The sequence below is a fragment of the Cynocephalus volans genome, chromosome 10, assembly GCF_027409185.1.
Source record: "Cynocephalus volans isolate mCynVol1 chromosome 10, mCynVol1.pri, whole genome shotgun sequence".
NCBI lineage: Eukaryota > Metazoa > Chordata > Mammalia > Dermoptera > Cynocephalidae > Cynocephalus > Cynocephalus volans.
This window is the reverse complement of record NC_084469.1, coordinates 62859750-63003928: the sequence shown is the minus strand read 5'-3', so window position 1 is coordinate 63003928 and position 144179 is coordinate 62859750. Positions and strand designations below refer to the sequence as shown.

Genomic DNA, 144179 nt, shown 5'->3' with positions numbered 1-144179 from the left:
GTAAAAAGGGGCCACACAGAGGAGGTGGCCGGGGTGCTGAGAGCTCAGAGCCAGGCCCCACTTGAGGGTTAGAAGGGCAGTGACTGTCGTATCCGGAGGTGACTTGGGGACTGGGAGGCTTCTTGGAGAAGGAAGTAGTGAACAGATCACATGGGTTCCAGAGACTGGAATTCTGTGAGTTCAGTCAGCAGGCACTTTGGACGGGTAGGAAAACTGAGCTCAAAAACCAGCCTGAAGGGGTGACATCAGCAGGAATAGCAGGATAAAGAACTCCTCTCTCTCATAAACGCAACAAGAATACTGGCAAAAATTGTCAAAGTCAACTTTTTCAGAAGTCTGGAAATTAATCTGGGGAGTTTCTATTCAAAAAAACAGCTAAGTTTTGGTTACCACAGAGAGCTCTCTGGGGTTTTAACTTGCCCTAGTCCCATCCCTTTCTCCCCATCCCTGCAGTAGCTTTGAAACTCAATAGCTCTGCAATCACAGTGAAAACCAGCAGCCTAGGACCACTGGAAGAAACAGAACAGAGCTGGAACTCCTCCGAAGCTTAATTTCCAGATAACCATCATTATTTGACCTGTATGGTGGCTCCCTGGAAGACCCCACTTATAAGGCTGTGTTTATTTGACCTGACTTGGAGCTTACTCAGTACAAACAGCATTTTCCCCGGATGGCATTTGTTGAAAACAGTCAGGGACAATTGTTTAACATCAGGGCTGTCTGAGCCAGTGATAGTAGCTGCAGCAAACAAGGAGCTGACCTAAGGTATTCAAAGAAAAAGTTGGGGAATGAGCTGTCCATAGAGGGCTTTGAAAAGCTTTGGTGTACTCCTAGGAATCTAGAAGCCCACACACATAGAGGGTTGTGCACATGCTCAGGAAAGACCCTGTTCTTTATTTTCTGATTGCAAATGGTATTGCAACTTCCACAGGCCTTGCCTGCCGTGTAGACTGGAAGTAGGAGGGGTGCAGTATGTACAGGGGCTGGGTGAAGGCTCTGGGAGGAGAGAAGACCGGACTAGGTGTCCTTTGTTATTCTTTTCTCCAAACCCTTTTCTGCGGTGTCTCCAAAATCCTGACTGCAAATGTCCCCTTGCCCTCTGGGTTCCTCTGATGATGGTGGTGGTGGGCATGTGTACGTGCATGCGTGTATGTTTCATATGAACCCTTTCAGTTCTAGAAATGGAAGAATCTCGAGATTTTTATTTAGGTATTAAAAAAATACAGTACGTCTCATGCACCAGTGTGGCCAATATATAGTCATTGTCTGTAGAGCAATTACTATAGTGATAGGAAATAGATTACAGAAATTGTTTATCTAACTAAAAAAATCTGAATTAAAATTGTTAACCTAGACAGCAACCTGCTTATTATGCAAAAACACTTATTCTATATGTTTGTGAGAACTAAAAATTTGTAAGTATTATTAGTAAAAAAAAAATCATTATGAAAAATAGTTATTGATTAAAAAAAGAGTCAGTGTTATCTACAATCCCCTGCAGTGCCAGGGGCCTCGCCCAGAGTGGGACCCTCAGTCCATGACAAAGGGTGAGCTAGAGAGTTTGTCTCCTTCTCTGCCTCTCTTGATTGATGCCACTTCCCTAAGGCCTGTTTGCAGTAGAATGTTCCGTGTATGGGAGATGCAGAGATGACCGCAGAGCTTGGGCAGGGCAGGGGCCTTGCCTTCTGCAGGGTCGGTTCCCTGAGATGGTAACAATGCATGTAAAGGCCATAGCATGGCTCTGTTATGCAGTCATGTCTGGATTTGGACGTTGGCCAGACTTGCTGAGGGCAACATTTTGGATGCTTTTAAGTCAAGAGATAAGGAGTAGACAGAGAAAAGAGAGAGAGCGAGCCAGCATGAATGAACAACCAGCAAGGCGGATATGGGGAGAGGTCTTCCGCTCCAGGAATATCTGCGCCCTAACAGGTAAAACTGGAGGGGTGTTGAGGAGTCTCAAATCAGGGTCTCAGGTCCTCTCCAGAAGGGGTGGTTATGGAGGTGGCCCTCACCCTATTATCTGTCACACTTGGTCTCCACTGTCCCTCCAGGATGAATTCACAGTTGCTTCAAAGTTCAATAAGCCATTTCCCTGAATGCAGTTGAATGGTTCAATGCTCAGCACAGCACAGTTATTGACCTTGTGGCAGGCCAGCAAGGTCACCTCAGGACCCAAGGTCAGGAGCTGCCATATGGCCCTTTCCTCCCTCTTGACAGGCCTGGGAGGGGCAGGGATGGGGCATTTGGGAGAGTGTGAGGGAGTCAGAGCAGGGTTGGAGCTCTTGAGATCAGGCCTGATGGACGGTGGCAGTCTCCCGGGGACTGGGCTGCAGCAAGTCTTGCCCCGAGGTCATGCCATTCTGCCTTTTGCCTCCAGGCAGATAGGCACCAGGACCTCATCAGCCTCACCAGGGGGGTCAGCGCTTTCAGGGGAAGATCCACTCCCTTTGCAGTTGAACACAGGCTGCTTCGCTCTGCAGCCTTGTGGAGCCAGAAAAGTCTTTAATTAAGGTCGGTGGTCTGGGGGTGATGAGGCGAGGGATGTCTGAGCCCAGACAGAACACTAGCCTGGTTTTCCCAGCATTTAGGGGGTAGCCATCACTGAAGTAGCTTTCTGGATATTTCAGGGACCTGGAGTTTGCTACGCCTCGACCCCCCACCACGGTGAGGTCTCTGGGACCTAGGAGGGAGGGGTGCTGGGCGGGGCAGTGAGTGCCAGTCTCGGAGGTCTCAGGGCCCACTTGGGACTCTCCTGGGCTCCAGTGAGTTTGGGTCCCCAGGCCCAGAAGGAGGTGGCCCCCTAATACACCAGCTCTTCCTGGAGGTCCGAGCCATACAGCTCGGCCAGCATCTTGAACCTGGTCCCCCAGTCGTTGAGGAAGTCGTAATCGATGTCGGAGTCAGACGAATCGGTGCCCAGGGAGCGGAGGGACTCGGCGACGGACTCAGAGCCTTTGTAGCTGTAGACGTGCAGCGTGTCGTAGGGCAAGCAGCCGCCGTCGTGGTCCGCCTCGACCTTCTTCACCTCGATCATCGCGGCCATCTCCCTGGGCCCGCCGTGTGCCCTGGGCACGTGCTGCGGCGGCTTCTGCACCCGCGCATACAGCGGCGGCCGTGCGTCCGGCGACAGCCGCGGGGTCTTGGCTCCGCCGCCGTGGCACACAGAGTTGAGCACCGACACGTCGTAGCTGGTGGTGTCCATCTCGCCGCCGCCCTCCTCGTCGTAGGTGACCAGCTGCTCGTGGATCTCTGGCACGCTCTTGCCGAGGGCGCGGACCTGCTTCCGGAGCCGCCACCGCAGGAAGATGAGCAGGGTGATCACTGCCGGACAGCAAGCAAGAGCGACAGCAGTTAGACACTGCCGGGCTGGGGGACCCCCGCTCCATTCCTTCCTCATCCCCGGAAATTCCAGGGCCAGGACTCCTCCATGACTTGTCCAACACGGACGCCTGGGGCTCCACCCGTCCCCGTGGGAGAGTCATCTGTCCCCACACTCTTGGTCCTGCCTGGCTGTCACAAACACTGGTGTGCATGAGCGGAGAGGAACAGAGTGGGGTTCGCTGGAGTTCTTTCTCCTCTCTCCCTCTCAGCTCTGTTTATCTGCATCCTCATTTCCTTCCTCCTTGTCCCACTGTGGCGAATTCTTCCACACCGTGTCCCAAAGGCCCGGAGGCCAGAGGTTGGGGCAGAAATGGGCGAAAGGATGGAATTGGAATTTGGAGTGCAAAGATTCTGAGTCACTACATTGTTGATGACTGTGTTGATGACAGTGGATATTGGTGGTGCCAGTGGACGTGGGACTCATTGCACGGGCAGCAGCCACCCTCTTGAGCACCAGCTGTATATGGGCTGGCACTGCATTGGGCAGGTGCTCATGTTACTTCACCCAACATAGACATTATTATCCCTATTCTACAGTTAAGCAAACTGAGCTCAGAGAGGCCAGGGGACTTGCCCAGAGTCCCATGTTCAGACAGTGGTGTAGACGTCGACCCTGCTGCAAGCTCTGAGGGGTGTGGCTGTGTGAGGGACTCAGCTCCCTGAGGGGGGCGTGGACTGTGTGGTACAGAGAGCTCCCCAAATTAGGCTCAGACCATCCCCTGGGCTCTGTCCTTGAGCCTTTCACAAACTGCTGCATACATAAGTATGTGGGATACCCAGGGAGACATCCTTCCTGAGCCTCAGTTTCCTTGTCTGTGAAGTGGAAATGATGACTTCTCTGCTCTGTTTATATTTCGGAAGGTGGTTATGAGGTTAAATGCAATTCTATGTGTGGTGGGGATGCCATCATCATTAATTATTATTAAAAGGGGAATCAGTCTGGACCTTCTGCTCCACAAGCTCCAGAAAGGGGTCATATCCAGAGGACCTTTCAGGGGAGACACTGAGGGTGCCCCACTGTATCTGACCTTGTCACTGTGGTGCAGGTGAAATGCACCACATGTATCTGACCTTGTCACCTCATGGCAGGTGAAATGCAGGATAATTGATACACCTCGGAGGAGCCCTCAACCATCAAATGATGGGGTTGGGTGGATAAACACCAGCTCCTCTTCCACAGGTGGAGAGACGCTGAGGTGTAGCTCTGGCTGCCTCCAGGTTCCCAGCGGGTGAATCTCCTTGTCCATGATGGTCACTTCCCTGATCCCTTGCCCTTCACTAGCTGCCTCCCCTCCCTGCTTGTCTACCCTTTTCCTTAGGAGGTTTCCAGGGAGCACCTCCCAAATAAACTACTTGCACCCAAAACTTTTCCCAGGACCTGCTTCCTGTGAAACCCAAACTAAGGCAAGGCCTAAAATGCTACTAAAATTTCTGAGGCCCAAATAAGGGGAAAAAAAAAAAAAGAAATATCAAGGCTGGAGGAATTCTATGAAAGGAAAGAATGCCCCCAGGACATAGTCTAAACTAGACAATGTTAAATTTTCCACTTTAGAACTGGATTTTTTTTTTTTTCAAAATTAAGTGTTGTGTAAATACATGCCTGAACAGTGCCTAGCACACAGTAAGTGCTCAAAATATGTACGTTCCAGGAGCAACTGTTATGCATAAGTAAGTTATTTTAAAGTGGAGATGGCCTCTCCCCAATGAGTGCAGAGGGGTCTTAAGCCCCCTGCAACCCAGACGCCTGGTTCGGTGCAGCCGTCATCTTTGTGTGCCACACGTGGACCCTGAAGCCCGGGATAGTGCACAAGCCAGGGCTGCCTTGCAGGCTGGAGGAGGGGCTGGGCCTGAATTCCTGTCCTCTCCTCCTCCTGTGAAGCCCCTCCAGCCTCTCGATCCCACCCTGCCCAGCACTGACCTGTGATGGCGAGGATGCAGACGAAGATGGCCACCAGCGTCTGGATGCTGACGCCTGCCTGGGCAGCCACGTCCTCGCAGAAGGTGAACTCCCCGTGCTCATTGCACTTGCACACGGCCACGGCCAGCGTGCTGGTGCCTGTGAGGCTCGGCTTCCCGTTGTCCGAGATGAGCACGGGCAGGAAGTGGATCTTGACACGCCCCCTGTCAAATTGCCCGTACTTGACACTGATGTTGGCTGTATTATCTGGAAACGCCAAGGCAGTGGAGTCAGGCTCTGCCAGGAGCATCCACCGCCCTAGGCCACATGGCCGGGGAAGCGGCTCCCCAGAGAGCCCTCCCTGACTGCACCAGCCCGTGTATTGCCCGGGCTGTGTGTCTGCACTTTGCATCGCCTGCCTCATGTTTTAGCCGTTTAAGCGCAGGTCTACTCCTCCACAGATGGGATATTTTGGAAAGCTGCTTTGACCCAACTTCCAAGAATGGCTCAGCCAGAACGTAAAATCCCTGCTTTCTGTTTCTGTGGGCGACTGATATGCCTGACCTCATCCCCTTCCCTAAACGCACTCCAGTAACAGGCAGTTTTCTCTTTCAGCTCAATTAATTAATGACTGTTTCAAGCTTTGACAAGCAATCAGGAAAAATAAAGTTTTAAAGTCTTTTAGTATTATGCTAACTTCTAAGGATGTTTCTGCTATCCCTGAAAAGCCATTGTTATAAAGGAAGCTTACAACAATAAAAACAATGCACGCGTTCCTGCGAGCACAGAGAGAATAGTTCCATATGTAATGGAGGGTTTCCTGGGCAGTCCGGAATGGGGATATGCTCTGATCCAAATATTGGCTCCTCCTCCCAGCTCCAGTCAGCAGTTTCATGTACATAAGAATTCCCCAGGGAGCTTAAACACACTGATCTTCAGACCCCTTCCCCTCCTCCTAACGTGTGCACGTGTGTACACACACACACACACACACACACACACACACACACACACACACACACAGATTTCTGATTCAGTGATTGTGGGCAGAGGCCAGATAATCTGTCCTTTGTAGGCTCCTGGGAGGTTGTAATACCAATGATCAGAAGAGGGCCCAGGATCTACTGAGCCACACTGGGTTGGCACACTCAAGAAGCCAGCTGAGAGCCAAGGAAGCTGCCTTTTAGATTTCAAACAAAAGCCAAATACATTTCATTATTCATCATTACATTTCAATATTAAGTCTATTATGATTGAAAATAAAGGATATGCCATTGACATTTTACGGGAGAAATTAGAGATTTTGACATACATGACATTCACTATGTCAGTGAATCTGAGACCAACAGACTTGCCTCCTGGTTGCATACAGGTGTCCTTGGGGTGGGATTGATGCTCTCTTCCCCATTGTCGATCCCTACTCTGAGGTGGGCATTGGGGATGGGGTGACAGGTGTTTTTGCCACATGATTTACTTCTAAAGACAGTTGAATGTTGAATGGTCCTTCGTTGACTGTCTACACATCACGGACCTTCCCTATCCCACAGGAGGCTCCTTAAGGACAGGCTGTGTCTGATTCCCTGGGTTTGTGCTCTCTTCTCAGGGACCCCACTCCTCAAATTTTCTCAGAGGTGGCAATAGGCTGTTTCAATACAGGGGTCCTCAGCAACCACAGTTTCACCAATCAAGGACAAGCGGAGATCCCAACCTGTGCTGGGTGAAGGATCACTCAATTTAGACCCAAGGGGCATTTTCTCTATTTTTCTGAGGAAGTTGCAGAGGCCATGGAAACCTGTCTACATCGGCTGGCATTAAATCAACTCAGCATCATCACTCTAGAAAGGAAATACTCATCAGAAGCTTGGATTGGTCACTACTGACATCACAGGACCCTCTGGGCTGTGATTGGTGGACCATACCCTGTTCAGGGGCCACCTAGTGGTAAGTCATCATTGTAGCTGAATTAAGACAAAGTTCACTGTATTCTTGGGATTTAGGGTTTCACATTTCCAGCTTGGAGTCTTTGGGAGTGACCTCAAAGCTCCCCATCACAGGACAGTTTGTAATTTTGCAGAGGCACAGAGATTCCAATGTGGGAAGGGATCCATAGCCTGCACCGCGTACCTGTTCTGTGATGCACACCCACTTGGCCATCTTATGGGGAATGGCAGGCCACGTGGACTTGGCAGTTTGGCCAGGGTGGCTCTGACCATCACACAGCCCAGGATTGTACAATGTATGTGGCCAGAGTTGTACAAAGTATCCCATAACTTGCAAATCCCAGTGGTAGCCTGGTCCTTGACCCTGGTTGCTTTAAGACTTAAATAACCTGACCCCTGACCCTGCTAAGAGCCAAGTGACTGGTTTGTTGCGCACCGTGATTATCCGTGAGGGTGAAGTTGCTGTCTTCAGTGCTCAGGGCAAATTTGAACTTCACGTTTTGTGGTGTTATGTTCTTGTCTGTTGCAGAGATCCGCAGGACCAGCTGGAGTGTGTAACACAGAGGATGGTCAGTGGTGGTGTTGGGGTGGCCTGGGGCTCAGTGATGGAGACTTTGGGTTTAGATGTGACCATGGCTGCCTCTCACCTGCAACACTAACATAAATGGCTTTCATAAGGACACTCTTTCTACCAACCCCTGTACCCCCCCAATCTACTCTCCATACAGTGTCTCTTGAGCCTCAGTTTACCCATCTGTAAAATAAGGATAATGTTACTTTCTCCAGGGCTGTTGTACAGGTTACATTAAGCTCAGTAGAACTCCAGCTGACTGGATGGGAGGTTCGGCCCCTAAGCCTGCCCCACCCTCCTACCTGAGCCAGACTCACCTGGCCCTGGGCTGCATTCTCACACACTTTTGGCTCATAGGGCTGGGCAAATTCTGGGGCGTTGTCATCCACATCCAGAACTTCAATGTGGACCTGCACGATGGATTCTTTGCCTGTGGGGGTCCCTGCACGGGAGAGGACTTGTCACCACTGGGGACTCAGCTGATGCTGGCCCTGAGTGTGTGGGGTGTGGATAGGTAGTCCTGGAGGGCTGCTCCATGAAAGCTGCTTTTTGGAAGGAGAGGGGGCTATGGACTTCTGAAAGAGAGGCCAGGAGTGGTGTTCTGGATGGAAGGAGTGTGAAAGAGGAAGGGGCAAAGCTTCATATGTAAGAAAGATTACTGATGTATTACTTGTGAGAATCAAAAATGTAAACAATGTAAGTGCATTTAAAAAGGTCTCAATTAAATTAACGAAATCAATAATTTACTTAAGTAATTAAATGGACTTAAGTAAATAAATGTAGGGGTTTTTTTGTTTTTTTTTTTAAAGATGACCGGTAAGGGGATCTTAACCCCTGACTTGGTGTTGTCAGCACCACACTCTCCCAAGTGAGCCACGGGCCGGCACCTAAATGTAGTTAAATTAAAGAAATAAAACAAAATAATTACAAAAAAACTAAAAAGGTAAACAACCTAAAAGATGCTGAGATTGGGTCAATAATTTAGGCCACTGAAAAAGAATGGAATATATGACCATTTACAATGCCCATGTAAATTACGTTTTAAAAATGTAATTAAAAAATTATTTTAGTACCATGGGAAAATTGTTCTGGAATAAGGTTAAGTAAAAACACAGGATATTTTATACAAATATTATGATCTCACTTATTTAAAAATATGTATAGAAAAAAGACAAGAGAAAATACACTAAAGTGCTAACAGCATTATGAGAGGATTGTTTTCTTCTCCTTTTCTGTATTTTCCATATTTAAAATCTTTCTAATTTTAAAATTATATGAATGGGGAAGGAAGGAGCAAAGATTGGTCTGGAAAACATGTAGGAGTCTGTCCTGAATTTGGGGCATAGCTGCCAGGTTGGGAGATGTGAGGGTCTAGGTGGGCCCAGCAGGGGGCAGGGCCCTCCGGGGTAGCACTGGTGGGGTCTTGGCCACAGTTGCCCCTCTCTGGGCCCTTGGGGGATCCTGGGTACAATGGGAATAGTCCTTCTCCTGGAGGATGGTTGGGATTTTTCAAATAGATAAAGGAAACCCTAACACTTGCCCACAAAAGTTACACAATTTCTGGAGAAACTATCAATCTCAGAGTTGGAAGCTGCTTCAGATTTTGAATCCACCCCATCAACTGGGGCATAAACAACCCCCAAAGGAGTATTTCCCAAACATCCATGATAATAAGAACCACATGACACTTGTTCCATGCACATTCCCAGGCGCCATCTCTGGCTCCCTGGACCAGAACCTTCAGGGAGGTGTCTGAGAAGCTCTGTTTCATAGGTGCCATAGGTAATTCTTATCACAGAGACATCTGCGCACCTGCTTTATAACAGTGCTTCTCAAACTATGATGTGCAAGAGATTCTGATGTTCAATATGGGGGTGAGGACCAAGATTCTACACTTCCAGCAAGGTCTTAGGAGATGCAGATGCTACTGGTTCAGGGTCCACACTTGGGCATGGAAGCTCCATCACATCCCAGCCAAGGGGTGCTTCAGCAGGTGCTTGGAATGCCTTTAGAGACCCCAAATGACAGATTATGCCAGTTTTGAAAGAATGAGGGTAAAGGAAAAGAGCCCAGGTCCCCTGGCAGATGGGGTCACTCACCACTAGAATCCAGTTCTTCAGCCTCCACAGTCAGGTTATACCAGGGGTAGATTTCTCTGTCCAGTTCTTTCTCATTGTAAATGTTCCCTTGCTTGGTTATTCGGAAGAATTAGCCCTTGTCACTAGTTCTCCGGATGGAGTATCTGCCAGGGAAGAGAGTTTTATGGCTTTCATTGTTCTTTGCTGAGTCCAAACTCTCAGCATGACAGACAGGGCACTTCAGGACCTGTCCCCTGCATGCTTCCCCACCCTCCTCTTTCACGGCTCGTTGCACTCCAGCACTCACAACACTGAGCAGACCCACACAGCAAAAGAGGGATCCAGGGGGTGGGATAATATCTGTGGTCTTAGCAATGGTGCTGTCACCAGGCTGAAGGTGCTACCTGAGACCATCAATAGCATTTTCAGAGTTGGGTAGGTGACACTCTACAACACCTGGAATTGGTTTTTGTGATCAGTGAAAAGAAAGTTGAGCAAGAGCTAGGAAGAAATGCAAAAGAGCCTGGAAGAGATAAGAAATAATTAAAAAGAAATTACATTTGTGAAGTAAAAATTTGGAACGTTCCTTCAGAAATCAGGAAAAAAGTTACAAAGAGATTAATATACATATATGAATCTATATATGAATCTATATACACACATACGTATACACACACACAAACACACACACACACACACACACACGCACACACGCACATATTTATATATAGCTACAGTTTGAGTTGTGTTCCCCAAAGTTTCATAACAGTGTTGAGAGTGGGAAACCTCAACATGGTAATTGAAAGGCGGGGTCTTTGGGAGGTGATTAGATTGTGACGAGACGATGCCTTCGTGAGTGGATTGATACATTCATGTAGAGATAAGTTGATGGTTTAGTGGGTGGTAATAAGTGTGGTTCTGATGGCTTTATAAGGAGAGTGAGGGAGTGGGTCAGCTCTCTTACTCCTGCCTTTCTAGCCATGTGATACTCTGCCTCGCTGTAGAGTGTCACCACCAACAAGAGCAAGGCCCTCACCACATGTATTCACTGGACTTTTGACTTCTGAGCCTCCAACACTCTAAGCAATAAATATCATTTCTTTATAAATTATCCAGGTTCAGGTATTCTGTTATAAGCAACAGACATGGACTAATATATATATATTACTGAGGAAAAATTCCAGAACAAATAGAATGGAAGAAATGACAAAAAATAAAACTTTTCTGATCTGAAGAAAGGCCTAAGTCTACAGATTAGAAGATGTCATCGATATCAGGCATAATTGTAAAAAGAGAACAATATTTGAGCATATCCTGATGACACTTTGAATTTCAAGGCTATGTGAAGGAATTGAAAAAGAGTCCAGACAGAAAAAATACATTCTTTGTAAAGAAAGACGAATCAGATTCACCCCGGATTTCCTTACAAAATTAAATGCTATCACACATTGATAGCAATTTTGAAAGATAGTGTCTGTGATCTCAGGACTATATGAGCACACCTAGGTGTATTAAAATAAGAAAGCAAAGCAAGTAAGGAATTTGTAAATATGCAAGAGCCAGAAAGTATATCACCTACAAAAATGGGTCCTAAGTTTTTTTTTTTTTTTTTTTTTTTTTTTTTTTAACTTACTCCATCTAACCAAGAAATGTCTCAACATAAAGTAAAATCCTGGTTTGGAAGGAATTAAAATGAAACTATTGATTTCTTTATCATAAATGGGAAAGCAATGGTGTGTGTGTGTGTGTGTGTGTGTGTGTGTCTGTGTGTGTGTGTGTGTGTGTGTGATATTTTTAACTAGAAAATATAGGTCTAGGAAAACATTTAAAATTTCAAAAGTAGAAGTAAATCTACAGGTAGAAATAAAAATAGATGTATTCCATCCAATTATCTAGGAGAAAAAAGAGAAAGAAAAAATAGGCTGTATAGCAAAGGTGAGGGTAAAGAAAAAAGCCATTAAGTTTAAGAAATGGGAAATATAAAACAAGATAAAAGAAGTAAGATTAAACTTATCATTTATAATGAAAATGCAAATACATTAAACACAAAGCATCTCAGTGTAGATTAAAAAGCAATGCCAACTACATTCTATTTTCAAGAGACAACTTAATGCCAGATGACCTAGAAAAATTAATAGTAAGGGCTAGAACATTTATGTCAGGCAAATATAAATAACATGAAACCAGGACTGACAAACTTAACATCAGGCAACATGGAATCGAAGGCAAAATGTTTAAGCAGAACAAACTGGGTAATTTCCTAGGGATAAAAGTTGCAAACCTACTGAAGGTAAAGTAGTTACAAACCTTTGCATATGCAAAGCAAAAGTTTAGATATCCTAGGAAGAAATGAACAAAAATACAATCGTATTACTGCACAGGATGAGCTAATACAAAAACCAAATAACACCCTATCACTCGTAAATGAAAAGAAATAAACCAAGTCAATCTCTTAAATAAACCACTGGGTCAAAGGGAAAACAAAAACTGTAATCACAGAGTATTTAGAATGCAATGGTAATGAAAGCAGTAGTCCTAAAATATGAGATACGGCCAAAATGGAGGGACATATTTTGACCTTAATAAGAAGACCTAGTACCATAGAAATGTTAACTCTTCCAAAATTGATATATAAACACGATTCTTATTAGAATTCTAGTTTTTTTAAAAAACAGATAAAAGATTTTTAAAGTTCATACGAAAGAATAAAAGAGAATGGATAAAAATTATATAAAATAAAAAAAAATAGCAAGGGAGGGCTTGCCTTATATGTACTGAAATTTAGCATAAAGCTTCTGGAATAAAACAGATTGGCTCTGCCACAGAACGATAGAATAAAGAATTCAGAAATAGATTGGTTGTTCTCTTGATGGTCATATCTCGCTAGATGGGACCGGTGGGAACCATGGTCTAAAGGAAGGCTTCAAGGTAGAGCAGAGGACAGACAGCTCTGGATGGCCAGGACCATGCAAAGTGGGGTGCGCAGGCAGGACAAGGTCCCAGCAGCCCAAGTGGGTTAGTGGAAGATCTTGGGCTACTCCTTCTGCCTCTGCTACTTCCCATGCAATGCTGGGAGAAGCCTGTTTTCCTCTCTGAGTCCTGGACTCAGACGAGCAGACATAAGAACATCAGTGCCAGAATTGTCATTGTCATTGTCATCAACACAACCACCAAGTGCTTACCCAATTCTGCACCAAATCTCATTGGGGTCTATGGCTATCACCACGACAATCAGAGGTTTCTTCTGGTTCTCCCACAGCTGGAAGTGGTAGAAGAGCTGCTGGAAGTTGGGGGGGCTCATCCATATCTGTGATGTTGATGATGATGTGGGCTATGTTTCTGCTGGAGGTGCCTCTCAGGTATCCGAGGTTGATGGTGTGGTCCATGGCCTCGATGGTGAAGCTGTATTGCTGGATACGTTCATAGTCCAGGGGCTGCATTAGGGGAACGTTATGATGAGCACCTGCTCTGAGCTAAGGAGGTGGCATGTCGTCTTCACAGCAACCCTGCACGGTAGTACTAGGGGGTTGCCCATTTTGTGATGAGGAGCCTGTGGCCCGGACTAGTGATATGTCCAAGGTTATCAAGAGAGAGGCTGGGCCTGGCGTCTGTTTTCAGCTACCCCCATTCCATCTCAGCAGCCTCATGACCGCACCCCAACCCTGGCTCTGTGCCTGACCCCGTTGCGATTAATGAGGACATACAATGGATCAGCCATGGTCCTGCTCCAGACTAGTGGCTCTATCCGCTGGTCCTTAAGGACTTGCCTTTTCTTTATGCCTTTTCCAAGGATGCTTCTCCTCCCCTTCATGCCTAATGAACTGCTGCTCATCCCTCAAGAAGCCAATCAGAAGCAATCAGATGCCCTCTCAGAAGCCCCTCCTGAGGAGGTGGTTGCTCCCTGCATGGTGTTGATACATAGCACTCAACACACCCGGCTATCCTTTATGTTTATATGTCTGTCTCTCCCACTCACTGACAGCTTCATTGACTCTGGAGGTTGTGTTCTCCCCTGGGTATCTTTAGTCCCCAGCATGGGGCAGGGCCAGAGAGGGACTCAGGCCCAGGACTCTGAGTCCTCTACATGGCAATCCCGGAGCCATTCTTATGCCCCGACAGGACTTTCCCTCCTCTCCCAGATACAGTGGATCTGACTTCTCTGTCAGACCAGCCACTGTCCTTGGCCACCCATGTCCTGTTCCCAGGCACTCATTGTTTTCTTACTTGCTGATGGCTTTTTACTGGCCAGGACACAGTGCAGGCCGGGAAGTGCCAGGGAGTTAATGCCCCCAGGAGCAGCCCTCAGTCAACACTGCAGGGGTTTGGTGTATAAATACCCCAGCTCCCTTGCCCTCAGCTCTGCAACTCTGAGTTGTGTTCAATACTGTGCCCTGGAGGTACCCACTTGCCTACACTCCCATTAATGAGCCCAATATTAGCTTCCTTCTTTTCACATGTTGACATTCCTGGGGCTTCCTGGGATCACCTCCCACATAAATGATTTATAACCAAATCCTTGTGTCAGGGTTTGCTTCAGGGGTAACCTAGCCCAAGACACTGGGTTGCAGTCTCCATGAGCTCATGGCCATCTCTGAGCTGACCCAGAATGTTCTCCTTTGCTGGCTTCCGGCTCAGGAGCAGCCCCTGGGCAGAGGATGCCAGGAACCCCAAACCCCGCATCTGATGTCATTGCCACAGGCAAGCCTACAAACCTTCATGGGCTTGATGATGCCCTCATTGTGGGTGGGGTCTGTCTCGATGGTGAAAGTGTCCCTGTACTCGCCTTGCGCGATGTTCTACTTGGTCATCCGGTTCTGGGGCTCATCTAGGTCCTCCACAAAAGAGAGCCCAAGGGGCTTCCCACGCGGATGTCTTCAGGCACCACAAATGTGTACATGGCTGATGCAAATAGTGTGCCCCAAAGGGCAGTGGGTTAATCAGATAGACAAGGTGATTATACCTTTATATTATCCTACCTTATATTGATACAGGAAATGGACATTGATGAAATAATGATAACAACGATAATAATAAAACCCCTGGGATTCTGGCAAAGAGGTCTGCCCTATCTGTCCATCCCTCCATCCCTCTATTCATCCAAGTAGTTATTGAGCACCTACTGTATGCCAGTCACTTTGCTAGGGGACCTATCAGTTGACAAGAGAGACAAGTTCTGCCTTCAGGGAGTGTTTGCTGCGCACAGTGAGGCCACTCCAGGAGAACTGGCCTATCTTTGTGTGGCCGAGACTCTGAGTTGTGACATCCAGCACCAGAGGATTCAAGTGGACAGAGCCACGTGACTTTCTGGCCTGGCCTCAGCCAGGGCATGGGAAAAGCTGTTGGCAGACATATTTTGGGGGACAATCAGTCTGTGGTTGGCGTCAGAGCCCAGCCCTGGCTCTGGATACAGAGCTTTGCTGTCCCTCTGCTCTTTGGCTTGTGGGAATTTTCTAGCTGGGGCTTGAGTCTCAGGGCCTGGATTTTCCTGAGCCCATAGAATCTGGGTGAAACTGCTCCTATCTGTAGTGGGGCTCTGGGCACAGGGGTAGCATCCAGCAGGGGGCATGGTTCCCTCTCATCTGTGAGAATGTGGTTCAGGATGAAAGAAAGGCCCCTCCCTGCACCAAAAGGACTCCTCTAGGCCTTAGGTCAACCCGGGGATGGGTAGAGAGGGAGACAGACTCAGGGCTCCTCCTCCAGAGCCCCCAAGTTATTGAGTCCGGAGTGCTCCAACCCCCAACCTCCCCAGCACCCTAAAGGAGGGGCTCACTCTTGACGAGGATGGGGAAGTTGTCATTGACTTCTTGCAGAGTGACCAGCACAGTGGCCGTGCCCGAGTCCCCCCAGAGGCCCCGGGTGTCTTGTGCCTCCACCATGATCTCATATCTGGCTTGCAACTCTCTGTCCAAGTTATTGGTTGTCATGAGAATGAGTCCTGTAAAAGTGTCCCAGCTGGAGCCATGTTACCTAGGAGCTTTTAGAAAATACTGATGCCTGGGCCCTAGCCAGAGAGAACCTGACTTAAAAGCTCCCCAGTTGATTCCACTATGCAGCCATAGCTGAGAACCACGAGTACACATCAACTATTTCCACAGCCTGCACTGTGAGGCCAAAGCTGGTATACAGCAATTTGGTCCAATATTGGTCCTAGCCACCTGGAGCACTGTGTTGAGAAAGGTCGTGAGGACACATCCAGGCTCAGAGTGAGAGTGCTGTGATGGATTAATGATGTCTGTCTTCGTGCACCGCAGGATAGCAATGGTATCTGTGCTATGCACCTGACATTCCTCTGGAAGACAGTGAGCCCCAGGACTGACCATCTAGTTTCCAGACTCAGTCCTTACAGTTTTTTAAGTCACAAAAACTATGTGGCTATGCTCACTCTATACGTTATCAAATTCAAACTTCACAGCTACACTACAAAACCAATATAGGCATTCCTATTTTCTAGATAAGGGAACTCAGACTCCCAGAGTTTAGTTGAGTTATCCAAGGTCTCTAGAGGGGGTTGGTAGCAGAGCCGGAGTTTAGAAACCAGATCTGTCTGAACCTGTACCCAGAGCTGCTAACCAGCATTCTCTGTTGCCTCTCGGTCACTGCTTGGGTAACAAGATCCTGCTTTTGTTCCCTGGACTTAAGTCCATGTCTTGGGCACCTGTCTGCTTCCTTCGTCCCTGACCAGCCACCTTGTCTTTGCTTGTGATACTGACCACCTCCATGGGACAGGGTGGTTCAATGATTGGTGACAACTGTCAGACTGGGTTCCTCACAGCATCTGCACCTGGAATATTCACAGCCCTCATCCCCCATCCTCCAAGTCAGTGCCTGCCCAGGACTGTTAGTCACACAGACCAGAATTATCGATGGAAAAATAATTTTCTCCCTTCAGGACTTGGTACAAGACAGAGGTGTGATCTGCCACAGTGTGGTCATCTGCGTCCACTGCTGTCACACGGAAGACCGAGGTCCCTGCAGAGAGAGAATCCTGAGGTTGCTGCCCTGAGACTGCTGCCCCTCACCTCATCCCTGGATGAGGGCAGATGGGACTCAGGCTATTCCCTGTCTCAACCTTCCCAGGTCTTCAGAGAGAAAAGGCTGCTTTGTTTCCTGAGGAGCTGGCATGAGGACAAAGTGCTGGCAGTGATGGGGGCCCAGCCAGGCCACCCATGAAGGGAGGCAAAGAACAGGTGGATTGTGCATTTATGAGGGAAATTAGGGAGAGGGCAGAGGGTTGGGTTCAGGTGGAGAAACCAAGGAGTAAGGGCTTTTCTCCGTCTCCTGGAAGGGTGAGGACAAGGAAATGGGAAGATTCCCCCAAAGGAGTGGTGTCACATCTCTCATCACCCCCTTAAACTCCAGGGTCCACATTTAACAGGAAGTTCTAGTCTCATGGCCCTGGCTAGGGACCCTAGACTGAGCGGGTGGAGAGGGAAGCCCTTTTCTGGTACCGTCTGGAGAATAGGGGAGGACTGAGGAAGGAATAATAACCTCCTGAACCTGGAGTCCAGGCTGGTGACACGTCTTATGGCCAGGGTTCTGCCCTCCACCCCACTACTACACGGCCTCTCGAGATGACTCTTCTTGCATTTGTAGCAGGGCTTGGTATTCTTCATGTACAAAGGCTACACTCTTGGTGTGCCAATCCTGCGGGTCAGAGGCAGTGGGTGGGATTTGCTCTAAAGAGTAGTGGGATATGTGTGTCTCTGATGGCCAGGGGTCAGTCCATTACTAGGTCTGAGCTCAGTTCATGATCAGGATCAGGGCTCAGTCCATGACTAGGTTCAGAGCTCTGTCTGGGGCCAGCTCAGAGCTTAGTCTTTAGGGACCAGAGTTTCAAGTCATATAAAGTGGCGACACAGTCGTTATAACCACTGCCCTGAACTCACTGAACCCTGACCCCAGGCAGTGAAGTGGTTGATGTGAGAAGTGCCTCCAGGATGGGGATGAGGGAGAGAAGATGGAGAGGGACAGACTGGGCACTTACCCACAGCCGACATCTCGGGCACAGATGCATTGAACAAGCGGTGCATGAACACAGGCCAGTTGTCATTCACGTCGTGAACTTTGATGGTGAAACTGGAAGGAGAATCCAGGTCTCTGTTGGTGTCGTTGTCCACGATGAGGGCAATGAGGTGGTACTCGGAGGTCTTCACCCGGTCCAGCCTCTCAAAGGCATACACGTCTCCTGTGTCCTCGTTGACCCGGACGACCTTGCCGACAGACTCTCCTCTGATCAGGTACCTGGCATTCTTTCTGTTCACGCTCGACTTGATCTAGGAAATAAGAGGCAACGTGAGCTGAGAATGGGCAGTGGTGGCTGTGTGCACGTGCATTCATGTAGGTATGTGTGTATGCACGTGTGCATGTGCGTGTATGTGCATGTGTGTGTATGTGCACGTGTGTGTGTGCATTGGCGTGTGGTGCATGCAGGGGTCCTAGATGTGACACTGAGGCTTTTAACAAGGGCCTCGACTGGTCACCAGAGAGTTGTTCCTGCCCAGGTCACTGCAAACACCACATTGGTGTGAGTTGCGTAGCAGCACCCAATGTGCCTAGAACGATACCTGGGACATAGTAGGTGCTTAGAAAACATTTTTTGAGTGGAAGAATATACTTGGTGCCATTGGAAGGCAAGAGAGATTTTTGCCCCTTTGCAGTCACTTAATTTCTCTGAGTGGTTGTTAACTCATTTGAAAAATGAAAACAATATCGCTTCTGATGTTGATGTTGAGTTGCTCTATGAGCACAACAGCCCTTTTGAAAATGAGTTCCAGGAAACACTGGCCTCCTTTGCTGTTCCACACAGTCAGTGGTGTGCTCAAGCTGGCTTGTGTCAGTGTGGCTTTCAAGAGCCAACTTAAGTTTTCAGGAATATTTGTGAGTTGGTTGTTAAACATAGCCATTATTAAACATGGAATTCTATAAACTTACAATTAAATAAATCAAATTAAAAACAAAGGTAACAGATATTCAGAGTTCATCACTTCTAAACTATTTTACTGTGTTCAAGAGGTTAATTATGTCTGTTATTCTGTATGATGGAAATACTAAATAATGATGTGTTATCCACATCTTTTCCCAACTCTGCCCACAGTAACGTCACACTGGTTGATTGAAATCAGACATGGTGAGAGTATTTACACCACGGAATTGGCAATTGCTGCAGATCAGGATCTTTTCCCCTGGAGAGCCAGTTGTCAAACATTTATCAGCACACCGTTGGTCCCAGTCAATTTAGTTTTGGAATGGTCACAGTCTCCTGGAGACTGTGATTGTATAGTCCTGTAGAAAAGAATTCCAATGAGCTTTCTTTAACTCAGGATTTCCCATACTTACTAGGCCACTGAACTATATAATTTTTGTAACACATAGTATTGGTGTCCTAAGATATGTGTGTTTCTGATGGCCAGGGCTCAGTTCATGATCAGGATCAGGGCTCAGTCCATGACTAGGGTTAGGGCTCTGTTTATGATCAGGATCTGGGCTCAGTTCTTATCGAGGGTCAGGGTCAGTCCATGATCAGTATGAGGGCTCAGGGTCATTGGCACCCTTGGTTGGAGCAGCATCAGCAGGGTGGCAGGGTGAGAAGCCAAATGGCAGGGTGTAGGGAAGAGTCTGGAAGGTGAAGGAGTGGAGGCAGATAGTGAAGACCCTACCTCTTGGGTGGACAGGGAGGGGGAGAGGTTGGCAGCTGGTGCGGGCAAATCCTCTGGGGGCAGTGCTGTGGTACGTACGGGGCAGGTAGTTTCCGAGGTGATTTCAAGGCCCAGAGGCTGGGAGGTACAATAAGTAGCTGGACAGCAAGCAAGGAAGCCACCAGCTCTGTAACTGTGGCCTGTGGGGATAATGGGGACTCAAGGAGAGGGGACCGTCTGGGGCCTTGCATGAGTTGCTCAGGGTTAGGATAGCACGGCAGTTTTCAAATTTGCTTCTGGATCGGTGCGTTAGGACCCGCGAAGGCAGGAACCGTGGTGGGAGGGCACATCAGCTTGGACCTATTTTACTGGAGTTCTGCAGATGATTTCATGTAAATGGAAGTTTCTGTTTTCCTGTAGGCCGATGTTTCCTAAATAGACTTTATTTTTTAGAACAGTTTTAGATTTACAGAAAAATTGGTAAGTACAGAGATTTCCTATATGACTATTCAGCTTTACCCTTAGTATTAACATCTTACATTAGTGTGGTACATTTGTTATAATGAATGGACCAATAATGATAGATTATTATGAACTAGTATCCATCATTTATGCATATTTCCTTAGTTTTACTTCATGTCTTTTTTCTGTTTCAGGATCCCATCGAGTTCACCACATGACATCTAGTCATCGTATTTCTTTAAGCTCTTTTGGGCTGTGATATTACCTTAGACTTTCCTTGTTTTTGATGACCTTGACAGTTTTGAGGAGCACTGGACAGGTATTTTGTAGGGTGTCCCTCTAATGGAATTTGTCGAATGTCTTTCTCATGAGTAGACAAGGGTTATGGGTTTCTGGGAGCCTCTCCCGCTTTCTAATACCACCGTATTTGGACATTAACATCTCAATGCCAAAAGCCAAGCTGACCCATATTTATGGATTCAGAAGGCTGCTCAGGGATGTCTCCTGTTGTCCATCCAGGTCTGTAAAGAAAGGCTCCAGGCTCTGACCTTGATAAACAGGGACTTCCTTCCCTTGGATTACATCCTTGGGAGCCGGGAGGTGATCCTTAGAGCACTGTCCTAGCCTTTCCCAGGTACTCTTGTTTCTTCTCCAGGTGGATCCTCTGTCCCTGGCCCTGTGCAGGGTGCCGAGTGAACGCTGTTGACAGATGGTGGCAGACCCAGCACTCTTTCTGCTGCGGGCAGGCCCTGGGCAAGCCCTCCACAGTGGCATGTGATGCAGGTGGCCCCGGTTTCTGCTGACACTCCCTGTCTTACCCCACAGATTTTCCTTGGAACTAGCCATTCTCTTCAGAGGCTGATTCATGGCACAGTTATCCCACTGGGAAGGTCATAGGTGGGTTGACTATATTTTCCTCTATGACACAGAGCTCACATTCATGCTGAGAGTCAGGAACCTAGCCCTTAAAGGTTCTGTCCTGGTCTCACTTTGTGATCCTGGGCAAATTCTTCCCCTCTGAGTGGCCATGCTGGAGTATTAAAATTTGCCATCCATTCTGGATAGCAAGAAAAGCCTATGGGCATAGTCAGCTGGCTGGGGGTGGGGCTGTGAGTGGAAATTCCCAGTTGGCCCCACCTGCCTCCTTTAGCTGGCAGGGCTTTTCTGGTGCTTCAGCCAGACGGGGATTTCTCTAGGACCAGAGGGCACCACTCACCACCACCACTGGAAGAGTACTTTGCCTGACATATTCTGCCCTTCTAGACTAGGGTGGGCAAACTGTTTCTGTAAAGGGCCAGATAGTAAATACTTTCAGCTTTGTGGGCCATATGGTCCTCGTCACAACTTCTCAACTCTGCCATCATTGCATGAATTCTTAAATGAGTTGGTGTGACTGGTGACTGTGTTCTAAGAAAACTTTATTTACCAGACTGGGCTATGGGCCAGATTTGGCCCACAGGTGGTTGTTTGCTGACCCCTATCTCCATGAGGTTGGGAACCATGCCTGTTTTTGCCTACAGTTGACTTGCCAGTACCCAGTCAAGTGCTTGAAACCGACCTTACTTTCTCTAGTACACTGACCCATTCTTTCTTGTGACCAATGTTCAGATTCCAAGAAGCTGATGTGGTGAGATTTTAATGCACTCAGAAACCTTCTTCCTCACCAAAAACTCTCAAAATACCTCCTCCATCTAACTGTCACTGCATGTGAAATTCCATCATGTGGACCATTCCTTTGAATTAGACTGGAGAGTTTTGACATCAATGACAATTTGACATGGTGAGAAAATTCAGCAGTCACTCAGATTAGCTCCGAGCTCTAGGAAGGTGGGCTTGGATGGATACGTTTTAAAGGAGGACAAAATGAGGGTCAGAGCCCTAGGCACTGGCTTAGAGGTGGGCCAGGCACTTCACTCTGAGTGTCCTGGAATTTGAGGAGTGGTGTGGGGGTCATGGAAACAAGGATGAGATGCTCTGAGAGAAATGGGTTTTTGAGGAGGTTCAGAAGCCTAGACCAGGGTTGGCAAACTATGGCCTGGATGGTTCACTTTGTTATCAGCACAATTTTGTAGATGGCTGCTCAGGCCTTTCCAGATCTCTCAGAGGAGAAAATTGAGTGACAGCTTTGGCTGGCTCTGCCCTACGCCCTGAGCCCGCAGGTGAGGCTAGCCTTCTCAGGCTGAGCATGGGGTGGTCCTTCTGCCAGTGCTGTCTTGTCTACAGACTGAAGGCTGGGAGAAAATGAACCATGGTGCTCACCATCAACTATACCACCACCTCCATCATCTCCATGATCACCATCATTATCACCTTCTCCTTCATGACTGCCATCGTCACAATCACCACTACTATCACCATCATCACTACCACCACCACCACCACCACCACCACCTACACCTTCACCACCACCATCATCTACCCCTTCACCATCAACATCATAACCTCCATCACTACCACCACCACCATCAGCACCCTCACCTTCCCCTTCACTATCACCAGCACCACTACCACAACTATCACCTCTACCATTTTTACCCCGACTGCCATCACCCTCACAATCATCACCTCTACCCCCACATCCATCACAATATCTACCACCATCTTTACCATTATTATCATCCCCACCACCACTGTCACTATGGGCCAGCTGCTGATGGCTTCTCCTGGCCTGGGGCCTGAGCATTACCTTGCCCACATAGTGGGGCAGTGAGGTGTTTCTCTCTTCATCGATGTGCATCTTGTTCCAAATCTAGTCTCTCTTCTGTTGCCAGAGGGTGGGCAGCATGCTGGGAGTGTTCAGTTGGGCAGGGTTAGTGCCTGCTGTTGCTGCTGCAGCTGCCACCAGCGAGCCCAGGCAGGCGCCCAATACAGCGACCAGGATCATGAGCCTCTGCACCTTTCCAGGAGAGACAGATCTGGGGAAAGAGGAGAGATACCATCAGGGCATGGTGGCTACTGCCCAGGGTTGTGGGCATCTCCCATGGAGAACTGAACAACCTTTGTCCATTCACTCCTTCACCCTTCACTCTCAGATGACACCAGCAGAACCAGACCCTGTCCATGCCCCCAAAGAGCTCAAACTCTGGGAGGCAGAAGACAGACACAGAAATAATTCCTACTTGCAGGCCATGCGTGCTAGAATGGAAGGAAGTGCTGGGGATGTGAGAACCCAGAAGAGGGGCTGCAGGAAGGGTCTCCCAGAGGAGGGGGTGATGCTGATGCTGATGGTAGCTCCAAAAGCCCTATGCATGAGCTCCAGAGCTCATGCCTGGAGAGAGACAAGGACCCACAGGGTGCAGGATGAAATGGGCAGCTGGGTTATCCTCATTGTGCAAATGAAGAAACTGAGGCACAGAGACTCTAAGTTCATACTGAAGTAAGTGGTAGGGCTGAGAATGGAATCAGGTGTCTGACCTCAGTGGCTAACCTTAATCAAGCACTTGTTATTTGCCTGACACTGTTTCAGGCACTTTGTATGTGTTATATCATTTAATCCTCCCAGTAACCCCCGAGGTTGGTGTAATTGTATCCATCATTTTACAGATGAACTGAGAACAGAGAGGTTTAGTAATATTCCTGAGATCACCCAGATTGTAAGGAGTAGAGCCTGGATCTGAACCAAGGCTATGTGGCCCCAAAATTCAAAGTCCTTCCTAGTGCCTTACCTTGTCCCAGCAGCTGCTGCTATGGGTGAGATTTAGAAACTCTTCTGAAAGACCCTTTGGCAGTTTTGCATTGGGTCAAAAGCTCTTTTACCCAAATGTCTTAAGACACGGAGTCAGCCCCTCACCCCAGATGCCATGGTCAGCTTAGGAGCTGTTACAAGAGCAGGGTGAGCGGGGTGGGGGGCTGGGAGGTTGGGTTCACAGGACCGGCTTTACAGTTTATGGAGCCCAGTGCAAAATAGAAATGTGGGGTCCTTTTTTCGAAAGTTATTCAGAATTTAAAAACAGAGGCAAAAGAACATTAAACTGAGCATGGGGCCCTTTTAAGTGCAGGCCCTGAGCAGTTGCACAGGTTACACAGTCTTGAAAGCCGCCCCAGGCTAGGGATGTGGGTTCCTCAAGAGATCAAGGCCTGGCTTCATCCTGAATTCCAAGCACAGGGATTTGCTCCACCGCCCCGTGGTTGGTTAAGGCCATGACCTTGGCCATTACCATGCCCTCCCTCTTAGCCCTAACTCTGTCTGTCCACCCATCCTGGGTCCCCGTGTCACTGACCTGCAGCTCCTGGGATGGTGTAGGGGAAGAAGGCAGGTAGGTGCCAGCCAGAATCAGGGCTCATGCCTGGAGAGAGACAAGGACCCACAGGGTGCAGGATGAAATGGGCTCCTCCCCTGGCTGTCCCCTGAGGGAGAGGTTGGACTCTGTACATCCCAGGAGGTTTCTAAACTCGAATAACATTTCCCCAGGCCCCAGGCCTGGCGCCAGGCTGGCCTCACTAGGGCCTAGGGTGTCTGATCTGGGTGAGCTGACCTCTAGGCCCGCTGACATTAGCAATCAAGGCCCCTGCCCTCTGGTTCCTGCCTCTGGCCCAGAAGAAAGTGGACTCCTAGGGTGGAGGTGGAAATGTGGGGTCTTTTGTTCAAAAGTTGGTGGGCCCAGAATGCAGGTGCCACGTGTCCGGCAGAGGGCCCTGCCTCCTCCAGGCCTCAGTTCCTCAGCCGCAAAGGAGGGGGTCAAGCAGGGAGAGATCTCACGCCCTGGACGTGGGATGCTCCAGGCAGGAGGAAGGCAATGAACAAAGGCTTGGGGCAGGGAGTGGGGAGGTTGGGAGTCCTGGCCAGGAAGCTGGTCCTGACTCAGGGGAGGCTCGGGCCCTGTGGGTCACTTCCTTCTTTGCCCGGAAAGCAGCAGCGAGTCTTGGTTCTCTCTTCATCCCTCAAGTGAGAAGTGACTCAAAGATGATCAAGTAAAACAAATGGAAGTGAAACCAAGGAACAGGGAGAGAGAAAGTTCTTAGACTTCTGGGCAGGAAGGGTGACAGCCCAAGCTCTGAGCTGGTGGCTGTTGGGCACCTACTGTGTGCCGGGCTCCATGCTGGGCGGTGGGATGCAGCAGAGAGCGAAATGATGGGACCTGCCTTCAAGGAGTGCATGCTATAGTGGGAACAACAGGAACACAAGTAGAAGGAAAAACATCAGCTGGTGATCAGAGTGTTCAGGGAATGATGATGGGGCTGCCACAGAGAGCGGTGGCAGCTGGCGGAGACTATGAGGTTAAAGAAGGCCTCTGGGAGAGCTGACCCTTCAGCCACCACCTGAGTGTCAGCCATAGGAATGCCAGGGGAAGAAAGGGAATTCCAGGCAGCAGCACCAGCCCGTGCAAAGGCCCTGAGGTGGAAGAATGGTTAGTAAGTTTGAGGAGCAAAAGAAGTCCCGGGTCAGATAGAAACGAGCAACAGGGGCTGGGGTGCAAGAAGTGGCTGGGTCAGTGAGATAGGCTGAATATCCACATCCTAATCCCTGGAACCTATTAATATGTGGGGTGGTCTCAATGTACTCACAGGGTCCTCAGAAGATGGAGGCAAGAGGGTCAGAATCAGGAAAGAGAAGAGGTGATGACAGGAGGCTGAAGCAACGTGAGGCTACAATCCAAGGAATGCAGGTGGCTCAAGATGCTGGAAAAGGCAAGGACATGGATTAGACTCCAGAAGGAATGCAGCCCAGATTGTAGCCCCTGAGCGCTATTCAGTACTGCTGACCTCCACAACCGTGAGGCAATAAACAAATAAATTGTTGCTGCTTTAAGCCCCCAAGTTTGTGGTAGATTGTCACAGCAGCCATAGGAAACGAATGCAGTTGGGCTGTGCAGGGCCTTGTAGGACAGGGCCTGGGGAAAAATGATGTGATCTGATCCAAAGAGATCCCAGCTACGGTGAGGGGACTGGCTGGTGAGGGGTCAAGGGTGGGCACGGAGGACCAGTGAGGAGGCTGTCACCTCCATCCCAGGCAAGAGTTGATGATGACCCAGACTGAGTTTATAGGAGATGGCCTATAGGAGATCTGTTTCTGAGGTGGAGTTAATGGGATTTGCTCATTGACGGGATGTAGGGAGTGAGATTTGGAGAGGAACCAAGGATGGCTCCCCAGTCTTTGGCCTGAGCATCTGTGGGGACAACGGGGACTTTACTAAGATGTGGAAACCTGGGGGCCGGTGGTGGCACATTTGGTGGGGAAGAAGCCAGAAGTTCTGAGTGGGCTGTGTTAGGTTGGAGTTGCTCATTAAACATCTCTGTGACTGTGGCCAGCAGCTGCTGGAGACCTGGCCTGGATCCTGGGGGAGCTTGCTGCATATGGACGGTGTTTAAACCATGAGGCTATGTGAGAACACTATGGATAGCAGGGAGCTAGAGTAAAGAAGTGGCCAGGACAGCCACCAGGGTCCTGCCCCCTTCTCTGTCTATGAACTTCAGGGTTGAGCTCAATGCCCTCCTCTGGGGAGCCAGCCTTGGTCCCACTTTTCATCCCTGTGCAGCCCTGTGCAGCTTCCACCGCAACCATGGTATGCCCAGGCCCCACTGGGAGGACTAAATTGTAGCTGCCTCCCCTTCTTGGAGAACTTCTTGCCCTCTCGTCCCTGTCTGCATCTTCCCACAGGGACACAAGTCACACAGGGCTCTTTTCAGGCTCACACAGTGCAGGTGACGGTTATGATCGTAAGCTCTTCAGTGTATGGAGTCTCAGTGGCACTGTTTGTTGCTGTGCTGCTGTGGGCCAGACACTTCGCCTCTCTGAGCCTCAGTGTCATCATCGTACAATGGGAACACTAGTATCTACCTCTCAAGGTTGTCTTCAGGTCTGTATTAAAAAGTATTTGCAACGTGACCAATAAACAGTAGCTCAAAATGAAACCAAACATGCACGAATCTTTACTGACACTCTAGTCCTGCCACGCTGAATGGGTTGTTGACCTTTCTTGTTCCTTAACAACCAGTCATTTGGTTGTGGGATTTGCAGGCCATTCTGTTTTCCCTTCCCACCCTCCGAGATGCACTCCCCCTCAGCCCCCACCAGCCTCTGCCCTGTGTCAAGAGGGCTGCCGCTGCGGCTCCTGGCCTGGTTTCTGGGTAGGTTTGGCAGCAGGGGATCCAGCAGACACTGGAGGATGGGAGGAGAAAAGTGGGTATTTCTTTCCTGCTCCTCTCTGAGCTGGCCCACATTTGCTGCTGTGGCTGCATTTCTCTGTGATGCCAGTCCTGTTGGCCAGGCCCTCTATTGTTTTGTCCCTTACTGGTTCCTAGAAATGCCTTCCCCTGTGTCCCATCGTCTGTGGGTTGGTAACGGCTTTCTACTGTTGCTGGTCTTGGGTTGCCTCAACCTCCCATTTGTTCCCTTAACTGAGTTCACTCCTCTGTAAGCAGCCCGTTCATAAACTCTGCTTCCTGCCGGGGACCCCATCCGACAGAGTGAACAGGAGCACGTGTTTCTCTTTGCGGGGGTCTGCTTGGATGGGCTACGGTTCCCCAGGGCTGATGAGTAAATAACTACACTGGACTTCAATAACGCAGAGGCCACATTCACAGGCTATGATCACATGGCTCCTGGGGGACACTGACCTCTTGGTGGGCTTGGGCTGGCCCCACAAACAAAATGTTCCCTGAATAAGAAAACCCCCTTGGATTCTATTCCATGTCTAGCAGAGGCCCTGCTGTGAGCCCTGGAGGGAAATCCCTTGGCACACATGGGTCACCTTCAAGCTCCTGCCCTCTGATGGGACTGCCCTGGCTCTCGTAGAATCACCCCATGTCACCAGTGTGTCACTTGCTGTGGTGGGGGAGGTCTGCGTGCTTAGCTCTCTTGTCAGTCAGCTGTTAGTGAGGAGGCAGGAACTTGGAGACAGGGGCTTTTGGGAGGTGGGGATACAATAATCCTGTCTCTACCCCTGTGCTGGAGCCTGTAGCACCCTTTCTTGCCTGGGGTGGTGGAGGGGGACCAGCACCCTTGAGAGCCTCCTCTGAGGCCCATGTTGTTTCATTTAAACCTTGCAACAATCCTGTGAGGTAGTTGTCAGTAATCCCATTTTCCAGGTGAGGAAAGGGAGGCCCAGAGAGGTGGAGTAAGTCATCCCAGGTCACACAGCAGCAAGAGATGGAGCCAGGATTTGAATGAAGCCACCTTTCACCCAAAATAGTGCTTTTTGCATCATGCCGCCCTCTCTCTATAATAATAATAATAATAAACTGTTCTTGATGCTCAGCTGTCATAGACACAACCTCACTTAATTTTCACATTATCCCCAGCATCCCCAGGATGTAGAAATTAACATTCCCAGTTCTCAGAAGAGAAAACTGAGGCTCAGAAACAAACAGCTCATAGTGGTAGAGCTGGAACCCTCACCATATCTATCCTTTTCTAAATCTTGGGATTCTTCTACACTCAATGTCAGAGGGACATGTGGGACCTTTTCATCTGAAAAGCCACATTCATTTGTGTCTTTTGCCTTTTGTGTTAGAAATTTGGCCACCAAAACGGGGGCTGAGAGAAAGGGTTTTGTCAGAATACTGTTCTTCCTTCTACTGATGGAGAGTAGATAACCTGGCATGATTTGCTGTAGCCACAGCTGGAAAAAGAATTTCCCTTGGCTGCAGCCCCTGAGGGCGTGGTCAGAGCCATGGGTGGGGTAAGACTTAGCCCCTTTCCTTCCAACAACTAAGATTTGGGTTTCTTGGTTGTCCTCACCAGTTTTTGGACAGACTCAGGCTGTTTCTGGATGGATTTGAGAACCACAGACATCAGAGTTTCAAAATGATTTCTGTGCTTGAAAATTCCCAGCTGAGCAGCCCTGGAACTTGTCTGACCACGGTGGTGAATGAGGAGGCCTTAGCCACTCAGGTGTGGGTGCTGGGCACTCAGAGGCCAGGTGCCTGCCCCTGTCCCTGTCGTTCAGGACACTTGATGATGTCCCTCTCCATGGAGCCATGTTAGAGGCTTTGGGCATAGTTCCAAGTAGATGAGAGTTGGCCCTCTGTGCCCTCGGTTAGTCTGGGAAGATCCAGAGGACCCTAAATTAGAGGATGGAATGTGTGGCACAAAGCCTCTGGTGAGTGGGCATGGAGCCCAGGATTAGGGGGAGGGGTGCCTTGGAGAATCCGGGGACAGCTGGGCTCAGCCATCCTCAGATTGGGGTCGAGACCTTGGAGGGTCCTGGGGTCCAGGTCTGTATCTACAGTGGGTGGGTCCACTGGGGTCAGAGTCCAGACACCTGAGCCAGTCTGGGGACTCAGGGGTGGCTCTGAAGGTCAAGCCAACTGGGCAGCCAAGGGGACAAAACGGGGGTCGTGTGGCTCCGTCTGCTCCTTTCCACTTACCAGTCTGGTCTCCAGGTGCTTGATGAGACCCAGCCCATAGGAGGTTAACTCTCTGGGAAGCTCATCGCCCCTGCCCTGCCAGGCTGGGTCATGTCATCTTGGTCTTGGCACTTACTGCTCTCTACTCTGCCTGGATTGAGGTCACATGTCACCACTTCCCTGAAGACCTGTCTAGAGCTCTGGAATGACACGGTCACTCAAGAAACATTTATTGCGTGCCTACTATGTGTGAGGCACTGAACTACAGGAGGGGAGCAAACACAGGCTCCACCTCTGGGGGGAGATGAACGCTGATCATGTGGCAAAAAGTGCACAGTTTCAAACTGCGACATGTACTCTGACAGAGGAATATAGGAACCTTTGCAAGAGTGTGGAGGGGAAGGGCCAAGATTGGTCTGAGGGTGCAGTCCCAGGAAGGAGTTCTGTCTCTTATTGACCCACTGTGGGACATCAGGAAAAGCTCCATTTGGTCCCTTTCTCTTTGTGGACCCACGTCTGTCTCTGGGATATGGCCTCAAAGGGGTTGTGATTTTGGCTCAGGTCTGTACTCTCTAAATTACAGCATCAAAAGGAGGGGCTAGGGGCACAAGGGAAGATGGAGGAAGGGAATGGAAGAAGACCTGGCATTGTTGCTAAATAAATCATAGGAATTCTGGACCAACTGCGAACCCCTTAGTGGGGCAGCCTATCCAATGCCCCTGGGCTGGTCCTGCTCCTGACCAGTGGGCAGTCCCCTGTCCCTTGAACTGACCAGAGCTTACTCAAGCCTTGGATTCTAGGAGTCAAGTCTGGGCTTTCAGAGGTTGTTGAACAGGCTGGACAGTTCTGGGGGTGAGGTAGAAAATGTTCCAGGTCAGGGATATACACATGACATCCTCAGGCCACATGGACCCCCAACACCCTCAAATGTGTCTTCACAAGCACCTGACCACGCCAACCCCCACAGAGGCTCTTCCACACAGGGCTGCCCCCTCTGTTCCCCACCAGCACACCCGCCTTCAGCTAGGATGAGATCTGGCAGCTGAGCTCAGCTCCAGTGCGGCAGGATGTTTAGTCCCGGCCCAAACTCCCGTGGGTTCTGGACTCTGCCCCAGAGGCTGGGTCAGAGATTTGGGGAAGGGCATGGGAGAAGATGGCCCCGAACTTGCAGGAGGTGTGTCTGCAGGAAGGTGTGGAGCTGGAGCCCAGCTCCATGTGTGGCCTTGGGCAGCTCCCCTTGCTGCCTGCCTAACCCACACTTTGAGTCTCAGTCTAGGACAGGTGTGGGACCCAGTGACCCCCAATTTTTTTCTGGACTGTCAAACTTTCTGCTTGAGCCGCAGCATTTATAGCTGGGCCTTGGCAGCCACAGACAAAGAGTGAGGCCCTGGGAGCCTCAGGGATGGGGTTTGGCCAGGCAGCTATAAACTGTCCCTTGGTGCTTTCTCCTGGTTTGTGGCTCAGTTCGGCCCTGGGACCTGCTCCTCTGGGTCTCACACCTGCTCTCCTCACCTTGGGGTTCTGCCAAAAGCATCCCTAGTCTCCACTCCCCTTACAGCTGCTCCTCAGCTGACCACTCCGTCCTGATTCCTTACTCCCTGCAGCCTATAAGGCCAGCACAGTGTGTACCCTGCCAACACCTCTAGCTCTCTCTCTTCTCCTCCTCCTCTCTGATGCTTCCAGGCGTGAGGAGAACCAGAAGTTTCTGGAATGTACAATGTGTTTCCTCTTGCCAGCAGTCTTTTTGCACAGGCTGTTTCCTCTGCCTGGAATGCCCTTTCTAGCTATGTTCCCTAGGCGAATGCTTTAATTCCTTTTAAGCGCTAGGCTACCTTCCTTCTGCAGGAGGTCTTCTGACTGCCACTTGCCCCCAGCACAGCCTCTGCACTGGGGCCTGAGTGATGTGGAAAGAGGAAAGCTGATCCTTCCCTGTGGAGTAGGGGTCGGGTAGCTCCACCAGGCTGCAGGAGGCGAGCGCAGACGCGGTTTGGCTGAGAAAGAGAATAGGATATAGGCTGAGCAACCAGTACAACTCAGACACCTGGGAAAGTTCCATCACGCTGCCAAAAAGTGTGATGTGGAAAGAGTACAGCATATCCGTCCGTGTGGAGTAGGGGACGTGGATGACAGAGTGGAATGAAAAGTAGGGGGCGGAACCAGGCCCAAACTTAGGAAAGAACTGATCTGTAGCCATGGCAAGGAATAGCGCGTTAGAACCAACTTTCAGTCTCCCAAGTGACTGCTGACGTCACTCAGCAACCATTGGTCAACCCGCGGCCCGCAGGAGCCCTCTTAGAACTCTTCCCCGCCAGGGCTGTGTGCACATGCTCAGTTGTGCTTAGACCTGCCGCTTGATTACCGTTCCGAACGCGAGGCTTTTGAGTGGTGCTGTTGTGGTAGAGAGGTTGGCTTCTCCAAAACAGTACCAAGTAATATCCGCTCATATCGCCTTCAGAAGTGGGTAAGAGCCGAGCGGCCAGGTGAGGGGATTGGCCTCTGACCTGCTGTCTTCTCCCATGAAGGAGCTTTTTGACTTTTGAGAGTAGAAGAAAGAGTCACTATCGGACACCTCCACCAGCCAGCAGGAGTCGAGCTTGGACGTGGTTTGGTTGAGAAAGAGAATCCGCTTTGGGCTGAGCTTGCAAATCCAACTCACACATCTGAAAAAGATCCATCACGCTCCCAACAAGGATGATGTGGAAAGAGGACAGCTGATCCGTCTGTGTGGAGTATGGGTCGGGCACCTCCACCAGGCTGCAGGAGGCGAGCGCAGACGAGGTTTGGTTGAAAAAGAGAATCGGCTTTCGTTTGAGCTACCAGATCCGACTCAGACATCTGGGAAAGATCCACCATGCTGCCAAAAGGGGTGATGTTGAAAGAGTACAGCGGATCTTTCCGTGTGGAGTAGGGTACGTGCATGACAGAGTGGATCGAGAAGTAGGGGGCGGAGCTAGGCCCAAGCTTAGGAAAGCACTCATCTGCAGCCATGGCAACAAATAGCCCGTGAGAAACAACTTTCAATCACCCTAGTGACTATTGACGTCTCTCAGCAACCATTGGTCAACCCGGGGCCACGCACGAGCACATTTAGATCTCTTGGGGGCCAGGCTGTGTGTGCATGCTCACTTGTGTTTAGACCTGCTGCCTAATTACCGTTCCAAACGGGAGGCATTTGAGTGCTGCTGTTGTGCCAGGAGGTTGGCTTCTACAAAATAGTACAGAGTAATATTCGCTCGTATTAGGTTCAGAAGTGGGTAAGAGCCGAGGGGGCAGGTGATGGGGATGGCCTCTTAGGCTGCAGTCTTCTCCCATGAAGACGCTTTTTGACTTTGGACCGTAGAAGAAAGAGTCACTCTCTGGCACCTCCACCGGGCTGCAGGAGGCGAGCGCGGACGCGGTTTGTTCGTGAAAGAGAATCAGCTTTCGGCTGAGCTGGCAGATCCGACTGAGACATCTGGGAGAGATCCATCACGCTGCCAAACAGGGTGATGTGGAAAGAGGACAGCTGATCCTTCCGTGTGGAGTAGGGTTCGGGAACCTCCACCAGGCTGCAGGAGGCGATCGCGGGAGCGGTTTGGTTGAGAAATGGAATCGGATTTCGGCTGAGCTACCAGATCCGACAGAGACATCTGGGAAAGATCCATCACGCTGCCAAAAGGGGTCATGTTGAAAGAGTATAGCAGATCTTTCCGTGTGGAGTAGGGTAAGTGGATGACAGAGTGGATGGAGAAGTACGCATCCATCCATCCATCCATCCATCCCATAGATCTATCCACTCACACATCCATCCACCACTGAATCCATCCATCTGTATGTCCCTCTATCCCTCCATTCATCCATTCTTCCATCTATCCATTTATCCTCTCATCCCGTCCACCCAACCATCTCTCCATCCATCCCTCTGTCCAGGCACCAGCTGGGTCAGCTGTTGCTACAGCCTAGACCAATAGCGACAGGGACTGGGGAGTAGAAACACACTGTCCCTCCAACCTTCAGCCTCACTCTGAGTTCCTCTCTTGGCAGACAATGGGGCTTCTCGTGCCACTGAATATATTATGGTGGGCACCTGTGAGCTTTTCCTGAGCACGCATTACTTCTAGGATGCCTTCCCTGACCACCCTGCCCTACCCATGGAAGAGCGCCATCTCCTTGATGCCACCCGCGTTGCAATCACAATTGGACAAGGGTCCCAAGGCCCCAGGGTGGGCAGCAGCTCACCGTAGCCATGCTCGTACTCTTGGTTTCGGTGGTGGCGGCGGTGGTGTTGGTGGTGGCCGCAGTGATGGTGGTGGCGGTGCCGCTGGAGCCGGGCCTGCCTGTCCCTGCGGATGCTGCCCACGATGATGGTGATGCAGGAGAGGATGATGACCACACCTATGTCAGCACTTGTCACCAGCACAGGAGACACGAGCAGATGGCTGTGCTCTGGGCTCTCTGAGAATGTGGGGTAGAAGTAGGTGGTGCGGTTGTATCGTGCTACTGTGGACAGAGAAAGAGAACACTGAGCTGGGGCCAAGGCCTGCCACACACTTTCCTCCTCCACTCCACCCCTGCTACTCTGGGTAACTCACCCCTAAATAACAGAGGACAGTCTGGGGTCAGGTGCATAGATTTTATCCTGGCTGCTCCTGCCAGGTTGGAGGGGAGCAGTGCCCTGCCCTACTGCCTGCAGCAGCCTTTTGTACTGGGGGCCGATGGTCCCTCTTCTCCTCTGAAGCTTCTGCTCCAGGAGCTCGACTAACTGACAGATAGGAAAAGTGGAACTCAGAGAGGACAATGGACTTGCCCAAGGTCACACAGCAAATTAGTGGCAGAGCTGAGGCTTGAATCCAAGACTCTCAGTGCTAGATAAAGACTCTACTCCACCAAGAAATGAGGTTGAAAGGTCAACATGACTTTACCAAGGTCTTGGGAAGGGGCAGGGAATGCACAGGGGGATGGAGTATAAGAACAAACACTACTGGCCTCAGGCAGGCCTGGGGCTGTGGGCTGCAACTGACCCAGACAGGTCAAGGCGGGTGGATCAGATCAGGGAAAGCTTCCGAGAGGAGGTGAAGCCAAGGTGATCTCAGAGGATGAGAACATGTTGGCTCAGGGAAGGCTGGGGAGGCATTCCAGGCAGAGGAAGAGCAAGGACAAAGATGCAGAGGAATTGGAGGGTACTTCCAGGAAGGGTATGGTGTGGCAGGAGCAAGGAGAATAAACTCCTGTGGGACTAACAGCTGTATCTCTGAGAGCTCCTGGGAATTGTGGTAACTTTGTCCTCCTATAGGAAATGACGACAGGGCCTTGTGGGCTGAAGTCCTATGGAGGGTTCAGAGGCAGCCAGGAGAAGCCACATGCACCTGCTGCCTTGCTCAGGGATAGCTAGCACCTCATTAGTGAGTGCCTAGGAATGCCACTCAGTTCCCTCCAACTAGGCCAGGGTGGTGATGCAGATGTGCAGACTTTTACAGATTTGTGGACTAAGGCTCAGTGCTATTAAGCAACCAGCCCACAGTCACCCCATTACTCCATGACAGAGCCAAGCTAGAAACCAGGTTTGGCTTCAAAGTGTAGGGCTCACTCCCCAGCATCCCCTGCCCTAGGCATAAGCCCTTCCTGAGGCTGCCAGACCCATTTCTGGACAGCAGTAGGAAGCCACCTTCAGACACTCAACACACCATAGGGTCAGGGGCAAGCATGAAGGGAGGTCACATCATTCCTTGGCTCTGTTCAGAGAGGGGTCTCCTTGCCTGTCCTCCCAGAGCCCATGTCTGAGCCCTGCTTTGCATTTGTTGCAAATAATAACGTGTGGTTTCCAGGGCTTGTGACTGATCACTCTTTGTCCTCAAGCTCAGCACTGGGGCTGGGTATTCCAAAGGTGCCCAATGACTGTATTGAATGAGTGGCTCCATATTTGAGACCAGATGAGGTAGGCCTCAAGCTGCCTCAGAGGAATGAAGCCTCTGTCTTGGATGGTAAACAGAGTTTGGATGATCACCTGCCAGAGTAGCTGAAAGAGGTTTTCACCACCAACCCCCAGATGAGGGCCTGAACCTCTGCCAATCAGAGACTGGACACTCATCTGTTGTCATTTTCCCCTTCCCATCCCCTCACAGCACTGCCCCCAAAAGCCTCACCCATGCTCAGCCCATGACAGGAACAGGAGGATGAAGCGTGAACTCAGGACCTTAGCTAGGGCTAGGAATGTGCCCCGGGGGCAGTTCTGGCTCACGCTTGTGGCTCTTGCAGCCAACTAACCTAGAGGCCCTACTGTCTGTATGTCATACCAGGCTAAGATCCAAGCCTTTGTTTGCTGAAGTTCAGTGTAAGACGCTCTTCTGGAGAGGCTTGTGTTGGAGAGAAGGAACAACCCATAGCTTTGGCTGGGCATGTATGCTTCTTGACTCTCCGATGTGAGAACGCTGGGGCAAATCGGTTCCTGGGATTCTTAGAGAGACAAACACAGGCCACTATTTTCAAAGCCTCTACCGTGTGTAGAATCAATGCTCAGAGCTCACTTCATCCTTGGTGCTATGTTGATCTGACTCTCCCTATTTTACAGGTGAGGATACTGAGGCTCAAAGATATTAAATGACTCACCTGCAGTCATACAGCCAGTATATAATTGGGCCAGGTTCTCTCTGGGTCTTGGTCTCCCTACTAAATCATAAGGAGCTGTGCAAGAAGCTCTCTAATGTGTAACAACAATAGCACTAAAAGAGGGAAGAGGGAATAGAGTTATAGAGGAGTAATTGGATTAACTTAATTTTCACTGAAATTAGCATAAACATGAGGTAGATTCTGATAAGTTAAGATGTACATGGTAAGGCCTAGGGCAACCACTAAGGGAATCACTCAAGCAAATATGGTGAAAAACTCATTTAAAGAATTCAAACATTACAGCAGAAAATATTCACTTAAAGCAAAAAGGAGAAATAGAGGAAGAAAAAAGACATGAAACATATACAGACAAAAAGTAACATGGCAGATGTAAATCCAACCTTATCAATGATAACAGTAAATGTGAATTGATTAAACAATCCAATATAAAAGCAGAGATTGTCAGACTGGGTAAAAAAACAAGATCCAACTATATACTGTTCATAGGAGTCTCATTTGAGAACCAAAGACACACATAAGTTGAAAGTAAAAGGATGGATAAAGATACACCATGCAAATAGCAATCATAAGAAAGCTGCAGTGGCTATAATAATATCAGAAAAAATAGACTTTAAAACAAACAACGTCATTAGAGATAAGAGGGACATTTTATAATGATAAAAGGGTTAATCCATCAGGAAGTTATATTTTAAACATAAATGCACCTAACAACAGAGTTCCAAAATATGTGAAGCAGAGGCTAACATACTGAGGGGATATATAGACAATCCAACAATAGCCGAAGACTTCAATGTGCCATTTTCAATAAGGTGTAGGGAAATTAGGCAGAAGATCAATAAGGAAATAAAAGACTTGGACAACACTCTACAAAACCAGAGCTAACCAACATTTACAACAGCAGAATGTAGATTCTTCACAAGTGCACATGGAACATTTTCCAGGATAAGCAATGTGCTAGGTCATAAAACAAGCATCAATAGGTTTAAAATTATTAAAATTATACAAAATATGTTTTCTGATCACAGTGAAGTGAAATAAGAAATTATTAAAATTGTACAAAATATGTTTTCTGATCACAGAGAAGTGAAATTAGAAATTAATAACAGAAAGAAATTCGTGAAATTCACAAATACATGGAAATTAAATAACATACTAATAAATAACCAGTGAGTCAAAGAGAAAATCTTAAGGGAAATTAGGAAATACTTTGAGATGAGTTAAAATGAAATTGCACCAAAACATGTGGGATGCGGCTAAACCAGTGTTTAGAGAGAAAATTACAGTTACAAATGTCTACATTAGAAAAAAGAAAAAAAATCTCAAATCAACAACCTAATCTTCTGCATTAAGATACTGGAAGAGAGCAAACTAATTCCTCAGCAAGCCAAAGGAAGGAAATAATAAAGATTAGGGTAAAAATTAGTGAAATAGAGAAGAGAAAAACAGTAGAAAAAAATCAATGAAACCAGAAGTTGGTTCTTTGAAAAGGTTCATAAAATGGACAAGGCTTTAGCTAGAATGACCAAGGAAAAAATAGAGAAGACTCAAACTACTAGAATCAGAAATGAAAGGGGACACTACTACAGACCTCATAGAAATAAGAATTATCAGGGAATACTACGAAAAATGGTATGTCAATAAACTGAGTAACTTGAATATAATGTATACAAATTCCTAAAAATACACAAAACTAAGGAAACGAACTCAAGAAGAAACAGAAATTCTAAATAGATTTATAACAAGTAAAGAGAGTGAATTAGTAACATAAAGCTTTTTACACCAAAAAGCTCAGGACCAGATAGTTTCACTAGTAAATTCTACCAAACATTTAAAGAAGAAATAATACCTTTAATGGGTACAAGACTTCGATTTGAGAAGATGAAAAAAGTTCTGGAGATGGAAGGTGGTGATGGTTGCACAACAGTGTGAATGTACTTAGTGCCACTGGAACGTACAATTAAAATCATTAAAATGGCAAATTTTATGTTATATATATTTTGCCACAATAAAAAAGCTTAAAAAGTACAAAATTTCATAAACTTTTCTAAAAAATAGAAGAAGGAACATTTATCATCTCATTCTATAATGCCAGCATTATCCAAAACCAGACAAAGACATCACAGAAAAAGAAAATTACAGACCAACATTGCTGGTGAATATTGAGGCAAAAATCCCCAACGAAATACTAGCAAATTGAATCTAGCAGTACATAAAAGGGATTATACATCATGACCAGGTGAAATTTATCCAAGGAATGCAAGATTAACTTAACTTCCCCAAATTTATTGATGTGATATGCCACATTAATAGATTAGAGGGCAAACCCCACATGATCATAAAAGCATTTGACAAAATTCAACACCCGTTTATGTTAAAAACACTCAACAAACTAAGAATAGAAGGGAACTTTTTAAACCTGATAAAAGGCATCTAAAACCACAGATAATATCATGCTTAATGGTGAAAAACTGATATTTCTTCCCTAAGATCAGGAGAAGACAAGCATGTCCACTCTTGCCACTTCCATTCTACATTGTACAGGATATTCTAGCCAGAGCAATTAAGCAAGAAAATACAATAAAAGAAAAGAAGTAAAACTGTATTTGCAAGTGACATGATCTGATATATAGACAATCCTAAAAAGTCCATTAAAAAAAAAACATTAGAACTAATAAGTTCAGCAAGGTTACAGGATACAAGACCAATATACAATAATCAGTTCTATATCTATATGATAGCAATGAGCAAACCTAAAATGAAATTAAGAATGAACTAGTTAGGAGTAAATTTAACAAAAGAAGTGAAAAACTTATATTCTAAAACATTTTTGAAAAAAATTAAAAACCTGTATAAGTGGAGAGACACCCCATGTCATATTGTTAAGAAGACAGTACTCCACAAATTGATCTACAGATTCAACACAATCCCGATCAGAGTCTCAGCTGACTTTGTAGAAACTGACAAGCTGATCCTAAAATTTATATGAAAATTCAAGGGGCCCAAAATAACCTCAAAAGAAGAACTAAATTGGAGAATTCACACTTCCTGATTTCAAAACTTACTGTAGAGTTACAGTAATCAAGATAGTGCAGTACTGGCATAGGAATAGACATGTTGATAAATGGACTAAATTAAAGTACAGAAATAAACCCTTATATTTATGGTCAATTGATTTTCAACAAGGGTGCAAAGACAACTAAATGAGGAGAATAATAGTCTTCAACAAATGGTAGTGGGATAACTAAATACATGCAAAAGAATAAAGTTAGATCCCTCCTTCACACCATATACAAAATTAACTCAAAATGGACAAAACACCTAAATATATGACCTAAAACTATAAAACTCTTAGATGGAAACATGGGGGTGAATCTTTATGATTTTAAATTTGGCAAGTGAGTCTTAGATATGACACCAACAGCATAAGAAACAAAAGAAAATAAAAGAAACACCAAAATTAAAAACGTTTATGCATCAAAGGACACTATCAAGAAGATGAAAAGACAACCTATAGAATAGGAGAAAATATTTGTGAATCATATATATAATAAGAGACTCCAGAATATATAAAGAGCTATTGCAACTCAACAACAAAAAGAAAATCCAATTAAAAAATGGACAAAAGATCTGAGTAGACATTTCTCCAAAGAAGATACAACTGTCCAATAAGCACATGAAAAGATGCTCAAAATCCATAGTTATCAGAGAAATGCAAATCAAAACCACAATGAGATACCAGTTGACACACACATGGCTGGCTATAATCAAAGATAGATGTGCTTATATTCCAAAAGACCAAGTGTTAGTGAGGATGTGGAGAAATTGGAACCCTCATAAACTGCTGGTTCTTCGTAAACACAGTCTGGCAGTTCTCACAGAGCTAAACATAATTGCCATATGATCCAGCAATTGTACTCCTAGGTATCTATCTAAGAAAAATAAAAACACATGTACACACAAAACTTTGTATGTTAATATTCATAATACTATTATTCATGATAGTCCCCCCTGCCAAAGTACATGGAGCATGGCTGCCTCTTTCTCATCCTTTAGATCTTTTCTTAAAAGTCTCCTCCTCAGAGTGGTTGTGCCTAGTTGCCATTCACCTCACTATACATCATATTACCCGATGCACTTTTTTCAAACAGCACTTATATCCCAATCTCTGAACATCTTGTTTATTTATTTGTTTACTTGTTTATGGCGTTAGTACATCTTTGGACTCCCTGCCCACCTCACTAGATTGTTAGCTCCTTGAAGACAGATATCCCATCTTCCCTGACCTGTGTACTGCTTGAATCTGAAGCACCCAGCCACGTGCCAGGCACATAATAGGTGCTCATTAAATACTAGTTGGATGACTGAGTGACCTGCAATGGATTTAGTTGGCTTTGTGTCTATCTCCCCATTAGGCTAGAATTTGTTTTCTTCTCTATTTTTTGACTGATTGTGACAGCTTGAGTTTTGGATGAAGTGGCAACTTCTCCTTTTGGTGCCCTTGGCTGTTAGCTATAGTAAGCTAAAGTTTTCCATTTTTCTTCAACACTCATAGATGAAAGGTGGCAAAGTGAGGCTCCCCTCCATCTTTTCTTCCCAGTCAAAAGGGATCAGTTTAAATGGTCTTGTCTGACCTCAACTTAGGAGAAACTTAGTCCTTGGCTGGTGAACCTATAGTGTACCTACCACCATTTCCTGAGTCCATACCAATGGCTGACATTACTAACCGACCATGGTCTCTTTCCTGTGTAGCCCAGGATGCAGCCTCAGTATCCTTTTCAGCTCAGCACTCTATACAGTGACTACAACTGCCTAGAGCTGGTCATGATATGGAGCTTTTAGCCACCAGTCATCTAGCATGACCAGAGTCCGGCATGTTACCACTCCTGAGCCAATGGCCATGCTCTTTCTATCACGCAGCCTCTCACCTTCAGAGCCAATGGCAGATCTTGGGAGTATCAGGCACACCTGCCCTTCTTGGGGAGGATAGGTGTGTGTGGGATCCACAGTGCTGTGGAATAGTGGGCTGGGTCCAAGAATCTTGCCCCTAACAGGGCATCGGAATGTCCGTCCTATCCTGATCCCAGGTTTTGCAGTAGTTTGAGATGCACTGGTCACCCCATGATCCAAGGCAGACATGCTGCTAGAGAGCTGGCCATGGCAGGGCTGCAGGTGCTCAGATTGAAAACCTAGGGTTAGATGTGTGTGTGTGTGCATGCACGTGTGTGTGCCAGTGCATGTGTGTGTGCTAGCCCCTTGAAGCACGCAGAACCTGGCTCCAAGGTGCCAGCCCCATAAGGTCACCTTGAAGGCACCCCTCCCTCCACTTGCCTCAGCAGCAGATGACAGCCCCACCTTTATCTGGCACCAGCCTCGTTACCAGTGATGGTGTCACCTGTGCCTGCCAATGGAGCCAGTTGACACAAACATCCGCCTGCAAGGCTGGCTGGGAAATTAATCTTCCAGTCACTGCGACCAGCAGAGTAGGCACTGCTTTAAATTATGAGGGAAAGTCTTCCAATTTCCAAACCTGGGGCCCATTTTATCAAGAAGATAAATATGACTGCAGAGAAATAACGTGATGAAAGCCCCCCTTCCCAAACTTTCTGCCTCCTTGTCCCCCTGCACCAGCTGCGGCAAGGACAGAGGATGAAGCAAGTTTCACTTCTATCCTGGACTTTCTTCCCAAGCAGTTTCTACAAAGGTGCCCATGACCAAATGGAAAATACCTCAAAATAAAGGCTCTTCCCTGAGACACCACCTTCCCCCCACATACCAGCAGAAGTGGTAACCATCTCCTGAGCACCTACTGTGTGCCCTGTACTTTTCAAGCACTATATTATGTCATTTAATCCTTGTGGTGGCCTGTGATGAGATCCACAGTTAACAGGTAAGGAAACAGCCTCAGAGAGGTTAAGTAACTTCTCCAAGCTCACAGCCCTATGGAGAGGGACCTGGGTCAGTGGGAAGCTGAAGTCCTGTGCTCTTAGCCTGGATGCTATTCTGTGGCCCCAGGCATGAGGAGTTCATATGTTTGAAATCTTGTGAAAATAAAATGTTCCTCTCCCAATATACACAATTATCATGGGTCAATTAAGAAAAAACAAAAAGAAAAAAAAAATTCAGAGACAGAAGTAGATAAGAAGTTACCAGAAACTGAGGGAAAAGAATAACGGGAAGTTAGTGTTAAATGGGTATAGAATTTATGTTTAGGATGACAAAAAGGTTTTGGAAATAGAGGTGATGGTCACATAGCATTGTAAATGTAATTATTTCCATGAAAGAGTGCGTTTTAAAATGGTTAAAATGGCAAATCTTATGTTACATATATTTTATCACAATAAAAAATAGTAAAATAAAATAAAATGTTCCTCTCCTGAAAATGACGCTTTGCTTCTCCTGAGCCACTTTTTATGTAGTCAGAGCAGGCCATGACCTGGGGCTTATTCAGAATAAAGACAAATCAACAGCTGAACATCACTGATAAGACGCCAGGATCCCAGAGATAGGAGCCCGTGTGTCTCGGGATGAGATGGGCAGGCAGTCATATGGGAAAGAGCAACCAATTCAGGGCTGGGCAGGGGCGTTCTGTGTATAGTCTATCTCCAGATCTGTTCTACAGGTGTCCTTGATTGTAGGGCAGGGACCCTTGAGTGACTTTGCCATAGAGGAACACTGACAATATGGTGGCTCTCACTGACTCAGCATTCATTATGCATCAGCCAGGCTCTAAACTCTTCACATGTGTGGTCATCTCATCTAATCTCCATCACAACCCTGACAGGCAGCTATGGTCTTTCCCTCCATTCTACAGATGGGGAAGCCGAGGCACAGCTCTAGTCAAAGTGGCAGACCAGGACTTAGATCCAGCCTCTTCTTACCTATTCTTGAACCTGCACTCTCAACTGCTCTGGTTCCATATGGACTGAGAGCCCCCGGAGGGTGGGTTCTCTCTGTCTTGTCGTCTCCTCTGCCCTGTATCTTGGGTAGGGCCAGCACAAAGAGGAAGCTCAGGAGTCATTTGAATTGCACAAGGGGAAGTCAGTGATATGTAGTGCCTCCTAAGGCAGGGCACATGAGCCGCTCTCAGTCATTCTCACTCACTCATTGGCCTGTCCTTCGGTTCATCACTCACCCAAACCCCACCCCCAACTCCAGCCCAACCATGGGATTCACAGATGTTTGCAAATAAGCATTGGCAGACTGTCAGAACAGAATAGGTGCTTCCATCCAGGACAGTAAGTCAGGTCTTGATTAAGGAATCCAAGTCTAGGGTGGGCTAAAGATCAATGATAAGTCAGTCTGGAAAATTCCACTATAGAAGAACCTTGGGACACCCCCATGAGGGCTCGGTGCATTTGAGGAATTCCAGGAGAGGTGGAGGCTGTAGAGGAGACTGGTCAGGGCTGAGGTTGGGGGTGGGGGCTGTCAGGGGCCAGACCATGAGGGATCTTGAAGGTTAAATCAAGAGACTGTCCTTGATTCCAAGGACAAAGGGACAAGGGCAAAGAGGGGCATGGTCAGAGTGTTAGAGGAGAGCCCTATAGCTCCAGAAGGGAGGACAGATGGGCAAGGGCAGGGTGGGAGGCAGGAGATCTGTGAAGAGGCTTCCATGAGGACTCACATGAGCATGGAGCTAGAGGTAGAGGAGGCTGAGCCACAGTCCCTGCAATATGTAGAGCCAAGCACAGAGTGGGGTTCAGATGAACACACTCGATACCACAGAATAACACTGCAGAGGTCCTTGACCCTTCCGATTTCTTGTCCTCTGAGCAGGCTTCATAGACAGCCCTGGTGTTAGTTACAATCTGTACATGGGGTTCCAAAGATCCCCATAGGGCTGGGGTGGTGCCTGGGTCCAGGGGCCACTGCTATGCCAGGCAGAAGCCAGCTCTGGTGCCTCTGGGACTGGGAACTGCCTAGAGTCAGAAGGTCCTATACAACCCAAACCTGGTTATGGAGCCAGGTCTTGGGCTTGCTTCCTCTCTGTGTGATGCCATTGTCACTCCCAGTTACAGATGAGGACTGAGTCTTCGTGAGCTGAAGTTGCATGCTCAGATTGCTTACCTAGCTGTGTGGCAGATCTGGGATTTGAATCCAGGACTGTCTGATAATTCATCAAACAGTGTCACAGAAGAGGAGAAGAGAGCAGGATGGAAGTGGGGTGTGGGGCAGGAGAACTGGGTTCTGTTCCTGGTTCTACACTCACTCACTGTGTGAGCCTGGGCACATCCCTTGCCCTCTATAGACCTGCTGGCTATCTGTCTGAAGAGGCACTTATTCTTGAACTGGTGTTCCTTCAGGGTGGGTGAATGGGTCTGAGGGAGGTGGGAACTATGAGGGAAAACAATGAGATCCAGGCCTGTGTCAGGGGGCTGGGTCAGGACAGGGTCCAGTCTGGGGAAAATGAGAAACATACAGGGCATTGAAACTGAGGCAGACCCAAGTCCTGGCTGAGTGTAGTGTGTAGAGAACTCCACAGTCGCTCTGTCTGGGTACAGTGAAGTGATCTTTCAGCCTGCAGCTACCTGAGCAGCAGTGACAAAGGGAAGGCTCAGAGACTCAGGAGTGCTGACTCAACACCTTTAGCCCACCAGTCCTGCCCACTCTCTCGGAGATGCTGGTAGAGGGAGAAGGAGGGTCAAGGACTCAGGTCTGACTGAAGGTCCCTGTCACAAAAATTATGAAGACATTTGTCACAGGTCCATTCCCTGGCAAGTCTGGCCTTGGCAATGCACTCTTCCCCCACTACTGAAACCTACAGGGCAAGGCCACGGAGTCAGTGGAGGGAGTGTAGGGAACGTGACTCAGGCACCATCTTTCCAGCAGGGACTTGGAGAAGGGCTGGGGCAGGGGATGTGAGGGCAGGGCTCATTGCCTTGGGCACTTCTGAGTCTCCTTTCCTGCCTTTTTGGGTGACTTCTCTGCTCACTGGCTAACATCCATCCTCTGGTCACCAGGAGACTGATGGAGGTATGACACAGGGCTGGGGGCAGGTCAGAGAGAAGGACATATAAGGGCTGGGTCTTGAAGGATGAACTAGCAGAATAAGATCGGGGGAGATAGGGAGAAGCATGGAAAGGAACAGAGAGGGGTGAGGTGCCAGCAGAGCTCAGGAAAGGGGGGTTCTCCTGGAGGGAGGCTGTGGGATGTTCCCTTGATGGCAGCTGAATGTTGGGATTATGGGGATGAGGAAAAGGCTCCTTCGTGTTCAGGATTCTTCTTACAATGGTGATGCATCTCTACAAGAAGTCAACTAATGTCATGCCAAGTTCCTAATATTTTTACATGATCATTTGTAGCATTAGGAGTGCTGTAGATTATGATGGAAAGGAAGAATGGAATATGGAGTCATCCATCTATTCATGAATCCTCCACCAGTTCATTTGACCAACAAATCATCCCCCCTCCCAGGCATTTATCTATCTAGGCCATCTACTCAGCATTCACTCAGTCATCCACCTACTCATCATCCATCCATCCATCAGCCATCCACCCATCCATCCATCATCCATCCATCCAACCACCCATCCATCATCCATCCATCATCCATGCATGCATCCATCCATCCATCGACCTATCCATCCATCATCCACCCATCCACCCATCTCTCATCAGTCCATCCATCCATTATCCATCCATCCATCAATCAGCCATCCATCATCCATCTATCATCCATCCACCCATCCATTCATCTATCATCCATCCATCATCCATCCACCCACTCATCTCTCATCAGTCCATCCATTCATTATCCATCCATCCACCCATCAGCCATCCACCCATCCATCCATCCATCAGCCATCCATCATCCATCTATCATCCATCCACCCATCCATCCATCTATCATCCACCCATCCATCCACCCATCCATCCATCCATCATCCATTCAACCATCCATCCATCATCCACCCATCCATCCATCCATCCCTATATCCATCCACTCACCAATACTCACCATGTCCTTACTCCATGCCTGGACACATGCTAGACACTGGGAACACAGATATGAATCAGATTAAAATGAACCTCTCAAACTGTGGAAAGCAAGCAGTCCCACACAGGTGCCTGGTTCTGAGTAGGGCAGTTCTGGGGCATCATGCAGCTCCCTGCTCCTACTTCAGCAGAGCATCTCCGCTTCCATCTGTTTTACATGTCAGAGTGAACAGAAGAGTGCTCCACTGCCAAGTAGAAGGTTTTCAATCACTGTGTTAAAATATAAATAAAACATATGTGACACACCCACAGGCCCTTAATGATTCTAAATATATGAGATGAAAGTGGTTTACTCCACTAAGATACATTCTGCCACTTTAAACTCAGTAAAATTAACTCACACGTATCCAAATTCCATAAGTTTACCTGCTTGTCACCATTCACTAAAGTGAATCTCTGGCTTTAAGTATAGTTTACTTATTGGCTGGAAAACTTGCTGAAGGTGTGTCACAAAACCATTTTCCTTATTTCTGCAGAGGAAATAGTGAACAGTCTGACATTGCAGAATGGAGCCAGGTTAGGATTAGACATTTCACTTGAACCTAATTCCCATTTTCCTGCTAGAATCATCACTGGCCTTGACCTCCTCATGTTCTCTTCTCTTCCATTGCCACCTAGGGTTAGCTCTTGGACCATTTTCCACAAAGAACTCAGGATTTTATAACACCAGTAGAGTCACTGTGCTTGCCTGATTAGGTTGAGAAGCAGATGCTGGGGGGCCGGCTTGCCCCAACCAGCAGCTAGGGGGTAAGCTCCCACAGCCCAGCTTGCATTAGGAGACTCAAAATCATGGTTCAAAAAAATGGCCATTGACTAGAACATTGACTTTCCAGAAAGTTTATGAATAATTGACATAGAAATGTTAAATTCATGCTGCAAATTATCATGAGCTATCCCACCCAAGGGAGAGAGAATATTTATGGAGGATTGTGTGACGGCCATTCCATCCATACACAGTTCTGTGTGTAAAGCTTTTAGTCCTCGGAACAAGCTGGACCAGCCTAGATCTGTGTTCTTGGGCTACAGTAGCTAAGCTTCCTTCCCAAGAACTGTCTTCCTGTAGTGTTGCTTTGGCCTTATGCCTCAGAGCCCACATTGAGGGGACTGAAGAAGCAGCTTTCTCACAGGTGTGTTGCTGTACATACTGTTAATTACACTTCTCAGTATTCCCTCAGTGAGGCTCCATGTGAGAAATTGATCCAAGATTTGAGGACCACGAAAAGCTTGACTTTCCCAAAGAGCTGCTTTCTCTTTACAGATAATGACAATCACGTAACTAACCCTCCTTGCCTTGTAACTTTGGCCTCCAGGAAGCTCAGAGACACTTCTGCAGCTTGACTGGAACAGGAAAGGAAACCAGCCCTTCCTTAGCTCACTAGTGCCAGTTAGCATCACCCAATATAGTCATGCAGGGATTCCCTTTGTGAGTCAGATTTGGGGGAATGAACATGACTGAGTGTCTAGGCAGGTCACCATTACATTACTTGCTGTTGTAGCTGTGAGTAATCATCCTGATTTGGGGGTGTTTTCTGTTTTGCTCAAAAAAGCTTTAGGGAGAGGATATCTCTGGAGGTGGTAAATGCAGCATTTAAGAGCCTGGGTCAGTGACATTGGCCAGGTTACTTAACACCTATGTACCTTAGTTCCCTCATCTCTAAAACAGGGTAATGATCTCTCAAGCTGGTTCTGTGAGGATTAAGTGAGATAGTTTGCATGAGTTACATAAGCACTCCATAAGTGCCACCACATATAAAGCTGAATGAAACTGTCAGACTGTCATTTCAGTTCTCTGGAAATTGGCCAAAGGCATACCATGAACTAAGAAGCATTTATGAAAATGACTGAACTTCAGGTAAAAACAGTACAAGTCTGGGGTGTTCTTGTCTGGGACTTCTCCCATCCTCTTCCCCACCAACTGTCAGCCAGAGTGGGACAGGCTGTGAAACCCAGTAGCTGTCACGCTACCACTGCAGAGACCAAGTTGATTTAGAGTGTTGTTAAAGTGGCAATCTTGGTGGTACATAAACAAGGAGGGCCAGCTGCTGCACCAGCCTGAAGTTGTGGTCCTGTTTGTGGCAAGAAATGGACTAGCAGACTAGATAGAAATTTAACAGGGAGTTTTGGGAAGTGATCCAGCTATAGGGGGCTGGGTAAGTTCTCCACACATCCTAGGTTGAGTGCAGGCTGTGTGCATGTGCAGCAGAAGCCAAGAGGGGCCCACGTCACCCACACATCCCTGGCTAATGGAGCCTGCATTTTGTGCAGAAGAGGTGAGAGATGCTTAGAGGGAAGTGAAATCTGGGGCAGACTTGAAAATGGACTGAAGTTTCAATGCACTCTCCAGGCTGCACACACAGACCCAATAGCAGAGAGTGTAAGCCTTACTGTCTTGAGATGTTTGATTACAGCCTCTGGCCATTCTTTGACAGAACACTGAGCTACGTAAACATGGGTCATCCACTAAGAAGGATTCAAAATTAAAGCAAGAAAAAAAAAAAAAAAACCAACAATTGAGCAGAGACATTAGCAGCTGCATGTTGCTATCGCGACAGATCTTAATAGACTTAGTTTAGGCCAGTTACTAAACAAACAGCAACAACCTTGAAGAGGTAAAAAGTCAGAATCTTTCAAAGTTGAAGGTAAAATAAAGACATTTCCAGATAAACAAAAAATGAGAGATTTTGTTGCTAGCAGACCTAACTCATAAGAAATACTAAAGGTAGTCCTTCAGGCTGGAAGGAAATGACACTAGATGCTAACTTGAATCCATAGAAAGAAATAGAAAGTTCTTCATATGGTCAATATGTAGGTGAATACAAAAGATTCTATAAGTATATTCTTTTTAATTTCTTCTCTTAACTTCTTTGAAAGACATAAGATTATATACATAATAATTATAATACCATTTTGTTTAAAACATATGCAGATGTAATATACATGATAACAAAAGCACAAAAGTGAGCGGGGGAGGAAAATGAGATATATTGGAGTAAAATTTCCATATTTTATTGGATTTGAGTTAGTATTATTCTGATGTCTCCAGAATAGACTCTATATGATCCATAAAACACGTCTCAATAAATTTAAAACGATTTAAATCATACAAAATATGTTCTCTGACCACAACGGAATTAAATTAGAGATCTAAAACAGAAAGGTATCTGGGAAAACTCTAAATATTTAGAAATTAAACCACATGCTTCTAAGTAACCCATGGGTCAAAGAAGAAATTGCAATAAAAATAAAAATATAATTTGAACTGAATAAACACAACATATCAAAATTTATGGGATACAGCTAAATTAGAGGGAAATTTATAGCTTTTACATCAGAAAAGAAGAAAAGTCTCAACTCAAAAACCTAAGCTTTCATACTAGGATACTATGTTGAAAAAGAAGAGCAAACTAAACCGAAAGTAAGTAGAGGAAGGAATAATAAAGAGGAGAGCAGAAATTAATGAAATAGAAAACAGAAAAGCAACAGATAACATCAATGAAACCAAAAGCTGTTTTTTTGAAAAGATAAACAAAATGGACAAATTTTAGCACCTGTATGAGGTAGGCGCTAGTAATCCGACTCAATAGATGAGGGTACTGAAGCTCAGGAAGTTGAAGTGACTTGCTCAAGGTCACAAAGTCATTTTGGGGGTGGGGGTGGGGAGACAGGATTTGAACTTGGTTCTGAATCCATAGCCCTAGGAATAATCAAGATATCTACCTGCCCTCCTGGGGAGCTGTGGTTTCCTCCCTTACTCTGAGGCTGTACAGATGGGCACTGTGCTAAGTGAGAGGCCATCTGAGGTGCCATGCGGGTTGGCAAACACAATTACAGAGAAAACCATTTCTAACCCCCGTCCTCCCTTTCTCCACGCTCTGAAAAATCGATCCTGCAAAAAGATTCTGGAAATTTCTCAAACAAACACTCACTGGCAACTTGCTCAGATTCCTGGCCTCCCTAAAGATCTCTTTGCTAAACACTCATGAAGGATTCCAGTGCCATCTCACCTCTCTAAATGTCGCACTCTATGGGCATACTTCTGCCAGTCCATTTATGCTTTTCTGGCAGTTGGGGCAATTATGGTTCCCATCTCTGTTAACCATGCTGCCTGGGCCTAGAGCCTACAAAAGGCAGGGCCTTATGTGTTCCCATTCTGGACACATTCATGGTGAAGGGATTTTGTCCCCTGATCCACAGAAGTTCCCTCAGCTCCCAGAATTTACGAGTGCATCTGGGAAACCAGCATCAGGCTAGCAGTGTATTAAAAATAATACGTCATAAGTAGTAGGGTTTATTCCAGGAATGCAAGAATGGTTTACGATCAGGTAATCTATTAACATAATGTCATTGCAGTAGGTAGGACAAGAAAAACTAGTAGGCTAGGAAAAGACAGATACTTCTTAGCCACAATAAATCCTGACAATCTCAACTGACTGCCAACATCATATTAGCAAGTGGTTCATGGAGCATGGATTCCAAAAAAATATTATGGGGTATTTGGGAACAAGCCCTTTATTCTCCCCTTCCTGTCAGATTGCTTTGCAGCCTTTAGCTGTCTCGAGAGCCAAACCAGTCCTCATTGCAGGCCTTTTGTTCACCAACATCCAGTATCCTGAGAAGGTCAGTGGCCCTAGTGTCCTCTGGGAGGGAGGTCACTCCTCAGCCACCTTCCTTGGGGGTAGCCCTGGGAGCAGGGCCTGGTCAGCCAAAGCCCAGAGCTCCTCTGCCAGAGCTGACCTGTATCTTGTCCTAGGATATCACTCTGGCTAAGTAAGTCACAGACAGTCCTGGGTTAAAATCTTGGTCCCACCTCAGGCTGGCCTAGCCCACTGAGCAAGTCAGGTCTCTGAGCCTCTATTGCCCCATCTGTAAATTGGGAACAGCAGTCTCTTCTATGAGTTAATCAAAGCACACTATCTAGCAAGATGCCTTGTTCATAATAGGTACTCAATACATGACAATCAAACCTTAAAATCTTAAAGATATTCCCTAGACACAGATCTACATGTGAAAGGCCAAACAATAATGGTTGAAAAGGAAAACATCAGAGAACATCTTCACAACTCTGGATTTCTTAAATAAGACACAAACATTTCTTAAAAGGTACTCACCATTAAAAAAAATGGATAAATTAGACTACATATAATAAAGAAATTCTTAAAATAAAGAAATTTGGTGGGAGTTTGGGCTGTGAAGTGGCCAGAAGGCTTAGGGCCTACCCAGGGACTGAGATGTGCACAGGGTCAAGGCCATGGCTGGAGCAAGCAGAAGGTTTTCGGAAGACTTTCTAAGCATAGTCATCATGCGCAAACTACCCCAGGCCATCTATCTGTACAGGTGCCTGGACCTGGTTAATAGATCCCAAAACACAAACAGTCCTTCCTCATATCTTTATAGAATCATCCATTTTTTCATGATTAGCTTTTCACTCTAATAGGTTTGCTCTTTGCTGGATACACAAGAGAGTGGTTGTACCATCAATTATAGCAGTTCAATGTCAAATAGTATTAACAGAGTATAATGTGTTTTGTGATGATACAGGAAAATGAATTTTGAAACCTAGGCTTTATGTTCAATGAGGGGACCTAAAACAGCATTTCTTCAAATAAGTGATAAATAAAAAGCCCCACAAGATTCCTTTTCAGTTCAAAATATGCAAGTCTTAGCCTCAGCTGACAGGAAATATGCAATACTTACTCAGACTGTCTTTTGGTGATGACTCATATTATCCTTGCCTTTGGTACCTCCCATTACCTGTGTTTCAGTATTTGTGTCACTTGAGTACTTCCATCCTGCAAAGATTTTTGCAGTTGAAGTACAGGTCTTGGTTAATGAACTAAACTTAGAAACAGACCCTCATTCAGTTTTTAAAATTTGTTTTTGAAATTTTCTCTAAGAGCCATTCAAAGCCAATGTCAAACAAAGGGAAATGCTGTGGGCACCTTTGTTCCCCTGCGTGTACTTCACAAGCTCAACATCCCTATGACTCTTGTAATAAGACAGTCATGTACAGCAGGGCCTTTCATTCTCATATGCTGAAAAATAAATCCCATTGCAGGAGAAACACTGGATGTGCTAAGAATGAGCAAAAATTGATATCAAAATGATGGGTAAACATTTGTTAAACCAGACACTGAACTTCAGCCACTCTTGTGGTTATACTATTTAGTTCAGTGTTTTTATTTAATGCTTAGTATAATTTTTATTTTAGAAGAATTTAAAGAACACTCCACAGATTTCTAAATATACAAATTCAGTTATAAATTACATACTGTCTGGGAATTTGATAGTCATGTTGTTTTAGATAATTGGATTTTATGCTTGGTAGATGATAGAGTTTGGATGTGTTATCCCCCCACCAAACTCATATGGAAATCTGATCCCCAATGTGGCAGTGTTGGGAGCTTTTTGAGTCATGGGGGTGGATCTCTCATGAATGGATTAATGCTCTCCCTTGGGGGTGGGGGTATTGAGTGAGTTCTTGCTCTATTAGTTCCTGCGAGAGCTGGTTGTTTAAAAGACCCTGACACCTCCCCTCTCTCTCTCTTGCTTCCTCTGGCCATGTGATCTGCTTGTACCCGCCAGCTGCCTGCCATTTTTTGCCATGAGTAGAAGCAGCCTGAGGTCCGTGCCAGATGCAGCTGTCCCAGAATCATGAGCCAAATAAAACTCTGTTTTTTTATAAATTACCCAGTCTCAAGTATTCTGTTATAACAACACAAAACAAACTAATACAGCAGACAAGTCAGCACACTAGCATTGCAGGTGTAATTGATCACCTTACTCCCTCACAAGAATAAAATGGGAGTGATGCCAAAATGCTACTGTTCTCATTGTTTGCAGTGTGGTGACACTCTGTGTATGTATAACAGTTACACATACTAAAATAGTCATACTATTGGAATCACTCTTGGTATTTTCAAGTATTAGAGGTACCTTTTTATCTTGGAAAAATGTGAGATTTTTGAAAAAGTTTAAATTATTTCATCAGTAATCCCTTAAATTTTGTTTAACTTAAAATCTGAAATTTCAGTGACAGACAAAAACTCTTTAACAAGGCTGTTTTCCAACTACAAATGCTAAATACTTAATATATACAAAAATTTATGAATTCTGGTAATCCAAAGACACCATTATAAGAGTCAAAAGGCAAACCACTGAGAGGGAGATTTTTACAATAATGTATCCAACAGGGAATTCATATGTATAACATATACTTGGTCCCTGTACCCTGGTCAGCTGCCCCCCCCCAAAAAAAAACTTCTAGAAATCAATAATAAAAAAAACTCAATAGAAAAATGGGCAAAAGACTTGAGCAATTACTTCACAAAAGAGGATACCCAAGGTGCCAAACTATATTTAGTCACCAGAGAAATTCAAATTAAAACCACAATGTAATATCTCTGCTACCTGTTAGAATGGCTAAAATGAAGAAATTCAGACAATACCAAGTGTTGATGAGGGCATAGTGCAACTAGAACTCTCATACATTGCTGATGGAGTGTGAATTGGTACAGCCACTTTGGAAAACTGTTTAGCTCTATCTATTAAGGCCAAACATAGATATGTGCTAAACCCAGAAATTCCACTCTAGGTGGAGAGGAAAGGAAAAGCATCCACATGTTCACCATGTACTAGAATTACGCTGTCCAATATGATAGCCACTAGCCACATGAAACTGCTTAAATTCAGATCAACTAAAGTCAAATTAAAAATTAAGTTCTACAGTTGCACCAGCCACATTTCAAGTGCTCAGTAGCTACATGCGGCTAGTGGCTGTTATACTGGACAGTGAAGATGCAGAACATTTTTATTATCACAGAAAGTTCTACTGGACAGCACTGTAGAATGTTCAAAGCAGCACTACTCATTCATCTCCCCAAACTGAAGACTACTCAAATACCCATAAAAGTAGAATGGATAAGTTATTAGTGGTATATTCACACAATGGAATACTATATAGTGATAACAGTAAATGATCTACAATTATACTCAATAACATGGGTGAATCACACAACATAATGTTGAGCAAAAGAAGCTGGACACAAAAGAGAACATACCATATGATTCCATATATATAAAGTTTAAGAATAGGCAAAACGAATTTATGGTGACAGGAGTGAAGATCATGGTTGCCCTTGGCATGGGGTAGTGACTGGAGGAATACGAGGAGGGAATTCTAAGGTGTAGGTAACAATGTGTTTCCTGATATGAGCGTGTTCAGTTTGTGAAAATTCACTGAGCTATACATTGATGATTTGTGCACCTTTCTGTATGTATGTTTTATTTAGCAGTGTACAGGTAAACCAACTTTCAAAGAAAGAAAGAAAGAAAGATCCCTAATTTCCACTGTTTATCAATTTTCCATGGTGTAAATACTCCAACCATGGTGGATGTCAAGCTACCAATGTTTTAACAACTAGCTCATGAAACTCCCGACTATTTAACTACTGGCTCTTGTGAGCTGGTACTTCTACTAAAAAAAAGTCCCTAGAGAATCTCCCCAGAAAAGAAATTCATCTGTTTTCACTCCAGATGTTCAGAGATTCTTCTGGTATCTTGGGGCCTTGACGGAAAGGATTGCAACAAGAAGAAGAGGGAAGCTTTGCTGGTCTGATGGCCCACTGCCTTGTAAATGGCAGGGGACCTGGATGTCACAGACTCTGTCCTTTTAAAGACGTAGTTTGGGTCACAGTTCCTTCCAAAAGAGGGGTTGCACTTTCTCTGCATTTTCACTGAGAGCAGAGCAGCAGGCTCCCTCCTGGGCATTTTCCCACTTTTATGTGGAAAGAGCACTTTCCACATAAAAAGGAGATTGAAGTTTCAGCCACTAACATGCTGGGTGACCTGGTCCAGTCCCCTCTCTGGACACATATGTGGTGTGAGGCAGTTGGGTAGAGCCCCAGGGTGAGACCCACAAGATCAGCAGATGACATCTTACATCCAATCTACAAGGTAGGGAGAAACTATTTGCTTGAGTTATCCCATCACGTGCTCGTAATGGGGCCTGGCACAAGCTGGCACCTGGCCGGGCCTGATGAGACCTTGTCAAATGAAGGTGAGCCAGTGTACCAATCTTCCTCCCAAGACCAACCTGGGGCTAGCTGGGGAGGGAGAGAGAAGATGTGTCCTCCCCCTGGAGCAGTCTCGGGAGGACCCTTCAGGAAGAATGACAGTAGGTCTACAACAATCACTGTGGAATTAAAAGGCCAGAGAAGAAATAAAAGAACAATAGCTTATTAAGCAACTACGTGCTCTCCAAACCTTCACAGTCACACTGGAAAGTGGGTGTAATTGTCCCATTTTACAGGTGAATAAAGAGAGGTCCTGATGATTTAAAAACCTTTGCTCCACTGGGTTTGAACCTGGGTCTTTGAGCTCTTGCTGCTGTTACCGCATTAGGCTACATCCATCCCCCAGTCCCTGCCCGTAGCCCCATTCCTAGGAGAGACAAGTGCCATCCAGGGCTGAAAGGCCTGGGGTATGGGCAGAGAAAAGCTCTGGAATGACTCCCTCTAGCAGAGGTTGCAGAGGGAGGTGACCTAAAGACATGGGGTTAAGGTGGGCTCAAGTGGGCAGAGGAAGCAGCCTTCAGAAGCTGATGGTTTGGGCATGCTGCTTTAAATGCAGAGAGGCAAATAAAACTCAGGGAAGTAAAAATGTACTCAAGCCCCCAGAGGGCCCAGCAGGGGGACTGCTCTCAGCCTTGGACACAGAAGCCCTGCTTTTGAACTTGTCTGCTCCTGGTAATGGGTCCCTGGGCATGTGATTTCTTTCTTGGGGTCCTTCTCTCTTGTCTCTGAAGCATGTGGGCTGCAGACTTCTGTGGTGACATCAGAGAGGACAACCAGCCTTTCCCAATCACCTAGGCACAGTTCCAGGGACAGGTGGAGCCGAGTGCCAGGGTGGCTAATGTAGGGTGGCCCTTGGCAGAGAAATGGCAGTGTCCTTACTCATTCCTGTTTGTAGGAAAATCCTCCCAATACACTTGGCTTTGGGATGCCATGGGCAATAACCCCAGGGATCACACTTTCCTTGGCAAGGCTTCTAGATGCAGAAATCATTTTGCCTTCCACCAACCCGAAGCTCCGTCTTTGGACTGTTGCCTTTCCCACATTCCCACACATGCTCCCTGGATGATCTCATCCAGCTTCACAGCACCGAACAGCATCCGTACATTGACAGCCCCCAAATTGACATCTCCAGCTCGAGACTCTCCCCTCAACTTCAGATTTATACATCCAACTGTCTGCCTGTATCTCCACTCCAATGTCTACAAAGCATCTCAGACGTAAAAACCTTAGCTCTTGACTCACAGTCCCCGACCCAACCTGCCCATAATCCTCCCCATCTCAGCAGATGGAAGCTCGGTCCCTCCATGTGCTCAGGCCCCAAAAGTCATTTTTGACTCCTTTTCTTCTCATCCACTTCAAATCCAATTAATTTGCAAATCCTGTTTCACCTTCAAATCTGACCCCATCTTGCCACCTCTACCACTAACCCCCTGGTCCAAAGCAACATTGTCATCACCTGAGCCACTGTCCTAGCCTCCTACCTGGCCTCTTCACCTTCTCCTTGGTCTCCCTCCAGACTCTTCTGCCACAACCAGGGTGATCAGGTCTCTTTTGTGCAAAAAACTCTCCAATGACTACCCATCTCCTTGAATAGAAGCCAAAGTCCTACAACGGACTCTGCTGTGGATTGAATGTCCGCACAAAATTCAATGAAGCTTAACTCTCTTTGTAACAGTGTTAAGAGAGTGGGAAATTCAATTATGGTATTTGAAAGGTGGGGCCTTTAAGAGGTGATTGGACTGTGAGGACTATACCCTTATGAGTGGATTAATCCATTCATGGAAAAATGGGTTAATGGTTTAATAGGTTATCAGGGAGTGGTTCTGATGGCTTTATAAGGAGAGCAAGTGAGCACATTAACTCTCTTGCTCATGCCATTCTCGCCATGTGACACCTGCACTGCTGCAGAGTCATTGCCAAGAAGAATGCCCTCACCAGATTTGATCCCTGGACTTTCGACTTCCCAGCCTCCAAAACTGTAAGAAATAAATGTCATTCCTTTATAAATTACCCAGTTTCAGGTATTCTGTTATAAGCAACAGAAAATGGACTAATACAGCCTCTAAGGCCCTATGTCATCTGACCCCTGTTACCTCTGGTACTTTTCCTCTCCTCCTCTTCAGGCACCTTGGCCTTCCTGCTGTTCTGGAACAAGCCAAGCCTGCTTCCACTTCAGAATCCCTCTTCCTGGAACCCTTTTCCCCTAGACACCTGCATGGCTCCCTCTCTTCCTTCTAGTAACTTCGGTTCCAGTGTTACCTTCTTGGTGAGCCTAGGCCCATACCCATCACCTCACTGCTTTATTTGTATTCGTAGCTCTTCCCATCTTTTGACATATTAAATATTCATTGTTTGTTTTTTTTGCCTGTCTTTTCTGACTATGTCAGCTCCATGAGGACTGGGACTTTGCTTCGTTTATTGCTGTAACCGTGGTATCTAAAAGGGTGTTACTGTGTAGTAAATGCTCAATATTTGTTGAATGAATGAATGAATGAATGGGAGAATGAGCCTGATATCAGGAATGACTGTCCACATTTACAACTGGAACCATGATGGAGCCGTACTGCAGATAACCAAGCAGAGGCTCTGGCTCAGCCTCAGGCTTTATTCTGCTCATGGTACCCATGGTCACCTTTAACTGGGGGGCCGCAATGTTCCCACCCTGGTGCCAGGAATTTGGTCCACATTATCTCAATCCCCCACCTCATGCTGCACAGCAGATAACCCTCGCAGTAACCCTCAAAGCATCAGGATGTTCCCATTTTACACCCGGGGAAATTGAGACTCAGGGAGGTTAGGCAGTGCGTAAATGATGCAGGCAGGATTCGAGTCCAGGTCTGTGTGCTCCAAAGCCCACCCTCTTCTGGGCTGTTCATGAGAAAAACACAGATCTAGTCAGTGTCTTCAAGCCCAGTTCCCAGAGAGACATGTCAATGATTCCACAGAAAAGACGGGTCTTTGCCACTCACTCTCCCTGCCCTCCTACCCTCCGGTCCTCTCCTGTACTGTGACCAGCAGGGACCACTGAGGGCACCTACCTCCAGCCACAGGGTACCTGTGACAGACTGCCCCATCTGCATCCTCAAAGCCCCTCCCAGGCCATGGAGGCTGATGTCCAAGACCTACAGCCCTGATTTTCTCTTTGTCCCAGAGGGAGGACAGGAGAAAGTGTTGAGGAAACTGAGACCTCTCTAAGAGGACAGGGAAGGGCCAAATTGGGTGAAATCTCAGTCCAGATAACAAAGGAAGCTCTGGGGGAAAGCTCAGGAAGCCCTTCCTTGGGGCATGGTGGACACTGCAGGAAAAGCCACTGGGCAGGGCTGACTCCAGGGGCAGTGAGCTCAGTGCCAGGGGACAGTGAAATGCAGGCATTTGCAATCTGGGAGTGCTCTGCCAAAGCTGGGGGGCACTGCTATTGTTATTATTACTACATTACATGCTCAAGCCTAGGCTGAGTGTTCTCTTGCCAGGTACTCTGATACGACATGATTGTACATTAAAAATGAAGATTAGCAATTAGATGCCATGCACTCATTACAACCAGACTCTGTGATAGATCAGAGAATCTGAGGACGGGCAGCTGGGACATTTGTGGGGCCATGAAGTCCTACCGCAGAGTGGACTCTCCATCCAAGGCGTGGGCATGAAGGAATGACTGGACTCCACCCCTGTCCTTTTGTCCAGCTAAAATTGAGCCCTAGACAGACTTGCTTGGTGTAGCCCTGGCCCCACCATTTTTTAGCTATGTCACCTAGACTAATTTCTTCATTTTCTTGAGCCTCAGTTTCCTGATATGTGGAATGGGCACACCGACCCCTCCCCTGAAGGGCTTCTACAAGGAAGCAAGGAGGCCACATAAAGAAATGATCATAAGGCCTTGTAAGCCCTTCACCTGTGATATTTTATTTGATCCTCACAGCAATCCTCTGAGGTGGGTACTTTTTCAACTCCCATTTTTTTGGATAAGGAAAATGATCCCAAAGAGAAATGGGAGTAGCTTAAGTTACTCCCTCTATTCTCTCCCCTCCTCCAGAGTCAGATCTCAGCAAAGAATGAATAAGGGTATCACTTCACAGGCCAATGATCTCTAGGTAGTGCCTGCATGGGTTTAGACAGAGTGTGAGGTTGCTCTAGGCTCAGGATGAGAGGGCTGCAATTGATTAGTGACATCTGCTCTGGGAGCAGAAGTGGTGCGTGGGGAATGTGTCCCATCATTTGCCCTCCTTGCCCTCAAGTCCTTCCTTCTGTGGATAGCTAAGTCTGTGCAAAGGTAACTGTCACAATGAGCAGAGCAGAGAACAGTAGTATCTTATTACCCCCAAATTCATCCCCAGAGTCCCCATTCTTCTCCATTTCCCTCTCTGGGTAATACTAAGCTGTGGAGAAAGAAGGTGGCCAAAAGGATAAGAATTTCAAGTTTCCTGAGCATCTTCTCAGTGCCTGGCACCAAGCCAGACTCTCCCTGTGGCACATCAAATCTGAGCATCAAACCAAAAGGGTGGTATTTTTCCATTTTATAAATGAGCAAGTTGAGCTCTCTTGAAGTTAAGTAGCTTTCTCCAGATCACACAGCTGGTAAATGATTGTACTCAAACTCAAGCACTGCCTACTATATCACACCAACTCTGAGGGAGACCAAAGCCCACCCAGAGGCCCTGCCAACCTGTGCCGGCCACCACGAACTTGGCATAGACAAGCCCCACTTGACTTATTCGTGGATGATCGGATATGACCTTCCACCTTCCTTCTTCCTGCTTTGCTCAGGCTCGGTCTCCCCTGGGGCCCCAGAGGCCAAAGGGATGTAGGCCACGCCCACCTCACAGGGAGCTCTGCAGAGCAGCCATCGGCTGGTGGAGAGGAAGAGGTTGTGAAGCATCCGTTCTTGGAGCCTGGGCCCTGGGCAAATCCTGGCTGATCTGCCCAGCTGGGGCCAGGTGGAGAAGGATTCCCACCTCCAGCCTTCCTGAGAATACAGACCGGTTCTCCTCTTTCCCACTCAGATCTTGAGGCAGGTTTCCTGAAGGCTGGAAAATGGCAACAGGCCTGGTGCTTGCAGGCAGAGGAGCCCACTTCCCCCTTGCAGCCACTTGGCCAAAAGCCCTCTGGGCTTCCCTGGGTCAGGGTTTCCCCTGCCTTCTCCCTTTCTTGTTCTTGCCACCTCCCCCTGCCTAAGTCTTCTCACCTGCAGAATGGGGGTGGGTGTGTGTGGGGGGGTGATGAGGACTGCTGGAGCTGTCTCTGTGAGGGGCAGAGGTGAGCTGGAATGTGTGAAGGAGAGATGGGGTTGGGGGATTGGGGCTGCTGGGCTGTGGGCAGTGCCTGGGAGGAGTCAGCCCAGCCTGGCCTGATTAATGCTGCCTGACCCCCGGGAGGTCAATGGGTGATCTGCTTCCCCAGTGCCCACAGCTGTGCCCCTAGGTATGTGGGCACCGCTCACTCTGCTACCCTCCTCCCCTCTGCTATGTGACTGTTCACTCTCTCTCGACCTCGTGAGCACTGATTCCTAGGGGTGGAGTCTTGCTTAGGAAACTTCTGAGCTTGTTTTTGCTTCTGGGGACTTATCTGGCTGCCTGCCTAAACTGGAAGGGGGTTGTGGTGTGGAAACCCAAACAAGAACAAACTATGGCTCCTACCCTAAGTTTTTCAGTTTCTGTGGGCTTCAGTATCTTGATATGTAGCCAGCAAGATGGTTTTGTGAGCTGAGAAAGTTAAAGCCATTCCCTGTTACAATTCTAAATGCACAGAGCAGCTCCAGATCTGGAACTGGGGGTTAAAAAAGAGGGGTGTGTGTCTGTGTCAGTGCCCCTCCTGGGACTTCTGGGTTTTCTTCCTGTTTCTATATCTGGGGTTCTCAGTGGTCTGGAGCATTTGTGTTTCTGTATCCCTTCCAGAACCCGTATGAGGGCCTCCGGTCTGCAAGCTACAGAGGCTGCCCAAAGGCATCTGCTTCATCTCGATTGATTCACTCTTTCAGCTGTTCAGTAAACATTTACTGAGCACCTGCTATGCCCCAGGCACTGAGCACAGTGCTGGAGATAAACCGGGGAACATAGCAGGCATGCTCCCTGCTTTCTGGAAGCTCACCTTCTGCTGGGGGCCTGGACATGTGAACAAGGATAAGAGCTGGTTAAAAAAAGAGCAATTTCTAGATTGGATCTGAAGAGGGGGCTGAGAGGGAGACAGAGTCAGAATGACGATCTGTTGGCCCAATTCACAAACCCAAGGGTCTCCCTCCCCAGGCAGGTGGCAGGGATGCGTGCATGGGTAGGAAGGAACTGAGCATCATTCCCAGACTCGGGCCCAAGGGCCTGAGTCAATGGTGGTGCCCTGAACTAATATAGCAAAATCAAGCACAGCCAGCGTAGAGTTGAAGACAAAAAGTTCATAGTGGGACTGGCTGAATCTGAGCTTAGGCGTGGGGGCTGCCCAGGAGAGACAGGCAACATAAGGAAGAGGAACGAATGGGAAGCCCAGGAAGAAATTGAGGTGGGGCAGAGCCTTGGAAGCTGATGGCCCAGAGGCTGCAGCTGAAAGCCGAGTGAGGGTGGGAAGGTCTGGATTGTGCAGAGTGAGAATCAGGGGCTGAATTGGAGCCTCCCAGCATCCCAGGGCAGGTGCAGGAAGAACCTCCCTCCTCCACCACCAAAGGAGATCACAAATGCAAGGTAAGATGGTCAGATGGTCAGAATCGCTGGAAGACACCAGGAACCCAAAGTAGAAGTCATCAAGACAGTTGAAGTGGACAATATGAGGGGCAGAACTTGGCAGAGAAGACAATGGAGCCTCCCAGGAGTGCTGAGCTCCGGGAAACCACTGGGTTGGACAATCCCTTTGCCTTAGCAAGGAGGCTGGGCCAGACCCCATGGAGGGATTTGGTGGCAGAGTCACTAGCTTCAGCTTCTATCCAACCCACCACCCCCAGCTCCTCCTCCAGAGTGTATATTTATGCATTTGTCCATTCAAGAAACATTTATTGAGTGCCTACTGCATGCTAAGTACTGGGCCTTCGGGTGGAAGGGGAATTCGGAGATGTGCAGGAACCACTTCTGAATGGCCCAGAATACCGACGGCCACACTCTGGAGTCCTCAGGAGAATTTGCAGAGGGCTGTTCTTCAGTAATGGCCTCTATTAGTGCAGGTGGCCTAGGCTTAACCCCAGAAGGTTCTGGAAAGCCTCCACACTCAGCATCCTCAGACTTGACCTTTTCCAGCCTTCTCATCAGCACATAGGGGCAAGAATGGACCATCCCGGCCCTCTGCAGGGCAGGTGTCCCTGGGCTCCAAAGTGCCCCTGGACAGCAGCCTTCCCACCTGTCTGAGATTTGGGTTTTCATTTTCTGATTGTGCCACAGCAACAGGAACAACAGTAATAACAATTTATTGAGCTCGTACTATCCATCAGAAATAATCTTATCAACTCTCGACCTGTACCCTCTTTGGGTACCCACGGTAGCCAGCAGCCAGGCTGACTCCCCCATCCCCGGATACCGCTCTTTGGTCAGTAACGCCCACAGCCAGCATATTGCCCCTGGCATGCCTGGTGAGAATCCCACCCAGATGGGGTGTGCCAGTTTCCCCTGCCTCCCACTGCGGAATCACCTGATGTTCAAAGATTCACTAATTGAGGCTTCAACTATTTTGAAGACATGTCCCCACCCCAAGATGCATGACACACATGCATCCATGGTACAAATCTGAACAGACACTGGTGAGTGAGGGTGAGGTGTTGACCAGAGTGAGCATGGGAGAGGGGACATGACAGCTGAGGTGTTGGGGGAGTGTGTCCCCTGATTACACACACACTCACAGTCCTGACTTACTAAGGAGAAAAGGATGGGGTGCTTATGCATGCCCCCCCCCAATTATAGCACATGGTGATGGTTTTGGGGGGCTTAGGTGGCTGACATGGGAGAAGTGAAGGGGACCTGGGGCAAGGGTGGTGGCATGAATCAGTGAGGGCAGAGCTGGTGGAGACTAGGGGAGTAAGTCAAAGGGAGCTGCAGTCTTGAGCCCCAGGGGTTCACCTGGCTGAATGCATCACCTGGATTCATGGGCATTAGGGGGCCATGAGAAGACTATTATGGGGCAAAATCATCTAATGGCTTCAGTAAATGAGGGACTTCATCTACTGGGTTTTCTTAGGACAGTAAACCCCAAGGAGTGTGTTCTGTGGAATGACAATTGTGTGAAACATTCCTTGTGGTCAGTTAGATTTGGGAAGAGCAACGGGCTCCCTCTTTCCATGGGAGCCTCACAACACACATCCCCATACTAAAGGCTCTGAGAAGTCCTGTGGCAGCAAAACTATCTTAATGTGTCTCACTCAGCATTTCCCACACTTACTTGGCCATGGAGTCTCTTTCCTGTCTACCACCATGTAATCCCCATTAGTACACCTCAGAGGAACTTGTGATCCATACTTTAGGAAGGGCTGATACAGGAGAATTGGCCAAAGTGGGATTCTCAAATTTTAGGGAGTGTCTTGCAGGTGTTACGGGTCTTCTGTGTGGCTCTCCCCCAACCTATCATGTCGCATTAGCCCCCGATTGGATTCCTGGAGTTCTTTGGCCAAAGAGCCATTCTCTGCTACCCCGACTGCAAGGTCTTCCCTCACCCAGCCCCAAGAGGAAAAAGGATGTGGGAGGAGACTTACAGGGGCAGGGGTGTTTGAAGGACATGTAATCCTTGGAGCAGAGCAGTGGAGCCAGCCTGCCCACAGACACAGCTCTGACTTCTTGCAGGGAAGGCCCCTCCACTCACCTGCGGAGACACAAACAGGCAGGTGATGGGGGTGCCCACAGCGCAGCCCCTGCCCTTGCGGGCTGGGCACTGACATCCCCTGAGCTGTCAACCTCTGAGGGAGAGGATGGTGACTTTGAGAGCATGTGACCAGACTAGGCAAGGGCCTGGGGGACCTCTGGGTTGCAGAGTATGGGGGTGTTGGTGCAGGAAGGGACAAGTTCATGCTGGGGTCCCAGTGGTGGGTGGAGGGGGAAATATCTCTCTTGGATGGATCCTTGGGTGGGAATTAGAGATGCCACAGAGTTCTCCTGTCTCATGAGCCTGTGAGACCCCACTGCCTCCAGCAACTTCAAAGGACCATGGCATCCTGAGCATCTTATAACTGTTGGGGCTGGAAGGACCCTTATAGACTAGCCCAATGTCATCATTTCATAGAAGGGAAAACTGAGACCTAGAGAGTGTGAGGGGCTAGTTCAAGGTCTCACAGCTGGCTTTTGAAGGGTATTTATTGACATCTAGCTCAAACCATATTATTATTATTACCCCAACAACTTTAAGAATAGGATGCTTTTTTCATCCTCATTTTATACATGAGGAAGTTGAGACTCAGAAAGATTATATACCTTGCCCCAGGTCATACGGCTTCTAACTAAAGGCTGGGACTACAATCTAGGTCTGTCTGACTCCAAAGCCCACACTTAGTCAGCACACTCCTTTAAAAGGCACCTAATATATTAAATTACCAATTCAGAAATGAAGGCCTACAGAATGAAACTGCCTCTTCCCCAACTCCCCTCCCCCGTCAACATGAACTTGGTGTGACGCTTGGATGTCTCGGGCAGTTAGGAAGTGCCAGGTCACTTTAACACCCATTGGTAATGCAGGAAACATTTTCAAAAAGTAACCCATCCTTCCCCCTGCTGCTAAAGATCTGAACTGGTTCTGTCTCTCCTGGTGTGTCCCTAAGTGACATGAGCCTTTGGGAACAGGAGGGAGATAAGGTTCTTATGTCCTAGGGAGTGTGGTCACTTGCCTGGCAGACACCAAACTGCACCTTGGGGAGATGCTGAGTAGGGACCACAGATGCCGAGCTCTGGGGCTCTTGCATGGGAAAGCCAGCAGCCAGAAGCCAGAGAGAAAAGAGCCTGGCCCCTCCGGGTCTCAGGAGGCTGTCACTTCCCTGATCCTGGGGATGACGTCTTTGTGGACAGAACTTTTCTGTAAAAAGCAGGTCCAGAGTTCCCATCCTGGCCTCCCAGGGACCTTTTTATAATTATATATTTTTTCCCTCCAAGATGGTCCCATGTTTTGACAGAACCTGTTGGCCAAACACACGGTATTGACTAATAATTGTTTTTGTCTATTTACAAATGGATCAGAGACCTATCTTGGAGAGTCTGTGCTCAGAAGTCCAATCCCTGAGTGCTAATATCAACTTGCCCTCTGAACCTCAGCGTCCTCCCGTGTAAAGCAAGGCTATGAGCCCTGAACTTGCTTCAGGAAGAGAGGTATGTTTGGAAAGCCCCTGGGCTGAGGTGCACAGCCTCATGGTCATTCATTCTGTTCTCCTAGGGTGAGGGAGAGGGGAGCTGACTTGGGAATCCTCTCTTTAGGTGGCTCCTTCCTGCCTCCTCCTGATGTAGCTCAGACTTCCAGGTGTGAACTGTCAGGCTGGCGTGACACCGCTGCCAGTCTCCATAGAAACCAAGGGAGAGTTCTGACCTGGGGAACTGAGGGTCGTATGTGATCTCCCCAGGACTGACAGGGAAGGCTGCTTGGTGATTTTGCACCAGAAAATTCAAGAAGAATCTTGGGGCCTGCAACCCATGCTTTCTAAAAATACAGGCATGCACATGTGTCTGCGTTTGTGTCTGTGAGTGTGCCCATGTGTACTGTGGCTGTGTGTGCATGCACATGTATGTGTGTCTGGGGAGGAGGACATAAGTTACCTAAGTCATCACTCGTGCTGTTTCCAGAGGGATCTTTCCTAAAGGCAAAATAGATTATGTCACTTCCTTGATGAAAACTATTTTGGGAAAACCTTTCCCCAGTGCCCTCAGGAAACTGTCCCAGTTTCTCACTACAACCTACACAGCTCTGGGCTCCTGCTTACCTCTCCAGTGAACTGGCATAGTGTAGGTACTTAATAAATGCATGTGGAATGTACTTCCTGTGGGGCTGCCTCTGGTGGCTCCTGATGCCATGGAGGGTGCTGACCACCCTCCCTTTCTCAAGGAGCTTTCCTCAGGGTCCTGTTTCTCCCAGAGACCCCCCTAGACCCTCTCCACCCCCTTCCTCCCACTGGGCTCTGTGACTCTGGGATGAAGGCTGAGGCTTCTCAGGACATGTAGACGTGGGAGATGGGTCCCAGGGCAAAGGACACTTAGAACTCTTGCTTTGCATATGGTTTTCTGTGTTCAGTTTGGGTGTTTGGAGGACAAACTGTAAGTCCCTCAATGGGAGGGAGCAGCGAGCTCCCTCCCCAGGAGGCTGGGGAACAGCAAGCCAGTTTGGCCTTTGGTCAGGTAGACATTTCCATACATGGACACCTTCTGGGCACTCGGGGCTTTGGGCATGGTTCACATTCACCAAACACCTTCATGTGCCAGGTAATGTAATGTCACCAATGTTATTGCAACTGGTCCTTTGAAGTGGATAACATCATTCCCATTTTGCAGATGAGAAAACTGAGGCTCAGGGAGATAACCTATCCAAGGCCACAGAGAAGAGATGGAGGAAGAGCTATGTGGGAAGGAGGGAGCAACTGTGTCATTCTCAGTGCCCTTCAGTTACTGCCAGGGACATCCCGCAGAGATCTGCCACCCTGGTGCTCTGGCTGGCCTGCTTTCTGGACACACTGGGCCTGTCCTACTTGCAGGCTGTTCCCTCTCCCTGGCATGCCATTCCTTCCCCATCCACCCGGCAAACTCCTATGGAGCTGTCAACATCCAGCTCAAGAGCTCTCTTCAGGGGAGTCCTCCTGACTGCCAGCAAGAAAACATTCTGGCTGTGGTTCTGCAGCACCTGGACATCCTTCCAGGAAAACCCTGGCCCTAAATTATCCTAGACTAGTAGCTCCTCAAGGGCATGGAGGGTCAGTGTGGCCTTGGCTGTCCAGCTCAGGGCACTGAGGGAACATTCGAAAGGACACGGCAATGCTAGAATAAGCCAACCTTGGCCTGACGCTGATGTGTAACTGATGGGTGGAGGCTGCCTTTTACTGATGCTCAACTTGCTGAGAAGGATGCATATGTGAAGAGCTAAGATGCTCCCCAGACTTCTTGTCATCCTTTGTGACAACGACACCAACATCAGATAGGGCTACATTCCCTGCGTCGTCCAACACAATCAGCACTTGACACACACCCTCCCGCCACCACCTTCCAGCACTCCTGGCTTGCATCCATTGATTCATTCACCAAGCACCTACTATACATCCCACAAAACCCTTAGAAGGCACAAGAAGGGGCTTTCTAGATCCTATAACAGAAGCTGGATTTTCAACCTCACTGTCTGTTTCCTTCTCTTCTCCCCCATTTCTGGATTTCAGCCTGAGGACCCAAAGAAAAACCACTTCCTAGTGTCATCAGACCTTCCACTTTGGTGGAGCTTTGCTGGGGTCATCACGACAAAGGAGTTAGATGTGGGAGGTCCAAGGGAGCAAGTGCCCACTCTGGCTTTCCTACATGTGACCAGAGCCATGGTGAGGAACAGCGATGAGGACATAGACAGGTCTGGCACAGATAGGCTGAGACTGTGATTTGGTAGGGGTAGGGGCCCACCCCAGCTGCCAGGGTCAGGTGGGGGCCCACACCCGAGGTCACTTCCCCCCCTGCCCACCTCTTTCTGAGCCCAGCATCTGAGTTTGTTCCTGCCGGTGACTTATGTCCAACTGGATTGTCTGGCTGGGAACTTGAGGGCGGGCAGGCGGGTGGGTGGGCGGCACTCCAGGCTTTGAAGTGGCTGAATGGTGTGTGGTGAGTCCACGTCATTCCCACTCCCTTTTGTGTCCCTGCTCCTGGAATACCTCCACTTGGGGCTCCGTTGTGACACTCAGACCTGAGCAGATGAGGGTTTCGTTCCGGGGAGAGAGCCTGGGTCTGCTCAATTGCAAGGAAACCCAGTGCACAGATATGCAGGGTGCAGAAGGACCCGGGAGCGGCCAGACTCACGTTGGTGGGCAGCAGGCAGGGAAAGGCTGTGGAGTGGGCTGGTCTTGTGGAAGGGCCATGTGATGGCCCCTGTTTATGCAGCACCTGTTCAACTGCTTCCCCATGCTGTCAGCTCACTGGAACCTCAAAGCAAATCCCCTCATTACAGATGACAACAGTGAGACTCAGAAGAATAAAGGGCCTGGTGAGGTAGTATGCTCTCTGCCCCAAGAGTGCTGCTAGGAGGATCTTAAGCAGCAGAGCAATTTTTATCTCTCGGTCTCAGTGTGGAGGGTGGGCTAGGTGTGGGAGGTAGGGGAGCACAGGAGGCTGTGGCAGGGGGTGATGTGGCCTAAATGCAGGCAACAATGACTGCAGAAAAGGGAAGAGGCTGCATTCACCAGTTCAGGTTTCACTGAAAGTCCCTGGGTACCAGGTGCTGGGTGTCAGGGGTAGAGCAGGGATGGTCCATGGAGCTTTCTTGATAGAGGTACAGCTACAATGGTAGAGTTTGTTAGAGAGCAGCATGAGAAGGAACAGAGGCTGTTTGTGCAGGTGGGACTGCACATTTAGATATTGCAGCTGCAGCATGTCTTGGTGAGAGGGTCACAGACAAGCAAAGACCAGAGGAAGTGAGCCAGCTGGGCAGTTACCTGAGGGAGAGGATTCCAGGTAGAGGGGGCAGAGAGTGCAAGGGCCCCTGGGCAGGAACAAGCTGGGTGGGTTTAAGGGACAGGTGGATCAGATGTAGAGAGCGAAGAAGAGAGAGAAGTTGAGAATGATTTCCTGTGTCTGCCTGGGTGGTTAGCAGACGGTGGAGATGGGAGAGGTAATGACTTCAGGTCTAGACAGCCCAGACAACCACTGTGTCCCTGGCATCTAGCATGGTGCCTGGCACACAGGAAGTGCTAAGTGGCTATTTACTGAATGAATGAATGAATGAACAATGTCATCTCACAGGGGTTTCATGAATCTTTGGGTGTGCATGTAATCACCCAGAGCCAGAAAGAAGTAAGACATTCTAGGGACCTTGTTGGACGCAGTAATCTTCAAAGTGCACATCTGCCTCACCAAGGCAGGAGCTAACTCCTGGGGCTGCAGGTGGGGTTCCCAGGCAGCAGGAAAACTTTCTCTTGTCAAAGGAAGGTCTTTATATGAGACTGGAACTCAGCTGGTGACCTCCGCAATGGAGAATATTCCTTGGCAAGTGTGGATATTGTCATGAAATGTTTGTCATATGACTGAATGAAGGAATGAATGAATTTAGGAGTGGGGTAGAAAAAGTGAAATAACAGTGGCGAAGAGGTGGGTAGAAGGCATCCAGGTTTGCAAACAGGTAATTCGGTTCTGATATTAGAAAAGGAATCCAAGTATGTGAGAGCCTCTGCAGCAGGAGGCCTTCTGTCCCCATGCAACATCTGGCCACATGTGCAACCCACTGGGTTGGTCAGGATGTGCCTGGAGTTTACTGGGTCTCCATGTTGTCTTAATTTACCTGGAGTGGCCCTCTACAGTATCAACTGTCACCCCCTTCCTCACCACCATTGTGGCCCAAACTCTAAGGCTGATTTACTGTCTGACTGCATAAACCAGTCCATCTGCAAGCTGTCAACTAGGTGCTGACCAAGTGTGTAGAGAGCTGCATTTGGGGCTCAGAAAACACCAAAAGAGACACAGGCAAGCATTATTTGTAGCACTACAACATGGGAGGCAACCCCATTGTCCAGTAAGGTAGGAGAGACTGAGCAAATTATGCCACAAACTCATAATGAATATTACATAGTGGTGAAACCACGTTTTAAAAGAAATTTTAATAACCTGCTTTTAGTATAATGTTAAGAGGAAAAAACCCAGGTTATTAAAAAAAAAGATTATGGAACTGTGCATACAGTATGATCTTTATTTTGTAAAAGGAAAAAAAAAAACCCTAGATAATATATTCATACATAACAAAAGATTAGAAAGGCAATAGAATAAAATGTCTACAGTCATTGTGCTCTCTGGGCAGTGGTGAGATTAAAGAGGACTTTTATGTTCTTTATATTTTTTATGATTTCCCAAAAATTTTTATAATGAACCACATATTACTTTTATAATTTAAAAAATTATTAAAATGAAGATTTGAATAAAAACTTTTGTGCTAACAAAATAAAAAGTAATTAAATGAATGAGTCAGTGATAGCTCATTGAAAGTTTTAAAAGCTAATTTAATTGCCTTTGAACACGTCATTTGTCATTGAAAAGATTTTTTAAAAGTTAATTTGTCTTTGAACTTACTGATAAGAAGCTTTATTAAAATATTAGAAACATGATCTCCATTGTTTTTAATCTTCATCAAATTATCCCTGGCTCTTGAGCAAGTCCTATTTGCCAAATATTTGCTTTAATGGTTTTTGCTATGAACCTTAATGTTTTATTTTCGATCAATCTATGCACTTGGCAAAACTAATAACAATAATAGACTTTATGTTTGTAAAACCCTTTATAATTTTGCAAAGCATACTAAGTGCTGGGTACTATTCTAGGCTCTGGGGATATCAGAGAGAACAAAATGGCCAAAAGTTCCTGCCTTTGGGGGGCAGACAATAAATAAATAAATAAGATATACAGATGTTGGAATGGTAAGTGCTTTGGAGAAAAATAGACGAGGGCTAAGTAATGAATGGGAGGCTGCTCTTTTAAATCAGTTTGGTTACTGTTTGAATAGAAAAAAAGTAAAGGTGTCTGTAAAAATTCTATAGCCTGTGGACAATTAACATATTCTTTTTCAGTTCTCAGACATAAAATGGTTGAAGATCTCCATAGAGGAATCATTCCAATAACTGATTACATGACATCTAAGTTACAATGTGCTAATTATCAATTTTACAAAGTCATATAAAATTATGATGAGTCACAGTGATGTTTTAAGTATTCTATACCTAGCAGAGTTGGATGGCCCTTTAACTCTTCTCAGCCTCAGTGTTCTCATCAGTAAGATGGAGACAATGATAGTACCTACATCAGAGAGCTGCTGTCAGGATTCAGAGAAATGCTTATGTTTAGGAAACAGTGTGTGTGCAATGCATTTTCATAATGCAGACACTACAGGGCCATTGGCAGAGCGCATCAGACAATGCTTTATGCTTCCTATATGAGTTTATTGTTTCTTCGATCTCACAACTATCCTGGGAGGTGTGTAATATTTATTCTCATTTTCAAAAGGAACTGAGGCTTTGAATAATAAGTCAGCTGCCCAGACCTACATGCTATAAATCCAGGCAGCCCAGCTCCAAGAAACTATGCTCTCAGCCACAACTCTTTGTTTTTGTGCTCTCCTGCAAGGGGCTCCAGAAGCCCTCCAGGCCTCAGTTTCTCCTCTGAGGAGGCTGAGAGCAGATTTATGTCTTCCTGCCACTTGCCCTGTGCTCTGAGCACTTCCAGGGTGAGGGTATCCAACTGATTATTCCCGAAGACTGACAATATTGCCTATATTCCCATCATTTTCCCTATCAGCTGTGTTCCAACCACTCTGTGAACCAGTAGACACAAACCTAATTAGTTTCCGATTAACTCCTTTGGGGAGATGAGGAGTGAGGATTATGGAAGAGGCAGGAATGTGACACCCTAGTGTGTGAGTGGGGAGGGGTGGGAGAGGTTACAGAGGAAGAAGAGCAGAGAGGGGTTTCTGTGTGGAGGAGCCCTGATGAGGCAACCCACTCTGCCTGTCTCACCAGGTCCTGGCAACATATGGATATGTTTCCTCATCTGAAATCACTCCCCCATTCCCTGCTCTGGGCAGCTGGGCCACAGGTGGCCAGGGACCAACATGAATGCCCACAAACTGGACCTTTGCTTTCCTCCCACCTCCTGGTCACCTACACCTCCCCATGCCACCCCAAGGATCCCAGCATGCTCCCCTAGGCCCTGGGCCTCTTTCTGCTCTGCTCTGGGTTTGAGGCCACAGCTGTGCAGACTGGGGCAGATCCCTTCCTGGGAACTGTCTAGCTTTGAAGTTCTAATCTGTCAGTCACCAGCTCCATTTCCTCCCTGAGGTTCATTTCTAGTGCTTCGTGGCTTCGTCACCTGGATGAACACATCCCAGTCAGTAAGGAATCAAGCCTGGTACCCCTCTGCCGTCTTGGCTGTCTTCCTGCCCTTGTGGCTGCTCTCCCTGCTGCTTCCCGCTGCCTGTCTGAACCATCATCACTGGCAAGTCTAAGCCACCTGACAGCCTGGTTGCTTTGCAGGGAAGGCGAACCTTCACATGCTCCCAAACGCAGGAGTGGAGGGAGGTGTGTAAATTCCCTTGTGCACAGCCTGAGTGGTAAGTAGGGTGCCCCTACTTGGGACAGCAGACATCAGCCAAAGGGAGGAAAAGAGTGTCCCTTGCAGTCAGATGCAGCCTTTTCCAACCTGGAAGGACAGGGAGGGGTGGGGAGTGGAAAAGTGGGCTGGGCCACAGAGAGCCTCAGAAGGAGGGAATGCCTGAGAAAGGGCAGGCCCTCAGGAGGGTTGCTGTGCAATTAGGCATCAATGGGACTTGGGGGATTCAAAGGCATCCTTGGAGGTGCTTCAGGGGCATGATGTCCCTAGTACTTCAAGTGAACTCACTGCCTCAGCATCTACTGGTGCAGACACTTCATAAAATGACACCTGTAGCTCACTATAATTGAGTACTGGGTGTTTGCCAGACACTAGGCCAGGCTCCCCGCACACATCATCTCAACTCACCATCCCCATATTTCAGATGGAGGAACTGAGACACAGAGAGGGTAAGTGTCTTACCTAAGGTTATACACCTAGAAAGTCAGCCAAGCCTGCCTGTGGTTCCAGAATCCTGCCTACATTTCAGACAAGGAAACTGAGCCACAGGGTGGTGAAGTCACTTGTTCTGGTAAAGCAGTCAGGACGTTTGAGGAGAGAGTCCAGAGGCACATCTCTTGGCAGGTGCCTGTGGGACTGCGTGGATCAAGACCAAAGACCAAGCCCTCGGAGCCTCTGCCTCTCACACCTGTCACTTCAGCCTTCCCTTTCCCGGCCTGGGCCTGGGTACCCAGGCCGGCACCGGCGCGGGATCAGGAGGGCAGCCCTGGGTCCTCACCGCGCGCCAGCCTCCAGACCGCAGAGCCCGCTGGGGAGAGAGGAAGGGCCGCGCGACTCAGCCGGGGGTGGGGTGGGCACTACCCAGCTTCCGAGGGCGCCTGGGGAGAGGTGGCTACGCTGCTCAGCTGCGCAGCCAGCGGGAGCCGCGCCTCGGACCCTGCCTCGGGGCCTTTTGAGAGCGCAAGAGAAAGTCTGCCCCAAAGCGGGAGAAGGTGCGGCGGAGACACTCCCTCTTGCACCCGCGGTGCTGAGATAGGCCAGCGCAGCAGGCACGGAAACAGGGGCACGGCCCTGGTGACCCGCCTGTCCGAGGGTCAAACTTCCTACTTCCAGGGGGTGGGGGCCTGGATTCACGCTCCAAATTCCACAACCCCCCGGTCCCTTTCCTCTCCCACCGCGGACGAGAACGCGCCCTAGTTTCCCCTTCTTGAGTGGATTGCTCAGAGGTCCTCCAAACCGCGGTCCCCCAAACAGCTCCCGGAGCTGGGGAGACTTCTTGGGCTCCCCTCAAGGGATGGATGCTCGTCTGGCACTCGAGTCAGGCAGGAACCCGGGGGACCTCCCTTTCCCCGCGGCCCGAGGGCGTGCTTAGGGTCAGCCTCAGCCCTTGCCAGTCCGGTGGTCCACCAGTCGGTGCGGGTCAGCTGGAGTCCTAGGGTCCCTCTCTGTTCCGAGAGCGCTGCGGTTTGCTCCGGACCACGCATCCGCCCGCCCGGCGTGCCGAGGCTCCGCGCGGTGCGTCCCCGGTTGTGTGCATTCGCGGGTGCAGCCGCAGAGCGCGGGGGAAGGGGGTCGGGACCGCCCTCCTCGATCCCTCCCCAGCGCCGCCCTCGCCCCACGCCCCTTACTCGGCTTGGCTGCCGCGCTCCGCTCCGTGCGCCGCAGTGCCGGCTCCAGCTTCGGCTCCAGCTCCGGTTCTCGCTCCGGTTCCCGCTCGGATGTCGCGGCGCTCCGGTTCGGGCTCGGGCTCGGGCTCCGGTGTCGCAGGGGGCGCGCCGCTCCGCCTCGGCCTGTTCTGCGCGCAGGGGCGGGGCGGGGCGGACCAGGCGGGGCCGGGCCGAGCCCACCCGACCCGCTGCCCGCGATCCCGGGCCGAGGCGGCGGCAGCGGCTTCCCAGGACCCGGACCCGGCCCTGACCGTGATCTGCCGCAGCTCCTCCCGGCCGCCCGTCGTCCCCGCGCCGCCGCCCACGCCACCGCCACTCGCTCCGGCCTGCCTCGGCCGCGGCTCGGCTGCCGGGCCTCAGCACCGTTGCGCCGCGGCCCGGGTCATTCCTGAGATGGGGGACTCGGGGGACGGGGCAGGCCGAGCCGCGCCCCTGTGCGCACAGCCAGCCCGACACCCACACAGCGGCAGGCGGGGCAGGCGCGGCGAGGAGGCCCAGAGATGCAGGGAGGCCGGCGCGCCAGCCAGACGTGTGAAGAGGAGGACAGACAGACAGGCGCTGTTAGAGAATGATATACAGACAGGCAGGAACAGAGGACTGACACGTGCAGAGAAGGGTAGACAAAGGATATGTCAGAGAAGGACAGCCAGACAGGTTGGACAGAGGCAAGGCGGGGCACTTGGGCAGAGGAGCCCTGTCACAGGCAAAGAGCAAAGGGCAGAATGGGGAGGGGGCGGCAGGCGGGGACGCAGCTTGGCTGGGTTGCTGGCAGGGCCTCCTGCTCCCAGTAGCTGGCAGGTGAGTTCTGGGGCGTGCCAGGGTGTCTTCTAGGCCTGGCTGAAGCTTTCCTCTCTGAGTGACCTGTCAGGCCTGTTTCCTTCACCCCTCTTCCCACCCTGTGCCCTCTGCCCTCTGCTGCCCACACCTCAGAGCATAGGGCTCAGCCCTGGCAGATGCAAGCCTGCCCCAGGGGATGCCTGCTCAGGGGAGGGTTTCTGGCTTCCAGATCCTGCTCTGCTCGCTCCCTACCTAGGGGCCTTGGACAAATCCCAGGTCTCCCTTCATTATGATAGAGTTCCCCTTTCATCCACCCCGGCTGTGTCCTGGTGCTCTGCAGTTCTTTGTAGAATCATTTATTTCATCTCCTCTACTTGCCTGGGAGCCCCAGGCGGGCAGCATCTGTGAGGGGCTGGAGGGGTCTGCACAGAGCAGGCTTTCAGTACATTTGATGAATGAATTGATAAAATATATGATTGGTGACCCTCTCCTAACCCCCATTTTGTTGATGAGGAACCTGGGCTTTGAAGAGGTAAGGAGATTCAAAGCTAGGTTTGTTTCAAAACCCAAAGGCTTGCCACAGGCTGGAAAGTGGTTGTCAAAAATAAAACATGATGAGAAAGAGATGAACGTGTTGATGATAAACCCTGGGGAAGCAGAGGAGCCATGGGAATGGCAGAGAAGGGAAGTGAGCCAGCAACTGGCCCTTGGGGATGGAGTGGGTGGGCAAAGGTACAAACCTGACTTCACCCCAGCCCTGCCAGTCATTCTGTCCTGGGCTTCCTTGGGGGGATGCAGGGGAAGCTGCATGGTCTAGAGCCTCCTGGGAGAGGACACCTCCCAGCCTCCTTTGGTAACTTACTCTGGTCTGCCTCCTGTATTGCTACCCTTACCCCTCCTGCAGACTGGGAGGGGTTAGGACCTAGATTGGGGCATTCCAGTTCACTCTGGGGCTGTCCTGAGGGCTGTGGAGAGATGGGGCCAGAATAAAGCAAAATATCTCTGAGAGTCCTGAGAAAGGGGATCTGGGAGGCCCTTCATTCAACCCCACACATTTGTTTTATAGATGGATGAACGGAAGACCAGAGAAAAGCAGGCAAGGTCAGGGCCAGAGAGCTGAGATTGGAGGCTCTGAGACTCTCAGGCCAGGGCTTCCCCACTGTACAACCTTGCTAAGAGTGCCCTTGATCTCCCTGAGCAGACACTAGATGAACCTTACAGGATGGATATTCTAGTTGTTGAATGGTTTGACCCATAAGCCTCTTCTTTGGCAAGACTGTGTGTGTATGTGTGTGTTTTGTGGTGTGGTGGTGTGGGGTGGCTCACTTTGAGTGAGTCATTGTGGAAGGCGCCAGCCCTAAAGAATTCATTCCCCCCACTCCCCATTTGCATATCACTGGTCTGGCAAATGTGGCTTGTTCCTCAGACTGGAACCCAGAACTGGTTTCCAGTGGGCCTGGTGATTGTTGGGTCTAGCTTCAGGGAGTTGGATTATGACTGTTTGCCTACCTATCTCTATCTGTCTGTCTATTAATGTACAAATACATGTTAGTGCAGGACACTTAGAAACCAAAAGGAAAAAGAAGAAAATAAAAAACAGCCACTGTTAATGTTGAGGTTTCTTTTTTTCCCCTTTCTTTGTAGTTGCTTAACCTTACAAATATTCTTAAATGGAGTGAGCTTGCTGTGATATCTCCTCTCCCCTTGTATGTCACATTTTGAATGACTGCCTAGCACTGCATCGGATGGTTGTACTATATATATCTAACCAATCCCCTATTGCTGGGCATTTAGTTTGTTTCAGTTTTTCATACTTCTAGACAATACCACAGTGGACATCTTCATGGGTAAATTTGTGCATGTCTACGATTATTCTTTAGGTCAGTAGGGATATCCATATATCTTTGAGGTGTTTTTCTGTATGGGCTTAGATTTGCAGAAAGGATATGTCCTGGGCACCAGGGAAGCACAGTGGTATCTAGTGTCTGCTTGACCAAAGGTAAAATAGGGAGATTGGAGTAAGTGAGCCTTCAAGAAATCATGTGGTGTTGCTGTGGTTTGAGTATGTCCCCCAAAGTTCATGTGTTGGAAATTAATTCCCAATGCAAGAGGGTGAAATGTGGGACCTTTTTAAAGAGTTGATTAGGTCATGAGGGCTCTGCTCTCATGAATGGATTAATGCCATTATAGCAGGAGTGGATTCGTTATCATGGGAGTGAGTTTTTTATAAAAGCATGAGTTTGGCCCCCTTCTCTCACTCTCTCTTGCCCATGTGATGCCTTCTGCCATGTTAAGATGCAGCAAGAAGTCCCTTGCTAGTTGCAGCCCCTTGGTCTTGGACTTTCCAGCCTCCAGAAGTGTGAGTCAAATAAATGTGTGTTCATCATAAATTACCCAGTCTGTGGTATTCTGTTATAGCAGTAGACAACATATGAACAAAAGTGACATTTGAGATACCCTGAGGGACCGGCTGGGTTGTGGGAACTTGCCCTAGAGTGTGCTTTGTGTTAGCCCAGTCACTCACAAGGAATACCAAAGAACATCCTTTCTGTTTGTAAAGAACAGGGTCCATGCCCTCATCAGTCCCAGAACCCATGGGATGGAGATATTGGAGGGACCTCCTGAGCTTCTTCAGCTTGGACCTCCTCACCATCCGTACTTCCTTTAACATCATGATAGTCAATTTATCAATTTTATTGTTGGGGGAATCTTCTGATGCTAAGGGCAGAGGAGGGGAGGGAGAAAGACCTTCTGGATGCTCTGGCCTTTGGAAGAGATATCTGTCTAAAACACCCATCAGACCCTCCAGGGAGGTTACATCTTTCTAGCATATCTCTTTGACAGAAGTATGGCAAAAGTGTCTTACCAGTCTTGAATTACTTTACAAAAGACCTGCTGTCTATGTTGCCTTGGCCTTGGGGGTGGAGAGCACACCATGCTCTAAAGAAGGAGGCAGGAAAAACTATCCCACTAGTTCTGTGAAGATTTTTCTCTTTCCATCTGATTTTTGCTAAAGGTCCCTTGAGCATGTCTCGGTGTTGCTGAGGGGAAATGAAGGAAGAGGCTTTGGTTCATATTTGGTGGGAGGTGGTGGGGGACAGAGAGCAGAGTCTGCCTGCGTTGCCGCCCGTAGGCTCAGAGGTGGCAGCTGAAGTAGCCAGGGGAAATTCAGGGGCAGGGAAATATCTGTAATACTTGAAGCATCTCCTTCTGGAGCTCCTCTATGCTGAGAGCCTGCAGGGTTTTGTGCTTTCCCTCCCACTTTACATATGAGGAGACTGAGGCCCTCAGAATTTAAGTGACTTTCCAGAGATGCACAGCTGATTAAGTAGTGCCAGGTAAGATTATGAAACATGTTAAAAAAGGCAAAAACGTTTACCAGGTGTCCTTTTAATTGACTATTAGATGTTATCTGTTTCTCGAGGCCTTTGTGCCTGTCATGGTCTCTGAGCTATTTCATTATTCTGTAAGCTGTAGAAAACTGATAATAATGCAAACTATTCTTGCTCACTGAGATGCAAATGAGTTTTGTCAGAGGAGGTCAATGGACATCTGGGATGGGTGGACTAAGAGCTATACACGTATACATACATGCTCTTTGGATTCTTCCTTGAATCATGTATAACATCTTACTGGTTCTCTCATTAATGAGTTAAATAAAAGCTTTGACACATGTTCATTTTATATTTGTGTAGCATTCATGATTTTATCCTTAAAAAAAAAATTTATTCTTGAACAGTAGAAAGCTTGGAATTTCACTCAGATGGGTCTGTCTTATACCAGAGGTTTGTCTTTTATTGGAGGCATTAGGGTCTTGGGACCTCAGAAAAGGGGGAGATTAGTGTGGGCTGGGTCAGTCCTAGAGAGCTTTCTGGAAGAGGAGGGCCCTGAGGGGAGTGGAAGGGTTTATAGAGCATTACCTGAAAATAGAGGGCTTTCTAGGTCAGAAGGCAGGGCCTGCGGTCAGGAAAGAGTTTGGAGGCAGGTAAAGAGGCCTGTCTGAATGAAGAGTGGGTTCTGAGGTCAGGTGGGAGATGGGAGTGAGATTCCCATAAGTAAAGGGGGCTGCACTGGATGCTCTAGGCTGCAGGGAGCCACTGCAGGCTCTTGAGAGAGGAAGGGACTTAATGAAATAGACCTGTTAAGAAGGCTGCTCTCTGGGGTTCTAGACACTTCTGGGAATTTGATAAACCCTGACCACCCTTTCTCCTGGCTGGAGGGGCTGGGTCAGGCTGCCTCTGTCTGTCTCCTCTTAGGAGGGAAGCTACCTTTCAGGGCCCTGGGAGAAGTCTCCAGGTGCTGAAGTGTAAAAGGCAGCCCCTTCTCTCCTATTCCCAGGGTCTCTTTTGGGAGAGTTTATTTCTGGGCTTACTTGAAGATTTGTATTCAGGACAGTGCTAATTTCAGGGCCAGGTGAGGGGTGGACAGGGACTACATACAGAACTTACTGATGCTGCTCCCAGTCCGGTCCTGCCATCTCGTAGAGGCCGTACTCTGTGTTAGCCATGCTACATGAGTTATTTAATTCTATCCTCTCAACATTCTGCAGAGGCAGGTAATGTTTTCTCTGTTTTCCACATGCAGCAACGAGACTTATGGAAGTAACTTGTACAAGGTCACACAGCTAATTAGAGGCAGGCCCCAGATTTGTACCCAAGCCTGCTGCAAACAGGTTAAACCAAAATAGACCGAATCTTTCCATTCCAGGGCTCACAGCCTATAGGAGGTGACACACATGAACAAGAGTCACAGAGATGAATGTAAAGTTGCATCAATGAGACATGCTGCAAAGGTGTGACCTTGTCATGGTGTGGGATGCGGCAGGAGAAGTGGACAGAAGCCATGATTTTGATGCTAAGAGCAAAGGCATTAGAATGTTTTAAACAATATTGGAGTGGCACAAGCAGACCTTCATTTTGAAAAGACAGCTTTATTGGTAGTGGGGAGATGGTTGGGGGCAAGGAAGCTGGCCAGGTGGTGGTCGCACTAGCCCAGGAGAGAAGTGATGGTGACCCTGGGGTGGAGCAAGATGGCCCAGTTGGAGAGATATATCAGAGGTATACTCAGCAGGACTTGTGATGTCTTGGGAATGGGGACTGAGGCAGTAGAAGGAATCCATATGCTAGATTTCTAGTTGGTGCAGCTGGGTGGCTGGTGTTGTCATTTACTAAGGAGCAGAACACTGGACAAGAATCAAATCTGGGAAAGAAGGATATAAGTTTGATTTTACACATCTTGAATTTCAAGGGTCATCAGCAGGCAGCAGAACTCTGACAGGAGTCCAGGCCACAAAGACAGCCGAAGGACTGAACCCTAGGCTTAGACATGCAGGCATCAGAGTTGATTGATCTGTCATCCACCCATCTAACCTCCCATGCACCACCTATCCCTCCTTCCATCTTCCAATCCATCCATTCATCCATCCATCCAACTTTCCTCTCATCTACCCACCTCTCTATTCTCCTACACATCCACGTACTCTTTCTCCCATTCACCTATCCATACAAACTCCTGTTTATCTACCCATTGACCCCATCTGCATCCATCCAATCGTATGTCCCATACATACTTACAGATGCCCACTCCAGGCTGAGCACTCTGCTCTAAACTGGTAAAAAAAAAATATATAGAAAACCATGTCCCTGTCCTCTAGAGCCCACAGTCCATTAGGAGAGGCACATGTATAAACAAATGGTCACTAAACAATATATTTTCTGTGCCAGCCATGTGCACAAAGAACACTTAACTCAATCTGTGGAGGTCAGAAAAGGCTTCTTCGAAGGTGTGCTTCTTGAATTGAGCTTAAAGCTCAGTTAAGATTTCACAGATGGGTGAGATGTTCTAGGAGAGAGAATAGCTTATGTGTACAAAGGTGGTAGAGGTGGCGAGAGACCAGGGTGATTCCAGGGACACAGACAACTTGGATTATTGGAAGCAAAGTTGAGTGTGAATGAGTGGTGTGTTATGTAAGAAGTCTGGAAAGGCAGTTCATAAATGCCTTGAATTACAGGCTGAAAACCTTGGGGGCCATGTAAGGGCTTTAAGGAGGGGGTGATGTGGTCAAGTTTGTGTTGTAGGGAAATCTCTTGGTCTACTGTGTGGAAGGTGGCTTGGGATAGGTGTGTGCAGAGAGGATCAGATGATCCAGCTTCTGCAGAATGAGCACTTAGGGCTCTTTGGGCCCAGCCTCTGGGGTTGGCTTAGGCCCCCACATTTGGCTTGGACCCTGACCTAGTTCTCACCCCACCTACTCTGCCAAGGCTGAAGTCAAGACAGCCAGGCTGAGGGTTTTGGCCATGAGGAAGATTTAGGGGTTTTCCACTTTCCAGGGGGTATTTGGTATTCCCACCAAGGGCTTTAGTCTCATGGTGGTCCCTCTCCAGCTTTAGGGCTGCCATGGACTTGCATCAATTGCTCACTGGCTTGTCTGTCAAGGTCACTAGGGAGTGTCTCAGTTTCATGCTCCACTTTTCTGCCTGTATGATTTGTATCCACAAAGCCCACTAACTTCCCATCAGTCATGCCATAATGTTTCCTTTGACTCTGTGAAATCTCCATCCTGGTGGCTTGCAAGTGACACCTGACAATGTTCAGCCCAGGTGAAGCTGCTACAATGAGTCAGCAGTGACCCCAGTCTTCAAACAGCTTGCAGCAGGGGTGAAGGACAGATGTTCCATTGACCTGGACCAAGGAATACCAGTGTGTGGAGGGGAAATAGCTCATGCTGTAGAGTTGGGTGAATTTGAGCTCAAGTCTTTTTTCCACCACTCACTGGATGTATGACCTTGGGCAAGTCACTTTATTTCTTCTGACCCTCAGTTTCTTCACCTGTGGTATGGGAAAAATATTTATCTATCTTAGTTTAGATTTTTTCTTTGGTAGCAACTAATGAGAACTAACTTAAATTATTTTAAGCAAAAAAGGACAATTTCTAGAATCCAAATCTGGGCTTTTTTGAGGCCCTGAAGTGGGAAACAGAGAAGCAAACAGACCCTGGCAAGACTCTGCCTTTTGTCTCTGTGCCTCTCTGTTTAGTCACTTAATTTTTCTCTCCCTGAAGACTCTCTTTCTCCATTATTTCATAAAAAGGCCACACTGCAGATTGGGGGCAAGTTTATCACATCTCAACTCTAGCCACGAGCAGAATTAACTGACCATTTTTCAACCACAAGTCTAAGTTCCCAAAAGAGAATCTGATTGGCTGAGCTACATTAGCTGTCCATCCCTGGTCCAATTAACTGTGACCAAAGGGATGGGGTCATAGAGCATAAACATGACAGCTAATGGATACATGCATGAGCAGGTGAAGGTTCTCCAAGTGGGATGTGTGAGCTGGGTAAAACCCTTGAAGGTGTCTCCTATGTTACCTCACAGGTTTAGATTAAATAGGACATTAAATAGAATGTAAACGTTGGCAGAATGCCTGCTGTACACTAAGGCCTCGGTAAATGGTAGCTGCTACTATTCATTCATTACCATATTTAACAGGCATTTGTTGGGTGCCTGATTTGTACAGGATACTACACTAGGTACACAGGATGAAGGACTGGGTAACATAGACAAAGTTTAAAAAATGAGAGTAATAAAAGTAAAACTATTTCCCAGGGTTGTTGTCAGGATTGAATGAAAATAATACATGTGAAGTGTTTAGTACAGTTCATGACACATAGTAAAATCTCAATAAATGTTGCCAACAAATGTTGAATGTCTACTTTTAAAAGAGCAGAGAAAACATTTCCTATGGCTTTTCTATTTAGTTTTTGCTACCCTGGCCACAGGACAGAGACATCTTTGCTTACAAAAATAGATTTCAATGTTCAACATAATGTCAGCTGCCAGACTGACAGTTTTCAGATGCTGCATTTGAGTCTAATTTAAAAGTTTAGAAAAAGAACATTGGCATCTCCTGAACTCAAGCATTTAACCAAATTATTATAACAGTCAACTCAGATAAAAATACCCATGTGAAACCTGTGACTATCCTTATTTTCCTGACCAAGGATGGATGTACCTTCCCATCTACCAGAGAGTAAGTTGTGGTAGAATCACACGACGGGATACTCCACAGCAACGAGAATGAACGTGTTACAACTACAGGCAACAGTATGGACAACTCACAAACAAAGCATTGAGTGAAAGAATCCAGATGCTGAATAACTCCATTTATATAAAGTTCCAAAGCAGGAAAGGCAGATCTATGGTGCTGAAAGTTCCAGCAGTGTTTACCCTTGGGATGAGACAGTGACTGGATGAGGATTTCAGGTGGGCTGCAAAAGCTGCTTTCTGGTCTGGGTGCTGAGTACGTATGTATTTTGTTTGTGAAATCATTGAACAGTACACTTACGAACATTTTAACGTATGCGTGCTGTCCTTTAATTTTTTAAAAAGTGTGTCCCATCTTTTTACATGTGCCCAGCTGAGGCAAGAGAGGCTCCCAGCTTGAAGACAAAAGAGGGATTTGGGACTACAGGCAGAAGGGGCAAAAAGAAAGGAACTAATATTTATTCAGTCTGTGGGAGAACTTTCTTTCCAGACTCAGTAACAAAAATAGTTTCATTTCTTCAGAACAATAGGTTTTCTTTCTTTGTGTTTATTTAAAAATATCTCTTGAGGGGAACCATTTTCTACATTTTATTTTCCGTGCTGTGGAAGACCTCCTTTAATTTTTGTTTTTGGTCCTCATTGCTAAAATGAGCTATTGAAAAGGTTGTAATACTCAAGTTCAGAAGAAAGGAACAGAGCTAAGTAATCGAGAAAATGCCTCCTCTTGAAATGGATATAGTGCTGGAAATAGAAGATATAGAAAGGTTTAAGAATCATATAATACAGGTGTTTTACAACCTATATGCAGTGATAGAGAAAGGATAGTCAGAAAAAAGTATCAGGGAGTTGAGAGAGTTAATAGAAATGTACAAGTCAGATTGTATACAAAGTCAAATTACTGAAGTAAATGTAAAACAAGAGAAAGTCTAGAATGTGGAGAAAAAAGGAAAAGAAATCAAGATAAGAAAAGAGGAGAAAAAGAGGGACCTAGAGGGCTGGTCCAAGAGATACAATCTTCGCATAACAAGAATACCAGAAACAGAGGACAAAGCAAATGGAACTGAAACAACAGTTAAGGAACTAATCAAAGAAAATTTTGCAGAGTTGAAGAGCGAACTAGATCTATAAATGGAAAAAGTGCAACAGGGTACCTTTAAATTTGACCAAAAGAAAGCAACACCTGGACATATTCTGGTGATGTTTTTAAATTTCAAGGATAAAGAAAAAAATTCTACAAGTATCCAGACAGAGAGAGCAAGTTACCTATAAAGGGGCAAAAGTCTGGCTGACCTCAGATTTTTCTCTTGCAAATCTAAATGCCAGAAGACAATGGAACAATATCTACAGAGTTTTAAGGGGAAGTAATTTTGAACCGAGCATTATATAGCCTACCAAGTTATCATTTCTGTACCAAGGCAACTGGAAGACATTCTTAAATATGCATGTGTTAAGAAAGTGTGTCAACCAAGAACCTTCCCTGAAAAATTTGCTGAATGATTTACTGCAGCCAACAGAGAACATGAACTAAAGTAACTCAAGAGTAGGGAGACAATTGTATGAAAGACCTAATTGTAAGCTTTAGAACTGGATAAGGAACATTAAGTTTTTTTTTCTTCTGACATTTTATTATTAGAATTTTCAAAGATACAGAAAAAGGTGAAAGAGTGTTACAGTAAATACCTATATACCCATTTCTAGAATACGATGAATATTTTCTATGTTTGCTTTATCATATAACTATCCATTTATTCATTCCTCCATCCATCAATCCAGTTTAATTTTCATTTTAAAAACATTTTTTATTTTATTTATTTTTTTATTGTAACATAGTTGATTGTACATATCTGCGGGGTACAGAGTTGAATATCATTACCTGTGTGTAATATGTGAGGCTCAAATCAAGATACTTAGTATATTCAGCATTACACAATGTAATCATGTTTTGTGGCCCTTTACCAATTCCTCCCCTATTCCCTTATCCCCTCCCCTTTCCCACCTCTGATAACCTCAGTTCTGTTCTCTCCTTTTGAAAGTTCAATGTATTTATTGTGATTGTTGTATCTTTCTTTCCTTCTTTTTTTATTTATTTGTTTATTTTTTAGCTTCCATTTATGAGTGAGGACACGTGGTATTTCTCTTTCTGTGCCTGGCTTATTTCACTTAACATGATTTTCTCTAAGTTCATTCATATTGTTGTGAATGGAAGAGTTTCATTCTTTTTTATGGCTGAGTAGTATTCCATTGTGTATATATACTACATTTTCCTTATCCAGTCATCTGATGATGGACGTTTAGTTGGTTCTAACTCTTGGCTATTGTAAATAGAGCTGTGAAAAACATGGGGGTTCAAATATCCCTTCAAAATGATGACTTCCATCTCCTTGGGTATATACCCAGCAGTGGAATTGTTGGATCATATGTCAGTTCTATCTGTAGTTGTTTGAGGAAATTCCATATGATTTTCCATAATGGCTGCACCAATTTACAGTCTCGCCAACAGTGTAGGAGAGTTCCCCTTTCTTTGCATCCTTGTCAGCATTTATTATTCTCTGTCTTTTTGATAATAGCCAGTCTAATTGGGGAGAGATGATATCTCAGTGTGGTTTTGATTTACATTTCCCTGATGCTGAGTGATGTTGAGCGTTTTTTTATGTGTCTGTCAGCCATTTGTATACTTTTCTTTGAGAAATGCCTGATCAGTTCCTTTGCCCATATTTAATTTTTTTTTGTTTTTTTTTTACTGTTAAATTGTTTGAGTTGCTTGTATATTCTGGGTATTAATCCTTTGTTGGATACATAGTTTGCAAATATTTTCTCCCACACTGTAGGTTGTCTTTTCACTCTGTTAATTGTTTCTTTGGCCTCACAGAAGCTTTTTAGTTTGATACAATTACATTTGTTTATTTTTTCTTTTGTTGCCTGTGCTTTGGGTGTCATATTCATAAAGTCTTTATATCCCTTCTGTTTTCTTTTAGGAGTTTTATAGTTTCAGAGCTTACATTTAAGTCCTTAATTCATTTTGAGTTGATTTCGGTATATGGTGAGAGGTATGGATCTAGTTTCATTCTTCTACATATGGATGTCCAGTTTTCCCAGCACCATTTATTGAAGAGACAGTCTTTTCCCCAATGTATGTTCTTCATGCTTTTGTCAAAGCTCAGTTGGCTGTAAGTTTGTGGGTTCATTTCTGTTCCTTTGGTATGAGTATCTGTTTTTATGCCAGTACCAAGCTGTTTTGGTTACTATAGCTTTGTAGGATAATTTGAAGTCAGATGGTGTTATGCCTCCAGCTTTATTTATTTATTTTCTCTGGATTGCTTTGGCTATTTGGGGTCTTTTATTGTTCCATATGAATGTTAGGATTGTTTTTTTTTCTATTTCTTTGAAGAATGTCATTGGTATTTTGATGGGGATAGCATTGAATCTGTAGATCGCTTTGGTTAGTATAGACACTTTCACAATGTTAATTCTTCCAATCCAAGAGCATGGAATGTTTTTCCATCTTTTGTGTCCTCTTTAATTTCTTTCAACAGTGATATGTAGTTCTCGCTGTAGAGATCTTTCACCTCCTTGGTTAGATTTATTCCTAGGTATTTAATTTTTTTGGTGACTGTTGTAAATGGGCTCACTTTCTTGATTTCTTTTTTCTGCTAGTTTGTTGTTGGAGTATAAAAATGCTACTGACTTTTGCATGTTGATTTTGTATCCTGCAACAATACTGAAATTCTTTATCAACTCTAAGAGTTTTTTTTTGTAGAGTCTTTAGGCTTTTCGATATATAGGATCATGTCATCTGCAAAGAGGGACAATTGGACTTCATCTTTTCCAATTTGGATACCCCTTATTTCTTCCTCTTGACTGATTGCTCTGGCTAGTACTTCCAACACCGTGTTAAATAGGAGTGGTGAGAATGGCCATCTTGTCTTGTTCCCGTTGTTAAAGGAAAATCTCTAAGCTTTTCCCCATTCAGGATGACACTGGCAGTGGACTTGTTGTATATGGCTTTTATTGGTTGAGATACTCTCCTTTACCTAATTTTCTGAGATTCTTTATCACGAAGGATTTGAATTTTGTCAAATGCTTTTTCTGTGTCTATTGAGATAATCATATCATTTTTGTCCTCAGTTTTATTGAAGTGGTGTATCACATTTATTGATTTGCATATGTTGAACCATCCTTGCGTCCCTGGGATGAATCCCACTTGATTGTGGTGTATAATTTCTTTGATGTGCTGCTGTGTTCTATTTGCTAACATTTTATGGAGGATTCTTGCATCTCTGTCCATCAAAGATACTGGCCTATAGTCTATTTTTGTTGTTGTATTTTGTCTGGTTTTGGTATCAGGGTGATGCTGGCCTCATAGAATAAGTTTGGGAGAACAGCCTCTGTTTCAGTTTTTGGAATAGTTTGAAGAGAACTGGTATTAATTCCTCTTTGAAGGTTTGTTAGAATTCATCAGTAAAGCCATTTGGTCCTGGGCTTTTCTTTCCTGGGAGGTTGCTAATTACTGCTTCAATCTTGTTGCTTGTTATTGGTCTGTCCAGGTTTTTTATTTCTTCCTGTTTCAGTCCAGAAATGTATCCATTTCCTCCAGGTTTTCAAATTTGTTGGCAAATAGTTGTTTATAATAGTCTCTAATGATTCTTTGTATTTCTGTGGCATCAGTTGAAATGTCTCCTTTTTCCTTTCTAATTTTTGTTATTTGGGTCCTCTTTCTTCTTCTTTTAGTTAGCCTAGCTAATGGTATATTTTGTTTATCTTCTCAAAAAACCAACTTTTTGTTTCATTCATCTTTTGTATCATTTTTTGGGGTTTCTATTTCATTTAATTCTGCTCTGATATTAATTATTTCTTTCCACCTGGTAATTTTGGGATTGAATTGTTCTTGTTTTTCTAGTTACTTGAGGTGTAGTGTTAGCTTGTTTATTTGTAATCTTTCCATTCTTTCGATGTAAGTGTTATTGCAATAAACTTCTCTCTTAGTATTGCTTTTGCAACATCCCACAAAAGCAGTACTAAGAGAGAAGGTTATTGCAATAACACAGCATCCCACAGGTTTTGGTATGATGTGCCTTTATTTTCATTAGTTTTGAGAAATTTTTTGATTTCCTGTTTAATTTTTTCTTGGATCCATATGTCGTTTGGGAGCATGTCATTCAATTTCCGTGTGTTTGCATAGTTTCGAGTTTCACTTTTTATGATTTCTAGTTTTATTCCATTGTGGTCTGAGAAGATACTTGAAATGATTTCAATTTTTTCAAATTTGTTGAGGCTTGATTTGTGACCTAACATGTGGTCTATCCTGGAGAATGTTCCACACACTGATGAGATGAATATTCTCATCAGTATATTCTGTGGTTGTTGGATGAAATGTTCTGTAGATATCTGCCAAGTCCAATTGGTCTGAAGTGTGGTTTAAATCCTGTGTTTCTTTGTTGATTTGCTGCATAGATGATCTGTCTAATGTTGAGAGAGGGGTGTTCAGGTCCCCAACTATTATCATATTTGGATCTATCTCTTTCCTTAGGTCTTATAGTGTTTGCTTTATATATATACATGTGGGTGCTCTGATGTTGGGTGCATATATATTTATGACTGTTACGTCTTCTTGCTGGATAGATCCCATTATCATTATATCATGTCCTTTTCTCTTTTTATTGTTTTTGGTTTAATGTCTATTTTATCTGATATAAGAATAGCTACTCCTGCTTGTTTTTGACTTCCATTTGCATGGTGTATCTTTTTCCATCCCTTCACTCGTAGCCTGTATGCATCTTTACAGGTGAGGTGAGTCTCTCATACACAGCATAAAGCTGAGTCTAGCTTAGCCTTTTAATCCAATTAGCTGGTATGTGTCTTTTGAATGGGGAATTTAAGGCATTTATGTTTAGGATTGTTGCTGAAAATTATTGTCTTACTTCTGGCATTTTATCAATTTTCATTTGGATGTTTTAAATATCTTTTGTTTCTTTCTTTCCCTTTTATTGTTTATCTTTGGTGTTTGTTGGTTTTGGAGTTGGTGAGATACAGTTTCTTTCTCTTTCTTGATTGTACTTTTTTCTACCAGTGGGTTTTTTTCTTTCTTGTGTATTCATGGTAGTGATTACAGTTTTTTGGATTCCAGATGTAGAACTTCCTTGAGGATTTCTTGTAGGGCTGGTCATGTGGTGGTGAACTCTTGTAGTTTTTGTTTATCTGGGAAGTACACTATATCTCCTTCATTTCTTGCTGGGTATAGTATTCTTATCTGACAATTTTTCTTTTAGTATTTTAAATATGTCATCCCATTCTCTTCTGGATTTTAGGGTTTCTGTTGAGAAATCTGCTGTTAGTTTGATGGGGACTCTCTTATAAGTGATTTGAGGCTTTCCTCTTGCTGTTTTTAGGATTCTCTCTTTGTCTTTGAGTTTTACCAGTTTGACTAAAATGTGCCTTGGAGAGTATTTTTTTGGACTGAATCTGTTTGGGGGTTTTTGAGCCTCCTGGATTTGAAGATCCATGTCTCTCCCTATACCTGGGAAGTTTTCTGCTATTATTTCATTGAATATGTTCTCAATGCCTTTTCCTTTCTCCTCCCCTTCAGGAATACCCGTGATTCAGACATTTGTGTTTTTAGGGTTGTCTCCTATCTCTCTTAGGTTTTCTTCTTTTTTTAAAATTCTTTTTTCTTTTTCTTTTTTGTCTGCCTGAGTTACTTCAAAGAGAGTGTCTTCAAGATCAGAAATTCTTTCTTTTGCTTGCTCTAGCCTGCTGCTTAAGCTCTCATTTGTGTTTTTATTCATTGAGCGACTCCTTCAGTTCCACGAGTTTTTCTATGTTATTTTAAAAAGTATTAATCTCTTTGTTAATTTCCTCCTTTATATCCTGGATAGCTTTGCTCAGTTCATTGTGTTGTCTAACTGCATTTTCTTGTATCTCATTGAGTTTCCTTAAATTTTTTATTTGGAATTCCTTTTCAGTCATTTCTAGGGTTTCCTGCTCTATGGGACCTAGTACTTGAGAGTTATTGTATTCCTTTGGTGGACTATATGTTCTTGTTTTTCTGTATTTCTAGTATCTCTACTTTGATGTCTGGTCATCTGGTGGAGCAGTTGCTTCTTCTATGGACTCTGCTGGTGACCTTCTTTGTGTCAATGCAGTTAAATGGTTGGTCTGCCTATACAGTTGCAGTGGCTGCTGCAGCCACTGCTGTGGTAGTAGACTGCCCTTGTGGTGGCAGTGGTTGTGGAGGTGTCTTTGAAAGGCTGCCCACATGACAGCAATAGCTCCAGAGGTAGCGGGCTACTCCATGATGATGGTGGCTGCCTGGTGGCATCGGTGGTGACAGTGATTGTAGCAGTGACAGCTGCAGCAGCCTCCTGCTTGGCTGTGGTGTTGACAGTGGTGGCCTATCCAGCTACGGTGTCTCCGGTGGCAGCAGGGTTACCTTGTGGGAGTGGTTGCAACTGCCTCTCTCGCATCTGTGGTGTCTCCAGCAGCAGCAGATTTACCTCGTGGGGGTGGCCGTGGCACTGGTGGCTGCAACTGCCTCCTTTGCATCTGCCGCGTCGTTGGCAACAGCAGGGTTAACTTGTGGCAGTGGCAATGGTGGTGGTGGTGGTGGTTGCAGCTGCCTCTCTCATGTCTGTGGATTCTGTGACTGTAGTGATGGACAACCTGCAGGACTATACGATGGTTCTGGGACTGGACAATGGCTCCAGTGACTGTGGCGGTGGTGACAGTGGGCCTGTTTTGGTCTAATTAAGTTTAAATTGCCATACATAGGGTAATAAAAATAAACACAAAAATAGGTTTGTACACTGGGTGTAAAATTTCAGTTCATATAGTTTAAAATGTGAAAGGGCATGCCAAATGTTCAATATATTGGGCAAATAAGTACTGCTTTATTTCTAGCATGTAGTATTGTAGGTAAAGGTATGTGTATTCTTAACCTAAACATAACTAAACTAAAAGGGCTTTGTCATTGTGGACAGGAAAAATAAGAGTAAAGACATTCCAAATGTTAATCTGACAAAATTGGAAAACTGCACGGTTTTACTTTATAAATAAAATTTATTGAATTTACTTCATTTAGAGGACAAAGGAGCAAGTTTGTCTTTGATGCCAATACTGATAGTGTAAAAAGAAAACTTCCAAATCATTGGTTGGGGAGGGGTGGGTATAACCTTGTTTTATGTACATGTTGCCTGGGAAAAACAACAGTTACTTCATCATGTGGTAGTTCATATAAGTAAATTTGACATCGAGATAAGTGTTACAGACAAAAATAAAACATGTACATTCCAATATTTTGGATTGGAGAGGAACTGGTAAAAAAAAAAAAAAAAGAAAAGAAAAAGAAAAACAGCAAGAAAATATTAAAATAAGCAAAATAGATTGACAGAGCTACAGATGTGTTATCATACTCATAAACTGGTTAAATACTCTTACTAAAAACATTTAAATTGGTTCAAAAATCAGTCTCCAACCTGTAACACATTTTTATGAAACAAAGGATAAAAGAGTTTAAAGATACTAGGGTACTTCAAAAAGTTCCTGGAAAAATAGAATTAAAAGATAATATAAATCTAATGGAAACAATAAGTCATAGAAATTGAGAGTAACACTTTTATTAGACAGAATTCAAGCACATAATGAGATATTTTATATTTACAAAACATACAATACAGGATGTAACATTTAAGAGACTGTTACGTGGTAAATAACATGGCATTCATATGTAAAATAAATGTTTTATGTCTTGATGTGGGTGGGAGTTTTACTGATTTTAAACTGATATACACATATTTTAAAAACATCATACATTTCAAATTAGTGCATTTTATGTACTTAAAATTCATTAAGAAATCCTTCAGGTAGAAAAAGTACCTATAGCAAATATGCATATATCTTGAATATTGTGAATCTTATAACAGACAGTGTTTCCATCTGCAGTGACTGCTACTTAAAGTCAATTTTGGGTGGTCCACCTCTGGCAAGTATAGGAATTGTCTTTCAGTATTATCCTGGTCTTTTTCTTTTATTTCATATCCTTGCTTTTCTTTTGTTCTGAATCACTCGCTCATTTTTTAAAAATTGTAATGGGTGTGTTTCCTTTGTCCTGATTTACTCCCTGATTTAAGAAAATTGAGATGTGTGTACGTTTCCTTTGCCCCATTTAGTCACTTGTTAGAGAAAACATTATACTATGTATGGGTTTCTAGACATAAAGTGGCTTTGATTCTTTGTGGAAGAAGATGACCTATGAATAAAGAAAACAGTGCAGAAAACATTTATAAAAAACCCACGTGAGTGTGAAGCATTTCCACAGCTCATTTCAGAGGATAAAGGGGGAAAGGTGGGGTAGGGGCTGGCCTGGAACATAGAAGATGGCCAATACCCTCAGGAGGCACTGAGCAGCAGGGGGATAGGGAGGGAACACAGGGGACCACATGAGGTCTGTCTTTCTCTAAGTTCCAGAAAGCACAGAGATGTTCACTCTGGACTTGTTCAGAGTTTGGAGCCAGAGACCTGGGTTCAAATCCCTACTCTGCCATTTACCAGCTGTGTGTCCTGGGATGAATCACTTGTCCTTTGAGAACCTTAGCCCAGCAGAAGGGGGTCTCACTCAGTAACTTCTGGGACCTTGGTCTCCTCTATAGCGTCCCTCTGCTGGAGTGGCTGGTGCAGCGTGAAGGGGACTTCTAACTCTGCCTCTCCTTTCTGTCCTGGCCCTTGTTCCGGTTTCCGGTGACTCTTGGGAACTCAAGAATGTCTGTACGTCAACTGCACACATCCATAGTGCTCAGAAGAACAGGAAATTCCAGAACCCAACGCAACAACTGTAGGGGCTTTGCTTCCCCTGCACCTGCTCCCCATATGCAGGCTCCTAGGAGAGCTAGCTGAGCCTGTCTGTTATTCGTCTGAGCTGACCATGATGAACTTGAGATGCTGCTGGGAGAAGTCATCCTTGAGAGGAATGCTAATTGTGTCACCTGAATGGAGTATAGTGTATGAAAAATTTACATCCCTGGGCTGGAGCAGCTGAGCTTTGGCACACGAGGAAAGGCAGGGCAGCCTGATGGGCAGTGGCGCTTGTGAATTTGGCCCTGTGGGGAAGACGCTGTTTTCTCAGCATCTCATTTTCACTGTCACAGTGTGCTGCAGACATCCTGCCCTCTAACACTGGGTACAGATGGTATTAATATCTGCTCTACTCAGCCTCTTGAAGAAAGGACATCTGTCCACACTGCAGCTTTGGGACTTCCTTACATCAAGCCATGCTCTTGCTTAAGCCTTCCAGGAGCTTCCCATTGCTGCTGGATTAAGCCCACCTGGCCCTGCAGCTCAACAGTTTAAGGTGCTTTCTGATCTCGTCCCCGGTTGCCTCTCTTGGTTCTATTCTAACCACGCTCCACCTTGACTCCTGGGCCCCAGCCACCTCTAACACCTAAATGTCCCCTTCTTTGGAGGCTTCTCTGACCTTGCCTTCCCTCAGGTTGAATGAATAGCCCCTTTACCTGGGGTCCCGTAACACACTGCACATTTCAAAATGATAGAAATCGCATAAGATTTTCTTTTGTGTTTTTCCAAACTTGCCTCTATGTTTGTGAGCCTTTTGCAGGCAGGAACTGAGTCTTGTTCAATACTCTGTCCCCAGCTCAGGGCTCCATAAACATTTGCTGCACAATTGGAGTTGCATCATTTAAAGATACCAGAGATTGTGCTGGAACCGGGGACTGACTCCGGAGGTTCTTCAGGTGTGCAGGCCTATCTGCCCTTGCATTTAATGGCTCCAAACTGTCCTTCCTCGCTCCCTGCCATCTGTCAGTGTGTCACTTCCAGCTCTCCTCCTCCTCCTTCCATCTGAGACTTCTAAGCATCACGGAAGAACTGTAGGTTTCTTAAGAGAACAATATCCATGATTGCAAATAAATAAGCTACATTCATGGGTAATTCAGCAAAACCAGGTTTGGTGGGAATGACTTCATTCTTACCAGGATGTTACTGGTGGGGTTGAAGTCCTTTAAAAGACAAAGCAACCTTTTCATTTTAAGATAATTTTAGACTTACAGAAAAATCACAAAAATAGTATAGGAAATTTATGTATACGCTTCCCTGGGCTTCTGCTAATGTTAACAGCTTACATAACCATAGTACCTTGGTCAAAACCAGGAAATTTACATGCGTACGATACTATTACTGTACTGTGTGTGAATTTCACCACTTTTTCTCTAATGCCCTTTTACTGTTTCAGGTTCGAGTCGGGATCACACATTGCTCATAGCTGTTGTGTCTTCTTCAGACTCTTCCAGTTTGGGGAAGTCCTCATTTTTCCCTTTCTCTTGTAGCCCTGACGCCTCTGACGAGTACTGATCCGTTCCATAGAAGCTTTTCATTTGTTTCCAGATCCTGGAGGCCTTCCTTTAGGATGGTTTTCTCCTTTCCTTCTCCTTCCTTCTTTTGGGATTTTCCTGAGCAGGAGATGGTTGGAGAGGAATGCATTATGAGGAGGTGATTGGTGTTTCTTGACCTTGGGTGTTCGTCTCACTATCATAGTCAGTTTCTGATCACATCTGCACTTGATTATGCAATTAGCCATGTACATTGACCTCGGGATGGATGCTGATTCCTTCTTGCTCCTCCTCCTCCTTTTCTGCATGTCTTCCTCAATTCCACACTCCTTCCAGTTGTCCTCTCTGGGAACAGATTAGAGGAGGCTACAGGCACATACACCTCCCTGGAGTCACGTGCTCTGAGACCACCCTGCCAGACCTGCTGGGAGCAGTAAGCAGTGGATTTGGGAAGAGGGGCTACGTGCTGAGCCTTACAGCCTGAGGCCCTCACTGATGGGGTCATGTGGTCCATGAGGTTAGGGACAGGAACAGAGGCCTGGGAGAAGAGTCAGCTCACATCCCATCACATTCAGAAATCATTCTCTAACCATGAGCCCAGACTTTTCTGACGGACTATGTAAGAACGTGCTAGTACCCATTCACATTAATTTATTCATTCACTCAAATATTCACGTATACGTTTATTGGACCAGAGTAAACCCTGGACGGTTGCTATTATTGTCTGTTGTTGCTGTCGTGTTTTTGTTGTTGTTAGGTTGGGGACACAGGGATGAATGGGATGCTCACAGACAGAGGGACAGACCGCATGTTAGCTCCATGTGACAGGGCTCTTTTGGAGGATGTATTAAGATTGTAGGAACAAGGGAGAGGGAGTGACTTGTGATGGCGGTGTGCAGTGGATAGGGGATGGGGCACGTGATTCTAAAGTGTTTAGAGGAGTCAGGCAGATAAACAGGGAGGGACTGGTGCTCCAGGTAGAGGGATCACTACAGCGGATCCTTCCGTGTGGTGTAGGGGACGTGGATGACAGAGTGGAACGAAAAGTAGGGGCTGAGCCAGGCAGTGAGGGCCGGTGGGGAGGAGGCGAGGTGGATGAGGGAGAAAGCACACGTTCCAGGGCTCTCCATGGTTGGGCCTGAATTCTCCTGCCACCGATGATGCTACGCTTTCGTCCCTCCATACATTCCTTAGAAGGTGGGACGGAGAAATGTTGCAGGGTTCAAGTGCCCAAATCCTGTATCGGAGCAGCAAAACAGAAACAAAACTTTCGCTGGTGTTTGATGCCTTGAGAATTCTCCATAGAAAGCACTTTATTGAAGACCGTGAAGTGACTTAACTATCAAAATGAAGTCCATACTGCATATTATTTGTCAAGTACATGTTTTCAAACACCATTAAGGAATGAAAGTAAAAAGAAAGAGCATGGGGTGTACAATTCCCATGATACATCAAGTTCGGGGGCTGAAAATTCTTTGAATCAACTCCAATATGCATTGTAAATCAGTCTACATCTATTCCTATGTGTTTCTTACTGAAGGATGGGAGAAGGAAACCCTCAACCAGGAAGTTAGCTCTGCATTGTTGTATAGGGAAACTCATGTATTTGAAAATGCGAGCTCTTTTAAAATGTATCCTTTTTAACTTCAGACCAATAAAAATATGGACGTTTAAAATTTTTGAGTAACGCATGCTATCTTTTACTGTCGGGGTGACTTTAAGACAACCTTTGTAGTGTGATGAGCAAAGTCTTGCCGTTTTAGAGATCAAAACGTGTTCCAATTGTCCGCAAATGAGTAGTTCACTAACAGCTGAAAAGACAAGTAAATGAACAAAATGGCATGGAAAATCAAGAAACGCCCACATTTGGGCAAGAATTTAGAAATAGTGTCCCCTCTGCAACGATTTGATGATGAAGAGCAGTGGTACCTATGCCGTTGCTTAAAATTTAAGCTGTTTATGAGTATACCAGTAGGAACTTTGGTAGGGAGTACTACATTTAACAAACGATTATGCCTTTTACCCATGAATTACGTTCTACTAAAATATCTATATGTAATGATGAGAGATGCACGTGAGTTGCTTTTCTCATGACTGCTTCAAACAGCAATGCGTTAAGAAGAAACCGTATAATAGGTTCTATAAACTGCACTGCATACGTGGGATGGAATGGTGTGTGACCATTGAAGTCGGGGTAGATACAGCTGTATGTAGACAGGTGAAGACGTACTTTGGTATATTAAGTGAGAACAAAGATTGCTTAAACACATGCACAAACAGATTATGGTCTTAAGTTAGCCGAAAATATGTACCAAAGAGCTAAAATGAATGCACAGTTATTTCTGGACATTTGAGTTCAAAGTGAAATTCCCTTTTTCTTTTTTGTATCTGTGATTTCTACAAGGAACATGGATAACAGTTTCAGTAAGTCATTCCTTTGAAGGAGATAATCATGGGGAAGGGTAGGAATGTGAATCTTGTACAAATTAAAATAATTTCCCACTTTCGATCATTGTTTTTTTCTGTGGATCTGTATGTTCTGCCAATTTGCAGCCACATCAGAAGTAAAGGGAAATGTTATCTCCGTGCATGTGGCCTTTATTATGTACACGTTTGGTTCTACACGTATGTTCGTGTTGTGCACAGGTGTATCCCATTTAAGCAGACAACTATAGATTAATCATTTTGTTTGTATAGTTTTGGAAACAAAAAGCAAACATACATAGGATTGCAAATAATTCAAAAGTATTGCTTAACTTTACGAATTTTTCATGAAAATTATTGAACCCGTCAACTCTCTTTACTTATGCAGTCAAAGCACCAATTCTTCATGCATAACCTGAATACCTGTTATGTCACCGACACTTTCTGTTTTCTCTCAGAACACTTTTATCCTTAAAAATGTCCCCTTAACCTGCCAGTCGGAGCACGAGGACAGGTATCAACTTGAAGTCGTTTTTCAGACTTAATGTCGAAGAAAAGTTTCCTTCCATCCTTTAAAAAAGAAGCAACTGTGAAGGAAGGAAATCATACAATAGAACACTTAACGGCCCTTTGGGAAACTAATGCCAGTATGAAATGCTAGTATTAATCCTTGGAAATATCTGTCTTGCATTCAATTCTGTAAATCTCTATATTGAGTAAGGGGAGGTATTTCAATGCATTTAAATGCTGTATTCCCTTTAGCTTAAAATTTCCTGAAACTAACTAGTAAGCCTGAACATTTTCAGCGGAAAACGTATGGTTAAGGTTGCTTCAAGCTCAGGAAGAACTAATCGGTAACCATACCAACACATAGCCCATGAGAACCAACTTTCAATCTCCCTAGTGACTGCTGATGTCACTCAGCAACCATTGGTCAACCCGGAGCCCTGCACATGCCCTCTTAGAACTTTTGGGCGCCAGGGCTGTGTGCGCATGCTCACTTGTGTTTAGACCTGCTGCTTGGTTACAGTTCTGAACAGGAGGCTTTTGGGTGGTGCTGTTGTGGGAGAAACATTGGCTTCTACAAAATAGTACCGAGTAATATTCGCTCATATCGGCTTCAGAAGAGGGTCAGAGCGGAGGAGCCAAGTGAGGGGACGGGACTCTGAAGTGGCTGTCTTCTCCCATGAAGAAGGTTTTTGACTTTATTTCTTTTTTAAAAGATGACCGGTAACGGGATCTTAACCCTTGACTTGGTGTTGTCGGCAACACGTTCACCCAGTGAGCAAGCGGGCCATCCTTATATGGGATCCGAACCCGTGGCCTTGTTGTAATCAGCAGCGCACTCTCCCGAGTGAGCCACAGGCGGCACGAAGTTTCTTCACTTGTGAGGGTAGAAAAAAGAGTCATTCTCCGGAACCTCCACCAGGCTGCAGGAGGCGAGCGCAGACACGGTTTGGTTGAGAAATGGAATCGGATTTCGGCTGAGCTGGCAGATGCGACTCAGACATCTGGGAAAGATCCATCACGCTGCCAAACAGGGTGATGTGGAAAGAGGACAGCTGATCCTTCCGTGTGGAGTTGGGGTCGGGAACCTCCACCAGGCTGCAGGAGGCGAGCGCGGATGCGGTTTGGTTGAGAAATGGAATCGGATTTCGGCTGAGCTACCAGATCCGACACAGACATCTGGGAAAGATCCATCAAGCTGCCAAAAGCGGTCATGTTAAAAGTGTATAGCAGATCTTTCCGTGTGGAGTAGGGTACGTGGATGACAGAGTGGATGGAGAAGTAGGGGGCGGAGCCAGGCCCAAGCTTAGGACAGAACTTATCTGTAGCCATGTCAAGAAATAGCCCGTGAGAACCAACTTTCAATCTCCCTATTCACTGCTGACGTCACTCAGCAACCATTGGTCACCCCGTGGCCCCGCGGGATACCTCTTAGAACTTTTGGGTGCCAGGGCTGTGTGCGCATGCTCACTTGTGTGTAGCACTGCTCCTTGGTTAGCGTTCGATCGGGAGGCTTTTGAGTGGTGCTGTTGTGGCAGAGAAGATGCCTTCGAGAAAATAGTACCGAGGAATATTCGCTCATATCGGCTTCACGAGTGGGTATGAGCCGAGGGGCCAGGTGAGGGGACGGGCCTCTGAAGCTGCTGTCTTCTCCCATGAAGAAGCTTTTTGACTTTTGACGGTAGATGAAAGAGTCACTCTCAGGCACCTCCACCAGGTTGCAGGAGGCGAGCGCAGGAGCAGTTTGGTTGAGAAATGGAATCAGATTTCGGCTAGGCTACCAGATCCGACACAGACATCTGGTAAAGATCCATCACGCTGCCAAACAGGGTGATGTCGAAAGAGTACAGCATATACTTTCGTGTGGAATAGGGGACGGGGAAGACAGAGTGGAACGAAAAGTAGGGTGTGGAGTGAGGCCCAATCTTAGGAAAGAACTGATCTGTAGCCATGTCAAGAAATAGCCCGTGAGAACCAACTTTCAATCTCCCTATTCACTGCTGACGTCACTCAGCAACCATTGGTCACCCCGTGGCCCCGCGGGATACCTCTTAGAACTTTTGGGTGCCAGCAGTGTGTGCGCATGCTCACTTGTGTTTAGCACTGCTCCTTGGTTAGCGTTCGATCGGGAGGCTTTTGAGTGGTGCTGTTGTGGCAGAAATGTTGTCTTCGAGAAAATAATACTGAGTAATATTCGCTCATATCGGCTTCACGAGTGGGTATGAGCCGAGGGGCCAGGTGAGGGGACAGGCCTCTGAAGCTGCTGTCTTCTCCCATGAAGAAGCTTTTTGACTTTTGACGGTAGATGAAAGAGTCATTCTCAGGCACCTCCACCAGGTTGCAGGAGGCGAGCTCCGACGAGGTTTGTTTCAGACAGAGAATCGGCTTTTGGCCTAGCTCCCAGATCCACTCAGACATCTGGGAAAGATCAATCACGCTGCCTAAAGGGGCCATGTTGAAAGAGTACACCAGATCCTTTGGTGTGGAGTAGGGGATGGGGATGACAGAGTGGAACGAGAAGTAGGGGGCGGAGCTAGGCCCAATCTTAGAAAAGAACTGATCTGTGGCCACGTCAAGAAATAGCCCATTAGAACCACATTTCAATATCCTTAGTGACTGCTAACGTCACTCAGCAACCATTGGTCTACCCGGGGACCAGCAGGAGACCTCTTAGAACCCTTGGGCGCGAGCGGTGTGTGCGCGTGCTCACTTGTGTTTAGCACTGCTCCTTGGTTACGGCTCGATCGGGAGGCTTTTGAGTGGTGCTGTTGTGGCAGAGAGGTTGGCTTCTAGAAAATAGTACCGAGTAATATTCGCTGGTATTAGGTTTAGAAGTGAGTAAGAACCGAGGGGGCAGGTGAGCGGGCTGGCCTGTGAAGCTGCTGTCTTCTGCCATGAAGACGCTTTTTGACTTTGGACCGTAGAAGAAAAAGTCACTCTCTGGCACCTCCACCGGGCTACAGGAGGCAAGCGCAGACGCGGTTTGTTCGTGAAAGAGAATCGGCTTTCGGCTGAGCTGGCAGATCCGACTCAGACATCTGGGAAAGGTCCATCACGCTGCCAAACAGGGTGATGACTGCATAGCCTCTGAGGGTCTACTCATGGGCCTGTTATGGGTTGAATTGCATCCTGCCAGGATTCATATGTTGTAATCTGTCTCAGTCATTTTATGTTGCCATGAGAGAATACCACAGACTGTGTTATGTATGAAGAAGAGACATTTATTTCTCACAGTTATGGAGGCTGGGAAGTCCAAGATCAGGGTGCTGGCATCTGGTGAGGGCCTTCTTGCTGTGTCATACTGTGGTCAGAGAGAGAAAGGGCAAAAGAGCATGTATAAGACAAAGCAAGAGATTGGACTCACAGCCTCAGGCTCTTTTATAATTTGCATTAATCCATTCATGTGGGTGGAGCCCTCATGACCTAAACACCTTTTAACAGTCCCACCTCTTAATACGATTATAATGACAATTAAATTACAACATGAGTTTTGGAGGGGCATTCAAATCATAGCATAGTCTGAGCCTGCAGTAACTCAGAATGCGAGCTTATTTAGAAATAGAGTCATTGAATATGTACTTAGTTAAGTTAGGATAAGGTCATATTGGGGTAGGGTGGGCCCCTAATCCAATATGCCTGGGACCTAAGACCATATAATGGGGATAATGATAGCACCTACCTTGTAGAGTATTTGGGAGGACTCAAAGAGTACTTAGTATTTATTTATGCCAATTATTATTCTGTAGTGCTGGGGCCATTCAAAACCATGATGCTCTACCCATGGACAAAGCTTGGTTAATTTGCCTTGCAAAGATTTCAACTCACATGGGTTCAGAAAAGTAAAAGCCCATCTAATTCATCACTTTGGCAGATGCCTCCAAACAGCAATTGTGATATGCTAATAGCTCCTTACTATGAGCTCACATTTATTAAAGAACAAATCCATGGATAAAGAACAGAAGTGTTAATGAATTTTTAAAGTCTGCTAGTTTGTTGAACATTTAGGGCCATTAATAAATACATGGATTTCCATGGGAACATGCATGTACTTTGTCCTCTGCTATCCAAGCACTTTGCTGACACCATAGCAGGTTGTTACAAAAGCAGGAGTGTAGACAAGATTACAGGTGCTGAGGTTGACTGGTGATAACTTATTCAGGGGCTTTTCATAGGATTTTAAATACTCATCTGCCATTTTGTATGTACATTATAATATGCTGGAATATATTTGAAGAAGTTCTAAATCGATTGCTGTTTTTCAGAAAGGTGCAGCAATTTCAGCTTCTTTTCTTATTTATTAGCAGGGTTCTGATATCCAGGCCTGCAGATGCTGCAGGATTTTGCTGAATATAGTTAAGAAGTATTGATTCAGTCCTGGGCAGAGTTGGAGATGAAGGACCCATTTCTGGAAGAACCTGGCTTTGGAAGAGAAACTGGCTCTTGCTTCATCAAATGGAAGATTGTTAGAGAGGACTGGCTATTTGACAATAGGGGTGTGTGTGTGTGTGTGTGTGTGTGTGTGTGTGTGTGTGTGTGTGTGTGTGTGTGTGTGTGTGTGTGTGTTTGTATGTGTGTGTGTGTGTGTGTGTGTGTGTGTGTGTGTTGGTTTAAGTTTCCAAACTGAGAAAATGACAGTGAGGTTACAGCAGACTGGGTGATGTTTTGGAAAGCGTCCCTATTCCTGCAGCCTCAGGACTGGGCCTGGCCTTCTCTGGAGATAGCAAGCCTGTCCTGTGGCTTTCTCACTCTTTTCTGTGTTCTTTTACTCACATATTCTATAATGAGCATTTATTCTCCTTCCGTCTTCTCTGTCCTTCCAACCTTTTCTCCTGTACCTCAGCTGAATTCTAGAGGCAAAGGACCTTAGGTTTTTCTCTCTCATTCCAAAACTTGCTCACCCTTAGTGTGAATTTTGAGCCAGCCGATGTGCTTCCTCTCCTCAGAGTCATGTTGCTGAAGTGTGGTCTCTGATGGTCTACTCATGGGACCTGTTATGGTCCCATGAAAGATGTCACCCCCAAATTTATATGTTGTAGTCATAACCTGCAGTAATACAGAATGTAACCTATTTTGGAAATAGGATTATTGAAGATGTAACCCTAATCCAATATGACTGGTGTCCTTATAAAAGGGGGAAATTTGGACACGGGCACACACAGAGGCAGAACATCATGTGAATATGAAGGTAAAGATTGGGTGCTACATTTAAAAACCAAGGCATGCAGGCAGATCATCAGAAGCCAGGAGAGACATGGAACAGATTCTCCCTCCCAGCCTTCAGGTGGAGCCAACCCTGCTGACACATTGACCTTGGACTTTTAGCCTCCAGAACTGGGAGACAATTACGCTGTTGTTCTAAGCCACCCATTCGAGGAACTTTGCTATGATAACCCTAGCAAGCTAAGACAGATGCTACTTGCTAGTGAAGCTGTCTTGGGCAGTGGGGTGGTGGGACAGGTATCTGGAAGTGGGTGGAGCCCCCACGTAAAAGCAGACAGTAAAGCTTAGATCTACTCATGCAATCTGGAAGCAGAATTCATCTTGGAATTTGCTCCAGCTCAGCTCCAGCTTGGCTAACACCATTTTGTGAGGTTCCTTAAAGAAGCTGGAGATTCTTCATCTGTCTCTGTCTGCCCCTGAGTGACAGGATGGCTAGGGGCTAGAGGACCATCGGATAGTAATCGTTTTTATCACCATGAGATGTCATTTCTCACATAACCTCTTGACATGGCACAGATGGGGGCTGTCTTGTTGATTCCTGGGCTACCCCAAGTACTTTATATTTATGAAGTGTGTTCTTAGAGAGCACATAGTTTGTGGGGCCCAGTGGAAAATGAAAATGTGGGGCTGGGGAGGGGGTGGCGGTGAAGTCAGTTCTTTCTTCCTGCATGCTAACTGTCCTAACCTGGGCCTGGATGTGCTTGGTACCTGGCTTGAGGTGGACAAGATGACTTTCCCTCAAGTCACCTACTTCCTTTGATGGGAAGAGTGTTTCTGCTACTTTTATCTGTATACACAGGGCTCTCCAGCAGCCCATAGGCTTGTTACTCACCCCTGTCCCCCTCATGAAGGAGACCCTGGTAGAGAGCAGGAGGCTGGGAAAGGCTTCTTCTGATTCGGTATAATTTGATATATTATGTTTCTTCAGAGAATGCTTGAAAGAGTTAGGAGGGAAGCAGATTAGAGCAGTTTAAAGAAAAATGATAGAAATTGTGAAAATAAAACATAAAATCTTTAGATTTTCAGCTTTAGGATCAAGGAGGTCAAGGGTTTTCTAGGCTTCCTTGTGGGTCATGAGCCCCAGCTGGCACCTGGGGGTCCCCTGGCTCCTTGCTTCTCTGCTTTCTCACCCACTGGGAGGCCTGTTTGGGTTCCTCTCACCCACGCTGGGAGTGTTTTCTTTGCTTAAACAGGGATGGGCAGTGCAACAGGAGGTGAGTGCTTTGGGGAAGGAGAGGCCCTCGCAGTTCTTCAGAGAGACCTTATGACTGTCAAAGCGAAAGATTAGGACTGGGCTCCTCTGAACACTGGGTTTTCATTTAAGGGATGGAGGGAGCTCTCTCTATTTGTGATTTTTTTCCAAGTTGCCTGGAAAGTGGGCTGAACTTTCCCCAATGTCATTGTTTTTGTTTCATGGGGTGAGTTGCTCTCAGGGAGCCCTGCTCTGTCCGAGGTGGGGGTTGTGCACCCCAGAGTCTCCTCTGCAGGACTCAGCCAGGGCTGCTCCCTTCTGACCCACTCATCTGGGAAGAAGGTGGGGATGGGCAGACCACTGGAAAAACACCCCCACGCCCTTGTTGGGAAGAGTGGAGTGGGATGGGAAGAAGCCAGTGCCCAGGAGGATGGGGAACAGTGAGTGTTGTCATTGCTGCTCAGTGTCTGGCTGACCTGGCACATTCTGAGGGTCCAGGAGGGCCCATGGAAGAGACGGGCCCTGCAGAATCTGTCGCAGTGCCTTATGGCTCCTGGGGTTAGGTCAGGCCTTCATGTCTTGGATTTTTTTTCTTGAAAACGCTGGGTGCACAAAAGATAGAGTGACCACGCAGAAGGAACGATGGCTGCAAATGGAAAGAAGCTACTTTTTTTTCAGTGCTGCTTTTATTTTCACAGTTAATTATTTATTCATAAATCTTGCTTCAGAGATTTCATTTTGGCTCCCAAGTGATAAAAGCTCAAGGTCACAGGGGAAGTGTTTTCAAATGCTAAGTGATCCTCCAGTTGTAAAATTTTTATTTCAGGAGTAGTGTTGCTCACTGGAGGGGTGATAACTTAATTTTAGCTCCCAGATGAAATGTTGACTTTGTGCTGACGAGGGGATGGAAGACGGCGTGGATCAGCCTAATGAGGGCAGCTGAGCTGTTTCCACCCTGACATGGCAACCCCTTTATTGTGGAATGACCTTTACAAAATGATGATGATGATGTGTATGTACGTGTGGGGGGGGGGGGTTTGAGGGGGTAGAGCCGACGCTTCCAGGATGCTAAGCTGCTTCTCATTCCTGCCTCCATTGGAAACAAACAAAAAACATACCAGGGAAAAGCTCATTTTTTTCGTATTCTGTTAGAAAGCTGCACATGCACGTCCAAGAGGAGTTTTGCTGCCACATCCATTGATAACAATGGCTTCAAAAAATGCTGCATTTCCCCCTCATTGCACCACGTGGGCCACAGTCAATCAAAAAGGGTGAAAATCACTTGTATGAGAGGAAGAGGTAACAGGTGAGAGCCAAGCCATCTCTAACAATTAATTTTAGAATGGTTGATTTTTAAGTCTTAAATATTACTATTTTTGAATGGTTGCACATGAAATAACATTCCAAAGGCACCAAAAGTGAATCCTGCACTGTGTCACCTGTCCAGTTCCCACTTCCAGAGGCAGCCACTTAACAGTTGCATTGGTATTCTTCCACAAATACTCTATACTTGTAGACCTTACATACATATAGATATTATAAAAATTAACTAACGATAACATACTAGCAATTTTTAAAGGTTGTTCTATGTTGATACAAATATCAGCTCTAACATTTTATGATGTTAGGAGCCCAACATTCTATGGCAGGATTGGATCTGGAGTGAAAAATCTTTCATTTCTCCCCCTCCTCCCTTCCTGCAGCCCCAAGTGATTTCCCTTTGCTTCTAAAGTACTCAGTGGAAAGAAAGACATTCTAAGTGTACCACATGGGGTATTGACAGGATGCGGTGACAAAGGAACCCCAAGGTAGAACGGCTTAAATGATAGAGAAGTTTATTTCTCTCTCACATCACAGTCCAGAGGAAAGTGGTCTAGGGCAGGTAGGGTGGGAATAATGTCCTCCATATACAGCTTCCACCTTGGAGTCCAAGGCAGATGGTCAATTTTTGTCATTGCCCCAGCAAGAGGGAAAAAAATGGGAAAGGGTCGGGGAATTACAAGCACATTTCTCTCTAGGGGCAGGACCTGTAGGTGGTGCACATCACTCTGCTCACATCCTGTGGACCAGAGTTTATTCACACAGCTTCCCAGGATGCCCACCTGAGACTTGGGAGTTCTATTATTCAAGGAGGGAGAATGGGTGTTGTGGACCACAGCCTTCGTTACAGCTGGATGTTCCCAGTTGGAGTTGGCAGTGGGAACCTGGCAATCCACAGGAAGATGTCTCCAGTCTTCCCAAAAAAGGACAGGATGGTGTTTTGTTCTACAGCCTGGCTGCAGGACTAGGTCTGACCACAAATGGAAAAGGGAACATTGAAAAAAACGTAGAGGGCCTTTTTTGATGAGGAACCTTATAAGGCTTTGTGCCCAGGTGACATGGTTCCAGGCAGACATGACCAAAAGTACAGCTGTCCATCATTTCTTTATGGAACACACTGGTATCCTCCAGTGGAGAAAGGACTTTACATTCTAGTGGGGAGAGAGAGACATAAACCAGACACTGCAGTAAGTTATAGAGCATGTTTGGGGAATGCTTGGAGATAAATAATGAGGAAGGGCAATAGGGAACAGTGGGGGTGGGGGGAATTGTTGCAATTTCTAAAGAGCAGCCTAGAAAGGCCTCCCTGAGAAAGGGACGTTTGTGCAAAGACTGGAGGGTGTGAGGGTGTGAACTGTGCGGCTACCTGGAGGAAGCACATTTGGGCAAAGGGAAGAGTGAACCTGAAGCCCTCGAGGTGAGAACATGCCTGGGCATTTGGAGATGAGCAAGGAGGCCAGTGTGGCTGGAGCAGAGTGGGTGGGGGGAGAGAGGGAAGCACGCGGTGTGGGGCCTTGCAGGCCATTGTGAGGATTTTGCCTTTATGTAGAATGAGATGAGGAGGCACTAGAGGCTGTTGTGGAAGGGTGACATGACCTGACTTACTTGAAGCATCTCTCTAGCCTTTATGTTGAAAACAGATCCTAGAAGGGCAAGTGCTATCGTAATTATGTAGGTGAGGGGTGATGATGATTTGGTTTAGGAGACGGAGTAGGAACATTGCATTTAGAATATATTTTGAAGGTAGACCTGAAGTATGATGAAGGATTGGATATGGAGAGTCAGAAAAAGAGGGATCAAGGATGACTCTAGAGTTTTTGGCTTGAATGACTGAAGGATGGAGCTGCCAATCACTGAGATACAGAAGATACAGGAGGGGAGGGCCTTGAAGGAAGATCAGGAGCTCAGGTTTTCACATGTTAGGCTTGAGGTGGGTGTTGGATATCCAAGTGATATAATTTGAAAATATGGATTCAGCTGTGCCTTTAGTCAGATACACGTCTTGAATTTGCCAGTTCTTTGAGTCCATAGAACTCTCCTGGGCCTCATCTACTAAATGGGCACAATAACCTCTGCACTGCCTATCCCATGGACTGCTGTGAGAATTAAGTGTTATGATAATTGTGAAGGTGCTTTATTATCTGCACAAGGCCAAGAAGATAGGGATTTTTATAATAACCAAAGGATTTCTGTGAAATACCCAAATTTCTTTAATTGTAGGATTTTTTTTTTTCCAAACAATAGACAAAAAAATCCACATGGGAAATAAGATAGACTATGACTTCCCTCCCAGGGGCCCTCTATTTTAACCCCTCAAGGAGTAGTACATTGAAGGCACGAAAGCCCAAAGACCAAGTCTTGTGACAAATGGGATTGTCTACAAATGGTCTGAGAAATGTGGCTGCTGTTGCCCTTTCTCCTAAAGTGGTTAAAGAGCTGTGAATGGTACTTAATGCCTGCTCAGTGGCTGGGAGGTCAAGGGAGAAGAATGAAGCTGTGTACGAGGTGTGCGTATGGCTGAGTGAGTCATATTTACAGAACTTGGGTTGTATTCTTGCATCCACAATGTCAACAAAAGAGGAGGTTAGAATTCAGTCTTCTTGCTAGGTTTCTTTTTCTCTAAAACAGCATAAATGAGTCATGTTTTATTTCTAAAAGTTGAAAAATAGGTATGTTATGGGTTGAATGAATCTCGCAAAAGTTAATGTATTGGAAACTTGACCTCCATTAATAACTGTACTAGAAGGGTGGAAAATCCATTTTGGCATTTTCAAGGTAGGCCCTTAAGAGGTGATTAGATTGTGAGGACTGTGCCCTTGTGAATGGATTGATCAATTCACGGAGTAATGGGCGTGGTTCTGATGCTTTAAAAGGAGATCCAGTGAGAAGGTTAGCTCTCTTTTGCTCAACTCATTCTCACCATGTGAAACCCTGGTTGCCATGGGACTCTGTAGCGCTCCCACTCAGAAGAAGGCTTTCACCAGATGTGTTCCCTGGACTGTGGACTGCACAGCCTTGGAAACTGTAAGAAATAAATTCTATTTCTTTATAAATTACCCAGTTTCAGATATTCTGTTATCAGCAACAGAAATGGTCTAATATAATGTACCTGAGCAACTGACCACACAGATACCTGAAGCAGCTGACCTGGGATGTCCTACTGAGGGTGGCTGAGTGTGAATAATCTGGAGAGTCAGGCAGGGCTTCTCTGCTCTAGTTTGGAGTTCAAGAATATAAGAATATCTTTGAAGGTGGGAGGCAGGGTGCAAAAGATAAATGTGAAGGATGGGCCTCAAGAGGCCTAATGAGGCAGAGTTGAATATTTTAAAGAAATATTTTATACACACAAAAATGTATAAAAAATACAAGATGATCACACGTACTCATTGAGGTATTTTTTGAAGGCAGGTTTTCAAGATTTTTGAAATTAATGCTTGCATTTTTATCTTGGTGATGGTTATCTTCTTAGACATGGAATCTTAAAGATGTAAAATTTACAGAAGTATTATCTTGGTCTGCAAAGCATGGGGGTAATTTGAGGCTAAGCTAATAGAGAAATTTGCAAGGACGGAATGTGATACAGCATGTAAAAAGCAAGATCAGACTATTATTGACTTTGGACCTTACTAACTCTTTTTATTTCCTCCTTTTCATAACACTTAAAGTGCAATTAAGATGATGTGGGGTATTTCTAGCATATATTTGGATTTTGACTTGGGTCCAGCTTAAAGGTCCAACTTTTGGGTGTCATAGATTAATAAAATATTAGGGCTGGAAGTTATCCCTCATTTTCTTGCTACTTTTATCATCCTCACTTGGCCTCTGCTAGAACCTACAGTCTACGAAATTGTTCCTTAAAATGTGCTGCACGGACACTAGTTCTATAGGATATTAACAATTATCTGGACAAAGGGGCTTGGGTCAAAACAAAGTTGAGTAGATTTGATTCCTCAGGACTGGTGGAGTCTTGTGCATGCTAACAAACATGGAGAATGTCCAAATGAGGTGAGGGTAGAGAGCGAAAGAGTTTCCCCAAGTTATTTATATTTGTTAACAAAGATATGCTTAGCCTTTTCTCTGCTTCATGCTGTGTCTCAGAGAAATTTTGTGTTCTGAAACACTCAGGTCTTAAATGGCGGTGGTGGTTTTTTTTTTTTTTTAATTGTTTTATTAATTTGCTTTAAATAAAAAAAAGTTTCATTGTTTTGAAAGGAAGTAAAAATGATAACCTGCCCTATTTTTGAAACAGCTTTATTGAGGTATGGTTGGTATCATTTAAGTGCACATATTTGATGTTTTGACATATGTATACACTTGGGAACCCACCATCACAATCAAGATGATGAACATCTCCACTCCCAAAAGTTTCCTTGTGCCCCTCCCCTTCTCCCTGTCCTCTCCTGCCAGCCCCCACCCCACCCCCAGGCCAATGCTGATGGGCTTTCTATCACGACATATCAGCTTCTATCACCACAGATTAGTTTTTATCACTACAGATGAGTTTCTATCACTAAAGATTTTTGTGTGGAATTCTACAGTATGTACTTTTTCTTTTTTTGTTTTGGCGTCTTTCACATAGCACAGATATTTAGAGATTTGTTGTTTTGTGTTGTGTTTTCAACAGTTAATTCTTTTTTACTGCCAAGTACTGTTGCATCATATGGTTATACCACAGTTTGTTTATCCATTAACCTCATGATAGATATTTGATTTGCTTCCAGTTTTTTGCTATCACAAATAAAACTGCTGTAAACATCCAGGTAAAAGTCTTTATATAAACACCTGCTTTCATTTCTCTTGGAAATACCTACCAGTGGAATGGCTTGACCACATAACAGATATGTTTTTATACATTTCAAAAACTGCCAAAATGCTTTTGAAGTGGTTCTGCCAGTTTACATTGCCACCTGCAGAGTATGAGCGTTCCAACACTTGGTATGATCAGTCTTTTAAATTTTAGTCATTCGAATAGGTATGTAGTAATATCTCTCTGTGGTTTTAATTCACATTTCTTTAATGACTAATGACGTTGAGCATCTTTTCATGCACTATGTACCATTTTTATGTCTTCTTTAGTGAAGTGTCTGCTCAAATCTTTTGCCCATTTTAAACATATTAGGCTGTTTTTCTCATTATTGAGTTTTGAGAGTTATTTACATATTCTAGATACAAGTCATTTATAAGACATATGATTTGCAAAATTTTCTAGTTTTTGACTTGTCTTTTAATCTCTTAACAGTGACTTTCAAGAGAAGACATTTTAAATTTAGATTAAGTTCAATTTATCAATTTTTTCTTTATGAATCTTGCTTTAGTGTCATATCTAAGAAATTCTTTGACAAACTGAAGGTCACAATTTTATGTTTTCTTCTAGAAGTTATATAGTCTTAGGTTTTATATTTAGATTTATGATTCATTTTGAGTTAACTTTCATATATATTGCACGAGGTTTAGATCACAGTGCACTTTTTTGCATTTGGTATCCCATCGTTCCAGCACTGTTTGTTGATGAGACTATCATTCGTCCACTGGATTGCCTTGCACTGCACTGTTTTGGTTACTGTAGCTCAGGGGTCAGCAAACTTTTTCTCTAATGGGTCAGATAGTAAATATTTTAGGCTTTGTGGGACACATATGTCCTTTGTAGCATTTTTTAAAACAACCAGTTAAAAATATATGACTGGAGTTCCAGTCAAGATGGCAGAATAGATGGTCCCCAGCATCACTCTCTCCCATGAATCAACCAATTTACAACTATAAAAATGTAGCAACAGCCAAGCTGGGGCCACTGGAGCTCAGGAGAAGAGGAGGAGAGACCTACAGAGTTCATGAAGTGGGAGAAGCCACGATGAGAGAAATAAAAAACTGCTCTGAGCATTTTGGGCTGCGGCCGCTTTAAGGCTGAAACTGCTGAGTGCATGGAACAGGAGCCAGCAGAAGCTGCAGCTGTGCCCTTCAAATGGAGTTGCTTGGAGATGGCAGAGGAGAAGATGGCCTTGGACAGCAAGACCACTAACAGGGTTCCCATGGACCCATGCAGGAGCGAGGAGCCAGAAAAGCTGAAAATGGGGAGCCATTCAGAGGCCAGTGAGTCATTGCAAGGGACTGTCCCAGGGCCCGTCCATGGGAAGTGTTTGGAGCACAGGTGGTGGGGGAGACAGGCCCACTGGGAGAACACTGGGACACAGCAAGGACAGCCGATCAAACAGTGCAGGACCACTCAGAGGAGACTGGTCAGGAATGCAGAATTGCATGGGGTGCAGTTTGATGAAAAACTCAGGCCAGATCAGAGTTTCTACACAACCCAGGTACACCAAGTCTCCGGAGAGCTGGAAGCACCTATAAGGTCAATCATTAAATCCTGAGCTACACAAAAAGCCTTCCCTAAGGAAACAGCAGCAAAGCAGCAATTTAGCTCAACCACACAGCTCAAGTACTGGTTCCCACAGGAAGTTCCCCTGTTTTAGAAGTAAGCAAAGGACAAAAAATTAGTTCCAGCCCAGGCACACCACCAGTGCCTCAGGGCCCACCAGGGGACCTAAGGCTTGGATCTGGGGACTGGATCCCTCCCCATAACCATTCACACCACCAGCGTCTCGGGGCCTGCCTGGTGACCCAAGGTATGGAGAAGGGGACCAGACCCCGTTCCTACAAACAGGAACTGTGCCAGTACCTTGGGGCCTGCCTGGGGACCCGAGGCATGGATCTGGAGAACAGAACACTCTCCTACAACCAGGCAAACCACACCAGTGCCTTGGGGCCTGCCCAGGGACCTGAGGCATGGATAAGGGGACTAGGCCCTCCTACCAGAACCAGGCACACTGCCAGCACCTTGGGGCCCTGCTTGGGGGCCTGGGGCATGGATCCAGGAACCAGATGCCCCTCCCATAACCAGACACATCACCAGAGACTCAGGGCCCCTTCCAGGGACCCAAGGTGTAGAGCTGAGGACTGGACACCCCTTCCACAGCCAGGCACACCACACCAGTACCTTAGGGCCCACTGGGGGACCCAAGGCATGGAGCCAGGGACTGGATCTCCCTCACACAACCAGGCATACTGTGCCAGCACCATGGGGCTTGCCTGGGGACCCGAGGTATGGAGCCAGGAACTGGACCCTCCCCACAACCAGGCACACTGGCAGCACAAAGGAGCATGCCAAAAACATCACCTCCATGTGGGTGGCCCACTACAGCCACCATAATAACCATGGCTACTGCAAAAGCAGCTAGATACCACAACCACCACAAAGATGGTCCACTAGCCACTGGAGTGCATTGACACAAGGTGAGTTGCCAGCAGAGATAAAGAAAAGAAGAGGACATCTCTCCCCACAAAGCGCATTTCAGAGTGACGGAAGAAGCATCTGTTCTATGATAATATTGGGGGACCTGATCACACCTCTCAGCATTGGACAGATCATCTAGACAACAAATCAACAGAGTAACCATTATTCATTTAGAAGGAGAGAAGAAATCTAGAGTTATCAGTGGTGGGAGGGAGGAAGGAAAGGGGGCTAGGGAGAGATTGGACAACGGGCATAAAGAATAAATACAACTTGTAACAATATATATATGCTAGAAATATTGATTTGATCAGCATATCTCAATGTTAACCCCCAAAATATGTATAATCAATTTTGATTCAATAAAAATTTTTTAAAAATTAAAGGCTTTTTATCTCTGAATGCATTCTGAGGTACTGTGGGTTAGGATTTTAATACATCAATTTTAGGGGGGACATAGTTCAGCCCATGACAGGGAGAAAACATCCGGTCTTTCATCATTAAGTATGATGTTAGCTATAAGATTTTTGTAGGTGCCCTTTATGGAGTTGTGAAAGCTCCCTTCTATTCTTAGTTTGCCAAGAGTATTTATCAAGAATTAATGAAATTAATGCTAAAATTTGTCAAATGCTTTTTCTATATCTGCTGAGATAATAATATGATTTTTGTTAGTTTATTTATGGTGTGCTTTTAGAATGTTAAACCAACCTGGCATTCCTGGAATAAACTCTAACTGGTCATGATGTGCATATTGACCTTTTTTATACATTGTTGGATTCAATTTTTAGAGACGTACTGGCTAAAGAAACAATAAAACTACCAAAATATAAGTGACATTTGTACACAAAACATAAAAAATAAGTTCAAAACCAAAAGAATTATTTGAAAGTATGCTGAATTAAAAAGATGGAAGAAATAAATGTTCAATATTTCACGTATAAAGTAGAACTTCATGTTGCTAACAGTAAAAGCCATATATAATTGCTGAAGCTGTTTGAAAGATGTTTGCTTGGAAATGTGGGATAAATCTGCAGCAAAGCAGCAGCTCAAATATCTTTAAATGACACAATAGCTTATGGCTATGTAATATGGTCATGACAACTAGCTGATGGTATGGAAGGCCACTTGAAGAACAAATAAATCTAGCAGAGTATTTTTCATTTCAACCTGATGTATGCACAGATGTTACTAATTTGAAATTCAATTTGAACATGGTGGTGGTTTGAAAAATTTATTCATTTTTTAGCTTCATTGTTGGCGATTATGATTAGCTGTAAACTGTATGAAACTGTGAAGGATTGCAAACTTAACAAGTGTGTTTTAGAGCTGAGGTTTTGTGAAGATAAATGCTCTGATGTCACAGTTGCGATGCAAAGAAAACTTTGTGAAGTCGTTTCCAAGATCAAGGATGCTTTGCTTCTTTTATCAAGAAAGTCTTGCTATAAAAAAGTCCGAAAAATAAATAACGTGCCAAGTGACATAATAAAATTGTAATTAAGTAAAGGGGAGTGCATTGCATTCTAGATCATTCTTTTTACTCTGTGATAATGTGGAAAATGAAATATAAATGACTTTCATTGTATATCAAGGCACAATAATTGTAGAGAAGAAAAGTCGAGAATGCTTGATCTGTAGAACAAACTCTTAATATTTCTGCAAGATAAGAAAGCTGTTAGGACTCATCTTTTTAAAGATATGAGTTGGGCAGCTGGGCTTGCTTATTTGTATGGTATCTTCGGTATTATTATGATCCTGATACTTCCATGAAAGGAAGGAGTACAGCATGATTTTCAATGGCAGATAAAATCAAAGGACAAGAACAAAAATTATAAGCTTGGAAGAACAGGGTTTTTTCAGATTGTTATGACAAGTTTCATAGTTTGGCAACAATTATCAAATAAGTTATCAACTTTATATTTCAAAAATACAAAGACTTATTACCAAACACCTTATAGATTTGAGAGAATTTTTGCATTTTATTTTCCATTAAAAGAAGATCTTTACATAGGAAATTCATTGATCTGAAATCTATTTGTTTCATTGAGAGATAATTTAAATTTAATTAGAACTTTACAGGAAAAATTATTGGAGTGTTTAGTGATGAAGGATTGAAAATGAATTTTGAAAATAAAACATTGCTTTCTTCATTTTTTTCAATAAAGATCAGACAAATATCCTGAGCTTGCTAAAATTCCTTTTAAAATCACTTCTATCAACATACCTCTGTAAGACTGGTTTCCCTGCTACTGGTATTATTAAGATGAAACACAGAAACAATTGAGATATAAATTATCACTAGTGAGAAGCATTGTGATCAATCCAAACTTGATCAGGGGCCAAGCCCGTGGCGCACTCGGTAGAGTGCTGCGCTGGGAGCGCGGTGACGCTCCCGCCGCGGGTTCGGATCCTATATAAGAATGACCGGTGCACTCACTGGCTGAGTGCTGGTCACGAAAAAACGACAAAAAAAAAAAAAAACCAAACTTGATCAGGTGTTAACAAGCACAAACCATGCTCATTTGTCATGTTAAGAACTTTAATACTGATAAATACGGTGTTTCTTCAAATGCAATTAAGCATTTAATATGGGGATTCACTTTTTCACACATAACTCTTTGTTTAGTTACAACTGCAGAATAATAAAAGCTGTGAATACATCAGCAATTCATTATTTATTCACCTATATACACACTTTCAATAAATATGGTGTACAGTTTTTGCCATTCTTTTTTTCTAGGTAATATTTGTCATGTTTATTGAAATGTAATTTTGTATGTGCTGAATATAATAAATTTAGAACTTGTATTTTGTTCATCTTCCCCCCCAATTTATCTTTCTAGTGCATTATATTTTAAATGATAGACCTTATTTTTCAAAATAGCTTTAGAAATGCCGAAAAATCTCAAAAGATAGTACAGAAAGATTCCATATGCCCTACATCCAATTTCCCTTATTATTAATATCTTACATTAGTATGGTACGTTTGTTACAATCGGTCTTAAAGTCTACAGTTTCCTTAAGTTTACCTAATATTCTTTTTCTGTTCCAGGATCTCATCAAAAACACTGTGTTACATTTAATTATTGGGTCTCTTTAGGCTCCTCTTGGCTATAACTTTCCTTGTTTTTGATGACTTTGACAGTTTTGAGGAGTACTGGTTGGGTATTTTGTAGAACATCCCTCAATTGAGATCTTTTTGATGTTTTTTTCATGATTATAGTAATGAAGTTATAGTAACGCATTTTTTGTTGTATTTTACCAAAAGCACTGATGTATAGTGGATTGGATATTAAAAACAAACAAACTGGATCTTCTCCCCAGATGGTTGAAGAAGCACTGCTCTGGTAACCCTGGGGTCACTCACGGAATTGAGGTGCTATTGAATGCCCTAGGGAAAGGTGGGCCCAAGGCTCCTCTGGGTTTTGGAGGCCTCAGCAGCAAGGCTTCTGCTCTGATGGCTTTCCTCCAAAATCTTTCAGTCTCTGAGTCTCTCTCATTGATCGTCAGATTCCAGGGGAGGGACTCCTGAACTCAGCTTGGGGAAGGGCAACTAGCAAATGTGCAGCGACATGAGGTGGGTTTGCAGGTGTGGGGCTCCGCCAGGATGCCAGGCTCAGGAGGCTGACGTGTCTGAGCTTGCTCATCCCCACTTCCATCACATCCTCGCCCTGGTCTCGTTTCTTTTCTTTTCTTTTTTTTCCCCCTACATACTCTTAGTTTTCTAATTCCAAAGCCTTGACTTCTCATTCTACTTTCTGAAGGAAGATGATGAGATAGTACTTAACTATCTCTTCAAACAGATGAGGCTGGGACAATGAACCCAAGGTAGGAAACTAATCTCTATTCTCTGGTTTTAATTAGTGGGATGCATTTCTTGATAGAAAATGTGTGTAGCTGCAGTTCTACTTCTCTTCTCTTAAATATATTTTCTGTTAATGTTGCTCACATTTGATGTGGTGATTCAAATAACTAATTTAAAGAACAGCCACTGCAAAAATGACACATAGATTTGTCCACTGTGGTGTTCTATGGGTAATACATGTGCTATTGCTAACTAACAGTTCTGCTGTGGTTTGTCTGCCTTCTTTTCCATCTTGGCCTCTGCCACAGCCTCCTAACTGGCCTCCCCACCTCCAGTCCTTGCCCCCTCAATGCAGCCTGCCCAGGAGCCCGAGGCCTCTGAGAGGCACCGCCTGCCTTCTCACTACCTGCTTGAAACTCTGTCTGCTGCTTCCATTGCCTGTGGATGTGGTCTCAGGACCAGCAGCATCTGTATCACACAAGAACCTGTTGGAAATGGAAATTCTCAGACCCACTCCGGCCTACTGAATCAGAAACTCTGGGGGTGAGGCCCAGCAACCCTGTGTTTTAAAAACCCTTCAGGTAATTCGGAAGCATGCCAAAGTTTGAGAACTAACCAGTGGGATAAAATATAAGCTCCTGCTTTGGGGAAAGCCTGCTCCAGTCAGGTCCCCACCTGCCTCTCTAGCTTCTTCTCCTCCATTTCCTGCCTTACACTTTACATCCTAGCAACGAGGAATTGTCTGCAGTTGCTTGCATAAACCACTCTCTAGGAAAGTCTCACCAAGGGAGAATACCCACAGCCGTAATAGAGGCAGGAGGGGGAAAGAGTAAGGATGAGGAAATGGGTCCTAGAGAGAGGGGATCTGACTCAGGCCTGCCTGGCCTAGGCACATGAGACCCTTTCTTACCTGGGGCTGTTTCAGGGGCCTCTTGTTGCTAGGAGGGCTGTGAGGACCTAAGTCAGCTGAGGGTTGGGAAATGGAGTCTCCCTCTGTAAAAATTCAGAGGGAGGGAGTGGTTCGGGAATCCAGGACTCCCTGCCAGGGCAGGGCACGTGGTGGAACACACCAGTTCTCACTGGGCAGCTGGTTTTACTTACTGTGGTTGGAGGCTGAGGGTTTGTGCTCTGTGAGATCACTCTGGTCGCTTGCCCTAAATAAATATCAGACACTGTGACTGCTATTCCCAAGCACAGGATCTTTGCTTCCTGAGTTAGGAAGGAAACTGTCAGTAGATGATTCCCTGAGGTTCCTTTGTGTTCATTCATACTGCGTATGGTACTGCCTTTTCTCTTGGGGCCTCATTCTTTAATCTAACCATGATCCCTTCCAGTGTTTACTCCTTTCCTGTTTGCTGGGTGTTCACATTTAGGTCGATTCTTTTTTTCTTCTTCTTCTTCTTTTTTTGGCAGCTGGCTGGTAAGGGGACCCAACCCCTTGACCTTGGCGTTATGACACCATGCTCTAACCAACTGAGCCAACCAGCCAGGCTTAGGTTCATTCTTTATCAATGCTCTTGCACCTACTTCTACCCTAAGACCTCTCCTGTTTTGTTTTCCAGGGGTAGATTCTGTTTTGTTTTGTTTTTCCCTGCTCGGGTCTAAATGTGTCCCCCAAAAGTTCATGTATTGAAAACTTGACCCCCATTATAAGAGTGCTAAGAGAGTGGGAAATCTAATTCTGGTATTTGAAAGATGGGGCCTTTAACAGGTGATCGGATTGTGAGGACTGTGCCCTGGTGAATGGATTGATCCATTCATGGGGTGATGGGTGTGGTTCTGATGGCTTTATAAGGAGAGTGAGTGAGGAAATTAGCTGTCTCTTGCTCAGCCCATTCTCAGCATGTGATACCCTGCATCACTGCAGAATCACCATCACGTAGAAGGCTTTACCAGATGTGCCCCTGGACTGTGGACTTCCCAGCCTCCAAAACAATAAGTAAATTTTGTTTCTTTATAAATTATCCAGTTTCAGGTATTCTGTTACAAGCAACAGAAACAGACTAATACATTCCCTCACTTTATTTATTGTCCCATAGGACTTTAGTTGTTTCTTCTCTCTCTCTTAGTTTCTCTTCCTGTCCTGTCCTTCCCTCCTCCTGCTACAGTGGCCAACAGAGCTTTCTCCTGCTGCTCCTTTCATCTCCTCATTTATTTCTCTTCTTGGACTTTGGCTTCTTTTGCTGGGGACAGAGGAACATCATTGGGCCTGTTCTTCTAACCTAGTTGGGGATGTGAATAACCATGTCCAAGAGACAGTGGGGTACAGGGAGCATGAAGACCCGGGAAGAAACGACCAGCAGGAATTAGCGCCAAGAAGCAGAAGTTCAGGGAGGAGGAGATCCAGGCCCAGAGACGGAGGTGAAGAAGTCCTTTTCATCTCCCAAGCATGGCAAGTAGCTTTGGAGAAAACAGAATGAGAGGAAAGGCCACCATACCCTCCAGTCTTCCTGAAATACAGAAAATACACCAGGGCTGCCATCAGAGCCACCCCAGCCAGTACTCCAATCACAATGCCAGCAATTGCCCCAGCTGAGAGGCCAGGAGAACTTCTTTGTACTGGATCATCTGTCATGGAAAGAAAAGAGGAGAAGGACTGAAGGTGGAATTATTTTACATTGGGGGTGCCTTGGGAAACAACTCAGCCTGAATAGTCTCTACTTGTCCCTTCAAGGAATACATTTTCTGTGGGAAGGCTGCTGGGAGGTGATCAGGCAACTATATCCTTGTAATCTATTTTTTCCTCTCATTATGTTTCTAGGTTGGTGATTATTCTTCCCTCAATTTCATCTCGTAATCCTGCTTGTAATTTTCAGTTCGGGAATCTGAGATTCAAAGAACTTAAGAATTGTGTGCAAGACATTTATAACTGTAAAAGCACACATTAAAAAAGAAGAAAGATTTCAAATCAACAACTTAACTTTACAACTTAGGGATATACAAAAGGACAAAGGAAAGCCAAAGCTAGTAGAAAAAAGGAAATAATAAATATTAGAGTGCAGATAAATAAAATGGAGAATAGGAAAACAATTTAAAAGATCGATGAAACAAAAAATTAGTTCTTCCAAAAAAGAAAAATCACCAAAATTCACAACCTTTAACTGGATTGACCAATATAAAAAGAAAGCAGATTCATATCACTAAAATCAGAAATGAAAGTGGAGACATTATGACCAGTTGTGTAGAATTATTAAGAATTATTACAATACTATGAATAATTGTATGCCAACAAATTGGATCATGTAAGTGAAATGGAAAATTTACTAGAAACACAAAAGTTACCAAGAAGGAGTCATGAAAAAATAAAAAATCTGAATAGCCTTGTAACTAGTAAGGAGATTAAATCAATAAAAGCATTTGACAAAATTCAACATTCTTTCATGATAAAATCACTCAAAGTAGGAATAGAAGGAAACTACCTCAACATAATAAAGGCCTTTTATGAAAAGTTCACAGCTAACATTATACTTAATGGTGAAAGACTGAAAACTTTCACTCTAAGATCAGGAACAAGGCAAGGATGTCAACTTTCTCCGTTTTTACAACATAGTATTGGAACCTAGCCAGAGCAATTAGGCAAGAAAAAAAAAAAAGAAAAGAAGTCATCCAAATTGGAAAAAAGTGAAATTATTTCTGTTTGCAGATGGCATGACTTATATGTAGAAAACCCTAAAGATTCCAGAGAACTAAATTTTAGAACTAATAAACAAATTCAGCAAAGTTGCAGGATTCAAAATCAACATGCAAAAATCAGTTGTATTTCTATACAATCTGAAAAAAAAGAAAATACTATATTTACAAGAGTTTGGAAAATAATAAATAGGAATAAACTTAACCAAGGATGTGAAAAGACTTGTACCCTGAAAACTGGAAAATACTGCTGAAAGAAATTAAAGAAGACTAAACAAGTGGAAATATATCCTGTTTTTATGGATTGAAAGACTTAATATTGTTAAGATGACACTACCACCCCAAGTGATCTACAGATTCAATGCAATCCCTATCAAAATCCCAGGGACTTTTTTTGCAGAAATGAAAAATCAATCCCCAAATTCATGGAATCTCAAGGGACCCCAAATAGCTAAAACAACCTTGAAAAAGAAGAAGAAAGTTGAAGGAATCACACTTACTGATTTCAAAATTTATTACAAAGCTGCAGCAATCAAAACAGTGTGGTACTGGAATAAAGAAAGACATACAGACCAATGGAATAGAATGGAGGGCCCAGAAATAAACCCTTGCATATATGGCCAAATGATTTTTGACAAGGGTGCCAAGACCATTCAATGGGGAAAAGACAGTCTTTTGAACAAATGGTGTTGAGAAAACTGGATATTCATGGAGAAGAATAAAGTTGAAGCTTTACCTGATACCATGTGAAAAATTAACTCAAAATAGATCAAAGACCTAAATGAAAGAGCTAAAACTATGAAACTTTTTAAAGAAAACATAGGGTGAGAGCTTCATAATGTTGGATTTGACAATAATTTCTCAGCTATGACACCAAAAGCATAGGCAACAAAGAAAAAAATAGGTAAATTGGACTTTATGAAAATTAAAAACTTTTGTGCATCAAAGAACACTATTAAGAAGGTGAAAAGACCACCTCTGGAATGGGAGAAATAATTGCAAATCATATACCTGATAAGGAATTAATATCTAGATATATAAAGAACAACTATAACTCAGCAACAACAAAACCAAACTACCCAATTAAAAAATGGGCAAAGGACTTGAATAGACTTTCCTCCAAAGAAGGTAAACAAATGGCCAATAAACAAATGAAAAGATGCTTAACATCACTAATCATCAGAGAAATGCAAATCAAAACCACAGTGACATGCCATCCTCTATGTCGTTTGTAGCTCATTGAGTAGGTGAGAGAAAACAAAGAATTGATGAGTTAATGACAGAGAGAAGAAACTTGACCTTGAGGGCCTTTCTTTTTTTCCTCCTTACTGAAACCCCTCCGGCTACAAGGGTCTTTCTGAGGCTGGGAGAACCCCCTTCCAATATTCTAGACCTGACCCAAGGTCAGCCATGAGAAATCAGAGAGGCAAGGGGAGGAGAGAATCTGCAGAGATGGAGTGGGGGGACTCGGGGAGAATTAGGCTTTTGCTTGTACCTATGGGATACTGGCTAGGAAAGAAATTTTTTCTGGTATTCTCTTTGCAAACCAGGTAGACTCCACTCCGGAACTTGTTCCCAATGCTGCAGGGATCCGCTTACCAGACACTGTGATCGTCTTGACTGTGGGCCTGTTGAGGCCTGTGGCAGAGTTATAGGCAAGGCAGGTATAGGATCCACTATCATTCACAGTGATGTTGGGGATAATGAGCTCTTGTGTGGATTGCTGGGGCCTCCCATTGATAAGCCACGAATACTGTGCGGGTGGGTTAGAGGCCGCATAGCAGAAGAGGCTGAGGTTTGCTCCTGGATGGTAAGATGAGTCTGGGGGGGAAATGGTGGGGGTGTCCGGGCCATCTGGAGCAAAGAGAATAAAGACACACATGATATCTTCTGGGGAAAGGGGACACTCCTGGTCTGTAGAAGGACCACAGTATCCCTCTGAGCCATGTGAAACTTGTTTTAAAAAGTTTGAACCATGGGCTTCTGGTCAAGATGGTGGAATAGACAGTCCCCAGCATCACTCTCTCCCACAGATCAACCACTTTACAGCTATAAAAAAGCAACAACAGCCAAGCTGGGGCTTCTAGAGCTCATGGGAAGAGGAGGAGAGATCTATGCAGTGCATGAAAGCAGAAGTGACAATGAGAGAAAGAAAAAAGCACTCTGACCACTTCATGCCGTGGCTGCTTTAAGGCTGGAGCTGCTGAGCACATAGAGCAGGAGACAGCAAAAGCTGCAGGTGTGCCTTTCAGATGCAGATGCTTGGAGGTGGCAGGGGAGAAGAGGACCTTGGTGACCCCCAGGCCAGCAAAACCACTAATAGGGTTCCCATAGACCCACAAAGGAGCGAGGAGCCACAACAACTGAAAAAAAGGAGCCACTCAGAAGCCAGTGAGTCATTTCAAGGGACCGGCACATGGCTTGTCCCATGAGAAGTGTTTGGAGTATGGGTAGTGGGGGAGACAGGCTCATCAGGGAAACTGGGGCACAGCAAGGACAGCTTACCTGCACCCCAATCAGCAAAGGACCACTCAGAGGAGACTGGTTAGGAATATAGAATTTCATGGGGTGCAGTTTGATGAAAAGATTTGGGTCCAGATCAGAGTTTTGACACACCCAGGTGCACCAGGTCTCTGGAGAGCCAGAAGTACCTATAAAGTCAACCATTAAAACCTGAGCTGCCCAAAAAGCCTTCTCTAGGGAATCAGCAGCAAAGCAGCAATTTAGCTAAACCACACAGCTCAAGTACTGTTTCCCACAGGAAGGTTCCCTATTTTAGAAGTAAGGAAAGGACAAAAAAATTAGTTCTGGCCCAGGCACACCACCAGCACCTCAGGGCCCACCTGGGGTCCTGAAGTATGGAGCCGTACACTGGACCCCCCCCTCCCCAAACCAGGCACACCGCCAGTGCCTTGGGGACTGCTTGGGGACCTGAGGTATGGAGCTGGGGCACTGGACACCCCCCCTCCCACAACCAGGCACACCACCAGAACCTTGGGGCCTGCTTGGGGACCTGAGGTATGGAGCCAGGGTCTGGATCCCCCCACAACCAGGCACACCACCAATGCCAAGGAGCATGCCAAAACATCACCTCTATGTGGGTGGCCCACCACAGTCACCACAATAACCATGGCTGCCATGAAAGTGGCTAGATGTCACAACCACCATGCAGATGGTCTGCCAGCCACTGGAGTGCATTGACACAAGGAGAGTCACCAGTAGAGATAAAGAAAAGTAGAGGATGTCTCTCTCCACAAAGCCCATTTCAGAGTGACAGAAGAAGCATCTGCTCTATGATAACATAGGAGGACTTGAACATACCTCTCAGCATTGGACAGATCATCTAGGTAACAAATCAACAGAGTAAGCATTACTCTTTCAGGGGAGAGAAGAAATCTGGTTATCAGTGGTGGAAGGGGGGAGGGAGAGGGATGGGGAGAGATTTGACAAGGAGCATAAAGAATAAGTACGATATGTAACAATATATATGCTAGTAATATTGATTTGATCAACACATGTGAATGTTGAACTCTCAAAATATGTATAATCAATTATGATTCAATAAAATTTTTTTTAAAAAAGAAGAAAGTTCCAACCATAACCCCTGTGCTCACTGAACCTGAGTCTGAGACATTAACTTGTACCTCCCATCACATGTCGTTTATCCTGAGCCTCTCAAGACAGGAGCAAGCCCTCCCCTCCTCTTCTTGGCTCATGGCTGGATGTGCCCGAATAGGCGTGGGGCAGGAAGACATGGCCAGCCTGTGTGTCCGGGAGTGAAGGTTTGTGTACCTGGACGTGGGAGGGACTGAGTGCCCTGGACTCTGGCTGCGTGGATTTGGGCTGAAAGCCTGGGACATGGGAACAGATGTTACTCACAGGAAATATTCAGGGTGAATGCGTCACTGCGGCTGGTGCTCACTGGGTTCTGGGTTTCACACTCATAGGGTCCTGTGTCATTCCTCGTGACACTGAGTAAAGTGAGAGTCCTGTTGTCCAGGGACAGATCCAGCCTGGGACTGACCTGGAGCCTCTGACCGTTTATCCACCACACGTAGGTTGTGTCCTGAGTCTCAGGTTCACACGTTAATGCCACAGAGTCCTCGTCCTCCACAGGGTGAGAGTTGTTACTTGTGATGGAGGGTTTAGGTAACTCCGCTGCATAGAGAACAGAGAAGATTACCCTGTGTGGTGCCTTTGATTGCCTCCTCCAAAGGCATCTTTCAATCACAGTTGGCATCTCTCACCTCTCAGCTTACCTGAGTCCCTAAGAGAACCAGGCAGGTGTGTGTGTCACAAGACAGATGCAGTAGGATCTGGGTGCTCAGAGAATGTTAGGGTGCCTGCTCTGTGTTGGAGAGAAACTCAACTTTCTCACGTGTGAAACGAGCAGCAGCGCTTGGTTGTGGACAGACACAGGACGTGGAGTTGCAGTTCCCCCATGGCCTCTCCAGGTTTGTTCCTGGCCAGCTGACTGCCTGACTGACCTCGGGACATGTGGGTGCTGAGTCGCTTCCAGCTGCACAGTCCTACACTGCCCAGCTGAGGTATGTTTTCTCTGAGGCCTTTCTTTTCAAAGATATCTAGGATGGGCCATGATGGGGACTGGATGTTTGAGCAGAAATAAGACATATGAAATACCAGGAACAAGCCTGGTGATCAGTTTAGTAGTCAGGGTGTGTGCCAGAAGGTGGGGAGATATATATATATATATATATATTTGTATAAGTATATGTATCTATATATCATATATATCTATACAAATATGTGTGTGGGTGTACATATATAGATATATATGATACATATATATCTATATATGTACAGATATATATATACACCCACACGCACACACCACACACGTACATTTGTATATGCCTAGTACTCAGTTCTCTCTATATACATATACTTTTTGGCATTACCCCTTCCCTCCACACAGGACTCCATGGCTGAGTCTCTCTGCTTCTCCAAGTGAACATCACTCACTGTCATATGTGGTCATCGCATGTGATGGTGTCCACAGGTTTGTACAACTGGTGACATCAGAGCCAGGACAGCTAAGAGGCAACTGTCCCGAGGCTCGCTCTCTTCCCATTCCCCTGCAACCTGACCCGAGGGAGGCCCTGGCATCCACTGGTGGCACCATTAGGCAGATTCAAGACAGGCCACCTGAGCACCTTCTCAACCTGCCCCAGTCCCCTAGATGGTGTCAGAGCAGAGCAGTGACTGGGCGAGCCGGGAGCAGAGCAGGAAGTAGAGCTATGATTTGCTCATCCTCATTTGGGGGAGTTTCCTCCTTTCATTTGGGAAAATACAGTATGAGCTTGTTTCAAAGCCTCATATGTTCCTTGTAGCTCATGGAAAGGTAAAAGAAAACAAAGAGATGACAGGAAGGGATGTGTTAGTGACAGAGAGAAGAAACTTGACCTTGAGGACCCTTTTTTCCCCCCTCTCTGAAGCCCCTCCCACTATGTGGGTCTGTCTGAAGATGAGAGAACCCCCTTCCCATATTCTAGACCTGACCCAAGGTCAACCATGAGAAATCAGAGAAGCAAGGGGAGGAGAGAATCTGCAGAGATGGAGTGGGGGGTAATCAGGGGGAGAATTAGGCTTTTGCTTGTATCTGTGGGACATGGGCTGAGAAAGTAATTTTTTCTGGGATTCTCTTTGCAAACCAGGTAGACTCCACCCCAGAGTCTGGTGATGATGCTGCAGGGATCCACTTACCAGAGACTGTGATTGTCTTGACTGTGGTCCTGTTGAGGCCTGTGGCAGAGTTATAGGCAAGGCAGGTATAGGATCCACTATCATTCACAGTGATGTTGGGGATAGTGAGCTCTTGTGTGGATTGCTGGGGCCTCCCATTGATAAGCCACGAATACTGTGCGGGTGGGTTAGAGGCCGCATAGCAGAAGAGGCTGAGGTTTGCTCCTGGATGGTAAGATGAGTCTGGGGGGGAAATGGTGGGGGTGTCCGGGCCATCTGGAGCAAAGAGAATAAAGACACACATGATGTCACCTGGGGGAAGGGGACACTCTGGTCTGTAGAAGGACCACAGTATCCCTCTGAGCCATGTGAAACTTGTTTTAAAAAGTTCCAACCATAACCCCTGTGCTCACTGAGCCTGAGTCTGAGACATTAACTTGCTCCTCCCATCACATGTCGTTGATCCTGAGCCTCTCAAGACAGGAGCAAGCCCTCCCCTCCTGTTCTTGGCTCAAGGCTGGACCTTCCCGAATAGGCATGGGGCAGGAAGCCATGGCCAGCCTGTGTGTCCAGGACTGAGGGTCTGTGTGCCTTGACTTGGGAAGACCTGAGTGCCCTGGACTCTGGCTGCATGGATTTGGGCTGACAGCCTGGGACACAGGGGAACGTAAGTTACTCACAGGAAATATTCAGGGTGAATGCGTCACTGCGGCTGGTGCTCACTGGGTTCTGGATTTCACACTCGTAGCGTCCTGTGTCATTCCTTTTGACACTGAGTAAAGTGAGAGTCCTGTTGTCCAGGGACAGATCCAGCCTGGGACTGACCTGGAGCCTCTGATCGTTTATCCACCACACGTAGGTTGTGTCCTGACTCTCAGGTTCACACGTTAATGCCACAGAGTCCTCGTCCTCCACAGGGTGAGAGTTGTTGCTTGTGATGGAGGGTTTGGGTAATTCCGCTGCACAGAGACCAGAGAGAAGATTGCCCTGTGTGGTACCTTTGATTTCTCCAAAGGCATCTTTCAATCACAGTTGGCATCTCTCACCTCTCAGGTCACCTGAGTCCCTAAAAGAACCAGGCAGGTGTGTGTGTCACAAGACAGATGCAGTAGGATCTGGGCACTCAGAGAATGTGATGCTGCCTGCTCTGTCTGGGAGAAACTCAACTTTCTCACGTGTGAAATGAGCAGCAGTGCTTGGTTGTGGACAGACACAGGACGTGGAGTTGCAGTCCCCCCATGGCCTCTCTGGGTTTGTTGCTGACCAGCTGACTGCCTGACTGACCTCGGGACATGTGGGTGCTTCCAGCTACACAGTCCCTTCCAGCTACACAGTCCTACATTGCCCAGCTGAGGTGTGTTTTCTCTGAGACTTCACTTCTCAAGGATATCCTGGGATGGGTCATGATGGGTACCAGGTGTTAGAGCAGAAACGACACAGGGAGACCAGGAGCAAGTCCAGCGGTCAGTGCAGTAGTCAAACTGGGGGGCCTTGAGATGAAAGCAGTTCTGCCTAGGTGTTTGATGGAGACTGACTGACCCAGTGACCCAGTAACTGGTGGAGCAGTTCCAAGAAATGATGCAGAAGAAGTGAGTGGGACAGGAAGGAGCTGCTGGCCTTGGAGCAGCACCACGTTCTCTGTCCTTGGTCTCTAATGTCCCTTCTCCCACTGCACAGGTGAGGACCATGTGGATCTTTCCTGAAATACACGTGGACATTTGCAAAAGCAGAAGAACTGACTGGTGGAAAGGGGGGAGCATGAACTTCCTGAAAATCTGTCCTCATGACCCATGTTTGTTTGGTGGATATGACATAGAATACTGAGGAACAGTTAAAGTTCTTTCATATATGAAAATTGTTATTAATACCCCAGATCTCGGGCCAATTCCTGAGAGGAATATATCTCTGGAGAGCAGGATAAGGTCTTAGACAAAGCTCTGAAGTCCAGCACGATCACGTTATGATCAAAGGAAGAAGCTAAAGTTGGTTTGAAATCAGTGACTCCCTGGGTAGAGAGAGACCTGTAAGTCCTGTTAAAAGGACAGAACTTGTCAAGGGGGATGTCTTAGAAGCCGCACTCATATAAATAGAGGAATGAAACCAAATTACTTCAAATATTTGCTATGTTAGTAAATTGAGAAGAGTTCCATCTCAGTAATTCCTGGGGAGAGTCAGGCAAAATGGGCAGGAGCTTGGCACAGCCATGTGAAATGCTTTCTTCCTTTTCATTCGACCCCAGGAAACACAGATAGAGTTTGATCAAATTCATCCAAATTGGGTAGAGTCTAAGTGAATCGACAGTGGCTCATGCATCTCACTGCTCAGGAGGACCCACCTCAGGATAACGGTATCATGTGAGGACACAGGTGCGTGTGGGACAGGCAGGGAACCCATCAGACAGCACCGGTCTGGCCAGTTCTGCCTTGGGAAAGGGCTGGGAAGCGTTAGAGGCACAGAAGCCCCCACCAGGATGAGGATGGAGTCCTGAATCAAATGGGTGAAATGACCCCTGGGTTTCTGAGGATTGCAGACCTGTTCTTCTGCCTTGACTCATTGAACAGTCAGTGTAGAGTAGACGGGGGAGTTGCTTGTCCTTGTCATGTGCCCCGTTTCATGTGTTGGCATCAGGAAGGAAAAGAGCCCTGGATAGGGACACAGTGGAAGCTCGTTCTCATGGTGACCTAGAGACACTGGCTCATGATAAAGCCTCTCAGGAATGGCTGCTTCGACTGATTTCTGTATCCTTTACTCTTGCCTGGGAGGGTGGCCCTGGCCACAGGTGTTAGTGGGAAGGAAACAGGACAGCTCGTTAGTGGGAGTGCCTGGGGAAGGCTTAAGTGTGGAGGAAGCTGTGCAGGGCAAGGGCTAGAATGAAGGGAAGGAATATATCTTGGGACATGGAGGAGGAGAGAGAGAGAGCTAGAAACACCCACAGAAGTGAGCAGTGATGGGTACAGTGACCTCAAAGACCCCAGGAGAAAGAGTCCATGGCTGTCCCAGAAGCAGGGCAGCAAGCCCTGAAAACCCTTCCATGGCCAAGTAGCCCCAGAGTCACATAAGACCAGCTCCTGAGGTGGTTTTAGGAGCAGGTGGTCAGAGAGGAACATGGGTCTCAAAGCCTGGAGCGACAAGGAACAGGTGTGGCCAGAACCTCCCAGGACTCTGCATCCAGATGCCAGTCCTTGAAGAAATCATGGATCATTCATTCATCCCCTCCCTCTTTCAATGAAGAACTACTGACAGTTTATCACTCTCTCCATTTGCTGGGCCCTGTGCTTGTGCAGGGTGTGGAGTGGAGAGCGAGGAAGCAAAGACCTTTCCTTTGTCCTCCAATGGGAGTGACATCAGCACGTCAGGAAACATACAAATGATCTGCAGTCCGGTGAGGGTGGGTGTGGATCAGCCACCTGATGGGGAGGCCTAGACAGTCCTGACACTGACTCTGGTTGTTGTGGCAGGTGATTTAGTTCTAGAGTAAAAGCGGATTAATTCTTCATGTGCTCTCAGCCCCAGACCAGAATCTCTCTGTGTGAGCTACCACTGCCTAAGAAGAAAGGATCTGAGCCAATGCTAGTGACAGGTAGGGTCCCTAGAGGCTTCATATGGCCCCTGAGAGTAAGAGAAGATGGGGCTGTGGCTGCAGACAAAACTCTCCTGTGTGTGATCTGCCAGCTGTGGTCTCTGATTCTCATTCAGTGACTGCATTTCCTTTGCCTCAGTTTCTCTTTAATAAAATAGGATAAATGATAGAGGGTATCTGGCTTGTCTTGTTGTCTGTGAATTAACCTGAAAATATTAACAATTGCCTGACTTAAACTTTGGCACAGAGGAGCAACCTGAGTAAATAACACTGATGATTATTTGCCTTCAAGAGATGGTTCCCAGGGCCTGATCCCTGGTGGCAGGGAACTGCCAGGAGTACCTTTTCTGTTCCTGCCCCTGAGGACACTGACCTTCCTATAGAGTTTCCTAAATTCCCAAGGGCAGTTGGACAGTGACCCAGGGAACTTGTCCATTGTGCTCTCCGTGTGGAGTCCCAGATGAAGGACTAGGCTCTGCCCTTGCCCAGATGTGGCTCCTGAGGCTGAGCCCTGGTTGGTGACCAGCTCCAGGAGCCTTGGCACTCAGGCAGCGGGTAAATCATTGCTCCCAGTCAGCCCTGCCCAGGAGGCCAAGGCTCAGCCCTGTCCACAGGCTCCCCGGGGTCACTTGGAGTCAGGAGTTCCGGGAAAGGGTTCTGAGGTAGGGGCTTCCCAGGGCTGAGCATCTCTGTGAGGATCCTAGTGGGACCCACAGGGAGGGACTTGACTGAGCCCTTCAGGGTCTTCTTCAGGATCATGTTTTCAGGGAGGGGCCACTAGGGCTGGACTGAGACTGGTTTCCCTCTGCTGAGTTACCCCATCAAACCGTCCTTCTCTGTGCAGCCAATGTCTGCAGGGTCTGGATTTAAGACAGGAATTCCGATCTTTTGAAGTTTGTCTCCACAGTGTGTGTCCTGCACTAAATGTTCAAACCCCAACATGGGACATAAGGCAGAGGAGAATGTAGGGACACTCTAGGACTGACAGTCCTGTGTGTGTGAAGTAGAATTGACCCCACCCCAATACCCAGAGATGTAGAGGAATCACTTACGATATACTTGGAACTGTCCAGTTACTTGATCAGTGCTGACATCTGCATCTATGATTTCTAGTGTGTAGTATCCTGTGTCCTCCAGGGAGACATTCTGGAACAGCAGAGACCCATTGAGGAATAATGTCTCTCGACCACTGTTTGCAGGCCCTGGGGTATTTACTTGAGTGCCTGTTACATATGACACAATGCGTTGGTTGCTGGACACTACTTGCCCTTTGTACCAGTGATAGGCTAGAAGATTCTCTGGCAGATTGTGGACAAGTAGAAGAACATCCTTCCCTTTGGCAGCATTGAACGGCACAGATTCCATAGTGAGCTGGGCAGTGGTGGGTCGATTCCAGAAAGTTACAAGTGAGGCTAGGAGGGAAGAGAAAGATAAATCAACCAATCGGGACCTGGGTGCTGGGACGGAAAGATGGGGCACTGGGTCCTGAGCAGGTCTCTTCAACCCTCAGCCTTGGTTTGTGTATGTTTGTGTGTGTGTATGTGTGTGTGTGTGAGAGAGTATGTGTGTGTGTATGTGGGTCTGGGTCTGGGTCAGCAGCGTGACCTCCATTCCTTCAGAGCCTCTGAACTTGTCATTCCCTCTGTTTGGAACACTCTTCCCCAGTGTCTGCAGGGATCACCCCTCACTGCCCTCAGACCACTGCTCACATTCAGGGCGTCCTTGGGAGACAACTTCCCTGACCTCCTCCTCTAGGGTCACTTTCTGACCCCTCTCTGCCCTGTTCCCTCCATGGCTCTTGTCAACAACTGACCTCACCTTCTAGATCTCTTTGTCTTCCTCCCCACTACAGCGTGAGCCTTGTGAGGGCAGGGCCTTGTGTGATCTTTGTTGTACCCAGTGCCTGGAACAGGCTGCAGATACCTGTGGATGAATTGATGAGTGTTCCCGTGGTCCTGTAAGTCCTGATGTTTATTTGTCCATTACTGGGGTTGGTGGCTAAGGACAATGTTTTATACCCTGGTTGTGTTTTTATTTGGAGTGTCACCCTGGTATAATTATTATTATCATTTTTCAAAAAGGAGTGGACAGTGATGATTACCTTGGAAAACAGCAATTGAGATTTTCCTGCCCCTTTCCAATTCCAGTTCACTGAAACTTTCCTGTGCTGAGCCTCCACAGTCTCTTTGGTGTTCTCTCCCCTCAGGTCCCAAACAGAAGCCTCCTGTCCCCTCTCAGAGCCCTGTCCTCCCCAGCAGAACCCAAGATAGTCTCTGTGCTCCCATCGTCCCACCCACTCCCAGGGAACCTTCCCCTCTCACCTGTGAGCAGGAGGCCGTGCCAGGGGATGTGCTGTCTGCGGGGAGGGTCTGGGGGGGCCCTCATGGTCTCTGCTGCCTGCTCTGTCCTCCCTCTGTGGAGAAGAGCTTTGGCTCCAGAAATGCTCACAGCACTGCAGCTGGGACGGGCCAGCTCTGCTGTCCTTCCTCCGTCTGTGCTGAGCCTCCTCCCAGGGCGGAGCATTTCCCAGGGTCACATGGGCTGGGGGCGGTGTCTCTGCTCAGGAGGCCTCTCTCTCTCCTCTCCTCTCAGTCCTGCCTCCCTGGTCCCTTCTTTCTCTTTCCTTGTGTAAATTTAGCTTTTCCCGACCACACTTTGAGAAGGACGTCTGATGGGGACCTCTGCTTCCTGAGAGAGTGACCCACACACCCCAGCACTGACCTTTGCTGTGTCCAGGCCTTGGGTCTGTCAGTCCCACACAGAGAACATCTAAGATATCCAAACCCGGGGGATTATGTCTCTTTGTGACATGGAAACCCAGTGGACACTCAGGCCTTCCCAGTGCTCTCAGCTATGCTGGGAAGGGTGGATTTACTCCCAGCAGGAGGGTGACAGAAATGGCTCTGGGGGCTAGAAAGGGGCAGATGAGTGATGACTGGTGAGGGGACCTGCCCTCTATCTCAGTGCCACCAGCCTGACCTCTGATCCAGGGACAGAAACCCAGGCCTAGGTGTCTCAAAAGGACCTGCAGGCCCTGGTTGTGACGGGGCAGGGGTCCTGCGTGTCCTGGGAAGAGAGGACAGTGGTGGTGGGAGGTCGGGTGCTGTGGGCTCCGTTGTCCTGGGGGAAGGTTTCAGGGAGACCCACGCTCTTTGTGTCTGTTGGCTGAGCTGTGGCTCAAGGCATGTCCGTGTTGTCCCTGACAATCCTGGGCATCTTCTGTCCTCTGTCTGGCTGACTCCTGTGGTCACCTGGCCTCCCCACTCCCCATAGGTGGTGCCAGGAGGGAGTGTGGGCTGCACAGAGACTCCTGGTAGAGCAGGGTCCTCAGAGGCCTCAGGAAGGAGCGCGAAGGATAGAGCAGGCATGTGGGAAGGACCCAGAAGGGTCTACTGGAGCAAGGGATGGAAATCAGGCTCCATCTCCCTTTTCTTAGCCAAAGCTGGGCTCATATCTCAGTGGAATATCCTGACTGTTGTCTGTGCGTCCCGATGTCGCCTCCTGGAGGTCATGAGGAGACCTGCGGCCATTGTCAGGAGCTGCACCAGGGACCCAGACCAGGCTTCAAATGGTGTGAGTGGCCCTGCCCACTTTGCAGAGGTGAGCTCTGACCTCCTGGCTGCAGGATTGGTCATCCTGTGTTCTGTTCACGGCAGGTCTCCAGGCCTGCCAACTCCATCCTAGTGCAGGGTGAGCCCAAAGAGACGACCCTGAGTTATACTGGTCCAGTGTCAGGAGAACTGTCCACCCAGAGGATGGGCTGCTTCAGGAGAAGCCTTCTGTGTCCTGCCTGTCATCGACTCTAGGCCTCCACACAGGGCCCAGGAACTGGAGCAGCTCCCACCTGGAGACTCAGCAGGGGATCTGTGGGTTCCTCTGTTAGGGGAGGGGAGGCCCGTGGCCCCTCAGCCCGTCTGAGATGGAAGCACAAGCAGACCCTGGGTTGTCCTGTCCTGTCCTGCATGGGAGGTTCCCCTCATTCCCCAGAGCTCCTTGTGCTGGGAAGGATCTGCAGGCACCACAGCCAGGTGTCCGCATAGACCTGGGACCCTCAGGGATGGAGAGTCCCCCCCTGACTTCTTTTGTGCTCAGTCTGGAGCTCAGCCTTGCCCTGGTGGTCACTCCATCTGGGATGGAGGATGCAGAGTTTGTGTCAGGTCAAGTGTATTTATGGGAAGAGGAAGGACATAGGTTGCCGACTCAGGTCTTCCTGGGAGACATGATGTCACTTACAAATGAGAGACGGGAGTCAGCATTCCAGGAATGAATCAGGTTCAGACCCCTCACTGTTAGGAGGTCCCCATCCTCCCTGACACTAGAAGGGTAAAGGCTCCATCCCTGGGACAGCCATGGGCACCTGCTGGCCTCCTCCCATGCCGATGCCCGTGCCCCTGTGTCCACAGGGAACATGCTGTGACCTCAGGTGTCACACAGAGTGATGTTCTTCTGTGGTATGGTTCCCCCCACCCATTTAATAAGTATTTATTGAGCATTTGTTCCATGCCAGCCACTGGGCTGGGTCCTGGGAATCCCACAGAGAGCAGGACAGACATGGTCCCTGGGCTCATGTAGTTTCCCTGTAACAGGGAGATGGGCACCTGGCGAGCATCATGGAACTAAGGAGTTAACGATCATGGAGAGAAGGGCTGTGGAGGGACACTATGTGCGGCATCTGGGTCCTGTGACGGGCTGAGCTGGTCTGGGAATCACAGGGAGCTCCCCTGAAAGTGCCCTTTTGGCTGAGACCTGAAGCTGAGTGGACGTCCCCAGGCAGGACAGAGGGTGTGGAGGCAGGAGCTGCCTGCAGAGGGAGCGGCCTTGAGGTGGGAGACGCCAGGCTGGAGGGAGGAGCGGACAGAGCATTTGTGGCGGGCTTGGAGAGCAAGGAGGACTGTGGACTGAGCCGAGGCTGGTGAGGGTCGGACCCTGCTGGGCTGTGGGCCATGCTGAGGGGGGTCCGCAGCCCCTTGGGAGGTCCCAGGTTGTGGGGACAGTGAGGAAAGTATGGAAGGAAACGTCGGGATAAACAGTTTGTACCCAGCATCATCATTAAGCATTTATCACGTGTTTAATTACAATTTTAATGGTCTTATGTTTCACCGCTGAATTCACAATCTCTGTCATGCAAACTCTCCTCTGATCTACTGCAATGAGAGTTCATCAAATCAGACGGTGGTCTGAGGCCAGGACAGTTTTCGTCTGCAGATCCAGCACAATATTCATGGCCCCAAGCTGGGCTGGAGCTTATGGGAGTAAAAGCGGGAGGACCTATTTCCCTGTATCCCCCGGTGAGCCAGTGTGTTCAGGTGGGGAGACTCCATTCTCCTCCCTTTTCCCGACTGCAAATGACCTCAGAACAAGGGGCAGAGCCTGAGGTGGGTAAGGGGCTGTCATCTGAGACCCTCTGATGACAACACCATTCCTCCTCTAGGGATGTCTCCCTCCTCTCCCTCCGCAGGGGATCTGGTGTCACTGAGTCAGGGAAGGTGGTGGATCCTGACACACTCCATCTGGAGGTTCTTTTAGCAGAGACGTCAGGTTTCAGCGTCAGAGGCACCTGTCACACTTCACATCTCCCCAGCCCTCCTCAGAGGGATGGGCCCCTAGGGCTCTGCTTGGGGGTTGGAGTCACCTGGGTCTGTGGCTCCTGCCAGAGCTGACAAAATTTGGGGGAGGTCATTCTGAGGCTCCCCACTCTGGTCATTCTCGGCCAAGCTCTGAGTTGGAGATGAGAGGTTCCCACCAACCTCCCCATGTAGGGGAGAGACAGGGACTGTCACAGGAGGAGTGGCACTGTGTGGGATGGAGAGGCAAGGAGTCCTCAGCCCCCATGTCAGATTGGCCCCACCCCAGGTGCAATCAGCTGTCCTGGGTGAGGTTATGACAGGGCCTGCTAAGGATGTCCAAGCTCATATGCTGAGCCTGACTTTGTCTGTCTATCCTAGGTCAGAGGGGGTTCATCTGGGTCAGCTTCCTTCTCACTGCATTTGATGTGCTCCTACACCTGTGTAGGTGAGGATGGGGTTTCCAGAACCCTGGAGTCCCTCTTCTCCGTGCCCTCAGGAGTGTCTCTAGTGTGGAATTAATGGTTGAAGTGACTGATTTATTAGGGATTATTGGGACTCTTGTGTTCTGATTTGATCATTAGATTTTTTTTTTATTTTATTTTAATCTTCTGAGAGTTGAAGGCATGTGGGATAAATTTCCATCTTCCTTGAATGTGAGGAACAATAGAGCAAGAACAGTTTTGCTGGCAATGTCACAGCCTCAGAATAGTGAAGAAAATGCAGATAGCATAGTGATTGTGAATTCAAAAGCGGTGGTATAAGCTGCTTACGCCTGAAAGTTGAAGCCTTGTGTGCGGCATGGCTGTGTGGAGTCAACGTTACCCACAGGTTAAAGAGAAGTTTAGAATTAAATGTTCACCAGAAGTTGTTCTTTATGTAGCCTTATATCATAAACATACAGAAAACCACTTGAACAGTAATTTAAAGCAAGTTGAAGACCTGCCTGGCCACTTGCTTTATTTCACTGCGAATGTCTTCTAATTTTTAAAAATCCGGCTACAATCATGAGCATGCATGGACCTGGTGAATACATCTCCCTGGGATATGCTCAGAGGGAATGTTGGAGACCCTGAGACACAAGTGTGACTAGGGACAGGATGGAGTGAGGCAGATGAGGAATGAGGGAACCTGCATGGGAAGTGGGGACAGTGGGAGCCATAGAGGGTTTCATCAGGACAGAAGCACGATAAGGACGTCTTGATGATCCGAGGGTTCAGATGCACCTGTCATTCCTTGGACCATCATCAAGCAGGGTTTTGATTAGTGTCTATCCCCTGACACCTGGACAGAGGTGGGCAACGACCTCCCGCAGGGTAGTCCATGCTTAGTCGCCTCAGGACTCTATGTCCCCTGGGTCCTTCTGGGACACAGAGAGCCCAGGGGTGAACTGGATACAAGGCCTTCCCTGCAGGGCAGTGTTGTCCATGTTTTCCTGGCCCATGAAAGGGGCCTATCCTATCCCTGTCCCATCACCTACAGGGCGCTCTGCTTTCAGTGTTTTCAGAGTAGAACAGAGGTGAGAGGACGATGGGATCAGCATGGTGCTGTGTTTCTTCATGCGCTTTGTGAACTTTTGTCTTCCCAATCCCCGAGGTCACTCCCAAGTCTGGGCATTTAGACTCTGAGGTGGGAAGGCAGGACAGGGACAGCTTTGGGGTGTGTGACCTGTGTTGTCATATGTTGCCCTGTGCTCAGAAGGATCGTTCACTTAATATAACGCTCTTCTGTCACTGAGTTGAAACTCTTACTACTGTTTTCAGGAATGATCTCACATTTTCATTATTCACCCAATCCCCCACATTTTGTATCTCTTTCTGGGTCAGAACCAGGGAGAGGCCATGTGGTAAGGGGGAGGCTCTGGACTGGGTGGGCCCGTGTCCCCCAGGTCCTGTGCTGTCCCTGTCTTAGGACCTGCAGGGCACTTTGGTCTCCCCTGTGGCCCTCCCAGTGTCCACTGGGTGGTGAATCTCAGGAGAGCAGGGGCCGTCCCCGTGTTCAGCAGGAGCACACAGTAGGTGCTCACTCAACATGCATCACACTAGATAGAGCCTCACTCTGTCCCTGCTTCTGTTAGCTGTAGCAAGGCCCGTCCCTCTCTGGCGTCTCAGTGCCCTCTTTCCCTGAGTGGTGGGAGGGGGAATCTCAAAGAACCGTCTCTGAGGGGACTCGGCAGCGTGGAGGCTGGAGGGAGGCCTGGACTCTGGGTTCTGAGGACATCAGACACCTCCTGGAACTTTTAAAATGGTTTATCTGTTATTTTAAAAATCACACAAGAAACCATGTTTGTCGTAAATTCCAGCAATGTAGACAAGGTGTCCGGTCCCAGAACATCAGACACCTCCTGGAACTTTTAAAATGGTTTATCTGTTATTTTAAAAATCACACAAGAAACCATGTTTGTGGTAAATTCCAGCAATGCAAATAAGGTGTCCGGTCCCAGAACCCTTCTCCTGCCCCAGTTCTATTTTCAGGATATAACCACTGTTTACAATTGGTGTGAATGTTTCTGTTTTAATTTAGGATGTTTAAGGTAGAGAGCACCCCTTCAATGATTAGGAGAGACTCAAATGGAAATAAAGCTTTCATCCCTTACAGGTCCTGGTGCGTGCATGGCTGTCTGGAGGCCACACACATGGAGTCCAGGGAGCCCATCAGGGAGAGAGAGAGAGAGAGAGAGAGAGAGAGAGAGAGAGAGAGAGACCCCCATGGGCCTACACCTTTTTTGGGGTGCAGGGCATTATCCAAACAGACTTCCCTTGAGGAGTTTTATTTTATTTTTATTTATTTAGTTTTAATTTTTAAAAAATTTTTAAATTTTTAATTTCTTTCTTTCCCTCCTCCCTCTCCCACCTCCCACCCCACAATGTCCTTTCTGTTTGCTTGTCGTATCAACCTCAAGGAATTATAGTTGTTGTGTCTTCTTCCCCCCACCCCCGGTTTTTTTTGTGTGTGTGAGTGTGTGTGAATTTATTTATTTATTTTTAGCTCCAGCCAATAAGTAAGAACATGTGGTATTTCTCTTTCTGTGCCTTACTTGTTTCACTTAATATAATTTTCTCTAGGTCAATCCATGTTTTTGCAAATGGCAGTATTTCATTCTTTGTTATAGCTGAGTAGTATTCCATTGTGTAGATATACCACATTTTCCGTATCCACTCATCCAATAATGGACATTTGGGCTGGTTCCAACTCTTGGCTATTGTAAAGAATGCTGCGATGAACATTGGGGAACAGGTATACCTTCGACTTGATGATTTCCATTCCTCTGGGTATATTCCCAGTAGTGGGATAGCTGGGTCATATGGTAGATCTATCTGCAATTGTTTGAGGAACCTCCATACCATTTTCCATAGAGGCCGCACCATTTTGCAGTCCCACCAACAATGAATGAGAGTTCCTTTTTCTCCGCAACCTCGCCAGCATTTATCTGTACAGAAAAGAAGGATAAAAAAATTTAATAGTGTCTGAAAATTATATAAGCTGTATTTCCAAATAAGATATTTTCTGAGCACATGATCAAATCGGAAAATCTGGCAAACACTTGTATATGTAAGGGGAAAAAACTGAAAAATTACTTTGTCTCATAGATATAAGAATTTTTATCATTCTATTGTATTTCCTTGCAGCATTTTTTCTGTGTGTGTGCGAGTGTACATATGTGTTTTATATAACACACAGTTTACCTATACTTTAAAGTCATGGTTTCTACTCTCACCACTCCTATTCAACATAGTGTTGGAAGTACTAGCCAGAACAATCAGAGAAGAGAAGGAAATAAAGGGCATCCAGATTGGAAAAGATGAAGTCAAACTGTCCCTATTTGCAGATGACATGATCCTATATATCGAACAGCCTAAAACCTCTACAAAAAAACTGCTGGAATTGATAAATGATTTCAGCACAGTAGCAGAAATCAACACACAAAATCAACACACAAAAATCAGTAGCATTTCTTTTCTCCAACAGTGAACATGCAGAAAGAGAAATCAAGAAAGCCTGCCCATTTACAATAGCCACCAAAAAAATAAAATACTTAGGAATTGAGTTAACCAAGGAGGTGAAAAATCTCTATAATGAGAACTACAAACCACTGCTGAGAGAAATTAGAGAGGATAGAAGAAGATGGAAAGATATCCCATGCTCTTGGATTGGAAGAATCAACATAGTGAAAATGTCCATACTACCCAAAGTCATATACAAATTTAATGCAATCCCTATCAAAATTCCAAAGACATTTTTCTCAGAAATGGAAAGAAATATCCAGACATTTATACGGAATAATAAAAGACCACGTGTAGCCAAAGCAATGCTGAGCAAAAAAAATAAAGCTGGAGGCATACCACCACCTGACTTTAAGCTATACTACAAAGCTATAATAACCAAAACAGTATGGTACTGGCATAAAAACAGACACACTGATCAATGGAATAGAATAGAGAATCCAGAAATCAACCCACACACTTACTGCCATCTGATCTTTGACAAAGGCACCAAGCCTATTCACTGGAAAAGGGACTGCCTCTTCAGCAAATGGTGCTGGAATAACTGGATATCCATATGCAGGAGAATGAAACTAGACTCATACCTCTCATCATATACTAAAATCAACTCAAAATGGATTAAAGATTTAAATATACACCCTGAAACAATAAAACTTCTTAAAGAAAACATAGGAGAAACACTTCAGGAAATAGGACTGGCCACAGACTTCATGAATATGACCCCAAAAGCACGGGCAACCAAAGGAAAAATAAACAAATGGGATTATATCAAACTAAAAAGCTTCTGCACAGCAAAAGAAACAATTAACAGAGTTAAAAGACAACCAACAGAGTGGGAGAAAATATTTGCAAAATGTACGTCTGACAAAGGATTAATATCCAGAATATACAAGGAACTCAAACAACTTTACAAGAAGAAAACAAGCAACCCAATTAAAAAATGGGCAAAAGAGCTAAGTAGGCATTTCTCTAAGGAAGACATACAAATGGCCAACAGACATATGAAAAAATGCTCCACATCACTCAGCATCCGGGAAATGCAAATCAAAACCACACTGAGATACCATCTCACCCCAGTTAGGATGGCTAAAATCCAAAAGACTCTGAACGATAAATGCTGGCGAGGTTGTGGAGAAAAAGGAACTCTCATACATTGTTGGTGGGAGTGCAAAATGGTGCAGCCTCTATGGAAAATGGTATGGAGGTTCCTCAAACAATTGCAGATAGATCTACCACACGACCCAGCTATCCCACTGCTGGGAATATACCCAGAGGAATGGAAATCATCAAGTCGAAGATATACCTGTTCCCCAATGTTTATCACAGCACTCTTTACAATAGCCAAGAGTTGGAACCAGCACAAATGTCCATTATCAGATGAGTGGATATGGAAAATATGGTACATCTACACAATGGAATACTATTCAGCTATAAAAACGAATGAAATACTGCCATTTGCAACAACATGGATGGACCTTGAGAGAATTATATTAAGTGAAACAAGTCAGGCACAGAAAGAGAAATACCACATGTTCTCACTTATTGGTGGGAGATAAAAATTAATATATAAATTCACACATACACACACACACACACACACACACACACACACACACACACACACACACACACACACAAACCGGGTTGGGGGGGAAGAAGATATAACAACCACAATTACTTGAAGTTGATACGACAAGCAAACAGAGGGGACATTGGTGGCGGGGAGTGGGGGAGGGAGGAGGGAGGGAGGTTTTGGTGAGGGGCAACAATAATCAGCCACAATGTAGATCGATAAAATAAAATTAAAAAAATAAAAATAAAAATATAATGGAAATAATAAAAATAAATAAATAAATAAATAAATAAATAAATAAATAAATAAATAAATAAATAAATAAATGATGTATGACCAAAAGGTTAAAAAAAAAAAATTGTAGAAGAATGCTATGAACTATCTTTAGTGAATAAAATCGAAACTCTAGGTGAAATGGAAAAAAAAAATAAAGTCATGGTTTCTGTTTTTTCCACTTCACGTTAAATTGTGAGCACTTTCTGTGCCCCAATGTCTTTGAAATATGTAAAGCCACCTTATATCCCATTTTATGGATATACAATAATTTAACAATTCCCCTGCCATAGGGATCATTTAGGTTGTGACAGGTTTTCAGTCTAACTTTTGCACTGAATGCCCTTGTACGTGACCTTTAATGCATGATTGGTAATTTCTTTATGACAGATAATTAGACATGATATTATACTATATAAAAGGATATGACCATTTGTAAGGCTTCTTATACATATCACTAAAGTACTTTTCAGAGTGGTTGTATGAATTCCCAATTCTACTGATAGTGCATATGTGCGCCCTCCTCATTCTGAATCTTTAGGTTTTGATAGAAGGGATTCATAAATTGAACTTTGCCAATTGAGTTTATACATGTTATCTTGTTCACTTAAGGCTAAAACACAAATTTTAGAACACTACTTTATAAGGTTAGCTTGAAGTATAATCATTAATTAGCATTTATGTTACTGAAAAAGAAGCAAATAAAAGGCCAAGTGATTATAAAACATCCCTTGCATTTATGAGTTAAAGTATAAATTAATTTACTCACAAGGACAGTTCTCCAGAAGAATACACCAAATGAAACAATTCCCAAGAAGGCTGTTACAAGTACAGGTTCCCATGGCAGTCCATAGAAATTTGGCCCAGGCTGAACATCATCAGGCAATGTAGCAACAAACTGAAATAGACATATTAGAAATAATGGGAAGCCTTAAAGAAATTTGCAATAATGCACTCACAAAGAGTCAGCCATAGAAATTCTATGCCGAACTCCACTAGATAACTACCCCCTCAAAAAGCTTCAATAGCTCTTACAGCTTCAAGAAAGACAGGTTGCTGGCAGTCTCATTTCTTGTTTGACTAGTCGTGTTTTTAAGTATTACCGGTCTAAATGTCTTTAAGTTGAGCATATATTTCCAGTTAGCAGAGACCCTGCCACATCATTTTGTCCAACACATGGCTAGAGTCCCTCTGGATCATACTTTTCTCTGGGTTAAGTGGTTTTTATTACTTAAAAAAACAAAAACAAAAACAAAAACAAAAACCCTCACGTAAGAAAAAAAATTAAACCCAGTAATCAACTTTCATGGCTGCAAATAAAACCAATATGATGGTCATGGATGTGTTATTCCTCTAAAAATTTAAACTTTAATTTTATTCTACTCTTACGTAAACAAGGACACATGCTAAGTCAGAGAGCTACTGGTAACTGGTCTAGATAAATCCTGAATTTAACTGTCTTCTATAAAACTCGGCGCCTTAATTTTAAATGTTTCCTGGGAGGTAGTCCATTGAACACCTGCCTGCTCCACACTGTTTTTGCTGCCCTCTACAAGTACCCGTGTTAACTGTCATACTGACCCCATCCCCCAACAGTGCCAGTGATTACTGGGAAAAGACCCACTGGCTCTCAGTGTTTGGATAGTGGCTTTAAACACAACACAGTGCCTGTCACTTCTAACTGTTCAGTAAGAAATGAGCAAGTGAGGAAACTTCAAATACACTCCCACTAGCCTCCCTAAACAGCACAGCAACGTCCTGCCTGCCTCGGGCCTGACACGCTCCATTTCCTTGGCCAGGTCGGTCAGGGCACCCACTCCACTCAGAACTCGTCCACCCGCCTGCCAGAAGTGGGGTCCCTCCGTGGGAACGGGGATCGTCACCTCCAGCAGCTTGGCTGTGAGGGCTGTGTACAGCACCGACAGGGGTCCCCAAAGCGCCCTGTCCAACGTGGCGACAGGAGGCACAATGGCAGGGACTGTCTCCATCGCGTATGGACAGGCAGCGGGTGAGACACTTCCCTGCGAAACAGCCCACGACTCGTCTCCTCTGATGAAGACCGGCTCACGGAGTGGACTGAACTCAGTCTGCCCTGCGGCCGGCTCTTCGGCCACGGAACACTGAGAGCACTGTAACCACGGTGCCGATAGTGAACACTGTGAACACGTCAGGGGGAGCCGCGAGGGCGGGGCCTGCGCGGAAGGAACCAACCGCCAAGCGGCGCGGGGGTGAGCACGGGCAGCCGAGCGGAAGCTTCCAAGCCCGGGAGGCGACGAATCGGAATCACCCTCCAGGAGCTGAGAGAGTGGGCGATGCGAAGGGCTGGAGTGAGGCGGCCAGTGGGCTACCGGGAGAGGACCATGGGCCGGGGCCAGGAGACAGGAGGAAGGCAGGCCTCTCCAGCTGCCCAGAGCTGGCCCCTATGTCACAAAGTGCCGAGACCCCCGGCCGCCCTCCCATCCTGACAGGAAAGGAGCAGCCCGCACCCTCCGTCTTCTGCTTAGTCCACCCCGCCCAAGCTCCAGCTGCTCATGCAGCCTCCCCTTCTGGTGACACCCCTTTAAAAAGCTTTATCCTGCACAGTCATGCCATCATCACCCCTATGCCAGTGGGTCCAGTTCTGGATCCTACATTTTAAGGTTACTTGATTCATGGAAAAGGACAGGGAGAATGAATGGTCTGGAAATCACTTTCCAAAAGTTGAGGAAACTGGGGACATTTACACTGCAGAAAGAAAAAAAAAAGCATTTGTAGATCTTTAAAGAGATGTCTTCGAGTTGAATCTAAAGTCAATTCAGAAGAACAATCAAGCATGAAGCAGGGAAAGCCTAAGGAGAAGAGCTATGAAGTGCGCAGTGAGAGGGCAGGGCAGGCTCTGCCATTACTCAGTAGGGTAACAGCCCAAGGACACAGACCAACCACGGGATGGGACAGAAATCCAGAATCAGACCCCAGTGCAGTGGACATCTGTGATACAGTAAAAATAAGCTGAAGAAAAACAGGCTTTTTTTTTTTTTTGACCGGTAAGGGGATCGTGACCCTTCGCATGGTGGTGTCTGCACCACGCTCAGCCAGTGAGTGCACCGGCCATCCCTGTATAGGATCTGAACCCACGGCCTTGTTGCTACCAGCTCTGCACTCTCCCAAGTGAGCCACGGGGAAGCCCAAAAAACAGACTTTTTAATATGCGGTATTGGCATATCTAGATAACCATATGGAAGTGATAAAATTGTTTTCTTCACTTGTAGAGTCAGAAACTCGACAGCAGGATGTGAGGGTCAGCAGGCATTTGTTATGTAAAAATATTGAGGAAACTGCTGAAGGAAAACACAATATTTGCTAAGAAAAGGCTTTTGTTGGTGGATCAACTTAACCTTTTGCAAATTGCATTATGGAATGTCACTTTGTTGTTTCACCATTGTTACCCGCTTCTATTGTTAAACTATACTTAACCATTACTCCACCTATGTTTCTTTTCTGTAACTTTCCGGCCTAGAGAACCCAAGTTTAGGGTTAATTTCCCAAAGGAGGAATGCCTCTCTCTTGAGGGTTCCAGGAAATTAACTCCTTTGGGGTGTCTCATTGCTTATAAGAGATGGGCTTTGAGTAATCCTTTTTGCATCTCCATCACCCTGTGTGAGGCAAAGCAACACTGAGAATCTCCTTGTCAAGTAGGAAGATGTGTACATGGAATAAAAGCACAATCTCTCATGAGTCTGTAATTTCAGAAATAAAGAAATGGACTAGAAACTATGAGAACAGGAGCAGCTAAAAGATGCTGACAATGGAAAGGAGTGGAACTGTACTGCCTTTTCTCCTTTCCTTCTCCTCTAACCTGGCATGAGTAAAGAAAAGTGGATAAAAATTCCATTTCTCCTTTTTTACAAAAAAGGCGTCATCTTTCCTTTTTTCCCTCCATGTATCTCCTTCCTCTGGAATCCAGAAATCAAGCAGTTTTTCTGCAGCTGCAGTTTCTATGTGGAAAGAGGACAGCTGATCTTTCAGTGTGGAGTAGGGGTCGGGAACCTCCACCAGGCTGCAGGAGGCGAGCGCGGGAGCGGTTTGGTTGAGAAATGAAATCGGATTTCGGCTGAGCTACCAGATCCGACACAGACATCTGGGAAAGATCCATCAAGCTGCAAAAGGGGTCATGTTAAAAGTG

At 46.2% G+C, this 144179-nt stretch overlaps 1 protein-coding gene and 1 pseudogene across 1 annotated transcript; both read right to left on the bottom strand.

The window, feature by feature from the left end:
• Positions 1 to 2800: 2800 nt before the first annotated feature.
• LOC134389065 (cadherin-5-like) lies at positions 2801 to 22872 on the bottom strand (annotated as a pseudogene).
• A 50468-nt stretch (positions 22873 to 73340) lies between these two features.
• On the bottom strand, positions 73341 to 131055 carry LOC134387432 (carcinoembryonic antigen-related cell adhesion molecule 5-like). Its single transcript, XM_063109904.1, has 9 exons — positions 130925 to 131055; positions 129656 to 130015; positions 125704 to 125982; positions 125045 to 125299; positions 123200 to 123478; positions 120920 to 121174; positions 118129 to 118258; positions 116097 to 116175; positions 73341 to 74345 (listed from the first exon to the last, which is right to left on the bottom strand). Exons 1-9 carry the CDS (start codon positions 130986 to 130988, stop codon positions 73341 to 73343), a joined length of 2706 nt encoding a protein of 901 aa, XP_062965974.1. The 5' UTR covers positions 130989 to 131055.
• Positions 131056 to 144179: the final 13124 nt, after the last annotated feature.

Excerpts from the sequence above, each read along its gene's own strand:
- LOC134387432 (XM_063109904.1), bottom strand. The coding sequence starts at position 130,988 with ATGAGGGCCCCCCCAGACCCTCCCCGCAGACAGCACATCCCCTGGCAC. Across the intron at positions 130,016-130,924 it reads GCACGGCCTCCTGCTCACAG|CCTCACTTGTAACTTTCTGG; the intron begins GTGAGAGGGGAA and ends CTTCCCTCCTAG. Across the intron at positions 125,983-129,655 it reads TGGACAGTTCCAAGTATATC|CGGAATTACCCAAACCCTCC; the intron begins GTAAGTGATTCC and ends GTCTCTGTGCAG.